The following is a 136710-nucleotide window of genomic DNA, read 5'->3' as shown; positions in this document are numbered from 1 at the left end:
CAAATTTGGAAGGTCAGACCTAGACCAAGGCCCTGGCATGATCTCTGGGAAGCCTCTTAGCGTGTTACAGTTTTAAGATGTTTCCTGCTGTCACCTTGTCACTAGAATCACAGACTGGTAGGACTGGAATGGCCCTCGGTCTGTCCTGCTCCCCAAGACACAGCTAAATATTAACTAGACCATCCCTGAGAGGGGGTTTTCTAACCTGTTCTTAAAGCTTCCGATGGGTGAGTTTCCTCCAAAACTCCCCTCGGCCATTTCTCCCAGCGCTTCCCTAGCCTGAGGGTTGGAAAGTGTCTCCTAACGTCCAACCTGAACGTGCCTCCCTGCGACGTGAGAAAGGGGCCAGCTGTATTAGAGAGGTGTGCTCATTTATACACGTGGGCCACTCTGTGGTGAACAGACCCTGCAAAGAAAACACAGAGCCCTGAGATCCAAAGATGCTTTTTCATGTGTCTGGCCCCTGGTTTTAGGGCTTGGCTGGACCCAAAATGAGAAAAATGCCAAGTTGTTTTGAGGCAAGCCTGAGCATTTCCCGCAAAGGTGGCACATTGTCCGGTAGACAATTCTGACTTATGCAGGTAGAAATGTGCTGAGGGAAAGGTTGGGGTGGAAGAGGCAAAACGACGGCCCTTTGCTGGACATCGCAGATTTCTCAGGAATTGTGTGTTTGTGTGTGAGTTGAAAGTGGGGTCTGGTGGCCAGACGGGGTCGAGAAGAACACCCCCTCCTCCCATACAGAATCCACCCTTGAAATAAGCAAACGCCACAAGGTGTAAGAACCTGCACAAGCAGGCGGGGATCTGCCCCCCATGAAATTCCTTCCTGACCCATAGCAGTGGGAGACTTCACAACACCCGAGAGCATGAGGTTTAATACCCCTTCCACAACTTTTAATTACACTCATTATAACTCTGGATATTCCTCTCAGCTTTGGAAATGTCGAGGCCCTCATTTCATTTTGATAAGTTTTAGCCTTGACACCATCCTGTGGCAATGAGTTCCCCAGTTCCTGAGTGCATGTCTTTGGTCCATTTTTGAATGGCCCACTCTAATTTCATGGGCTGCCCATGTGTTGCTGTGCCAGGGGTCAGGGAGGACAGAATGGCCAGAGCTCTTTTCTCTCCCATTTCCGTCGCATCGTGATCCCCCTTATGCCTTATACACCTCCCTTCTCTCTGTCCTCTCTCCACAGGGAAGTTTTTGTGGAGTCCGACTCCCTGCTCAGTCCACATTTCCTCTGTGTTGTAGGGGGGTGGGCAGAGCTGCAGGCAGGACCCAGATGTGGACAAATGGCTGCGAGTGAGTTGCCAAACTGGTGCCCAGTCCACTCTTCACTGGCTTTTCAACGAACTGAGCAAATGGAGTCCCACTAGCCCGCAAGGTAGGTTTTCCAGATGTCTACAGCCTCCTGTCACAGTTGTTGAGTCTAGTTGCCACTTCCAGCCACTGGCTCACTTGAGACCCTTCTCTGCTAGACCCAAGAGCCGCTGAGCAATTTCTTCCCCAGGTCGGTCCTTCTAGCCTGGGACCGAGTGGCCCTTTCACCTTCTCCTTGTTCCACCAACTAGCGAGAGCCCCTGGCATCTCTCCCGATCAGGCAGGTTTTCCAGACCTGCAGGCATTGCGGGGGCTCTGCTCTGAGCCCTCCCCACTTCACCAACTCCCTCCCCAGTGCCGGTTCGGCTGTTTCCCAAGGGGATGGTTATTTTAGAACCTTCCTCCCATCTCGTCTTGGACTCCGTGGGTGACCTTTTCATCCCTTCATGGGCCTTGCTGTTGTTAACCTGCATTTCCCTTGGCGGGCCTGTAATACTTGGAGCTCAGTATGACAAGAGTGACTGGAATTCAGTGTCATGCTTCAGGGATTCAGCTGGGCATCGGCAGTGGTCAGGAAGGAAAACTCTCCCTCCCTTCCCATTAAGTGCGTGTCGAAGTGGTGAAAAGACCATCCCCAAAGAGGAGTGACCCTGCTGAATGTGAATGGGAGCCAGTAAAGTGAAGCAGCTCTGACCATCCTGTGCTACCAGGCAGGGGCAAGAACCGGCACGTCGTGGGGCTGACGCAGGAGGGGGGAAACTCTCCATCCCATCCGATTATGTGACACGGGAAGGGGGTGTCCCGCTCTGCTGAGCACTGGTTAGCTCTCATCCGGAGTTCTGTGGCCACTTCTGGGCTACAAGCTGTGGGCAAATCGGAGAGTCTAGGGAGAGCAGCAAACGGGAAAAGGGTTAGAAATGCTGCCCTAGGAGGGACAGGGAGACAAACGGGGTCTGTCTGGCCCTGACAAAACCTGATAACAGGTTTCAAAGAGGCTAAGGCTTCTTACCCCAAACGGGAGTATTGTGTCCAGTTCTGGGCCCCCCACTACAGAAAGGACGTGGGCACACTGGAGAGGGTCCAGCGGGGTGACCGAAATGCTGAGGGGGCTGGAGCACATGAGCTATGAGGAGAGGCTGAGGGAGTTGGGTTTGTTTAGTCTGCAGAAGAGAAGAGTGAGGGGGGGTTTGAGAGCAGCCTTCAACTTCCTGAAGGGAGGTTCCAAAGAGGCTGGAGAGAGGCTGTTCTCAGTAGTGACAGATGGCAGAACAAGGAGCAATGGGCTCAAGTTGTGGTGGGAGGGTGGATATTAGGAAAAACTCTTTCCCTAGGAGGGTGGTGAAGCACTGGAATGGGTTGCCTAGGGAGGCAGTGGAGTCTCCATCCCTACAGGTGTTTAAGTCTCGGCTTGTCCAAGCCCTGGCCGGGTTGATTTAGTTGGGGTTGGTCCTGCCTTGGGCGGGGGGCTGGACTTGATGACCTTCTGAGGGCTCTTCCAGCTCTATGGTTCTATGATTCTATGTCCATCAGGCAGGCAGAGAAACGCTGAACCCAGAGTCTGTGAGTCCCAGCGACACACGGTCAGAGCAGACGGACGCTGCCTGTTTTTACAGCGACGGTCCATGACCCTGAGCAGAACTGAGCCAGGGTTGGGCTGGCGTCTCCGTCGCGGAGAGGAAGCTGTTAAACTGTTGCTCAAACTTGGCTCCCAACGAGCGACTGGCGTAATGTGTCAGCGCGTCCCCTCCCAGCCAACTCTCTTCTCCTCCCCGCTCAGGTGCTGCTGCTGCCCTTCACCATGGATGACGCCAACTGGACGTCTGTCTCTGAGTTCGTACTCCTGGGCCTCTCTGAACTTGAGGCTCTGCAGCCGCTGATCTTCACAGGGTTCCTGGTGACGTATCTTCTGAACCTAGTTGGAAACTCCATGCTTGTGGGGCTGGTGTGGACGGACCCCCAGCTCCACAGCCCCATGTATTTCCTCCTCAGCCAGCTTTCCATGGTGGACATGGGCATGGTCTCCATCATCCTGCCCCAGGCTCTGGTGCACGCCCTGACCCAGCACCGGGCCATCCCTTTTGTCAGCTGCATGGCCCAGCTCTTCATCTACATGGTGGTTGTTAACATGGAGGGATACCTGCTGGCTGTCATGGCCTACGACCGCTATGTGGCCGTCTGCGACCCACTGTGCTACTCTGCCGTGGTGACACGGTCCCTGTGCCTCAAGATGGTGGCTGCTTCATTGGCCGTGGTGATCCCGCATGGTCTGCTACACACCATCATGGCTGCCCAGCTGCGTTACTGCGGCAACCGCCTGCAGCATTTCTTGTGTCACATGCAATCTCTGATGAGTCTCTCCTGCACCCGGCCCGTTACTAAGGAGCTGGTGGTCTCCACCGAGGGAGTCTTGGTGGTGGGAGCCCCTTTCGCCTTCATCCTGGCCTCCTACACCCGCATCGGGGTGGCCGTGGCCCGCCTGCGCTCTGCCCAAGCCCTGCGCAAGGCCCTCTCCACCTGCGGCTCCCACCTGACCGTGGTGACTCTTACGTACATCACCGTGGTCTGGCTCTACTACCACACAGACTCCAGCAACATGCCAGGGCAAAAACAGCAAGTGACCTTCTTGTACACCTCGGTGGTGCCCACCCTGAACCCCCTCATCTACAGCCTGAGGAACAAGGACGTGGCCGCCGCCCTGAGGAGGGCAAAGAGGAAGGTCCTGACTTGGGGCACCTGAGTCCAGCCCACGGTTCTATCGTGGCACTGGGTATGGACTTTCCACCTGAGAGATGTCTGGGAAACCTTCCCTCTTATCTGCCCCAGAACACCTAGGCTCTTTTCACCTCATACATGAGGGTGGTGTAATTAATACAAATGTAGGGTCACACCCAGCTACACACACAGAAGTACACGCAGCCCAAGTCTTTCCGTGGAAAATGGGGTCCACTAAGGACATGGCCACACGGCATCAGCCCCAAGCCTGTATCATTTAACTTTACATATAACGTTGTTACACATATTTTAGAATGCCACTAATGTCCAGCCGATTATGAGTTTTCAAGTCATTCCGCACAAAGGCTTTGTACAAAGACATCATAGACTTGAATAAAGGATGAACATCAGGCTCAGCCTGCCATGCTGAGCATGTGTGTAGACCGAAGAGGTTTGGCATGGGACTTGACTTTGTACACTGGCCTTTCCCTGCAGACTAGCTGTTCCATAAGGGCTCATTGAAACCAACATAGCCCAAGTTGGCACCTAGATCAGCAGTTTTCAATCTCGTTAGTGGACCCCTGGTGACCTGCAGACTAGGTCTAAAATTTTCAGTGGGGTGTCAACTTTCATTCAAATATTTTAGCGTCCACCAACAGTTCAAAACCACTGGCCTAGACTGATGATGCCGGATCCAACAACTCGAATCGGCTCTAACTGCGGGAGGGGGGAATCTTAACCAAGTCCCCCGGCCTGAGACCATGGGGCTGGAAGGCGCAGGTGGGGATCAGTCAGTTCTGGGAGGAAGATGGTGGCTGAAAATGGAGTTTCCTGGTGGCTTGGCTGGGGGCTGGGCTGACAGAATGGCCTACGGGACCTTCCTTCCTCTCGGGGGGGCTCAGGGCTTCCCATGCTGGGCTCCGGGTGACTAATGAACCCGACTGAGTGTGTCCGTCTCTCGGCCTGTCCCGCGTGGGGGCGCTGGGCAGAGCCCCCGGCCTGGAGCGAGGGGCTGGAGACCAGAGGTCCGTCGCGGGAGGGGGAGGCCGTGGGGCCCTGAAGGACGAGGGGTCCCGCTCCGGGTGGGAAGCTCACAGCTTGTCAAGACACATGGGCAGGGTGAGCCGGCCGGGCAGGTCGCCCCAGGGCGGGCGCGATGGGTGAGCAGGGACAGCTGGGAGGGGAAATGAGTCTCTGGGGCATTGCACCGCGCAGAGTCCTTCCGATCGGCCAATGGGAACCCATCGCAGGCCAGTGACTGCATGCGCTGGCCGGGCCACGAGACCCCGGATCCGGCTGTTTGCCCTGCCGGGGAAGAGGGAACCTGGCGTCCTTAGCTCGGGCAGTGACCATTGCGCAGGCCGGCCTGGCGCGCCGGGATCCTCCTTGTGTCTGCGACTGTTCCCTCTTGGGGCCTGGGAAACCCTCAGTTCTTACTTTATCAGCCATCAGTGCTCTGCATAGGGTCTCTCATAGATGGGGTCCTGGAGTGAGTGGGGGTGATTAAGGGAAAACTGGTAAACTGAGGCACACTGCAACTTTTGGAGGAGTGGAAGTGGAATGTGTGTGAGTTGCCAGCGTGTGGGGATTGGCCAGCACAGGGGAGAGATTTACCAGACTTGGCGACTGGCTGCTTGTGATGGTCCAGGAGGAGACACGATGAAGGGAGCCCATGGACCTCAGAGACCCCCCGCGCCTCCCAGCCGTGGGGCGTCCCAGCTGAGCGCTAATGAATGTTTTCTCAGTCACAGTCCCTCAGGGGCTAATTAAGGCCGACTCTGCCGCCCCCGGGGCCTGGTTGCTGGGGTTCATCTTCACGCAGGGGTGGCCGTTCCTCTGAAGATGTCGGGGGCAGGCGGGTGCCAGGCGTCCTTGTCTGAGGTGAGGCCGGGTGTCTGGGTGTGTGACGGGCCCACAGCAGGGGGGACGCTGGGATGGCAATGCCGGCTGGAGGGGGGCATGTAGGGAACAGGTTCGGGAAGCAGGACAGCAGAGGAAACTCCCCACCCCTGTCTTCTGTGCCCCTCTCTCCCTCTGGCATCTGGCTTTGAGCAGACGTTCCCCACCCGCATTTCCCGTCTGAGAGTCCCTTCCCCAGCCTGGCCCCCTCCAATCTGCTGCCTCAAATGCTCCCCTGTCTAGCCGGATCCTTTGACGGAGCCCAGAGAAGGACCCTGCGCACCGGTGGGTCCCCACTCAGACCAAATTCTGTCTCCACTCTGTGTCCTTCCCACGCATGCGGAGGAGCAGGGACACCCAGCGTCTGTCTCCCTCGTCCCCTTCCCCAGAAGCATCGATTTCTGGAGGAGACCAGTTCTCCCTGGTGCCAGGGCTCAGTCTGGGAGATTGCAGGGGGGACGTGTGTCATGCTCAGCCCACATTTCCCAGGCCGGTCATGGAGACAAGGGGCCGTTTCCCGCGCCAGCCTCCATCAACCGTGTTGAATTCAGGGGAATTCTCTTGGGGGCCCTTCGCAGTCACTGCAAAGGCTCTGAGCTACTTCACCCTGGGCTGACATGGACGCTTTCCAAGGGGGCAGGCGGGATGGGCCGTGATGTGGCTGCAGGTGGAACCAGACAAAATCAGCCTGGATGCAAGGGGTGAGGTGAAGCCTGTTGAATCCACCTGTTGCTGACAGATTTGTGGCCGTGGCCTGTTCGGAGCTTGATCGTTTTGAGGGACAGACCCGAGCAGGGCCCTGGCTTGGTCTCTGGGAGCCGCTTAGCGTGTTGCTGTTCTAAGATGTTTCCTGCTGTCACCTCACGAGTAGAATCAGAGATGGTCGGCCTGGCCCTCGGGCTATCCCGCTCCCCAAGGCAGGGCCAGCTACTATCTAGACCAGGGCTAGTCAACATGTGGGTGGGAGTCAAACCAAAAAAGTAACCAATAGAATGGCCTTCTGTTGCTATGAGTTTTAGTCGCTAAATTCCTGGACTGTCATTTCTCAATCAAAGTGCTGTCATATGGCTGGAAATCGGGTAAATGTTGCATTTTATTAATATCAGCAGAACCGACTTAAATGCGGCCTGCGTGTTGCGAAGTCCTGCCTTCAACTTTGTATTCATGCCCGGCAGTGTGCAAGAAGCGATTTGCATATATTTGCATGTATATGCATCCACGCTTGACTTAAGTATCAGAGGGGTAGCCGTGTTAGTCTGTCTTACCTGTTCTTAAAGCCTCCGATGGGTGAGTTTCCCCCAAACTCCCTCGGCCGTTTGTCCCAGCATCTCTCTAGCCTGACGGTTGCAAAGTGTCTCCTAAGGTCTATCCTGAACCTGCCTCCCTGCAGTGTGAGAAAGGGGCTGGCTGGAGGGAGTGGAAGTTTGTTGAGGGAAAGGTTGGGTTGGAGGAGGCAAAATTGTGGCCCCCGGTTGGACACGGAAGATTTCTCATGAACGACGTGTGAGTGTTCCTATGTCAGTTAAAAGGGGTCAGAGGCTGGTGTAAAATGGCCCAGCGGAGTCTATGCAAAACCCCTCCCGTTCAGAATCCATCTCTCCCTTTTTCAATGTCCCACTGTAATTTCATGGGCTGCCCCCTGGTTGCTGCGCCAGATGACAGAGCGGACAGAATCCCCTGAACTCTTTTCTCTCTCCCATTTTCATGGCATCCTGCTCCCTCTTACACGTTATACCCCACTCCTCTCTTCCAATCCCCACAGGAGAGCTTTCCGGAGTCCGACCTGTTGCTGAACCCATGCCCAGGCCCCATTTCCTGGGTGGCATTGGGAGGGGCAAAGCTACAGGCAGGATTCAGATGTGGACCAAAGGCTGCGAGCGAGTCTCCAAATTGATGACAAGTCCCCTCTAACCCGGCTCCTGGATGAACTGAGCAAACTGAGCCCACTAGCTCCCAAGGTAGGTTTCCCAGACGGGTGCGTCCCTGCTGTCACAGCCGCTGTCTCTAGCAGCCTCTTCCAGCCAGCGGCTCGGGTCAGACCCTTCTCTGCTGGACCCAAGGGCCGCTGAGCAATTTGTTCCCCAGTCGGTCCTTCTAGACTGAGTCCGAGTGGCCCTTTCGCCTTCTCCTTGTTCCACTAACTAGAGAGAGTCCCTGGCATCTCTCCTGATCTGGCCAGTTCTTCTCTGAACTCTCTCCGCTTTACCAATCCCCTCCCCAATGCTGGTTCGGCTGTTTCGCAAGGGGGTGGCTATTTCACTGTGTCCCTCTCATCTCGCCTTGTACTCCATTGGTGAAGTTGTATTCCCAAATGGGCCATGCTGAGAACAGAACAACCTGCATTTCCCTTGGCGTGCCTGCCACGTCTGGAGCTCAGTATGGGTATGTCTACACTACCTCCCTAGTGCGAACTAGGGTGGCTAATTGAGGCATTCGAACTTGCAAATGAAGCCCGCGATTTAAATATCCCGGGCTTTATTTGCATGTTCCTGTGCGCTGCCATTTTTAAAGTGCCCCGTAGTTCGAACTACCTGCCCGCGGCTACACGCGGCACGGACGAGGTAGTCCAAATTAAAGCTCCTAATTCGAACTATCATTATTCCTTCTGTAAGGAGCTTTAACGGTAGCTTGAATTAGGAGCTTTAATTCAAACTATCTAGCCCATGTTGCGTGTAGCTGCGGGCAGGTAGTTCAAATTACAGGACATTTAAAAATGGCAGTGCCCGGGAACATGCAAATAAAGCCTGGGATATTTAAATCCTGGGCTTCATTTGCAAGTTCGAATGCCTGCATTAGCCACCCTAGTGCGAACTAGGGTGGCAGTGTAGGCATACCCTATGATAACAGTGACTAGAATCCAGTGTCTTGTTTCAGGGATTCAGCTGGGCACCTGCACTGGTCAGGAAGGAATATTTGACCCTTTCCATTTGGTCTAGATGAAGTTACTGTTAGGCGGGTGTCCAAGTGGTGATAAAACCATCCCCAAAGAGGAGTGACCATGCTGAGTGTGAATGGGAGCCAGCAAAGTGAAGCATCTCTGATAATCCTGCGCTAACAGGATGGGGCAGGAACCAACACGCCATGGGGCAGACACAGGAGGGGGGTGTCCTGCTCTGCTGGGCACTGGTGAGCTCTCGACCGGAGCTCTGTGGCCACTTCTGGGCCACACGCGTTAGACAACCTGGGGGCGAATCGGAGAGAGTCCGGGCAGAGCAGCAAACGGGAAAGGGTTAGAAATGCTGCCCTGGCAGGGAAGGGGAGACAAACGGGGCCTGTTTGGCGTTGAGAGAAGGAGAGAAAGGGGGAAACCCGAGAAAAGGCTTCACAGACGCTGAGGCTACTGGCTGGCCAGGGCAGAGGAGCACGGAGCCCAGAGTCTGAGAGTCCCAGCGACACACGGTCAGAGCAGACGGACGCTGCCTGTTTTTACAGTGACGGTCCGTGACCAGGAGTAGAACTGAGCCAGGGTTGGGTTGGCACCTTCACTGCGGGGCACTTTACATTGAGATGGAACTTCTAAGCTATTTCCCAATGGGACTTGGCTCCCAACAGGTGACTGGGATCACGTGTCAGTGCATCACCTCGGCTACGGCTACATTGCAGAGTGTTTGCACAAAAACTCACGGAGCATCCACACTGCGAGTGGGTTTTTGTGCAAGAAAAAGTGCAGTAGATCATCAGACGACAGGGCTTTTTGCGCAGGGGTAATTCCTATTTCTACAAAGAATAAGCCTGTTTGCTCAAGCGTTCTTGTGCAAAAAGGCGCGTGTGGACCGACAACAGGGGTTTCCAGCGCAAGAGCGTCCATGGCCGTGTGAACGTGCCCTTGCACACTGACCCCGCTTACACACAAGAACTTTTTGCGGGAGATCTCTTCTGCCAAATGTTCTTGTGCAAGAAGCCTGCAGTGTAGACATGGCCTCCGCTGCCAACTCTCTGCTCCTCCCCGCTCAGGTGCTGCCGCCGCCCCTCGCCATGGCCGAGGCCAACTGGACGTCCGTCTCCGAGTTCGTGCTCCTGGGCCTGTCCGAACGCCAGGACCTGCAGCCGCTGATCTTTGGGGGGTTGTTGGTCACCTATCTGCTGAACTTAGCTGGCAACTCCGTGCTGCTGGTGTTGATATGGTCTGACCCCCAGCTCGCCAGCCCCATGTATTTCTTCCTCAGCCAGCTGGCCATGGTGGACATGGTCCTCACCTCCATCACCCTGCCCCAGGCTCTGGTGCAGGCCCAGACCCACCGTCGGACTGTCCCGTTTGCCAGCTGCATGGCCCAGATCTTCTTCTTCCTGGCTGTGGACACCATGGAGATCTACCTGCTGGCTGCCATGGCCTACGACCGCTATGTGGCCGTCTGCGACCCGCTGCGCTACACTGCCACGGTGACGCGGTCCCTGTGCCTCAAGATGGTGGCTGCCTCCTGGGCCGTGGTGATCCCGCATGCCCTGCTGCACGCCGTCATGACCGCCCGGTTGCGTTACTGCGGCAACTTCGTGCAGCAATTCTTCTGCGACGTGCCGCCCCTGCTGCGCCTCTCCTGCACCCGGCCTGTTGCCAGCGAGCTGGTGATCTCCACCCAGGGCGTCTTCGTAGTGGTGGCTCCTTTCGTCTTCATCCTGGCCTCCTACGTCCGCATCGGGGTGGCCGTGGCCCGCCTGCGCTCTGCCCAAGCCCTGCGCAAGGCCCTCTCCACCTGCGGCTCCCACCTGGCCGTGGTGTTGCTCTTGTACAGCACCGTGACCTGGCTCTACTTCCGCCCGGCCTCCAGCCACGCCTTGGGACATGACTGGGAGGTGGCCGTCTTCTACACCGTCGTGGTGCCTGCCCTAAACCCCCTCATCTACAGCCTGAGGAACAAGGACGTGGCCTCGGCCCTGAGGAGGACAGGGAGGAAGGTCCTGGCTCGGGGCGCGTGAGTCCAGCCCACGGCTCCATCGCTGCACCGGGCACGGACTTTCCACCCAAGATGTCTCTGGGGAAATGTCTCCTTTAGCTCCATCAGGACACCCAGGTTCTTTTCTCCTCAGACACGAGGCTGCTGGAACTAACACGTGAGCAATACAGCTGGAACACTCCCAACTGCATGTGCACACATGCACGCGCACACACACACACACACACACACACACACACACACACACATGACCGCAAAGCCCATGTCGTCCCAGTGAATGGGGAGACCGCTCAGGATTGCTTTCCAAGGCACGGACACACCAGATCAGCCCCGAGGCCTGTTGTAGTCACGTATATTGTATCTATGGGCCTCAAACATGCATCAGTGGGAGTGAAGCATGTGAACCCAAGAGCAGCCACATTGGGTGGGCCCTGGATCCTCTTCCAACCGTGGCCGGTGCCACGTGTCCCAGAGGCAATAAAGGGAACAGGGAATCGTCCATTAGTTGCTCATTCCCAGCTTGTGCAAACAGAGGCGAATGACACCATTCCTGTTATAATCCTGGCCTTTGTAATATCCTGTGTCAAGGAGTTCCGCAGGTTGACTGTGCATTGTGTGGAAAAAATACTTCCTTGTGTTTACTTTAAACCTGCTGCCTATTCATTTCTACAGCTGGCCCCTATTACTTGTGTGGCGAGGAATAAATAGCACTTCCTTTTTTACTTTCTCTGCACCTTTCATTATGGTATAGAGCTTCATCATATCCCCTCTGTGCCGCAGTGGGGGGCTGTACACTCTTGTGGCCTTGGGTCCACTCTGGTTGGGCAGTCACTGGGTGCTGCGTTGTGCTGTGGGTGACCCCTACTGGCCTATGCCGCTCTGCAGAGGCTGTGTGTGTGTGTGTGTGTGTGTGTGTGTGTGTGTGCTGCCCAGCAAGGGGTGGTTCCTGAGGGCAGGCACGGAGGCCATGGCCCGGCAACGTCTCCCCTGGCCAGGAGAAGGAGCTTGAACAAAGAAAGGGGGGTGCAAAAGAGACTTTCCACGGTGGCCGTTACAAACGTGGACATTTCGTCTCTCTCCCCCCCCCCCCTCCGAGAAATGGTTCCCGTCTGGGCTGACAGAATGGCCTACGGGACCTTCCTTCCTCACGGGGGGGCTGAGGGCTTCCCGTGCTGGGCTCCGGGTGACTAATGAACCCGACTGAGTGTGTCCGTGTCTCGGCCTGTCCCGCGTGGGGGCGCTGGGCAGAGCCCCCGGCCTGGAGCGAGGGGCTGGAGACCAGAGGTCCGTCTCGGGAGGGGGAGGCCGTGGGGCCCTGAAGGACGAGGGGGTCCCGCTCCGGGTGGGAAGCTCACAGCTTGTCAAGACACATGGGCAGGGTGAGCCGGCCGGGCAGGTCGCCCCAGGGCGGGCGCGATGGGTGAGCAGGGACAGCTGGGAGGGGACATGAGTCTCTGGGGCATTGCACCGCGCAGAGTCCTTCCGATCGGCCAATGGGAACCCGTCGCAGGCCAGTGACTGCATGCGCTGGCCGGGCCACGAGACCCCGGATCCGGCTGTTTGCCCTGCCGGGGAAGAGGGAACCTGGCTTCCTTAGCTCGGGCAGTGACCATTGCGCAGGCCGGCCTGGCGCGCCGGGATCCTCCTTCTGTCTGAGACTGTTCCCTTTTGGGGCCTGGGAAACCCTCAGTTCTTACTTGATCAGCCATCAGTGCTCTGCATAGGGTCTCTCATAGATGGGGTCCTGGAGTGTGTGGGGGTGATTAAGGGAAAACTGGTAAACTGAGGCACACTGCAACTTTTGGAGGAGTGGAAGTGGAATGTCTGTGAGTTGCCAGCGTGTGGGGATTGGCCAGCACAGGGGAGAGATTTAGCAGACTCGGAGACCGACTGCTTCTGATGGTCCAGGAGGAGACACGATGAAGGGAGCCCATGGACCTCAGAGACCCCCCGCGCCTCCCAGCCGTGGGGCGTCTCAGCTGAGCGCTAATGAATGTTTTCTCAGTCACAGTCCCTCAGGGGCTAATTAAGGCCGACTCTGCTGCCCCCGGGGCCTGGTTGCTGGGGTTCTTCTTCACGCAGGGGCGGCCGTTCCTCTGAAGATGTCGGGGGCAGGCGGGTGCCAGGCGTCCTTGTCTGAGGTGAGGCCGGGTGTCAGGGTGTGTGATGGGCCCACAGCAGGGGGGAGGCTGGGATGGCAATGCCAGCTGGAGGGGGCATGTAGGGAACAGGTCCTGGCACAGCTCGGGAAGCAGGACAGCAGAGGAAACTCCCCACCCCTGTCTTCTGTGCCCCTCTCTCCCTCTGGCATCTGGCTTTGAGCAGACATTCCCCACCCGCATTCCCATCTGAGAGTCCCTCACCCAGACTTGCCCCCTCCATCTGCAGCCTCAAATGCTCCCCTATCTAGCCGGATCCTTTGACGGAGCCCGGAGAAGGACCCTGCGCACCGGTGGGTCCCCACTCAGACCAAATTCTGTCTCCACTCTGTGTCCTTCCCACGCATGCGGAGGAGCAGGGACACCCGGCGTCTGTCTCCCTCGTCCTTTTCCCCAGGAGCATCGATTTCCGGAGAAGACCAGTTCTCCCTGGTGCCAGGGCTCAGTCTCGGAGCTCGTAGCGGGGACGTGTGTCATGCTCAGCCCCGAAAAAGATCCGTGCAAAACGGAGCCTTTTCATCCCACGTTTCCCAGGCCGGTCATGGAGAGAAGGGGCCGTTTCCCGCGCCAGCCTCCGGCACCCGTATTGAACTCAGGGGAATTCTCTTGGGGGCCCTTCGCAGTCACTGCAAAGGCTCCGAACTACAGGGCCCTGGGCTGACATGGACGCTTTCCCAGGGGGCAGGCGGGATGGGCCGTGATGTGGCTGCAGGTGGAACCAGACAAAATCAGCCTGGATGCAAGGGGTGAGGTGAAGCCTGTTGAATCCACCCGCTGCTGACAGATTTGTGGCCGTGGCCTGTTCGGAGCTTGATCGTTTTGAGGGACAGACCCGAGCAGGGCCCTGGCGTGGTCTCTGGGAGCCGCTTAGCATGTTGCTCTTCTAAGATGTTTCCTGCTGTCACCTCGCGAGTAGAATCAGAGATGGTCGGCCTGGCCCTCAGGCTATCCTGCTCCCCAAGGCAGGGCCAGCTACTATCTAGACCAGGGCTAGTCAACACGTGGGAGGGAGCCAAAACAAAAATATAGCCAGTATTATGGCCTTCTGTTTCTATGAGTTTTAGTCGCTAAATTCCTGGACTGTCATTGCTCATTCAAAGTGCTGTCATATGGCTGGAAATCAGGTAAATGTTGCATTTTATTAATATCAGCAGAACCGACTTAAATGCGGCCTGCGTGTTGGGAAGTCTTGCCTTCAACTTTGTATTCATGCCTGGCAGTGTGCAAGAAGCGATTTACATATATTTGCATGTATATGCATCCACGCTTGACTTAAGTATCAGAGGGGTAGCCGTGTTAGTCTGTCTTACCTGTTCTTAAAGCCTCCGATGGGTGAGTTTCCCCCAAACTCCCTCGGCCGTTTGTCCCAGCATCTCTCTAGCCTGATGGTTGCAAAGTGTCTCCTAAGGTCTATCCTGAACCTGCCTCCCTGCAGTGTGAGAAAGGGGCTGGCTGGAGGGAGTGGAAGTTTGTTGAGGGAAAGGTTGGGTTGGAAGAGGCAAAATCATGGCCCCCGGTTGGACACGGAAGATTTCTCATGAACGACGTGTGAGTGTTCCTGTGTCAGTTAAAAGGGGTCAGAGGCTGGTGTAGAAATGGCCCAGCGGAGTCTATGCAAAACCCCTCCCGTTCAGGATCCATCTCTCCGCTTAGCAAATAGCACAAGGCAGAAGAACCTGCGGAAGGAGGTGGGGATTTGCCCCCACCCACCGAAAATCATTCCTGACCACTAGTAGCGAGCGGTTTCACAACACCCTGAAGCATGAGGTTTAATGTGCCTCCCACAACTGTTAGTTAAGCTGAGTGATTCTAACTCTGGATATTCCTCGGAGTTTGGAAATGTTCAGTCCCTCATTTAATCTCAATGCGTTTTAACCTGGACACCGTCCTGTGGCAATGAGTTCCCCAGTCCCTGAGAGCATGACTATGTCTCTGGTCCCTTTTTCAATGTCCCACTGTAATTTCATGGGCTGCCCCCTTGTTGCTGCGCCAGATGACAGAGCGGACAGAATCCCCTGAGCTCTTTTCTCTCTCCCATTTTCATGGCATCCTGCTCCCTCTTACACATTATACCCCACTCCTCTCTTCCCTATCCCCACAGGAGAGCTTTCCGGAGTCCGACCTGTTGCTGAACCCATGCCCAGGCCCCATTTCCTGGGTGGCATTGGGAGGGGCAAAGCTACAGGCAGGGTTCAGATGTGGACCAAAGGCTGCGAGCAAGTCTCCAAATTGATGACAAGTCCCCTCTAACCCGGCTCCTGGATGAACTGAGCAAACTGAGCCCCACTAGCCCCCAAGGTAGGTTTTCCAGACGTCCTGCATCCCTGCTGTCACAGCCACTGTCTCTAGCAGCCTCTTCCAGCCAGTGGCTCGGGTCGGACCCTTCTCTGCTAGACCCAACGGCCGCTGAGCAATTTTTTCCCCAGTCGGTCCTTCTAGACTGAGTCCGAGTGGCCCTTTCGCCTTCTCCTTGTTCCACTAACTAGCGAGAGTCCCTGGCATCTCTCCCAATCAGGCAGGTTCTGCTCTGAGCTCTCTCCACTTTACCAATCCCCTCCCCAATGCCGGATCGGCTGTTTCCCAAGGGGGTGGCTATTTCACTGTGTCCCTCTCATCTCGCCTTGGACTCCATGGGTGAACTTGTATTCCCAAATGGGCCATGCCGAGAACAGAACAACCTGCATTTTCCATGGTGTGCCTGCCACGTCTGGAGCTCAGTATGGGTATGTCTACGCTGCCACCCTAGTGCGAACTAGGGTGGCTAATGGAGGCATTCGAACTTGCAAATGAAGCCCGTGATTTAACTATCCTGGGCTTTATTTGCATGTTTCTGGGTGCCGCCATTTTTAAATGCCCCGTAGTTCGAACTACCTGCCCGTGGCTACACGCGGCACGGACTAGGTAGTCCCCATTAAAGCTCCTAATTCGAACTACCATGATTCCTCCTGCAAGGAGCTTTAACAGTACTTCGAATTAGGAGCTTTAATTCAAACTATCTAGCCCGTGTCACGTGTAGCTGCGGGCAGGTAGTTCGAACTACGGGGCATTTAAAAATGGCAGCGCCCGGGAACATGAAAATAAAGCCTGGGATATTTCATTTGCATCTTCGAATGCCTACATTAGCCACCCTAGGGTGGCAGTGTAGACATACCCTACAATAACAGTGACTAGACCCCACTTACACACAAGAACTTTTTGCGGGAGATCTCTTCTGCCAAATGTTCTTGTGCAAGAAGCCTGCAGTGTAGACATGGCCTCCGCTGCCAGTTCCCTGCTCCTCCCCGCTCAGGTGCTGCCGCCGCCCCTCGCCATGGCCGAGGCCAACTGGACGTCCGTCTCCGAGTTCGTGCTCCTGGGCCTGTCCGAACGCCAGGACCTGCAGCTGCTGATCTTTGGGGGGTTGCTGGCCACCTATGTGCTGAACTTAGCTGGCAACTCCATGCTGCTGGTGTTGATATGGTCTGACCCCCAGCTCGCCAGTCCCATGTATTTCTTCCTCAGCCAGCTGGCCATGGTGGACATGGGCCTCGCCTCCATCACCCTGCCCCAGGCTCTGGTACAGGCCCAGACCCACCATCGGACTGTCCCCTTCGCCAGCTGCATGGCCCAGCTCTTCTTCTTCCTGGCAGTGGACACCATGGAGATCTACCTGCTGGCTGCCATGGCCTACGACCGCTACGTGGCCGTCTGCGACCCGCTGCGCTACGCCGCCATGATGACGCGGTCCCTGTGCCTCAAGATGGTGGCTGCCTGCTGGGCTGTGGTGATCCCGCACGCCCTGCTGCACACCGTCATGACCGCCCGGTTGCGTTACTGCGGCAACTTCGTGCAGCATTTCTTCTGCGACGTGCCGCCCCTGCTGCGCCTCTCCTGCACCCGGCCCTTAGCCTACGAGCTGGTGATCTCCACCCTGGGCGTCTTGGTGGTGGTGCCTCCTTTCGTCTTCATCCTGGCCTCCTACGCCCGCATTGGGGTGGCCGTGGGCCGCCTGCGCTCTGCCCAAGCCCTGCGCAAGGCCCTCTCCACCTGCGGCTCCCACCTGGCCGTGGTGTTGCTCTTGTACAGCACCGTGACCTGGCTCTACTTTCGCCCGGCTTCCAGCCACGCCTTGGGGCATGACTGGGAGGTGGCCGTCTTCTACACTGTCGTGGTGCCTGCCCTAAACCCCGTCATCTACAGCCTGAGGAACAAGGACGTGGCCTCGGCCCTGAGGAGGACAGGGAGGAAAGTCCTGGCTCGGGGCGCATGAGTCCAGCCTGCGGCTCCATCGCTGCACTGGGCATGGACTTTCCACCCAAGCTGTCTCAGGGGAAATGTCTCCTTTAGCTCCATTAGGACACCTGGGTTTTTTTCTCCTCAGACATGAGGCTGCTGGAACTAACACGTGAGCAATGCAGCTGGAACACTCCCAACTGCGTGTGCACACATACAATGTGACGGCGCATTGGGGTTTTCCCGTCTCCTGCACCCCCAAAATGGCACGAACAGACTCCACCAGCCAGTAGAATTGCGGGAGTTTATTGCTTCTCCAGGATACAGCACAACATCTGTCATCTGGTTACAGGAACTGCGGCTAACAGGCCTCAGTGCCCCCTCTTTGAGATGGGGGGTGGCTGGGCCCTACAATCCCAGCCCACTCCCCAGCTCCTTCCCTAGGCTGTCTCCTCCATGCTCCCAGATCCAAAACTAACTCACTCTCTTCCAGCCCTGCCCCCCAGCCAGGGCGGCATTCCACCTTCCTTTGCTTCTCTCCCTGGGGGGTAGCTGGTCAGACAGGTTTGGAGCCCCCTTTGCATAATGACTCATCCCCTGTCCTGCTGGGTCATGCTACAGACAGCAGAGGTCGCCCACAGCCCTAGCAAGTTATCCCCACTACGTGTCACACACGCACACACGCACACATGACCACAAAGCCCATGTCATCCAAGTGAATGGAGAGACCACTCAGGAATGCTTTCCAAGGCACGGCCACACCAGATCAGCCCGAAGGCCTGTTGTAGTCACGTATATTGTATCAATGGGCCTCAAACATACATCAGTGGGTGTGAAGTGTTTGAACCCAAGAGCAGCCACATAGGGTGGGCCTTGGATCCTCTTCCAACAGAGGCATTCCCAGAGGCAATGTCCATTAGTTGCTCATTCCCAGCTTTGTGCAAACAGAGGCGATTGACACCATTCCTGTTATAATCCTGACCTTTGTAATATCCTGTGTCAAGGAGTTCCGCAGGTTGACTGTGCGTTGTGTGAAAAAAATACTTCCTTGTGTTTACCTTAAACTTGCTGCCTATTCATTTCAACAGCTGGCCCCTAGATCTTGTGTGACGAGGAATAAATAGCACTTTCTTTTTTATTTTCTCTGCACCGTTCATTATGGTATAGAGCTTCATCATATCCCCCCTGTGCCGCAGTGGAGGGGCTGTACACTCTTGTGGCCCTGGGTCCACTCTGGTTGGGCAGTCACTGGGTGCTGCGATGTGCTGCGGGTGACCCCTAGTGGCCTATGCCGCTCTGCAGAGATGGGGTGTGCGTGTGTGTGTCTGTGTGTGTGTGTGCGCTGCTCAGTGGGGGGTGGTCCCTGACGGCAGGCACGTAGGCCATGGCCCGGCAACGTCTCCCCTGGCCAGGGGAAGGAGTAACTCATAAATCTCTCTCAGCTTTTGTTCCAATGCCATTAATGGGATCCTTACACCATCAAATGAGCCCAAAGCTAACTTGGTTGCAGGATGCAATCCTTGATAGATAACTTTTTTAAAGTCCAGAGTGTCGTACACTATGATTCCACCCCTCTGTACCCCAAGACCAGCCATCCAATACAGCAGCTTCTTACGCATCACATATAAATCTGGTATTTCATTATCTTTCTGCACATCTGAATAAACCTTCCCTAAAACATCCTCATTTGGAAAGTACAGATGATATACACTTTTATACAATCTCACAATATTCATATCATTCACTGTATCATACGGCAATGCCGAGAAATCTTCTAATGGCAAAAATTCTTTCAGCATAACAACAGCATCCTCAGGAGCTAAGTTTGGGGTTACACTCAGCTTTGCCAACCAATTCAAGATGTTCTCTCTATTACAAGGACCCCAACTTCTACTTATGGCACGAGCCTGCTCTGGTGAGAGAATCTTGCTCTCGTGTTTAACCACTGGTTGTGCTTGCCCAGGATATTTCACCACCGTGGTTGTAATGGGGGCCATGTAGTCATAGGGTCCACAGTCCCCTCCTCCATATGAAGATGGCTCTAAGGGAGCACTTGCCTGGACAGGCTCATCTTGATCGCCCAACCAATCAATTTGGTTATATTGGGAATGCATTGCTGCCATCACTCCCCTCGCTCTGCCCAATTGCTGTTGAAGCCTATCAATAGTTTGGGGGCAGGCAGTATGATCAGCTGGCCTCGGCTGATAAGCTCAGGTCTGTGAGCCCAGGCCGGGAGGAGAACAGCTGCTGGTGGGAACGCAGCACCTCTCGGATCGCTGCCTGCTGAGCCGGGGTAAGCTGGTCTGAGAGGGGGATTGTCCCCAGCGTGGCACCAGCCTCGGCCTCTGAGAGGAAACCCACCAGGGGATCCTCCCCCTTCTCCTCCCAGGGCCAGCACCAACCTCCCCCTGTCCCCGTACGGCTTCATCATGCTGACAGTGCCCCCGCTGGCGGTGGCCCCGGTTAGACAGCTCCACCGCACAGTTTCCCTGGTTGACCTGTCTGACGACCTGGGAGGGGACGTCCCAGGACACCTGCAGCTTGTTCTCCCTCAGCGGGATGAGGAGCATCACTTGATCCCTGGTGGCGCAGGAGCGGGCACGGGCCGAGGGTCGGACCAGGCTTTCCGCCTCCTCTGGGCCTGGACTTAGTTCTTCCCTAGCCGGTCCCATGAGCTCAGCGAGCCTTTCCCGGGATATCAGTACATCCTCCACCACCGACTCACCCTCCGGAGAGGCCTTCCCCTCCCATTCATCCCTCATCAGGTCTAGGGGGCCCCTCCTCCGTCTCTGGCACAGCAACTCAAATGGGGAGAACCCCGTGAATTCCTGGGGCACTTCCCTGTCTGCAAACAGCAGGCGGGTGAGTCCTTGTGCCAGTCCTGCGGGTGCTGGTCCATAAAGGGTTTCAGCATTCATCTGAGCGTCCCATTCAGTCTCTCCACCAGCCTGTTGGGCCGGGGGCGATACGCTGAGGCCCAGGTGTGCTGGACCCCGCACTTCTCCCACAAACAGCGGAGCAGGGACGACAGGAAGTTGGACCCCTGGTCTGTAAGGATGTGAAAATGGCCAGCAGTGCATCCGCCACAGTGTCTGCCTCGATAGAGGGCAGAGCCGCGGCCTCCAGCTAGTGAGCAGTGAAATCCACCACCAGCAGGATGTATTTCTTCCCCGTGTGGGTCCCCTGGCTGAGGGGCCCTCCAGATCCATCGCCGCCTTCTGGAAGGGCTCCTCTAAGATGAGCAGGGGCCTCAAAGCCGCTTTATACTTCTCCTGGGCTTTCCCCACCCTCTGGCAGAAGTCACAAGAGCTGCAATACTGGTGAACAGGGTCAAGGACCCCGGGCCAATACAAGTTCTGCAGCAGCCTCTCCCTGGTGCGCCAGCGCCGGACAACTCGGTGCACCCTGGGACAGGTACAGCAGCCTGCAGCGGTACCTCTGGGGCATCACCAGCTGCCTCCTCACCCCCCAGGATTCAGTTTGTCCCGGTCCGGTCCATTCCCGGTACAGGAATCCTCCCCCAGGAATCTCTCCCTGTGGTCCTCCCGCAGGGACCTGCCTCTGCCCAGGTCAGCCAGGGCCCTCAGCTTCTCTAACGAGGGGTCCTTATGCAGCCCCATCTGCAACACGGCTGCTGAGATGGCGGTCATGGCCCCGGGGGTTGTGCCTCAGTTTCCCACCAGTGAAAATGGGACCTTCCAAAGAGGCAGTTAGGGCTGTTGGTCCGACCCTTCCCCACTAGTGAAAATGGGACCTTCCAAAGTGGCAGTTAGGGCTGTTGGTCAAACCCCTCCCCACAAGTGAAAATGGGACCTTCCAAAGAGGCAGTTAGGGCTGTTGGTCCGACCCTTCCCCACTAGTGAAAATGGGACCTTCCAAAGTGGCAGTTAGGGCTGTTGGTCAAACCCCTCCCCACAAGTGAAAATGGGACCTTCCAAAGAGGCAGTTAGGGCTGTTGGTCCGACCCTTCCCCACTAGTGAAAATGGGACCTTCCAAAGTGGCAGTTAGGGCTGTTGGTCAGACCCCTCCCCACTAGTGAAAATGGAACCTTCCAAAGTGGCAGTTAGGGCTATTGGTCAGACCTCCTCCCCACCAGTGAAAATGGGACTTTCCAACGTGGCCGTTAGGACACTAGGACAGACCCTTCCCCATCGATAATAATGGGCCCTTCCAACGTGGCAGTTATGGCCGTTGACCAGGCCCCTTCCATCCCGTGCAAAAGGGACTTTCCACGGTGGCCGTTACAAACGTGGACATTTCGTCTCTCCCCCCCCCCCCCCCCCAGAGAAATGGTTCCCGTCTGGGCTGACAGAATGGCCTACGGGACCTTCCTTCCTCTCGGGGGGGCTGAGGGCTTCCCGTGCTGGGCTCCGGGTGACTAATGAACCCGACTGAGTGTGTCCATGTCTCGGCCTGTCCCGCGTGGGGGCGCTGGGCAGAGCCCCCGGCCTGGAGCGAGGGGCTGGAGACCAGAGGTCCGTCGCGGGAGGGGGAGGCCGTGGGGCCCTGAAGGACGAGGGGTCCCGCTCCGGGTGGGAAGCTCACAGCTTGTCAAGACACATGGGCAGGGTGAGCCGGCCGGGCAGGTCGCCCCAGGGCGGGCGCGATGGGTGACCAGGGACAGCTGGGAGGGGACATGAGTCTCTGGGGCATTGCACCGCGCAGAGTCCTTCCGATCGGCCAATGGGAACCCGTCGCAGGCCAGTGACTGCATGCGCTGGCCGGGCCACGAGACCCTGGATCCGGCTGTTTGCCCTGCCGGGGAAGAGGGAACCTGGCGTCCTTAGCTCGGGCAGTGACCATTGCGCAGGCCGGCCTGGCGCACCGGGATCCTCCTTGTGCCTGCGACCGTTCCCCCTTGCGGCTTGGGAAACCCTCAGTTCTTACTTCATGACCCATCGGGGCGCTTGTTGAGGGTCCTGGACTGTGTTAGGGGTGGGAAAACTGGTAAACTGAGGCACACTGCCCCTTTCAGGGCCAAGGAAGTGCAATGCCTGTGAGTTGCCAGCATGTGGAGATTGGCCAGCACGGGGGAGAGATTTAGCAGACTTGGTGACCAGCTGCTTATCATGGTCCAGGAGGAGACACAATGACAGGAGTCCATGGACCTCAGAGACACCCCGTGCCTCCCAGCTGTGGGGCATCTCAGCTGAGCGCTAATGAATGTTTTCTCAGTCACAGTCCCTGAGGGGCTAATTAAGGCCGACTCTGCCGCCCCCAGGGCCTGGTTGCTGGGGTTCATCTTCACGCAGGAGCTGCCGTTCCTCTGCAGATACCAGGGGCAGGCGGGTGCTGGGCGTCCCTGTCCGAGGTGAGGCCGGGGGTCAGGGTGTGTCGGAGGCACGGTAGGGGAGAGGCTGGGATGGCAATGCCGGCTGGAGTGGGGAGTATGTAGAGGCAGGGACGGGGACGGATTTGGGATCAGGACAGCAGAGAAAATCCCCACGTCTTCAGTGCTCTTCTGTCCCTCTGGTGTCTGGCTCCGAACAGAAAGATGTTTCCCACTCTCAATCACCTCTGGCAGTCACCCAGCCCTGCCCTTCCATCTGCAGCCTCATATGTCAGCCTGTCTGGCCAGGTGCATTGACAGTGTCCGGAGAAAGACCCCGCACACTGGTGGGTCCCCGCTCAGACCAAATTCTGAGCAGGAGGCTCTCCGCACTCCCAGCATCTGTCTCCCTTGTCACCTACCTCAGGAGCATCAATTTCCGGAGGAGACCAGTTCTCCCTGGCGTCTGTATTGAACTCAGGCGAAATCTCCATGGGCCCCTTCTCATTCCCTGAAAGGTTCTGTGTTACTGGGGCCTGGACTGACAGGGAACGTTTCTAAGGGGGCAGGAAGGTTGGGACGTGTTATGGCCGGAAGTGAAGCCAGGTAAAGTCAGCCTGGAAACAAAGTCATAAATTTGTGGACATGAATCTAATTAGTGACGGGCACAATCTGCCAACGGGCGCGGTGAATTCGCCACCCCTGACGTTTCTCAGCCAAGACGGGGCATCTGTGGAAAGAGCCGCGCTAAAGATGAAATGAGGGGAGAGCTCTAGGTTTGGCTCCCCGCCGTTCCAGACGACCGCTCCCCTTTTGAGAGCCTGGTTTGTTTTGCTTCCTTGTCCCCTGCCCCAAGTTTCATCTCCCTTCCCAGCGAGGTGCTGAGGAAATCCCACGGACGGTCCGGGGGGCGTCTCACACGCGGTGACCGACGTTCTCGTTTTTACCAGACAATTATAAAAGGACCCGTTTAGAATGTGACTGTCGCACTCGCCTGTCGGTGCCTGGGACGCAGAGCAGCAGAAACACGCCCCTGTCAGTGTAAGATGCCAGGCTGGGCCGACTCCCCCAGCGCTTTGTACAGAGCCTGTTGTAAGGGGAGGCAAATAGCCCATCTGGGTGGAAATTTCTGATTTGTGCAGGTGGAAATTTGTTGAGGGAAAGGTTGGGTTAAAGGAGGCAAAATTCCCTCAGTTGGAACCAGAAGATTCCCCATGAACGACGTGTGAGTGTTTGAATGAATTGATCGGGGGGGATCTAGTGTAGAAATGGCCAGAATGGACCAGTCCCTCCGATTTAGAATCTGTTCTTGACCTGAGAAAGTGCCATAGGTGTAAAAGCCTGCAGATGCAGGTGGGGCTCTGCCCCTCCATGGAATTCCTTCCTGACCCATAGCAGGGAGAGGTTTTGCTACATCCCGAAGTGTGAGGTTTACTATCCCTCCCACAACTGTTAGTTTGAGTGATTCTAAGTCTGGATATTCCTTGTAGCTTTGGAAATGTCCAGTCCCTCGTTTAATTTTGATAAGTTTTAGCTTTGACACCATCCTGTGGCAATGAGTTCCCCGGTTCCTGAACGCATGACAGTGTCTTCGGTCCATTTTTGAATGGCCCACTCTAATGTCATAGGCTGCCCCCTTGGTCCTGTTCTTTTCTCTGTCCCATTTTCTTGGCACGCTGCTCCCTCTTACACATTATACAGCACTCCTCTCTCTGTTCTATCTTCACAGGAGAGTTGTCTGGAGTCCAACGAGCTTCTGAATCCCTGCTCAGGCCCCATTTCCCATGTGGCATTGGGAGGGGCAGAGCTACAGGCAGGACCGACATGTGGATGAAGGGCTGTGAGTGAATTTCCAAACCGGTGTCCAGTCCCTTCTTCCCCGGCTCTTCGATGGACTGAGCAACCTGAGCCCCACCGGCCTCTTAGGTGGGTTTTCCAAACGTCCTGTGTCCTGCTGTCACAGCCGCTGTGTCTAGCTGCCACTTCCAGCCACTGGCTCAGGTCAGACCCTTCTCTGCTAGACCCAAGAGCCGCTGAGCAATTTGTTCCCCAGTTGGTCCTTCAAGCCTGGGACCGAGTGGCCCTTTCGCCTTCTCCTCGTTCCACTAACTAGCGACAGCCCCTGGCATCTCTCCCGATCAGACAGGTTTTCCAGTCCTGCAGGCATTGCCGGGGTTCTGCTCTGAGCCCTCCCCACTTCACCAATCCCCTCCCCGATGCCGGTTTGGCTGTTTCCTAAGAGGATGGTTATTTCAGAACCTCTCTCCTGCCTCACCTTGGACTCCATTTCCTCCCTGCATGGGCCTTGCTATTAATAACCTACATTTCCCTTGGCGTGCCTGCGACACTTGGAGCTCAGTATTATAGCAGTGACTAGAATTCAGTGTCTTGCTTCTGGGATTTACTTGGGCATCTGCAGTGGTCAGGAAGGAAAACTCTCCCCACCACCCCGTTCGGTCTGGATGAAGTTACCGTTAGGCTGGGACGGGAACCAGCGCATCATGAGGCAGACACAAGAGGGGGGGTGTCCTGCTCTACTTGGCGCTAGTGAGCTCTCGTCCGGAGCTCTGTGGCCACTTGGGACACGCGCGTTAGACAAGCTGTGGGCAAATCAGAGAGTCCGGGCAGAGCAACCAATGGGGAAAGGGTTAGAAATGCTGCCCCAGCAGGGAAGGGGAGAGAAACGGGGCCTGTTTGACATTGAGAGAAGAAGAGAAAGGGGGGAACCTCAGAACAGGCTTCATAAACGCTGCGGCTGCTGCCTGGCCAGGGCCAGCGTGTCCGTTGGGCAGACAGAGGAACACGGAGCCCAGAGTCTGTGAGTCCCAGCGACACAAGGTCAGAGCAGACGGACGCTGCCTGTTTTTACAGCGACGGTCCGTGACCAGGAACAGAACTGAGCCAGGGTTGGGTTGGCATCTCTGTCGTGGGATGAGATCGAGATCGAGCTGTTAAACCGTTCCCCAAAAAGGGCCAAACAGGACTTGTCTCCCAACGAGCGACCAGCATAATGTGTCAGCGCATCCCCTTCCTGCCAACTCCCTTCTCCTCCCCGCTCAGGTGCTGCCGTGGCCCCTCGCCATGGCCGAGGCCAACTGGACGTCTGTCTCCGAGTTCGTGCTCCTGGGCCTGTCCGAACGCCAGGACCTGCAGCCGCTGATCATCGCTGTGATCCTGGTCACCTATCTGCTGAACCTGGTCGGCAACTCCATGCTTGTGGGGCTGGTGTGGACGGACCCCCAGCTCTGCAGCCCCATGTATTTCCTCCTCAGCCAGCTTTCTATGGTGGACATGGGCGTGGTCTCTATCACCCTGCCCCAGGCCCTGGTGCAAACTCTGAGCCAGCACTGGGTCATCCCCTTCAGTAGCTGCCTGGCCCAGCTCTTCTTCTACTTGCTGGTTGTCAACATGGAGGGCTACCTGCTGGCTGCCATGGCCTACGACCGCTACGTGGCCGTCTGCGACCCACTGCGCTACGCTGCCGTGGTGACCCGGTCCCTGTGCCTCAAGATGGTGGCCGCCTCCTGGGCCGTGGTGATCCCACACTCCCTGCTGCACGCCGTCATGACCGCCCAGCTGCGTTACTGCGGCAACCGCCTGCAGCATTTCTTCTGTCACCAGCAATCGCTGCTGCGCCTCTCCTGCACCCGGCCCTTCGTCCACGAGATGGTGGTCTCCACCCAGGGTGTCTTGGTGGTGCTGGGCCCTTTTGCCTTCATCCTGGCCTCCTACGCCCGCATCGGGGTGGCCGTGGCCCGCCTGCGCTCTGCCCAAGCCCTGCGCAAGGCCCTGTCCACCTGCGGCTCCCACCTGACCGTGGTGTTTCTCAAGTACGGCAGCGTGGCCTGGCTCTACTTCCACCCAGACTCCAGCAACATCCCGGGGCAGAAACAGCCAGTGACCTTCTTCTACACTGCGGTGGTGCCCACCCTGAACCCCCTCATCTACAGCCTGAGGAACAAGGACGTGGCCGCGGCTCTGGCAAGGGCAAAGAGGAAGGTCCTGGCTCGGTTCACGTGAGTCCGGCCCACGGCTCCGTCGCTGCACTGGGCATGGACTTTCCACCTCCCTATTTAGCTTCCCCAGGACACCTGGGAGCTTTTTGCCTCATACATGAAGCTGGTGGAACAAACACACATGTAGGGTCACACCCAGCTACACGCACACAAGTACACACAGCCCAAGTGTTTCCTTGGAAAAAGAGGTTCTCAAGGGCATGGCCACACGGCCTCAGCCCCAAGGCCCGTTGTATAAATGTTCTTAGTACCCATCAGCCCAAAGACTCAACAATCTGAACATAAAAGTGGCAAGACCGGGTCAGACCAATGGTCCATCTAGTCCAGGATCCTGTCTCCTGACAGCGGCCAAAGCCAGGTGCCCAGAGGGAACGAACAGGTCAGGGAATCATCACGCGATCCATCCCCTGTTGCCTGTTCCGAGCTTCTGACAGAGGCTAGTGACACGATCCCTGCCCATCCTGGCCACCGATGAACCTGCCCTCCATGAACATATCTAGTTTGTTTGTGAACCCTGTTAGAGTCTTGATCTTCAGAACATCCTGTGGCAGGGAGTTCCACAGGTTCACTGTGTGGTGGGTGAAGAAATACTCCCTTCTGTTTGTTTTAAATGTGCCGCCTATTCATTTTGTTGGGTCAATCATAATTTCAATGTTATGAGAAGCAGTAAATAGCATTCCCTTATTTACTTTCTTTACACCAATCATCCCTTCAGAAGACCTCTGCCATATCCCCCGAGATGCTGCTGTTCTGAGCTGAAAAGTCTTAATAAATCTGTGCTTCTAGGGGAGTTGTTCCATGCCCCGAACCATTTTTATTTTCCTTCTCTGCACCTTCTCTAGTTACAATATCTCTGTTTGTAGGAGGGACAACACATTTGCACAAAGTATTCCAGGCGTGGGTGTGCCATAGATTCATGCAGATGCCATGGGATGGTGTCAGTCTTATTATCAGCCCTTTTCCTAATGACTCCCCGCACCCTGGTAGCGTTTTGGGCTGCAGCTGTACATCGAGGGAAGAGGGGTTTAGCTAACAGATCTGTGCTAGGAAATCTCTGGGGGCCATTCTCTGGCCCGGGCGATACAGGGGGACACAGCAGATGCTCCCAATGGCCTGAGAATAAATTCATAGACTTTAAGGTCAGAAGGGACCATTGTGATCATCTAGTCCGACCCCCTGCACAGTGCAGGCCACAGAATCTCACCCACCAACTCCTAGAATCATCGTCTCACCTAGATCTCAGATATTGAAGCCTTCAAATACTTTGAAGACCCCAAGATGCAGAGAATCCTCCAGCTGTGATCTGTGCCCCATGCTACAGAGGAAGGCGAAAAACCTCCAGGGCCTCTGCCAATCTACCCTGGAGGAAAATTCCTTCCCGACCCCAAATATGGCGATCAGCTAAACCCTGAGCATGTGGGCAAGACTCACCAGCCAGACACCCAGAAAGTTCTCTACAGTAACTCCTCTCATCCCTCCATTGACCTATTTCCCACTGATAATGAATGGTCAGTTAGTTACCAAGATCATGTTATCTCATCAAACCATCCCCTTATCACAGAATCATAGAACTGGAGGAGATCTCAGAAGGTCAGCAAGTCCAGCCCCCTGCCTTAGGCAGGACCAATCCCATCTAAATCAACCCAGCCAGGGCTTTGTCAAGCCGAGACTTAAACGCTTCCCTAGATAACCCATTCCAGTGCTTCACCACCCCCTAGTGAAATAGTTTTTTCTAATATCCAACCTGGACCTCTCCCACCTCAACTTGAGCCCATTGCTCCTTGTTCTGCCATCTGTCACTGAGTCAGCCCAGCCTGGCATTTCACACCGTCAGGGGCGTGTTTCTGCTGCTCTACATCCCAGGCACTGACAGGCGAGTGCAACAGTCACATTCCAAATGGGCCATTTTATAATTGTCTGGTAAAAACGAGAATGTCGGTGAGCCAAACCTAGAGCTCTCCTCTCATTGGATTTCTAGCCCGGCTCTTTCCACAGACGCCCCGTCTTGGCTGAGAAATGTCAGGGGTGGTGAATTCACCGCGCCCGTTGGCAGATGGTGCCCGTCACTAATTAGACTCGTGGTTATAAATTTACACCTTTGTATCCAGGCTGATTTTGTCTGACTTCCCTTCCAGCTAAAACACATCCCATCCCGCCTGCCCCCTTGGAAAGCGTCCATGTCAGCCCAGGCCCCAGTAGCTTGGAGCCTTTGCAGTGACTGCAAAGAGCCCCGAAGAGCATTCCTCTGAGTTCAACACGGTTGCCAGAGGGCGGGGCAGGAAATGGCCCCTTCTCTCCATGACCGGCCTGGGAAACGTGGGATGAAAAGGCCCGTTTTGTGCAGATCGTTTTAAGGGCTGAGAACGCCACACGTCCCCACTGCGAGCTGCGTAGAGAGGGGCGGGACAGGGGCGTAGGGGTGGGGGAACCCTTTGGATCCAGGGGAAATTGGCACCAACAGCTACACACACACACGTACGCACAGCCCAAGCCTTTCCGTGGCAGGGGGGTCCATTGAGGCATGCTCTCAGGGGCGTACGCTGAGTCAGGCCTGTTGTGTACATTTCGGCTGTGTCTAGACTGGCAAGTTTTTCCGGAAAATCAGCCGCTTTTCCGGGAAAACTTGCCGGCTGTCTAGACTGGTCGCTTGAATTTCCGGAAAAGCACTGACGATCTCATGTAAGATTGTCAGTGCTTTTGCGGAAATACTGTGCTGCTCCCGTTCGGGCAAAAGTCTTTTTCCGAAAGACTTTTGTGCAAAAGGGCCAGTGTAGACAGCTCAGATTTGTTTTCCGCAAAAAAGCCCCGATTGTGAAAATGGCAATCGGGGCTTTTTTCGGAAAAGCGCGTCTAGATTGGCTACGGATGCTTTTCCGCAAAAAGTGCTTTTCCGGAAAAGCGTCCTGCCAATCTAGACGCGCTTTTCCGAAAATGCTTTTAACGGAAAACTTTTCCATTAAAAGCATTTTCAGAAAATCATGCCAGTGTAGACGTAGCCTTATATTGTGTAACCGAGCCCAAAGAGTCAAAGGTGTGAACATAAGGGAGACCAACTGGGTGAGCCCAGTGTCCTGTCTGCTGATAGTGACGAATGCCAGGTGCCCCAGAGGGAGGGAGCACAATAGGGAATCCCTCTGCTGCTACCCATTTCCAGCCTCTGACAAACAGGGACACCCTCTCTACCCGTCCTGGCTAATAGCCAGTGATGGACCGAACCTCCGTGAATTTATCTAGTTCTCTTTAGAAGTCCATTCTAGTTTTGGCCTTCACAGCATCCTGAGGCAAGGAGTTCCGCAGGTTGACGGTGCACTGTGTGAAGAAATGCTTCCTTTTTAAACCTGCTGCCTTCTAAATGAATCTGGTGAACCCTGGATTTTGTGTTATGAAAAGTCAATAAAGCTTCCTTATTCACTTCCTCCACAGCAGTCATGGCGTAATAGACCTTTCTCCTATCCCCCCTTAGCCATGTTTTCTCCAAGCTGAAAAGTCCTAGTTTTATTAATCTGACGTCATACAGATGTTGCTCCAGCCACCTAATCATTTTTGTTGCCCTTTTCTTTACCTTTTCTCGTTCCAATTTGCCGCCTTTGAGAGGGGGTGAGGACGCCCGCGTGTGGTATTCAAGCTGTGGGCATGTCATGGATTTATGTAGTGGCAATGGGATGTCTTTGATCTCATTATCTGCCCCTTTTGTAATGGCGCCCAACGTTCGATTCGGTTGTTTGACTGGTGATGGCAACAGTGTCCGAGGTGGGCAGGGAATTAGCCAGTGGAGAAAGGCCGCGAATGTCCCGGTAGGTTCCAGAGGAGGCAGAAAACCCACCTTGCCTTGCTGAGCCGGGGCGAGCCAGAGGTGAGTAGAAGAGCAGACCCACTGGCAAGACCTTGAGCGTGTTTTCTGAGCCGTCTCAAAGTCTCCCTTCCCGTCTCTGATCATTCAGGGGAGAGTGAGGAGGGACCCCCCCAAAAAATGCATCCGGGGAAACCCACCTGACCCTGCGGTCCAAGCCCCGAAGCATGAGAATGGATCGGAAAGGGACAGGAATGAACAGGGGTGTTGCTTAGATTTACAGGGTGGACGGGACCCCATGCCCACCCCCGCCTTGCCAGGCACTAGCGCATCCCACAGAGTAGGCATCAAAGAGATGGCTAAGTTCACAGCCACCTTGGCTGGGTGGAACCTGGGTGATTGGCCAGTCTGACGTCCACAGCCCAGAGCCCGGCCCCCAAATAGTCCCCCTGGCAGATAAGAGCATAAGAACGGCCAGACTGGGTCAGACCAAAGGTCCACCCAGCCCAGTGTCCTGTCGGCCGACACTGGCCAATGCCTGGTGCCCCAGAGGGAGGGATCACAACAGGTAATCCTCTGTCCTGTCATCCATTCCCAGACAAAGGCTAGGGACACCATGCCTACCCATCCTGGCTAATAGCCATTGCTGGACTAACCTCCATGAATCTCTTTTTGGAACCCTGTTAAAATCCTGGCCCTCACTCCATCCTCTGGCGAGGAGTTCCACAGGTTAACTGTGCGCTGAATGAAGAAAAAACTTCCTTTGGTTTGTTTTAAACCTGCTGCCTGTTCATGTCATTTGGTGGCCCCCTCGGTCTTACATTGTGGGAAGAAGTCAATAATGTTTCCTGATTCTCTTTTAGGAAAACCTCCCAGCATGGCTGGGAAACGGACCAGGATCGGGAAGCATCCTGCCCCTTTGGACAGGTCTACATTCTACCGAATGGAAAGGGAGGGGTGTGATAGCAGGGGCAGTTGTACCCCAGAATGACCACAGGGGGGCAGCAAGCACCCCAGCCCTGGGCAGCAGCTGCGGGATGGGAGCACGTCCAGTTACCGTGTTCCAGGGAGCAACGGCTGTCCAGGCTGCACAGCTCCTACCGCTCCGGGCCGAGCCCAGAGAGAAGCCAGCAAGTGGGCGAACCCCCTTGCTCTGGCCCAGGCCAGCTCTGGGGAGAAGCCGGCAGGCAGGGCTGCATGGCCACCATCACCCTGGACCGGCCCGAAGGAGAAGATGCCAGCTGCCCACCCCCCCTGCTCTGACTCCTGTACCCCATCCTGTGTCCTGAGACCCTCCTCCCCCCCCAACCCTGATTCCTGCAACCTCCCCATGCCCCCCAGCCTCCTTCCCTAGACCCTCCTCAACCCCTACCTATGATTCCTGCACCCCCCCTGCACTCGCAGTCTCCTTCCCCGAGCCCCCACATCCCCAAACCCCTGCCCTGGAGTATCCAAGCAACACCAGCTGAGTCTTCTAGTGCATTACCGCTCTGGAGGAGTGGGTCAGAATTCAAACTGATCGGGACGCACCGGAGAAATGGTCGGAGGTAAACAGGGTGAAGTTGAATAAGGACCAATGTAAAGGGCTGCGCTTAGGAAGGAACAATCCGTGTCACACACACAGAATGGGAAGCGACTGTCTAGGGAGGAGTCCTGCAGAAACGGATCTAGGGGCCAGCGTGGACCACACGCTAAATATGAGCCAACAGTGCGACGCTGTTGCAAAAAAAGCAAACCTGATTCTGGGAGGCATGGACAGGAGAGCGGTGACCAAGAACGAGAAGTCATTCCTCCGCTCTGCTCTGCGCTGGTTAGGCCTCCGTTGGAGTTTTGTGTCCAGTTCTGGGCGCCGCATTTCAGGAAAGATGTGCAGAAATTGGAGAGGGTCCAGAGAAGAGCAACGGGAATGATGAAAGGTCTAGAGAACATGAGCTAGGAAGGAAGGCTGAAAGAACTGGGCTGGTTTCGTTTGGAAAGGAGAAGATTGAGAGGGGACATGAGAGCTGTTTTCAGGTATCTAAAAGGGTGTCACAAGGAGGAGGGAGAAAAAATGTTCTTTTTGGCCTCTGAGGACAGGACAAGAAGCAATGGGCTCCAACTGCAGAAAGGGAGGTTGAGGTTGGACATGAGGAAAAACATCCTACCTGCCAGGGTGGTTAAACACTGGAATAAATTGCCCAGGGAGGTTGTGGAATCTCCATCTCTGGAGATATTTAAGAGTAGGTTAGGTAAGTGTCTATCAGGGATGGTTTAAACAGTGCTGGGTTCTGCCATGGGGGCAGGGGACTGGACTCGGTGACCTCTCGAGGTCCCTTCCAGTCCTAGTATTCTGTGATTCTATGATTACTACTGACAGTCCCATCCCTGCTAATACCCCTCAAAGGACTGGTCCCCAGGAATGTCTCCTTCTGTTTCGAGCTGGGTTCTAGTCTTGGCTGCCACACCGTCCCCTGGCAGTGAGTTCCACAGATTAACTGCATGTCCATAGAGTCAAAAAGCGCTGGAACATGGGCTATCACAGCAGGCAGGAGCTAGTCAGGAAAGGCTCTGTTCCCTGAGGATAAGTCCTTGCCGAGGGGGCTTTTGTGCACATTTGGATCCTGGTTCTGAAGGACCCCGGAAGCAGGTTCCAATGATCTGATCTTTGGCAGAAGAAGGAAACCGACTTCACTAGCCAGGGCTCCTTTGGTGTCAGAACGGTTCCCTTTTGCTGCCGATGGAAATCCTTGTTCGCTCTTCAACAAGGCAGCTTTGGTCTTACTACAAGTGCTCACACATGGTGGCCAGGACACGGGGGCTTTTAAGGCACACTGGTAAACTGAGGCATGCTGCACCTGTGATAGGGAGGGGCCCTGCGATTTTTGAGGACTGTCAGCATGTGCAGCCTAGCTGGGCTCCTCATTGTTTCTGCAGACACAGGATAACACGGCTGCCCCTCTGAGACTGGAGTCGGTGACTGGCCACCAGACGATGGTCTGCAGGAGACCTCCCCAGAGGGCAGGAGTCCATGGACCTTGGAGACCCCCCAGCCTTGGGGCAGCTCAGATGGGCACTAATGAATGTTTTCTCAGTCCCAGACTCCTGGGTTCTAATTAAGGCCAGTTCTGCCGCCCCCGGAGCCTGGTTGCTGGGGTTTATCTTCGTTCAGGTGCGGCCGGCCGTCAGCAGATGCCAGGGGCAGGGGAGCACCAGGCGTCCTTCTCCAAGGTGAGGCTGGGGATCGGGGCATGTGTCGGGGAGACTGCAGGGGCGAGGCTGGGGCGGCAATGCCGGCTGGACGCGAGGGAGGGTGGAGAAGTTGGAAGCCGAGGCCTAGGAAAATGGGGGAGCGGCTAGCACGGAAAACACCCCACATCCTCCACAGCCCTCTGTCCCTGCCGGCCCCGGGGTCTGGCTCTGACCAGGAAGACGTTCCCCACCCACAGTCACCACGGAGAGTCCCTCACCCAGCCCGGCCCCTCCCTCTCCACCCTCACACGTCCCCCTGCCTGGCCAGGGGCTTGGACGGTGCCCAGAGAGGGACCCTGCGCACCGGTGGGTCCCCGCTCAGCATTCCAAACGGAGCGCTGTCCCACCCGGCCTCCTTCCCATGGATCTCCGCTCCCGAAATGTAGGACTGGAAGGGCCTCGGTCTAGTCAGGCAACCTAGGCAGGGCTAAATATGATCTAGATCCCTCACCGAGGGTTTCTAACCTGCTCTTAAAACCTCTGATGACAGAGACTCCACAACCTCCCTTGGACATTTGTCCCAGCACTTTGTCATCCTGGCAGCCAGACAGCGTCTCCTAGCGTCTGACCTAAACCTCCGTTGCGGCAATGGGATGAAGGAGCTGGCTTCATTCCAGCAGGGTGGGAAACTCTGCACACACAATCCAAAGATACTTTTCTTATGGTTTGGGCTGGAAACGTCAGGGTTCTGCTGGGCTCAAACTGAGAAACATGTTGGAACTTTTTAAGGCAAAACGGGGGATATTTGCCATGTTGTTGAATCAATAACTAATTTCCCACCCAGAGACGGGGCCGGGGGACCCTTCAGGTGGGACATTTCTGACTGTTGCGGGTGGAAATTGTCGGAGGGAAAGGTTGGGTTCCAGCAGGCAAACGCAGAGCCCTTTGCTGGCCACCGGCGATTTCTCGCGAAGGACGATGTTTGTATGTGAGTGGAAGGGGTGGGGGTTGGTGTGCCAATGTCCAGACTGGGCCAGAACAAAGTCATTCAGACTCCATCCCTAGCCCCGGGCAGTAGCACAGGCTGGGGAGGCAGGTATAAGAACCTGCAGGGATGGGAAGGGGGGGGTCTGCCCCCAGCAATATTCCCTTCTCACTGCTCACGGCGACAGATTTCATACAGCCCTGCAGCGGGAGGCTTAATATCCCGTCCGCAGTGTTTATTGGGCTGGGCAAATCTAACTCTGGATGTTCCTTTCACCTAGGGAAATGCCCAGTCCCGCTTTGAATCTTCCTAAGTGTGAGCCTAGATGCCATCCTGCAGCAATGAGTTCCACAGTGCCTGAGTGTGTGAGTCTGGATTTCAATGTCCCACTGTCACTCCATGGGCTGCCCCCTCGTTGCTGCACCAGGCGACAGGGAGGACAGAATCCTCCGAAGTATTTTCTCTGTCTCATTGTCATGGGGCCATGCTCCATCGTAGGCTTTAAACAACCCTAATCCCCCTTCTCTCTTCACAGGAGAGTTTTCCCCGGGCCGGGCTTGGCCCTGATCCCGTGCGTTTTCCATGTGGCGCTGAGAAGGGGTCGCCCAGGGCTGCAGGAGGGATTCTCTTCCCCGGCTCTACAATGAATTGAGCGCAGGGGGCCCCTCTCAGGCAGGGTCCCCGACCCGCTGAGAGCTTCCAGGTCCACCAGAGAAAATGTGCTTCTAACGGAAAGTCGCAATTCTGTGTCATTGTGGAGTGTGGGTTGGGTGTGCTCAGGTCTTGAGTTTAACCCATAGACAAGTCCCGTAGCCACCCTGGAATAAAGGGAAAAGCAAGAGGAGCGTTGTTCACAGGGTAACGTGAGCAAATACACACGCACCAATGGGCTCTAGGAAATAGCATTTTCTACATTAAAGCATTCCACAGAGTCGAAACTCCACCTACGTTTTACGTGACTTGTCTCTGCTCTGAGCAAAACTGCCCCGCAGGTGACCTGCTGTGGCCTCCAGCCATGAGTTTGTTTATCCTTAGCAGTTGCCTGTCGTCTTGGCAAGAGCGGGTGCTGGGTTTGGCAGTGTTACAGAGCGACAACACGGCCGACTAACAAACACCGTGGGCCAGCGTCCGGAAGTAGGATCTGGACAAAGTCAGATGAGGCATCAGGTGTCAATGTTTGCAGAGAGGGTGAGCAACGATTCGTAGAACTTAGTGAGGGTTGGGTGGAATCACAAACACAGGACTTTTTACACAGGGTGGTGCTGTTAATCCGTTCTCCAGAGCGGGCTGGTGTCATCCATCAGCGTGTTACGTCACGGCCGACATCCTTCTATCCCCCGCTCAGGTGCTGCCGCGGCCCCTCCCCATGGCCGAGGCCAACTGGACGTACATCTCTGAGTTCGTGCTCCTGGGCCTGTCCGAACGCCAGGACCTGCAGCCGCTGATCTTCGCGGGGTTGCTGGCCACCTATGTGCTGAACCTAGTCGGCAACTCCGTGCTGCTGCTGGCGGTATGGGCTGACCCCCAGCTCCACAGCCCCATGTATTTCCTCCTCAGCCAGCTGGCCGTGGTGGACGTGAGCTTCGCCTCCATCACCCTGCCCCAGGCCCTGGTTCACATTTTGACCCAGCACCGGGCCATCTCCTTCGCCAGCTGCATGGGCCAAGTCTTTGTTTTCCTGGCCGTGGGCAACATGCAGGGCTACCTGCTGGCTGCCATGGCCTACGACCGCTACGTGGCCGTCTGCGACCCGCTGCGCTACGCCGCCGTGGTGACGCGGTCCCTGTGCCTCAAGATGGCGGCTGCTTCATTGGCCCTGGTGCTCCCGCATTCTCTGCTGCACAGCGTCATGGCCGCCCGGCTGCGTTACTGCGGCAACTGTGTGCAGCATTTCTTCTGTGACCTGCCACCCCTGCTGCACCTCTCCTGCACCCGGCCCTTCGCCAACGAGCTGGTTCTCTTCACTGAAGGCGTCCTGGTGGTGCTGGCCCCTTTCGCCTTCATCCTGGCTTCCTACGCCCGCATCGGGGTGGCCGTGGCCCATCTACGCTCTGCCCAAGCCCTGCGCAAGGCCCTCTCCACCTGTGGCTCCCACCTGGCCGTGGTGACGCTCTTCTATGGCACCGTGACCTGGCTCTACTTCCGCCCGGCCTCCAGCTACGCCCACGAGCGAGACCGGCAGGTGGCCGTCTTCTACACCGTCGTGGCGCCCGCCCTGAACCCCCTCATCTACAGCCTGAGGAACAAGGACGTAGCCGTAGCCCTGACAAGGGTAAAGAGGAAGGTCCTGGCTCGGGACACATGAGACCAGCCTGGGGCTCCATTGCTGCACTGGGCGTGGACTTTCCACCCAAGAGGTGTCTGGGGACCTTCCCTCTTAGCTCCCCCGGGACACCTGGGCTCCTTTTCCCTCAGACACGTGGCTGGTGGAACTAACACATATGTAGGGTCACACCCATCTTTACACACAAGCACACACAGCCCATAGTTCTCAAGTCATGTTCTGACCAACAAAGACCAGGGACACCATTCCTGCCTATCCTGGCTAATAGCCATTGATGGACGTGTTCTCTGTCTAACTCATTTCTTAACCCTGTTACAATCGCCTTTGCAACATCTTCCAGCGAGGAGTTCCACAGGTTGACTGTGCACTGTTGGAAAAATACTTCTTTTTAAACTTGCTGCCTCTTCATTTCCTTTGGTGACCCCTAGGTCTTGCATAATGAGAAGGAAATAAACCTTCCTTATTCGCTTCCTCCACACTAATTATGTTTTGATAAATCTCTTTCACACCCCTATTAGTTGTCTCTTTTCTAAGGTGAAAAGTTCCAGTCTTGCTAATCCCTTTCCTGAGGACCCTACCTGCTAACGACGCCCAGAGCGGCACGGAACCGTTCCTGGTAATTAATACGCTGGAGATGCATCAAAGAGGGGAGCAGGGGGTATCCCAGAGAAGGTCCATCCTGCCATACGGTCTCAGTCTGCTCACATGACACCCATATCTGGTGCATTAACCTCCCCCTGCTCTCTGGGCTAACACTCCTTGGCCAATAGACCACATTTGGAAGAAACAACGAGAGTCCCAAGACTGACAAACTCACGACACCAAAATCTGACAGGATGTTTAGCCACCAAGGCAGAGGCGAGAGGGTGGGGGGCATGGGATAATATGACAAAACAGGAATTTTCCAAGTGGGTTTTGTGTGGCACCCTTTCCTGCCTCAGTTTCCCCCTTTTGAGCTTTGCTACCCAATGTGCGTGTGTCTGGGGAGAGACAGGATTGAATTTGCTCTCAGGACAGGCAACGAGCCAGCGGAGTGTATTCGAGCTCCCAGGCTGGGGCGGGCGGTGGTAGGAAACGAACTGAGTCGTGGCAGGGTCAGTCTACACGGCAGGGTTAGCACAGGGTTAGTAGAAGGGGAGTGAGCACACACTGGGTCTGTCAGTCCAGGGCTTGAACGTCTGCACTCATTGGTAAGCCCAGGAATTGTGGGACGCCGGGTCCTAATGCAATGGGATGTGTCCAACTCCCTGCATCCAGGTATCCCAGCCCCCTTCCAAAACGTGACCCTCTCCCAGACTCGATGGGCCAGGGGACAGGAAGTCGGGATCATGCCATGCTATTGGCGCACTCCGCATCAAGGTCATGTCTACCTGGGAAAGCAAGGGGGGCTGGAACCTGGTTCCTGGCTTGACTCACCCAACCCCCAGCTCAACCGTTGGACGGTGAGAAAATGCACGGCGGGGTCCCCTAAGTTCTCTGGCCAACGGCTCCTTTCACACCCCTCTGCTGCGTCGGCCACTGTGCCTGGTCTGCTTGCACGCAGCCGCCGGAGTGTAAATCCCAGCCCCCGGCTATAATGCACCATCCGTCCAAGAATTACACTGCGAATTCCCAGCCGGATGGCACAGTCCCTCATTCCCGGCCCAGCATCCTTCTGGACAATACGAGCTCAGCGCTAGCCCAACATTTCATAAATCGAAAACGAGAGGCAAAAGGAGTTTGCAAGCTGTCACATTACCGAAATGGAGGGAAGCAGCCAGATCGCTGCTGCACCCCTAGGTGGGGGTGTTGGCCCCAGAAATTGGTATGAAAGGGAGCCATGTGGGGTATTGAATGGAAGCTTATTGTTTTCTGATCCTGTGTACACTGTTTATGTGAGTATATAATGTCTGTGTGTGTAGATCTGTAATCTGTGTGGAAGCTGAATATTTCTCTGAATGTGGTTAAGCATTGCTATGGACAGGCTGAGTAGCGAAGCCCTGTGGAACACTGGCACTTGATGGCCCAAAGACACACCTAAAGCAGGAGGGCGGACATCTAAGAGCGGCCAGCAGAGAGAGGCTGAGGACCAGGTGACCTGCTGCATACCAGAAGAGGCCAGGAAGGGGGTATAAAGAGGCCATGTGGTCGATGCCATTTTGTTCTCAGCTCAGCACTTCATCCCAGAGGCAGCACTGCAGGGATTGAAGAGCCCGGAAGACCTGTGAACCCATCCTAATCGTAGGATGTGCAATAAGAACTTTTAAACCAGCAGCTGCAACATCTCTGCTAGAGCCTGCATCGAGAACTGGGAGATTCGGTGCATGTAACGTACTGTACTTTAATAACCTTACTCTCATGCTTTTCTTTCTTGTAATAATAAACCTTTAGATATAGATTCTAAAGGATTGGCCCAGCGTGATTTGTGGGTAAGGGCCAGAGGGTAAATTGACCAGGGATCTGTGGCTGGTTTCTTGGAACCGGACAGAACTTGTTCGGGGTAGGTGGGATTGGGTGCTAGGACCCCCCACCTGTGTATGAGGCCCGGGGCCATCTGGGGCACGGATATTGCTGGGGTGTTGGAGGGGTTTTGCTCGGGAGGCTTCAGGCAGGCAGCTGAAGCGCTCTGTGGGACTGGTTTGTGGCCTGTGTGGAAAGGTCACCAGTCGGGGGCTGTAAGAAGCCCCGGATTCGAGCAATTCGCCCTGAGCGGATGCCCTCAGCTGTGCCCAGACACGGCCCGGTCCATCACACAAGCCCCTCCCATCCAGACACAAACCGGTCCAGAGAAGACGAGAAAAGAGCTTGATGAACCCCAGCCCGACAGATTGTAAGTTGAGTACAAGTAACGAGGCATAAAGGTCAGCGCTGGTTACAAAGAAATTAAAAGTACAAAATGCAGACTGATCCCTGACTTAACAAGCGACAGGAGCTCTTTGCGAGGGGGCAGGGTCTTTTCCAGTCTTACTGGTTGGATCCACCACTAACACCAACCCTGGAACTTTCCCTTGCAACAAACCCCATTGCCAGCTTTGTCCACATATTCACTCTTGTATACCATTATTAGACCTAACCAATTGAGTTATAAGATCAAGAACACATATTCCTGCGCATCCAGAAATATAATTGATGCTATCATGTGCCGACAATGTCCGTCTGCTGTGTACATTGGGCAAACGTCTCAGACACTTTTCCAAAGAATCAAGGCCCACAAAACAGATATCAGACAGGATCACAAAGAAAAAACAGTTTCTTGCCATTTCAACCATAAAGGCATTGTCTCAACAACCTGATTACTTGCATCCTGCTTCAAAGACCTTTTCACACCAGACTTGAAAGAGAATCCTCTGAACTGTCATTCATGCTTAAATTTGACACTTTACACCTAGGTCTTAACAAGGACACTAATTACCTTACCCATTACAAAGATAGCTTCCCAATTATCACATCTAATATCATTAGCTCACAGACATTTACCTCCCCCCCCCGACCCCCTTCTGTTCTGAAATTTGATTTGTCCTTTTCATATGTGTTCATTTTTGATTGTATCCTTTGGTATATATGGTTGTGACAATTTTCTTCCACAATTTGATCTGAGGAAGTGGGTCTGGCCCACGAAAGCTCATCACCTAATAAACCATCTTGTCAGTCTTTAAAGTGCTACATAGTCCTGTTTTTTGTTTCAGCTAGACCAGACTAACACGACTACATATCTATTACAAGTTGATATCGTGAGCAGAGATGAAGGGGGAGAGAATTTGTGGCCTTTTTTCCCACTGGACTCCTCTTCCTCTTCGAGAATCAGCTGCAGTTGGGGTTCAGCAGAATCTCTGGGGCGGGACCTTCCAGCTGTTCTTTTGCTGGGATGTAAACATCCCTCTCACTCGTTTCTTCCTGCCAAGAACGGCTGCTTAACCATGAGGTGCCCATTTGATTACATCGACATCTGGCTGATCCATCGGTTTGCCTAGAGTCTCTGGGTTGAGCCGGCTTTGCTAAAGGTTGAACATGACTCAGCAACATCACACTGTCGAATTGCATAACTATCGCATACAATGCGGTGACGCTGCTTTTCCAGGACGTGAATGTTCAGCACGTTATGAGTTTTTGAACGCTGTCGCCGTTGTCCTTGGCACTAAATGCATCATACTCTGGATAAACGGGAGAGCCTGTCACACTGAGTGTGATCTGCGTGTGGACAGAAAGAGGTTAGCTTGGTGCTTGACTTTGAGCCTTGCTCTTTCCCTGCCGTGCAGATGTTCCCTATGGACTTGATTGAAATCGACCTGGCCTAAGAAGCCACCTACACCAGTGGTTTCAGCCCGTGGTCTGCAGGCCCTTGGTGGTTCGCAGACTGTGTGTACGATTTCCAAAGGTCCCACCCCACCGTATGGACATTGGTAGGGGTCTCCTAATAAAAAACAGGTTGAAGAGCCCCTGAGCTAGACACACAAGGCCTGCTCCACTGGTGCCTGGGGCGATGCTGTCTGAGGAGGAGCTAGTCCAGGGGCCCACAAGTCTGAGGACACAAGGGCACGAGCTGGTGAGGGGGGAGGCCCAAAAGGAAGAGAGAGGCACCGGGCGGGGCCATGGAAGGGATTCCTCCGAGAGACCGTCCCAAAGCCGGTCCCGACCATGGCAGGAAGCTCAGACCCTGCTGAGAGGCGTAAGCACCGTGAGACGTACGTACAAGTGACACCCAGAGAGTGATGGATCAATATCGACCCGCCTCCCTGCCTGTCCCGGCTCCGAGCCAGCGCTGGACTTATCCCCCCCGGAACGTCTCTCGTTCTGTTCCGAGCCGGGTTCCGGTCCTGAGCCCCACAGCGCCCCTGGCAGCGAGGGCCACAGGGCGACTGGGCGCCCACAGAGTCGGCACGGCTGGGACAAGAGAGATAACCGGCCGGAGCTAGTGACGAGGTGAATGTTTTCTTTTCTCGCTCATGGAAATCCTTGTTCACCCTGAAACGAGGCACCTTTGGTCTGACAGGCAAGTGCTCCCAGGTGCTGAACAGGCGGGGGGCGGGCATTAAGGGAAAACTGGTAAACTGAGGCACGCTGCATCTTTGGGTTGGAGGGGACCAGGAACTTCGGGGTGGCCAGTGGCCGGGGACTGGATAGAACAGGGCAGCCATTCAGCAGACGTGGTGACAGGCTGCCAGAGACGGTCCATGGGGAGACGTCCCACCATGAAGGAGTCCATGGGCCTTGGCGGCCCCGCACCTCCCAGCCGTGGGGCGCCTCAGTCGAGCGCTAATGAATGTTTTCTCAGTCACTGCCCCCCCCCCCTCGGGGGCTCGTTAAGCTAATGGAGGCGGCTCTGCTGCCCCCGGGGCCTGCGTTCTGGGGTTTATCTTCATGGAGGGGCGGCGGATCCTCTGCAGACGCCGGGGAAAGTCAGAGCCATGCGCCCCTGTGCGAGGTGAGCCTGGGCTCAGGGTGCGTGTGGGGCACCGCAGGGGAGAGGCTGGGGTGGCAATGCCGGCTGGACGAGGCGAGCTGGGGCTGGGTGCAGGGGGGACCCTGGGAGAGGCCCGGTGCAGGGCGACTCCACCAGCCAAGAGGCCTGGCAGGGCAGACTGGGGGGGGCAGACGGTGGGGTGTAGGGTCCTGTCACCGACAGCGAGTGTCTGAGCGGCAGCGCGGCCAGGGCCTGGGGCGGGGGCCTGGGACCGACAGGGACCAGCCTGCGACCTGCCCCGACACCCGGACACGCCATGCGCGGGCTCCGTGCCACAGAGCAGGGCGAGGGGTTTGCCAGCGACGTTCCCCCTCGTCCTCACTCGGTTTGTTTGCACTGGGCAGTGGGCACGGAAGGGCATTCGCCTGGCGCTGTCGGCGCTGAGCCGTGGGCCGGGCAGTGTGCGGTGCGGAGGGGGGAGCCCGGAGTGGGGACACCCCAGTCCATGCCCCGCCCCCGCTCACGGTGAGCGTCACACGGTTGGGGGGTCGGGAACCCCAGAATCCTGGGTCCAGCCTCGTTAGGGTCAGGAGGACTCTGCCGCCCAGGAGAGTGGAACGAGGGTGTAGACGCCCCTAATCCCCCTTCTCTCGTCAGAGGAGAGTCGTCCCCGCGCCGGAGCTGGCCCCAAACTTCCCATAGGGCTGCGGGCGAAGGGCTGCGAGTGTGTTTGGAAACCGGTACCAGGTCTCCCCCTCCCCAGCTCTCTGATGAACTGAGCACCAGGGCCCCTCTCAGGTAGGTTCCCGGACGCGCTGGGCAGTCGCGGCGCCGGCTTGGAGATGCGCCGCGCCCGCCGCTCTGTGACTCTCAGGGGCTGCGTCCCCTCCTTGCGGTGCCTCGACACAGCGCCCCACGGAGAACCCCTGGCCACTCCCCACAGTGACACTGCTGTGTCAGCACCACTGCTCCGGGCGGGGCGCACAGCAGCGCCGTGGGTCGCACACGGGATGGGGAGACACCGAGAGGTCTCCGCCGGAGCCCTGGGTCCCGTTCTGGGCTGGAAAGGAGGGCTCAGGCGGGAGCCAGTCCGGAGGGGAGCGGGAGGCGTGAGGAAGGTCAGAAAACCTGGCGCAGGAGACGTGGCTCCAAACTCCTGAGAAAGGCGGAAGCAGCCTCACCTTTGCTGCGGGCGGGGGCAGCCGGGCCGGGCGGGGCTGTTCTCCGTGGCCACAGAACTGCAGCGGGGGGGCCAGGCGGGAGGCCGGTCAGACCCCAGGGGGCCGTGGGGGGCCCGTCCCTGCAGGTTTCTCAGAGGCGGAACAAGGAGCCGGCCGGGACGGTCCCGCGTCACCGGCTCCTGCCACGGCCGGGGGGAGCGTTTGGGAAGAATGTTGGTGGTGAAGCGCACACCCCTCCCCACTCAAACTGCCCCCTCCCCCCGCCTAAGGCTCTGACAGCCCCAAGTTTGGGTGGGGGACGGTAGCAGGCAGGGCCATTCCTGGGGGGTGCAAAGCCTGGGGCCACCCCCACACACAAGCTCAGGCCCTGCTCCACTCCGGCCCCCCGCAAGCCCAGCCCCCACCCCTGGCCAAAGCCTCTCCCCCTCCCCAGCCATGTTCCCTGGGGGATTAACGGGAGGCCTGGGGCAGGGGGGCAGCCGGGCTCATCCCCCTCCCGCACGCACCGTGGGGGCAGGGCCCGGAGCAGCCCCCAGCATCACACTCCACAGCTGCCCTCTCCTGGCCACGGCCCTCGGCTCCTGGCGGCTGCGAGAGGGGGGCGGGGGTCCCCCAGGCTGGATGGTTGAGGCAGCCGCTGCAAGGACCCCCAAGTGCCGGGGCCTGGGGCAGCCACCCCCAAGCATCCCATGGACCTGGCTGAGGGCTCTGGGACAGGGTTTGGGGCTTAGGGTGCAGCGAGCAGCTTCCAGGAGGGCATGTGGGTGCTGGCTGGGGCGTGGAGCCAGGGGTGGGGGTGTTGGGGGGGCTGAAGGGGACGGCGTTTGGAGGCAGGATGGGGGGTGGCAGGAGAAGGTGCAGGCACTGGGTGGAGTGGGGCGCACACGGGGATGTGGGGCTACCCCCCTCCGGCAATGGCTCCTGGAACGGTCCAGGGGGCTGCTGCCCCCGGCCTCCCTGCTGCCATGTGCCCTCCCCACACGTGTCCTCCAGCCCGGATGTAAAATGTCCGGGGTCGGGGAGGCAGAGGCACCGGTAGCGCAGCAGGGTAAAGCAACTTCCCGCTGCTCACTCACCCCGGCTGCTGGCCAGTGCGTCCCTGCGCCGGAGCTGCGGGAGCAGGCGGGGTCTCTGTGCTGCTCCGGGGCGGCAGGTGGGGCCGGAGGACACGGGGGCACGGAGCCGAGGGGGTGAGTTTCATGGAGCCCAGCCCCAGGCCAGGAATATTCCTGGTGTGGGGGCTCCACGGGCCCCTAGAACTTGCCTCCAATGCCCACAGCTTGGGGAACCCCTGGGGATCTCTGGCTTCAGCTGTTGCCTCTGAGCCTCTTGGCCGTCAAGCAGCAAAGTTTTCCTTGTGACTTTGTTTAATTTCCTGCATTCGGCTTCCGAGATCGCAGGATGAACCTCCTGGCCCGTTGCGTTTCCAAGGGGTGCCAGGGGCGTTCGTGAACCCCTCGCATTGCAGTCACCTCTGGGGGCCGCTCTGATCTCGACAGACCTTCTGGATGGGCGGAGGGGAGGGCTCCCAAGTTCCGAGCGAACGTTTTCTAAGTTACAAAGCGGAACTTCCATATTTTATTATAAACCGACACTGTGAGCGACATTGGAGCAATTTCCAAGCCCTCCGTCGAGTGCAAACGCTAAGTGCCTTCCTCCGGGACGTGTCCCCGTGTGGAGGGAAGCTGCCCCAGCGGTGACCTGCTCCGGCCTCCGGCTCTGAGTGTGTTAGGCCTTAGCTTTGCTTGTCGTCTTAGCAGCTGCGGGCCCGTGGTGTGCCGGTGTGACGGAGCGTCCCTGTGGTAGAGGCAGGGACAGCGAGGGCAGGTCTGGAGGTGGAAGCCAGACAAATTCCGAGCAGACAGATGGCTGCACTGTTACCCGCGAAGGCCAGAGAAAATGACCAGGCATTAGTGAATTTGGCTGGAGGCCCGAATGTGAGGCAGGTGGAAATCAATATCTGGATGACTGGAAAAAGGCAAATGTAGGGCCCATCTTTAAAAAAGGGAAGAAGGATCCAGGGAACTACAGACCGGTCAGCCTCACCTCAGTCCCTGGAAAAATCATGGAGGGGATCCCCAAGGAATCCATTTTGAAGCACTTGGAAGAGGGGAAGGTGATCAGGAATAGTCAACATGGATTCACCAAGGGCAAGTCGTGCCTGACCGATCTGATTAGCTTCTGTGATGAGGTAACTGGCTCAGTGGACGTGGGGAAGTCAGTGGATGTGATAGACCTTGACTCTAGCAAAGCTTTTGATACAGTCACCCACAATATTCTTGCCAGCAAGTTAAGGGAGTGTGGGTTGGATAAATGGACGGTAAGATGGATAGAAAGCTGGCTAGAGTGTCAGGCCCAGTGGGGAGTGATCAACGGCTCGATGTCAGGATGGCGGTCGGTTTCTAGTGGAGTGCCCCAAGGAGCTGTTCTTGGACAGGTTTTGTTCAACATTGTGACGTAGTGAGGGGACCTGGCTGGTGTCTACGCTGCTGGCTCTGGGGTAACCCCCACTGGCTGCCGTGGGTACCACGACCCAGCAAAACAGGATGAGTCACTATGCAAAGGGACCTCTCAACCGGTATGGCCAGACACCCCCCATGGAGAGGAACAAAGGAAGGTGGATGCTGCCCTGGCTGGGGGGCAGGGCTGGAAGAGGGTTAGTTAGTTGCTGTCTGGGAGCATGGAGGAGACAGCCTAGGGAAAGGGGCTGGAGTTTAGGGGCCCAGTCTCCCCCATCTCAAGGGGGCCTGAGGCATCCTAGCCCAGCTCTGTGACCAGATGACATCTGTGCTGTGCTGTATCCTGGAGAGGCAATAAACTTCCTCTATTTCACCGGCTGGTGCAGTCTGTTTGTGCCATTTCGGGGTGCAGGAGACGGATTTCTCCGTGTACCAGGTGGGGGCAGGACGGCCCCTGCGGAGCGAGTGCCTCATACCCCTGGAGGTGGATGGTAGGAAGGTGACGGGCTTCTGGGACACGGGGGCGGAGGTGACGCTGGCCCGATCCAACATAGTGGCCCCAGACCGGATACTACCCCACACGCAGCTGACTCTGAAGGGCATAGACGGGTCCCTGTTTAAGGTGCCTGTAGCCCGGGTGCATCTGAAATGGGGGGCGAAGGAAGGCCTCAAGGAAGTGGGGGTGCACCCGCACTTACCCACCGAGGTGCTGATGGGGAATGACCTAGAGGAGTGGCCCCATGAATCCCAGCGGGCTCTAGTCACTACCCGGAGCCAGAGCCAGCGGGGGGCTGACAACGTGGGTCCAGGGAAGGACTCCTGACAGCGTCCTCAGGGTCCCATCCCAGTGGACACGGGGTCCAGCCAGGCTGGGACTCCGGACCTAGGTAAAGGTGGGGAACAGGTCCCGATCCCTGCCTCAGCAGCTGAATTCCAGGCTGAGGTGCAGGCAGACCCCTCCTTGCAGAGGCTGAGGGACCAGGCTGGCCTCCGTGCAGGTCAGCCCCGGGGGAGAGGTGGCCAGGAGAGATTCCTGTGGGAGCAGGGATTCCTGTATGGCCAGACACCCCCCATGGAGAGGAACAAAGGAAGGTGGATGCTGCCCTGGCTGGGGGGCAGGACTGGAAGAGGGTTAGTTAGTTGCTGTCTGGGAGCATGGAGGAGACAGCCTAGGGAGAGGGGCTGGAGTTTAGGGGCCCAGTCTCCCCCATCTCAAGGGGGCCTGAGGCATCCTAGCCCAGCTCTGTGACCAGATTCCATCTGTGCTGTGCTGTATCCTGGAGAGGCAATAAACTTCCTCTATTCCACCGGCTGGTGCAGTCTGTTTGTGCCATTTCGGGGTGCAGGAGACGGGGGACCCCAACGCGCCGTCACAGACATCTTTATGAATGGAGGAGGGGATGGATTGCACCCTCAGCAAGTTTGCGGATGACACTAAGCTGGGGGGAGAGGTCGATACGCTGGGGGGCAGGGAGAGGGTCCAGAGCGACCTGGACAGATTAGAGAATTGGGCTGAAAGAAATCGGATGAGGTTCAACAAGGACAAGTGCAGAGTCCTGCCCTGGGACGGAAGAATCCCAAGTATTGTTACAGGCTGGGGACCGACTGGCTAAGTAGCAGTTCTGCGGAAAAGGCCCTGGGGATTCCAGCAGATGAGAAGCTGGAGATGAGTCAACAGGGCGCCCTGGTAGCCAAGAAGGCTAACGGCGTATTGCGGTGCATTAGGAGGAGCGTTGTCAGCAGATCCAGAGACGTGATTATTCCCCTTTATTCGGCTCTGGGGAGGCCACATCTGGAGTGTTGTGTCCAGTTCTGGGCCCCCCACTACAGAAAGGACGTGGGCGCATTGGAGAGGGTCCAGCGGAGGGCGACCAAACTGATGAGGGGGCTGGAGCACATGAGCTATGAGGAGAGGCTGAGGGAGTTGGGTCTGTTTAGTCTGCAGAAGAGAAGAGTGAGGGGGGATTTGAGACCAGCCTTCAACTTCCTGAAGGGAGGTTCCAAAGAGGATGGAGAGAGGCTGTTCTCAGTAGTGACGGATGGAAGAACAAGGAGCAATGGGCTCAAGTTACATTGGGGGAGGTCTACGTAGGATATTAGGAAAATCTCTTTCACTCAGAGGGAAGCGCTGGGATGGGTTACCTAGGGGAGTGGTGGAGTCTCCATCCCTAGAGGTGTTTAAGTCTCGGCTTGACAAAGCCCTGGCTGGGTTGATTGAGTTGGGGTTGGTCCTGCCTAGAGCAGGGGGCTGGACTTGATGACTCCTGAGGTCTCTTCCAGCTCTATGGTTCTATGATTCTATGGAGAGGGCCGGCGTAATTCATCAGTGTGTTACGTCGCTGCTGACACCTTTCTCCTCCCCGCTCAGGTGCTGCCGCGGCCCCTCCCCATGGCTGAGGCCAACTGGACGTCCGTCTCCGAGTTCGTGCTCCTGGGCCTGTCCGAACGCCAGGACCTGCAGCCGCTGATCTTCGCGGGGTTTCTGGTCACCTATGTGGTGAACCTGGTCGGTAACTCCGTGCTGCTGCTGGCGGTATGGGCTGACCCCCAGCTCCACAGCCCCATGTATTTCCTCATCAGCCAGATTTCCATGGTGGACATGGGCATCGCCTCCGTCATCCTGCCCCAGGCCCTGGTGCACGCCCTGAGCCAGCACCGGGCCATCCCCTTTGCCAGCTGCCTGGCCCAGCTCTTCTTCTTCCTGGCTGTGGGCAACATGGAGGGCTACCTGCTGGCTGCCATGGCCTACGACCGCTACGTGGCCGTCTGCGACCCGCTGCGCTACGCCGCCGTGGTGACCCAGTCCCTGTGCCTCAAGATGGTGGCCGCCTCCTGGGCCGTGGTGATCCCGCACGCCCTGCTGCACACTGTCATGACCGCCCGGCTGCGTTACTGTGGCTACCGCCTGCAGCATTTCTTCTGCGACATGCCGGCCCTGCTGCACCTCTCCTGCACCCGGCCCATCGCCAACGAGCTGACCACCTTCACCGAGGGCGTCTTGGTGTTGCTGGCCCCTATCGCCTTCACCCTGGCCTCCTACGCTCGCATCGGGGTGGCCGTGGCCCGTCTGCGCTCTGCCCAAGCCCTGCGCAAGGCCCTCTCCACCTGCGGCTCCCACCTGACCGTGGTGACGCTCACATACGGCAGTGTGGTCTGGCCCGTTTTCAACCAGGCCTCCAGCAACGCTCAGGAGCATGACCGGGTGGCGGCCATCTTCTACACCGCCGTGGTGCCTGCCCTGAACCCCCTCATCTACAGCCTGAGGAACAAGGACGTGGCCACGGCCCTGAGGAGGGCAGGGAGGAAGGTCCTGGCTCGGGGCATTTGAGTCCAGCTCACGGCTCCGTCGCTGCAGTGGGCACGGACTTTTCACCCACGCTGTGACTGGGAACGTTCCCCCTCAGGTCCGGCAGGGGCCAGGAGCGGCCCTCGGGCCGGCAAACCAGGCACATGCCCCACATGTCAAATCCATGGGGCCCGGCAAGGGACTTGGGCTTCCCCTGGCTGGTTGTGGGGGGAATTCATTCGGCTGCGGCACACTCTGGACTCCTTTCTGGCTGCTCTCCGACCCTCCCCAGTGCTGGGCTGGCCCGGCTTCTCCCTCGCCCTGCTCCCGGCTCCTCCGCAGCACGGCTCCAGCCCCACTGCCCCACACCCTGAACAGCACAGACCATCCCTGGCAGCGCGGTGCCCCGGGCCACCCCCTCCGCGCTGCCTTGCCGCCACTGCTCCGTCTGCGGATCTCTGGGGCGATTACACCGGGCTCCTCGGCCCGACGGCCGCCCGGGGAGGGGAAATGGGAGCGGACGAGTCGTTCAGAGCTGTGATTTGAGAATCACGGGATCCGAGCACGGGGAGGGGCCTCGAGAGGCCGTCAAGGCCTGTCCCCGGCCCTCCCGGCAGGACCAAGCAGAGCCGGGGCTGGGGCGGCAGGCGGGGGGGGGGCTGCGTAGAGAGGGGCGGGACAGGGGTGTAGGGGTGGGGGAACCCTTTGGAGCCAGGGGAAATTGGCACCGACAGCTACACACACACACGTACGCACAGCCCAAGCCTTTCCGTGGCAGGGGGTCCATTGAGGCATGCGCTCAGGGGCGGACGCTGAGTCAGGCCTGTTGTGTACATTTATATTGCGTAACCGGGCCCAAAGTGTCAAAGGGGTGAACATCAGCGAGAGCAACTGGGTGAGACCAAAGGGCCGTCCAGCCCAGAGACCTGTCGGCCGACAGTGACGAACGCCAGGTGCCCCGGAGGGAGGGAGCAGAACAGGGGATCCCTCTGCTGTTACCCACCAGCTCTGTGATTCTTGGGGAACCAGAGCATGGTCACCTGTCAGCCTTGTGCTCTTGGGAGTGACACTCATGGAAAACCATCCCCCTCCCCCAGGCCTCTGCTAGAATCAGACAAAGCAATGAGAAGGTCGGGGAAGACCCACCTCAACTGCTTCAGACAAGGGGGATACAATTAAGGAAACACCCCAGCCTCATTTGCATTAAAGATGGAACAGAGGGACATCTCATTAGCATACAGAACGGAGAGCAGCTCTTCCCAGGCAGGAACCGCACTGAACTATGGGACACCGAAAGCAGAGAAGCACTGCCTGATGGGAAATCCCTGCTCCAGATGCTAACAAACCCAGGCCTGCTCACACCCCAATTTGTCATTATCAGACCAATTCTAGTAACGATCCTATTGACACCAAACTACTGAAACTGCCTAGCTGCATTGTGAGCTCGTTCGAGGAACATCCCCCATCACCAGGGGTGACCAGTCTCTATTGTCTCGCTTCTTTCTCTTTGAACTATCCCTTAGAAAAACTCCTCTCCTTGCCCCAGGAAAACTGTTCTGATACCTGGACTTAAACTGCATCAGTTCCATTGAGATTTCATCTCCTGTCTGATCGTGCTGGGGGCTCTGATCTGCTTGTCTCCTGCCCTCTGGACTCCCCGGCTCCCATCATCACCTGGGAACCCCGATCAGTGCAAGATCCGTGGAGTGGTGAGGTCTCTCTCTCTCTCTCTCTCTTTCCCATCAACTATCTCTCTAAGCATAGTCTCCTGACCCTGCCCTGTGTAAACTGTTCTATGGTTACCTAACGTTTGTAATCCGTTTCAATTTAGATTTAATATTGTAATTGTTAGATTTAACATGGTAACTGTTTGATATCTTTTCACTCCTCAGAAATAAATCACTTTCATTGTTAAGCTGGTTGCTTCTCTCTCTTTCTTTCTCTTTTGCTCACTCTTTCTTAAGGGGTGTTTGTTTGGCTTCCCCATTCACTCTGCAACAACGCGTCTTGTGCCCAAGCTAAAGATCCCTGCAGTGCCCAAAATCCTGTGGGGTTTGCTCATCGTGTGATGTCACGTTACTTGAATTTGAGGGAAGCAGACGGATCGTGGCTGCACCCATAGGTGGGGGTGCTGGCCCCAACAATGATATAGAAGGGGGCCATGTGGGGTATTGAATGGGAGCTTGTTGTTTGCTGATCCTGTGTACACTGTTTATGGGTATGTCTACACTACAAAGTTAGTTTGAACTAACGGACGTTAGTTCGAACTAACTTTAATAGGCGCTACACTAGCGCTCCGCTAGTTCGAATTTGAATCGAACTAGCGGAGCGCTTAGTTCGAACTAGGTAAACCTCATTTTACGAGGACTAACGCCTAGTTCGAACTAGCTAGTTCGAACTAAGGGCTGTGTAGCCCTTTAGTTCGAACTAGTGGGAGGCTAGCCCTCCCCAGGTTTCCCTGGTGGCCACTCTGGCCAACACCAGGGAAACTCTATGCCCCCCTCCCGGCCCCGGACCCCTTAAAGGGGCACGGGCTGGCTACAGTGCCCGTGCCAGGTGCAAGCCTGCCAGCACCCAGCTAGCAGACCCTGCACCTGGCACGGCACAGAGCCACCCACCCGATGCCCCCCAGCCCACCCCCTCTTGCCGGGACCAGGCTGGCGGCTCCCGGGAGCTTGCCCTGGACCGCAAGAGGCGGGCACCTTCCTGGGCTAGTGCGGACATCGTGGACCTCGTCCACGATCTCCGCACTAGGCACAGGAAAGTGGCCGTCTAGGGCAGGAGAGCTGCCAGCCTGGCCACCCAGGACCAGGTGTGCATGAAAATCAAGGGGGGTCCACTGAGACCCCCGACACTGAGCCCTGAGCTTACAATGGCCGTCCTGGGTCAGACCAAAGGTCCATCTAGCCCAGTAGCCTGTCTGCCGACAGCGGCCAACCCTAGGGACCCTGGAGGGGATGGACCGAAGACAGTGACCAAGCCATTTGTCTCGTGCCATCCCTCTCCAGCCTTCCACAAACTTTGGGCAGGGACACCACTCCTACCCTCTGGCTAATAGGACTCCATGGACCCAACCTCCATCACTTTATCTCACTTCCCTTTAAACTCTGTTCTAGTTGTAGCCTTCACAGCCTCCTGCAGCAAGGAGTTCCACAGGTTAACTATTTGCTTTGTCAAGAAGAACAACTTTCTCTTACTAGTTTGAAGCCTGCTACCCATTCCTTTCCTTTGGTGTCCTCTAGTCCTTCTTTATGGGAACTCAGGAAGAACTTTTCTGTATGCACCCTCTCCACCCAGCTCCTGCTTTTAGAGACCTCTATCCTGTCCCCCCTCCGTCTCCTCTTCTCTAAGCTGAAAAGTCCCAGTCTCTTTTGCCTCTCTTCATATGGGACCTGTTCCCAACCCCTGATCATTTTAGTTGCCCTCCCCTCTCCCACCCTCTCTCTTCCCCTCTCCCACCTCCTTTTCCCAGTCTCCCCCAGTTTTGTTCAATAAAGACAGATTCCATTTTTGAACACAATTGTCCTTTATTTTGTACATCAAGAAGAGGGGCTAGGGAAGGGTAAGTGGAAGGAGGTGAGGGAGGAATGGGGTACGAGCCCCCGATGGGGAGGACTGGGCTGGCTCTGCGGGCTTCTGGGGGTGGAAGCTCTCCTGCAGCCCCCCAATTACTCCCTCTCCCCAGATGGCAGCCTGCGGCAAGTGCAGCCGGGCTGATGGCCGAGTGGTGTGATGTGCCCAGTGTGGGCACTCAGGGCACTCCAAGCCAGAACTTCTTTGCAAGCGGGGCACCCCTTAGAACTGTGTGTCCGGGGTGGGGTTCGGGACCCTTTAAGCGCAGCCCTCGGCTAGCCTGAGACAGCATCTCCATGCTCTAAGTCCTCCTTTTATGCCCTGCCGGCACTGCTTCCGGCCATCCTTAAGCCCTGTTCAGAGTCCACTCAATGTGGACTTGCTAGTTCGAACTAGCAAAACGCTAATTCGAACTAGTTTTTAGTTCTAGATGTGTTAGTTCGAACTAGCTTAGTTCGAATTAACTAATTCGAACTAAGTTAGTTCGAACTAGCGCTGTAGTGTAGACATACCCTAAGTGAGTATATAATGTCTGTGTGTGTAGGTAGGAATCTGTAATCTGTGTGGAAGCTGAATATTTCTCGGAATGTGGTTAAGCATTGCTATGGACAGGCTGAGTAGCGAAGCCCTGTGGAACAATGGCACTTGATGGGCCAAAGACACACCTAAAGCATGAGGGCGGAGACCCAAGAGCTGCCAGCAGAGAGAGGCTGAGGACCAGGTGACTGGCTGAGACCAGAAGAGGCCAGGAAGGGGGTATAAAGAGGCCATGTGGTCGATGCCATTTTGTTCTCAGCTCAGCACTTCATCCCAGAGGCAGCACTGCAGGGATTGAAGAGCCTGGAAGACCTGTGAACCCATCCTGACCCTAGGATGTGCAACAAGAACTTTTAAACCAGCAGCTGTAACATCTCTGCTAGAGCCTGCATCGAGAACTGGGAGATTCGGTGCATGTAACGTACTATTCTTTAACAACCTTACTCTCATGCTTTACTTCATTGTAATAATAAACCTTTAGATATAGATTCTAAAGGATTGGCCCAGCGTGATTTGTGGGAAAGGTCCAAAGGATAAATTGGCCAGGGATCTGTGGCTGGTTTCCTGGAACCGGACAGAACTTGTTCGGGGTAGGTGGGATTGGGTGCTAGGACCCCCCACCTGTGTATGAGGCCCGGGGCCATCTGGGGCACGGATATTGCTGGGGGGTCAGAGGGTCCTGCGGGTGCTGGTCCATAAAGGGTTTCGGCATTCATCTGAGCGTCCCATTCAGTCTCTCCACCAGCCTGTTGGGCCGGGGGCGATACGCTGAGGCCCAGGTGTGCTGGACCCCGCACTTCTCCCACAAACACCGGAGCAGGGACGACAGGAAGTTGGACCCCTGGTCTGTAAGGATGTGAAAAAGACCAACAGCACATCCACCACAGTGTCTGCCTCGATAGAGGGCAGAGCCGCGGCCTCCAGCTAGTGAGCAGTGAAATCCACCACCAGCAGGATGCATTTCTTCCCCGTGTGGGTCCCCTGGCTGAGGGGCCCTCTAGATCCATCGCCGCCTTCTGGAAGGGCTCCTCTAAGATGAGCAGGGGCCTCAAAGCCGCTTTATACTTCTCCTGGGCTTTCCCCATCCTCTGGCAGAAGTCACAAGAGCTGCAATACTGGTGAACAGGGTCACGGACCCCGGCCAATACAAGTTCTGCAGCAGCCTCTCCCTGGTGCGCCAGCGCCGGACCACTCGGTGCACCCTGGGACAGGTACAGCAGCCTGCAGCGGTACCTCTGGGGCACCACCAGCTGCCTCCTCACCCCCCAGGATTCAGTTTGTCCCGGTCCGGTCCATTCCCGGTACAGGAATCCTCCCCCAGGAATCTCTCCCTGTGGTCCTCCCGCAGGGACCTGCCTCTGCCCAGGTCAGCCAGGGCCCTCAGCTTCTCTAACGAGGGGTCCTTATGCAGCCCCATCTGCAACACGGCTGCTGAGATGGTGGTCATGGCCCCGGAGGGGTGTGCCTCAGTTTCCCACCAGTGAAAATGGGACTTTCCAAAGTGGCAGTTAGGGCTGTTGGTCAGACCCCTCCCCACCAGTGAAAATGGGACCTTCCAAAGTGGCAGTTAGGGCTGTTGGTCAGACCCCTCCCCACCAGTGAAAATGGGACCTTCCAAAGAGGCAGGTAGGGCTGTTGGTCAGACCCCTCCCCACCAGTGAAAATGGGACCTTCCAAAGTGGCAGTTAGGGCTGTTGGTCAGACACCCCTCCCCACTAGTGAAAATGGGACCTTCCAACGTGGCCATTAGGACACTAGGACAGACCCTTCCCCATCGATAATAATGGGCTCTTCCAACGTGGCAGTTATGGCCGTTGACCAGGCCCCTTCCATCCCCTGCAAAAGGGACTTTCCACGGTGGCCGTTACAAACGTGGACATTTCGTCTCTCCCCCCCCACCCCCCCCAGAGAAATGGTTCCCGTCTGGGCTGACAGAATGGCCTACGGGACCTTCCTTCCTCTCGGGGGGGCTGAGGGCTTCCCGTGCTGGGCTCCGGGTGACTAATGAACCCAACTGAGTGTGTCCGTGTCTTGGCCTGTCCCGCGTGGGGGCGCTGGGCAGAGCCCCCGGCCTGGAGCGAGGCCCCATGTATTTCCTCCTCAGCCAGCTTTCCATGGTGGACATAGGCTTGGTCTCCATTATCCTGCCCCAGGCTCTGGTGCACACCCTGAGCCAGCACCGGGCCATCCCCTTTGTCAGCTGCATGGCCCAGCTCTTCAGCTACATGGTGGTTGTTAACATGGAGGGCTACCTGCTGGCTGCCATGGCCTACGACCGCTACTTGGCCGTCTGCGACCCGCTGCGCTACGCCGCCGTGGTGACACGGTCCCTGTGCCTTAAGATGGCGGCTGCTTCATTGGCCGTGGTGATCCCGCATGGCCTGCTGCACACCATCATGGCTGCCCAGCTGCGTTACTGCGGCAACCGCCTGCAGCATTTCTTGTGTCACATGCAATCTCTGATGAGTCTCTCCTGCACCCGGCCCGTTACTAAGGAGCTGGTGGTCTCCACCGAGGGAGTCTTGGTGGTGGGAGCCCCTTTTGCGTTCATCCTGGCCTCCTACACCCGTATCGGGGTGGCCGTGGCCCGCCTGCGCTCTGCCCAAGCCCTGCACAAGGCCCTCTCCACCTGCGGCTCCCACCTGACCGTGGTGACTCTTACATACAGCACCGTGGTCTGGCTCTACTACCACGCAGACTCCAGCAACACGCCAGGGCAAAAACAGCAAGTGACCTTCTTGTACACCTCAGTGGTGCCCACCCTGAACCCCCTCATCTACAGCCTGAGGAACAAGGATGTGGCCGCCGCCCTGAGGAGGGCAAAGAGGAAGGCCCTGACTTGGGGCACCTGAGTCCAGCCCACGGTTCTATCGTGGCACTGGGCATGGACTTTCCACCTGAGAGATGTCTGGGAAACCTTCGCTCTTATCTGCCCCAGAATACCTAGGCTCTTTTCATACATGAGGGTGGTGTAATTAACACAAATGTAGGGTCACACCCAGCTACACATACAGAAGTACACGCAGCCCAAGTCTTTCCGTGGAAAAGGGGGTCCACTAAGGACATGGCCACACGGCATCAGCCCCAAGCCTGTATCATTTAACTTTACATATAACGTTGTTACACATATTTTAGAATGACACTAATGTCCAGCAGATTATGAGTTTTCAAGCCATTCCGCACAAAGGCTTTGTACAAAGACATCATAGTCTTGAATAAAGGATGAACATCAGGCTCAGCCTGCCATGCTGAGCATGTGTGTAGACCGAAGAGGTTTGGCATGGGACTTGACTTTGTACACTGGCCTTTCTCTGCACTGTAGCTGTTCCGTAAGGGCTCATTGAAACCAACATAGCCCAAGTTGGCACCTAGATCAGCAGTTTTCAATCTTGTTAGTGGACCCCTGGTGACCTGCAGACTAGGTCTAAAATTTTCAGTGGGGTGTCAACTTTCATTCAAATATTTTAGTGTCCACCAACAGTTCAAAACCACTGGCCTAGACTGATGATGCCGGGTCCAACAACTCGAATCGGCTCTCTCACTGCGGGAGGGGGGAATCTTAACCAAGTCCCCCAGCCTGAGACCATGGGGCTGGAAGGCGCAGGTGGGGATCAGTCAGTTCTGGGAGGAAGATGGTGGCTGAAAATGGAGTTTCCTGGCAGCTTGGCTGGGGGCTGGGCTGACATAATGGCCTACGGGACCTTCCTTCCTCTCGGGGGGGCTGAGGGCTTCCCGTGCTGGGCTCCGGGTGACTAATGAACCCGACTGAGTGTGTCCGTGTCTCGGCCTGTCCCGCGTGGGGGCGCTGGGCAGAGCCCCCGGCCTGGAGCGAGGGGCTGGAGACCAGAGGTCCGTCGCGGGAGGGGGAGGCCGTGGGGCCCTGAAGGACGAGGGGTCCCGCTCCGGGTGGGAAGCTCACAGCTTGTCAAGACACATGGGCAGGGTGAGCCGGCCGGGCAGGTCGCCCCAGGGCGGGCGCGATGGGTGAGCAGGGACAGCTGGGGGGGAAATGAGTCTCTGGGGCATTGCCCCGCGCAGAGTCCTTCCGATCGGCCAAAGGGAACCCGTCGCAGGCCAGTGACTGCATGCGCTGGCCGGGCCACGAGACCCCGGATCCGGCTGTTTGCCCTGCCGGGGAAGAGGGAACCTGGCGTCCTTAGCTCGGGCAGTGACCATTGCGCAGGCCGGCCTGGCGCGCCGGGATCCTCCTCGTGTCTGTGACCGTTCCCTCTTGGGGCCTGGGAAACCCTCAGTTCTTACTTCATCAGCCTTCAGTGCTCTGCATAGGGTCTCTGATAGATGGGGTCCTGGAGTGAGTGGGGGTGATTAAGGGAAAACTGGTAAACTGAGGCACACTGCCCCTTTTGGAGGAGTGGAAGTGGAATGTCTGTGAGTTGCCAGCGTGTGGGGATTGGCCAGCACAGGGGAGAGATTTAGCAGACTCAGAGACCGACTGCTTCTGATGGTCCAGGAGGAGACACGATGAAGGGAGCGCATGGACCTCAGAGACCCCCCGCACCTCCCAGCCGTGGGGCGTCTCAGCTGAGCGCTAATGAATGTTTTCTCAGTCACAGTCCCTGTGGGGCTAATTAAGGCCGACTCTGCCGCCCCCGGGGCCTGGTTGCTGGGGTTCATCTTCACGCAGGGGCGGCCGTTCCTCTGCAGATGCCGGGGGCAGGCGGGTGCCAGGCGTCCTTGTCCGAGGTGAGGCCGGGGGTCAGGGTGTGTGATGGGCCCACGGCAGGGGAGAGGCTGGGATGGCAATGCCGGCTGGAGGGGGCATGTAGGGAACAGGTCCTGGGACAGCCTGGGGAGCAGGACAGCAGAGAAAACCCCCACGTCTTCTGCGTCCCTCCGTCCCTCTGGTATCTGGCTCTGAACAGACGTTCCCCACCCGCAATCGCCTCTGACAATCCCTCCCCAAGCCTGGCCCCCTCCATCTGCAGCCTCACGTGCTCCCTTGTCTAGCCAGGTGCTTTGACGTTGCCCGGAGAAGGACCCTGCGCACCGGTGGGTCCCCACTCAGACCAAATTCTGTCTCCACTCTGCGTCCTTCCCACGCATGCGGAGGAGCAGGGACACCCGGCGTCTGTCTCCCTCGTCCCCTTCCCCAGAAGCATCGATTTCCGGAGGAGACCAGTTCTCCCTGGTGCCAGGGCTCAGTCTGGGAGCTCGCAGCCGGGACGTGTGTCATGCTCAGCCCACGTTTCCCAGGCCGGTCATGGAGAGAAGGGGCCGTTTCCCGCTCCAGCCTCCAGCAGCCCTGTTGAACTCAGGGGAATTCTCTTGGGGGCCCTTCACAGTCACTGCAAAGGCTCCGAGCTACTTCACCCTGGGCTGACATGGACGCTTTCCCAGGGGGCAGGCGGGATGGGCCGTGATGTGGCTGCAGGTGGAACCAGACAAAATCAGCTGGATGCAAGGGGTGAGGTGAAGCCTGTTGAATCCCCCCACTGCTGACAGATTTGTGGCCGTGGCCTGTTCGGAGCTTGATCGCTTTGAGGGACAGACCCAAGCAGGGCCCTGGCGTGGTCTCTGGGAGCCGCTTAGCGTGTTGCTGTTCTAAGATGTTTCCTGCTGTCACCTCGCGAGTAGAATCAGAGAAAGTCGGCCTGGCCCCTGGGCTATCCCGCTCCCCGAGCTATTATCCAGACCAGGGCTATTCAACACACGGTCCATGGGTGGGAGCCAAAACAAAAAAGGAGTCCGTATAATGGCTTTCTGTTGAGATGTGTTTTAGTCGTTAAATTCCTGAACCGTCATTCAAAGAGCTGTCATATGGGCCCAGTATCTGCAGAACTCATAATGGGGCCGGCATGGTATGTAGCCCTGCCTTAATCTTTGTATTCATGCCCATCAGTGTGAAAGAAGCTATGTGCATATATTTGCATAGATATTTGCATATATATGCAAGCACTCTTAAGCTGTGGCCCTTGGCACGTGCTGTGAGTATCGTTGTGGTCCCCAGGGCTTCCCGAGTTGAGTCGCCCTGAACTAGACCGTCTCCCAGAGGGGTTTGTCTTACCTGCTCTTAAAGCCTCTGATGGGTGAGTTTCCCACGATCCCCCTCAGCCATTTCTCCCAGCATCCCACTAGCCTGACGGTTGCAAAGTGTCTCCTAAGGTCTATCCTGAACCTGCCTCCCTGCAGTGTGAGAAAGGGGCTGGCTGGAGGGAGTGGAAGTTTGTTCAGGGAAAGGTTGGGTTGGAGGAGGCAAAATCGTGGCCCCCGGTTAGACACGGAAGGTTTCTCATGAACGACGTGTGAGTGTTTGTGTGTCAGTTGAAAGGGGCGGGGGGCTGGTGTAGAAATGGCCCAGCTGAGTCTACACAAACCCCCTCCTTTAAGAATCTGAGTTGAGCAAATACTACAAGGTATAAGCAACACCCCCCCCCCATGAAATTCCTTCCTCCCCACCAGTAGCGAGCGGTTTCACAACACCCTGAAGCATGAGGTTTAATGTGCCTCCCACAATCGTTAGTCTGAGTGATTCTAACTCTGGATAGTCCCTTTAGTCTGGAAATGTCGTCCCACGTTTAATCGTGATACGTTTCTGCCTGGACACCGTCCTGTGGCAATGAGTTCCCCAGTCCCTGAGTGTGTGATTGCATCGTTGGTCCATTTTTCCATGTCCCACTGTCATTTCATGGGCTGCCCCCTTATTGCTGCGCCAGGTTGTTAGCTATAACCCTGGTATGGATGCTGGAAACGTCCCCCTCCCTTTTCTTTAAGCAACCGCATTAAAAAGAAGAGCCGAAGCCGTGTGTAACGAACCAAACCGGAGTGTTATCGGGGGAGAAATTCGTAAGAGTAGGAAATGGGGGAATAAGCCGACGTATCTCATATGAGATCAGCGGGACCGGGCCGTGGAGTGACAGCAAAATACTGGCATGAAGCTTGAACCCCAAACCCGCCTGACTTATCCCTCGGGCTGAGAGTATCTGGGTGGTCAGAGCTGCCCCCAAACGCAGTCACTTTTCTCTCTCTTCACAGGGCAGTCGCGGCGCTTGCAGGGTGGGCAGAATCCCCTGAGCTCTTTTCTCTGTCCCATTTTCATGGCCTCCTGCCCCCTCTTACGCGATACACACCGCTCCTCTCTCTGTCCTCTCCCCACAGGAGACATTTCCAGAGTCCCACGTGTTGCCAAACCCCTGCTCAGGCCCCGTTTCCTGTGTGGGTTTTCCAGACGTCCTCATCCCGGCTGTCACAGCCGCTGTGTCTAGCTTCCACCTCCAGCCACTGGCTCGGGTCAGACCCTTCTGTGCTAGACCCAAGAGCCGCTGAGCAATTTGTTCCCCAGTCGGTCCTTCTAGACTGAGTCCGAGTGGCCCTTTCGCCTTCTCCTTGTTCCACTAACTAGCGAGAGTCCCTGGCATCTCTCCTGATCTGGCTGGTTCTGCTCTGAGCTCTCTCCCCTTTACCAATCCCCTCCCCAATGCTGGTTCGGCTGTTTCCCAAGGGGGTGGCTATTTCACTGTGTCCCTCTCATCTCGCCTTGGACTCCATGGGTGAACTTGTATTCCCAAATGGGCCAGGCTGAGAACAGAACAACCTGCATTTCCCTTGGCGTGCCTGCCACGTCTGGAGCTCAGTATGATAACAGTGTCTAGAATCCAGTGTCTTGTTTCAGGGATTCAGTTGGGCACCTGCAGTGGTCAGGAAGGAATGTTCGACCCCTCCGGTTCGGTCTAGGTGAAGTTACCGTTAGGCGGGTTTCCAAGTGGTGAAAAGACCGTCTTCAAAGAGGAGCGACCATGCTGAGTGTGAATGGGAGCCAGCAAAGTGAAGCAGCTCTGACCATCCTGCGCTAACAGGATGGGGCAGGAACTGGCGCGCCATGGGGCCGACACGAGAGGGGGGGTGTCCCGCTCTGCTGGGCACTGGTGAGATCTCGTTCGGAGCACTGTGGTCACTTCTGGGCCACACGCGTTAGACAAGCTGTGGGCAAATCGGAGAGAGTCCGGGCAGAGCAGCAAACGGGGAAAGGGTTAGAAATGCTGCCCTGGCAGGGAAGGGGAGACAAACGGGGCCTGTTTGGTGTTGAGAGAAGGAGAGAAAGGGGAGAACCCGAGAACAGGCTTCACGGACGCTGCGGCTCCTGGCTGGCCAGGGCAGAGGAACACGGAGCCCAGAGTCTGTGAGTCCCAGCGACACACGGTCAGAGCAGACGGACGCTGCCTGTTTTTACAGCGACGGTCCGTGACCAGGAGCAGAACTGAGCCAGGGTTGGGTTGGCGCCTTCACTGCGGGGCACTTTACATTGAGATGGAGCTTCTAAGCTATTGCCCAACGGGACTTGGCTCCCAACAGGTGCCTGGCGTCGTGTGTCAACGCGTCACCTTGACTCCATCTACGTTGCAGAGCTTTTGCGCAAAAATGACCATTTTGCACAAAAACTCACAGAGCATCCACACCGCAAGTGTTGTTTTGCACAAGAAAAAGTACAGTAGGTTGTCAGAAGACAGGGCTTTTTGCGCAAGAGTTATTCCTCTTTCTACGAGGAATAAGCCTTTTTGTGTAAGCTTTTGTGTAGTTTAAGCCGTGCTCGAAACTAAAGCAGGAACAAGCTCTAGATTTGGGTCTCAGCCTTTCCAGGCGACTGGACCTCTTTCAGGGGTGCCATTTCTCTCGCCTCCGCCTTACGTTTCACCTCGTTTAAATACTACTTGTATATGAAATCCGATGTAAAACAATGCAAGCGGGTCACACCCGCCGTTACTGACGTCCTCATTTTCATCTGCTAATTAGTTGTTCTTGTGAAAAAAGGCATGTGTGGACAGACAACAGGGGTTTCTTGCACAAGAAAGCCCTCTCAGAAAAAGCACAAGTTCTGTGAATGGCCATCAGAGCTTCCTTGCACAAGAGTAACCATAGAAGTGTGGACATGCTCTTGCACAAGAACTTTTTGCGGGAGATCTCTTCCACAAAAAGTTCTTGTGCAAGAAGCCTGCAGTGTAGACGTGGCCTCCGCTGCCAACTCCCTTCTCCTCCCCGCTCAGGTGCTGCCGCCCCTCGCCATGGCCGAGGCCAACTGGACGTCCGTCTCCGAGTTCCTGCTCCTGGGCCTGTCCGAACGCCAGGACCTGCAGCCGCTGATCGTGGCCGTTTTCCTGGTCACCTATCTGGTGAACCTAGCCGGCAACTCCATGCTTGTGGGTCTGGTGTGGGCCGACCCCCAGCTCCACAGCCCCATGTATTTCTTCCTCAGTCAGCTGGCCGTGCTGGACATGGGCCTCGTCTGCATCACCCTGCCCCAGGCTCTGGTGCACGCCCTGACCCAACACCGGGCCATCCTCTTCGCCCGCTGCATGGCCCAGCTCTTCATCTACCTGTCCGTGAGCACCATGGAGGGCTGCCTACTGGCTGCCATGGCCTACGACCGCTACGTGGCCGTCTGCGACCCGCTGCGCTACGCCGCCGTGGTGACGCGGTCCCTGTGCCTCAAGATAGTGGCTGCTTCGTGGGCCGTGGTGATCCCGCACTCCCTGCTGCACACCATCATGACCGCCCAGCTGCGTTACTGCAGCAATCGCCTGCCGCATTACTTCTGTCACCTGCAATCGCTGCTGCGTCTCTCCTGCACCCGGCCCTTCGTCAATGAGCTGGTGCTCTTCACCGAGGCCACGTTGGTGGTGGGAACCCCTTGCGCCATCATCCTGGCCTCCTACGTCTGCATCGGGGTGGCCGTGGGCCGCCTGCGCTCTGCCCAAGCCCTGCGCAAGGCCCTCTCCACCTGCGGCTCCCACCTGACCGTGGTGTTGCTCACGTACGGCACCGTGGCCTGGCTCTACTTCCACCCAGATTCCAGCAACACCCCTGGGCAGAAACAGCAAGTGACCTTCTTCTACACCTCCGTGGTGCCCACCCTGAACCCCCTCATCTACAGCCTGAGGAACAAGGACGTGGCCGCGGCCCTGAGGAGGGCAAAGAGGAAGGTCCTGGCTCAGTGTGCGTGAGCACTGGGCATGGACTTTCCACCCACGATGTGTCTGGGAAACCTTCCCCCTTAGCTCTTCCAGGACACCTGGGCTGTTTTCCCCTCACACATGAGGCTGGTGCAACTAACACACACGTAGGGTCACACCCGCCTACGCATACACAAGTACACACAGCCCAAGTCTTTCCGTGGAAAAGGGGGTCCGTCAAAGCAAGTTGTCGAGGAGCTTTATAAGAGCTCATAAGAGCAGCTAGACCGGGTCTGTCCAATGGTCCATCGAGGTCAGGATCTGTCTTCTGACAGTGGCCAAAGCCAGGTGCCCAGAGGGAATGAACAGAACAGAATAGAATATCATCAAGCTATCCATTCCCTGTTGCCATTCCCAGCTTCGGACAAACAGAGGCTGGGGACACCTTTCCTGCCCATCCTGGCTAAGGACCATTGATGGACATATCTAGTCTGATTGTGAACCCTGCTATAGTCTTCTCCTTCAGAACATCCTGTGGCAAGGAGTTCCACAGGCTGACTGTGCATTGGGTGAAGAAATACTGCCTTCTGTTTGTTTTAAAAGTGCTGCCTATTCATTTTGTGGGGTCACCCTTAATTCTTGTGTGGTGAGAAGGTGTAAATACCATTCCCTTATTTATTCTCGCCACAACAGTGATCATTTTACTGACCGCTACCATATCCCTCGCGGTGTCACTCTTCCAAGCAGAAAAGTCTCAGACTTAATAAATCTGCCCTCATCGGGAGGTTGTTCCATGCCCCGAACCATTTTCATTTTCCCTCTCTGCACCTTCTCCAGTTCCAGTATGTCTGCTTGGAGGTGGGGTGACCACATTTGCATGCAGTACTCAGACGGTGGGTCTACCATGGATTCATGCAGAGGTCATGGGATATTTTGCTAATCAGTCCCTTTGCTAATGACTCCCAGCACACTGGTGGCTTTTTCAGCTGCACATCGAGGGGAGAGGGGTTTATCTAACAGATCTGTGCTAGGAATTCTCTGGGGTCGTTCTCCGGCCTGGGCGATACAGGGGGTCACAGCAGACGCTCCCAGTGGCCTGGGAATGTATGAAGAAGCCCTGGCCCTGGCAGGGAATTGTAGCTAGGACCTTTGCCTCTCACTGCAGGGTGCAGTAAAGCCTCATCTAACCCATTGGCATCGTAGCCACTGGACAGGAAGCCATGAGGGACTCCCCTCCCCTTGGTTTAGGGTCCTCAGGCCTTTGCAGCTGAGTCCTGACAAACTCACTCCACCAAACCGCACCTCTCAGAACCCTTAGCCGTGCAGAGGCGCCTGGGAGGGGTTTGCCTGACGCCTGTGGCTGCTAATCGAACTCGCCAACTCGTATGTGAGGAATCCAGTCTCTCTGCTGAAAGTCTGTGTCAATGCGACGCGGGGGAACCGTGTCTTGGTGACGGGCCTTTCAAGTGGCAGGGAGTTTTCATCCTCTGCCTGGTCGGCTGGGGACACGACACAATTCTCAGCCTGGCCACATCCCTAACCTAGCACAAGTGCAACCGCCCCGGCTGTGGCGGCCCCATGGCAGGTCCTGTTCCAACTTCCCTTTCCCCAGAACCACGCCTCGGGTCACTCCGCGTGAAACCGACCGACTGCCAGTCGCTCACCCAGCCCAGCCCCTCCCTCTCCACCCTCACACGTCCCCCTGCCTGGCCAGGGGCTTTGACGGTGCCCAGAGAGGGACCCTGCGCACCGGTGGGACCCCGCTCAGCATTCCAAATGGAGCGCTGTCCCACCCGGCCTCCTTCCCATGGATCTCCGGACACCTGGAGCTTTCTCCACCTCATCCCCTTCACCAAGAGCATCAATTCCCGGGAGAGGAGCGACGGGACCAAACTGAGAGCTCCGAGTGGGGACGTGCTTTGTGCCCAGCCCATGGAAAAAGGAGCCTTTCCGTCCAATGGGTCCCAGGCTTCTCATGGAGAGCAGGGGACGCTTCCCGCTGCACCCTCCGGCCCCCGTATTAAAAGCGCCGAACACTCTTTGGGGCCGTTGCGCGATGTGGCCTGGGACGATACGGAAGTTTTCCAAAGGGGCAGGCGGGAGGAGACACCCTCTGGCTCGGAGCTGACGCCAGACACGGTCAGCCTGGGGAGAAAGGCGTCAATTGATAACCCTGAATGTCATTAACGAGGGGCACAAGGAACAGCGGGTGCGTAGATCACACCTGGCAGCGTCAGACACGACGGGGTGTTTGTCTCAAAGAGCCGTGCTCGGAACTAAAGCAGGGACGAGCTCCGGATTTGGGTCTCAGCCTTTCCAGGCGACTGGACCTCTTTCAGGGGTGCCATTTCTCTCGCCTCCGCCTTACGTTTCACCTCGTTTAAATAGGACTCGCATATGAAATCAGATGTAAAACAATGCAAGCGGGTCACACCCGCCGTTACTGACCGATTGCTGACGTCCTCATTTTCACCTGCTTATTATACAATCCATCCTGTGGAGTGTATCGCTCTGACATGTCCATGCACAGTGCGTAGAGCGGCATAAACACGCTGCTGTATGAAACGTTAGTCTGCGCGGACTTCTCTGGGGCTTTTCACGGAGCCTGTTGTAAAAGCAGGTCATACTCAGAGGCGTTGATGTCCCTCCGGGAGACCCCTTTCTACTCCCAGGGCGACAGCCCCCCCCACTTGAGACCCACCAGGCTAGAATCTACAAATCTGACGAAGTGGGTCCTTGCCCACGAAAGCTTATGCTCCAACACTTCGGTTAGTCTATAAGGTGCCGCAGGACTCCTCGCCGCTTTAGCAAATCTATGAGAGAAGGCTTCAAAAGTCCGGATGGAACAATGCACCAGACCAGAACAGACTCACAACCAAGCAGTGTCTTGGGGCATCCCTACGGGGATGGGTCGTGAAGGCAAATTCTGGTTCTGCAAAGAAAAGAAAGTCCCAGCCTTTTGAAACTACACCCTGAGGAAGGAGCGGTCACCGTGGTCTGTAGTGAACTTCATAAGTGGGAAGAACAGATACCGACCAAGATCCTAGGGGGATCTCTGGGAAGTTTTGTAGCGTGTTCTTTGATTTAAAGTACTTTTTCTGTCTGGATTCCACCTTATGACTAGAAGCACAGAAATGTAGGACTGGAAGGGCCCTCGGTCTAGTCAGGCAACCGAGGCAGGGCTAAATATTATCTAGATCCCGCACTGAGGGGTTTCTAACCTGCTCTTAAAACCTCTGATGACAGAGACTCCACAACCTCCCTTGGCCATTTGTCCCAGCACTTTGTCATCCTGGCAGCCAGACAGCGTCTCCTAGTGTCTGACCTAAACCTCCGTTGCGGCAATGGGATGAAGGAGCTGGCTTCATTCCAGCAGGGTGGGAAACTCTGCACTTAATAGCTCCTGGAAAGAAAACAACACACACACACACACACACACACAATCCAAAGATACTTTTCTTATGGTTTGGGCTGGAAACGTCAGGGTTCTGCTTGGCTCAAACTGAGAAACATGTTGGAACTTTTTAAGGCAAAACGGGGGATATTTGCCATGTTTTTGAATCAATAACTAATTTCCCACCCAGAGACGGGGCCGAGGGACCCTTCAGGTGGGACATTTCTGACTGTTGCGGGTGGAAATTGTCGGAGGGAAAGGTTGGGTTCCAGCAGGCAAACCCGGAGCCCTTTGCTGGCCACCGGCGATTTCTCGCGAAGGACGATGTTTGTATGTGAGCGGAAAGGGGCTGGGGGTTGGTGTACCAATGTCCACCGCTGCCGCCACGCGCGTCTCCCTCCAGGCGCTGGGGACCATGCACAGAGCGGCCAGCCGTGATCAGTCCGGGCCCGCGGCTCAGAACAGCAGGAGCCGCATTTTCTTAATCAAAGACCCGCATGTGGCTCGAGAGCTAAGCGTCGCCCTCCCCCCCCCCCCCCGTTATAAACCTGGTAACCAGGCGGGGCCCACTCAGACGTAGTCGCCGGTCGCAAAAACATACAGTTGGGGCCAGACCATCCCTGCCAGGCGTCCGTCCAACCTGCACGTCAATATCTCCAGGGATGGGGATTCCACAACCCCTCTCGCTAGGAAGTTTTTCCTTGGGTTGAACCTAAGCCTCCCTTGCTGCAGTCTAAGCCCATTGCTTCTTGTCCTGCCTCAGAGGCCAAGGGGAACGATTTTTCTCCCTCCTCCTTGTGACACCCGTTTAGATACTTGAAAGCTGCCATCATGTCCCCTCTCAGTCTTCTCCTTTCCAAACTAAGCAAGCCCGGTTCTTTCAGCCTTCCCTCACAGCTCCTGTTCTCTAGACCGTCAGTTGCTCTTCTCTGGACTTTCTCAAGTTTCTCCACCTCTTTCTTGAAATGCGGTGCCCAGAACTGGACCCAACACTCTGACTGACGCCTGATCAGTGCAGAGTAGAGCAGAACGTGGCCATGGTTAAAAACACTGGGCATCTCTAGTCTTGAGCAAAGACCAATCTTCACAGTTGTTCCGGACTGTTGTAACAAGCGCGGTGCTCGACTGTTCTCCGTCTCCACATGATCTGCAGCAAGGGAGGTTTATGTCAGAGGTTAGGGAGAGCGTTCCAATTCTGACACTAGTTAAACTCCGCAACCAGCTTCCTAGAGAGGATGTGGGATGTCCAGTCATTGGAGGTTTCCCAGAAGAGGCCGGACAAACAGCCGTTGGGGTGGTCTAGCTTTACTGCCTCTTGCTACAGCACTTTGGGGCGGGACTGGATAACGTCTTGAGATCCGTCGTGATCAGAGGTCTCTTCCACCAAAATTCTGCCCCGTTCAGGTTGCTTTCAGTCCCGAGACCAATCACTTACCCTGAGATGAACTGAATCCTCAGATTTTAACCCATAGACAAGTCCCGTAGCCACCCCGGAATAAAGGGAAAAGCAAGAGGAGCGATGTTCACAGGGTAACGTGAGCAAATACACACGCACCAATGGGCTCTAGGAAATAGCATTTTTTACGTTAAAGCATTCCAGAGAGTCGGAACTCCACCTACGTTCTACGTGACTTGTCTCTACTCTGAGCAAAACTGCCCCGCAGGTGACCTGCTGTGGCCTCCAGCCATGAGTTTGTTAGTTCTTAGCAGTTGTCTGTCGTCTTGGCAAGAGCGGGTGCTGGGTTTGGCAGTGTCACAGAGCGACAATATGGCCGACTAACAAACACCGCGGGCCAGCGTCCGGAAGTAGGAGCTGGACAAAGTCAGATGAGACATCGGGTGTCAATGTCTGCAGAGAGGGTGAGCAACGGTTCGTAGAACTTAATGAGGGTTGGGTGGAATCACAAACACAGGACTTTTTACACAGGGTGGTGCTGTTAATCCGTTCTCCAGAGCGGGCTGGCGTCATTCATCAGCGTGTTACGTCACGGCCGACGTCCTTCTATCCCCCGCTCAGGTGCTGCCGCGGCCCCTCACCATGGCCGAGGCCAACTGGACGTCCGTCTCCGAGTTCGTGCTCCTGGGCCTGTCCGAACGCCAGGACCTGCAGCCGCTGATCTTCGCGGGGTTGCTGGCCACCTATCTGGTGAACCTAGTCGGCAACTCCGTGCTGCTGCTGGCGGTATGGGCTGACACCCAGCTCCACAGCCCCATGTATTTCCTCCTCAGCCAGCTGGCCGTGGTGGACATGAGCTTCACCTCCATCACCCTGCCCCAGGCCCTGGTGCACATTTTGACCCAGCACCGGGCCATCCCCTTCGCCAGCTGCATGGGCCAAGTCTTTGTTTTCCTGGCCGTGGGCAACATGGAGGGCTACCTGCTGGCTGCCATGGCCTACGACCGCTACGTGGCCGTCTGCGACCCGCTGCGCTACGCCGCCGTGGTGACGCGGTCCCTGTGCCTCAAGATGGTGGCTGCTTCATTGGCCGTGGTGATCCCGCATTCTCTGCTGCACACCGTCATGGCCGCCCAGCTGCGTTACTGTGGCAACTGCCTGCAGCATTTCTTCTGCGACGTACCGGCCCTGCTGCGCCTCCCCTGCACCCGGCCCTTCGCCAACGAGCTGGTGATCTCCACCCAGGGCGTCCTATTAGTGATGGCCCCTTCCACCTTCATCCTGGCCTCCTACACCCGCATCGGGGTGGCCGTGGCCCGTCTACGCTCTGCCCAAGCCCTGCGCAAGGCCCTCTCCACCTGCGGCTCCCACCTGACCGTGGTGACGCTCTTCTACGGCACTGTCACCTGGATCTACTTTCACCCAGACTCCAGCTACGCCCACGCACAAGTCCGGCAGGTGGTCATCTTCTACACCGTCGTGGCGCCCGCCCTGAACCCCCTCATCTACAGCCTGAGGAACAAGGACGTGGCCACAGCCCTGACAAGGGTGAGAAGGAAGGTCCTGGCTCGGGGCGCCTGAGACCAGCCTGGGGCTCCATCGCTGCACTGGCATGGACTTTCCACCCAAGATGTGTCTGGGGAACCTTCGCTCTTGCCTCCCCTAAGACACCTGGGCTCTTTTCCCCTCTGACATGAGGCTGGTGGAACTAACACATTTGTAGGGTCGCACCCACCTACTCACACAAGCACACAGAGCCCACAGAACGTGTTCTCAAGGCATGTTCTGACCAACAGAGGCCAGGGACACCATTCCTGCCTATCCTGGCTAATAGCCATTGGTGGACGTGTCCTTCATCTCGTTCATTTCCGAACCCTGTTACAATCACCTTCGCAACATCTTCCGGCGAGGAGTTCCACAGGTTGACTGTGCACTGTTGAAAAAATACTTCATTTTAAACTTGCTACCTATTAATTTCTTTTCATGGCCCCTAGGTCTTGCACAATTGAGAAGGAAATAAACCTTCCTTATTCGCTTCCTCCACACTAATTATGTTTTGATAAATCTCTTTCACACCCCTTTCCACACTGGGAAGAACCAACGTGAGTCCCAAGACTGACAAACTCACGACACCAAAATCTGGCAGGATGTTTAGCCACCGAGGCAGAGGCGAGAGGGTGGGGGGCATGGGATAATATGACAAACGGGGAATTTCCAAATGGGTTTGTGTGGCACCCTTGCCTGCCTCAGTTTCCCCCTTTTGAATTTGCTCTCAGGACAGGCAACGAGCCAGCGACGTGTATTTGTGCTCCTGGGGTGGGCGGTGGTGGGAAACGAACTGAGTCGTGGCAGGGTCTGTCTACACGGCAGGGTCAGCGCAGGGTTAGTAGAAGGGGAGTGGCACACGCTGGGTCTGTCAGTCCAGGGCTTGAACGTCTGCACTCAGTGGTAAGCCCAGGCATTGTGGGACGCCGGGTCCTAATGCAATGGGATGTGTCCAACTCCCTGCATCCAGGTATCCCAGGCCCCTTCCAGAACGTGACCCTCTCCCAGACTCGATGGGCCAGGGGACAGGAAGTCGGGATCATGCCATGCTATTGGCGCACTCGCATCAAGGTCATGTCTACCTGGGAAAGCAAGGGGGGCTGGAACCTGGTTCCTGGCTTGACTCACCCAACCCCCAGCTCAACCGTTGGACGGTGAGAAAATGCACGGCGGGGTCCCCTAAGTTCTCTGGCCAACGGCTCCTTTCACACCCCTCTGCTGCGTTGGCCACTGTGCCTGGTCTGCTTGCACGCAGCCGCCGGGGTGTAAATCCCAGCCCCCGGCTATAATGCACCATCCGTCCAAGAATTACACCGCGAATTCCCAGCCGGATGGCACAGTCCCTCATTCCCAGCCCAGCATCCTTCTGGACAATACGAGCTCAGCGCTAGCCCAACATTTCATAAATCGAAAACGGGAGGCAAAAGGAGTTTGCAAGCCCCTCCCATCCAGACACAAACCGGTCCAGAGAAGACGAGAAAAGAGCTTGATGAACCCCAGCCCGACAGATTGTAAGTTGAGTACAAGTAACGAGGCATAAAGGTCAGCGCTGGTTACAAAGAAATTAAAAGCACAAAACACAGAACAGTGATAGAGATGCAGCCCTGTTAGTCTGGTCTTGCTGAAACAAAAGACAGGACTATGCAGCACTTAAAGACTGACAAGATGGTTTATTAGGTGATGAGCTTTTGTGGGCCAGACCCACTTCCTCAGATCAAATTGGGGAAGAAAATTGGCATGACCATATATACCAGAGGGTATGTCTACGCTACAAAGTTAGTTCAAACTAACGGACGTTAGTTCGAATAACTTTCATAGGCGCTACACTAGCGAACTTAATTCGAACTAACGGAGCGCTTAGTTCGAACTAGGTAATCCTCATTCCACGAGGATTAAGCCTAGTTCGAACTTACTAGTTCCAATTAAGGGCTGTGTAGGCCCTTAATTCGAACTAGTGGGAGGCTAGCCTTCCCCAGGTTTCCCTGGTGGCCACTCTGGCCAACACCAGGGAAACTCGTTTGCCCCCCTCCCGGCCCCGGACCTCTTAAAGGGGCACGGGCTGGCTACGGTGCCCGTGCCAGGTGCAAGCCTGCCAGCACACAGCCAGCAGACCCTGCACCTGGCACAGCACAGAGCCACCCACCCGATGCCCCCCAGCCCTCCACCTCTTCCCGGGACCAGGCTGGTGGCTCCCGGGAGCTTGCCCGGGACCGCAAGAGGTGGGCACCCGCCTGGGCTAGTGCGGACCTCGTCCACGATCTCCGCACTAGGCACAGGAAAGTGGCCGGCTAGAGCAGGAGAGCTGCCAGCCTGGCCACCCATGAGCAGGTGTGCATGAAAATCAAGGGGGTCCACTGAGACCTCCGACCCTGAGCCCTCAGCTTACAATGGCCGTCCTGGGTCAGACCAAAGGCCCATCTAGCCCAGTAGCCTGTCTGCCGACAGCGGCCAACCCTAGGGACTCTGGAGGGGATGGACCGAAGACAGTGACCAAGCCATTTGTCTCATGCCATCCCTCTCCAGCCTTCCACAAACCTTGGGCAGGGACACCACTCCTACCCCCTGGCTAAGAGCACCCCATGGACCCAACCTCCATGACTTGATCTCACGTCCCTTTAAACTCTGTTCTAGTTCTAGCCTTCACAGCCTCCTGCAGCAAGGAGTTCCACAGGTTGATTCTTTGCTTTGTGAAGAACAACTTTCTGTTACTAGTTTGAAGCCTGCTACCCATTTCTTTCCTTTGGTGTCCTCTAGTCCTTCTTTATGGGAACTAATGAAGAACTTTTCTGTATGCACCCTCTCCACCCAACTCCTGCTTTTAGAGACCTCTATCCTGTCCCCCCTCCATCTCCTCTTTTCTAAGCTGAAAAGTCCCAGTCTCTTTAGCCTCTCTTCATATGGGACCTGTTCCCAACCCCTGATCATTTTAGTTGCCCTCCCCTCTCCCACCCTCTCTCTTCCCCTCTCCCACCTCCTTTTCCCAGTCTCCCCCAGTTTTGTTCAATAAAGACAGATTCCATTTTTGAACACAATTGTCCTTTATTTTGTACATCAAGAAGAGGGGCTAGGGAAGGGTAAGTGGAAGGAGGTGAGGGAGGAATGGGGTACGAGCCCCCGATGGGGAGGACTGGGCTGGCTCTGCGGGCTTCTGGGTGTGGAAGCTCTCCTGCAGCCCCCCAATTGCCCCCTCTCCCCAGATGGCAGCCTGCGGCAAGTGCAGCCGGGCTGATGGCCGAGTGCTGTGATGTGCCCAGTGTGGGTACTCCGGGCAATCCAAGCCAGGACTGCTTTGCAAGTGGGGCACCCCTGAGAACTGTCTGTCCGGGGTGGGGGTCGGGTCCCTTTAAGCGCAGCCCTCGGCTAGCCTGAGACAGCATCTCCACGCTCTAAGTCCTAACCTGCTGCCCTGCCAACACTGCTTCCAGCCAGCCTTAAGCCCGGTTCAGGGTCCACTTAATGTGGATATGCTAGTTCGAATTAGCAAAACGCTAATTTGAACTAGTTTTTTAGACTAGATCCGTTCGTTCGAATTAGCTTAGTTCGAATTAACGTTGTAGTGTAGACATACCCTAAGGAATAAAGGAACTCTCTTGAAAGTCTGCTTGTGACAGGGGCTGCCCCCCTTTGAGGAGCTGCCTGGTGGACCAGGATCCCACGGAGCCTCCTTGTTCTGCCAGCCTAGGCCCCCTTCACCTTGTCTCGCTGTGCTAGGCCCTCACGCCTCTTCCAGCCATGCACACCCAGAGCCACCCCCAGCCACGAAAAAACAGACTCTGAGATAAGCTCTGGGATGGATCAGGGGATGGGGCATGTCACATGACCTCCATGCCCACCCCCTGTGGAGTACAGACCCAAAGGTTTCATGCAGTTCACCCCCCTCAATGTGGGGAGAGGTAGGCACCGCTCTGTGCCCCTTCCAGTTATTCACTGCACTACCTGGCTTATGGTGTGAAGACGAAACTGATGGATTCTCTACAGAAGGGGGCTTTCAAGGGGCTATAAGCGATGGCAGACAGAACAAAGCACATTTCTGGAGTCAAGAAACAAAACACGCAGACTAACTTTAGCCCTCGAAATAGATACAATACTCTTAGCACAAGGGATCATTATTTGGGCCAGGGGGCTACGGCCCCTCAGAAAAATCAGTCGGGGGCCACACACGAGTGAGAAACCAAAACCCCCCTCACTGGCGTGGACCCCAACTGAGAAGGAGAAAGACGGCCCATGTTTTCCTGGCACGCCTAGGGGCCCCAGCCTAGTGGATTTTGTGTGATCCAGCCCTGTGGTGGGGCAGTGTGTGTATGGCGGGGGGGGGCAGAGTGCGAGCTGGGCTCCCCGATGCTGGAGGGGGGCAGATCCAGGTAAACCAGGGACCACATCTAGCCCCTCCGTTAGCTGTTTGGATTTCTGAGGTTTTCCTGCACTGACTAGAAATCTAACTTGGGACCAGCACTTCTCATAGTTCACTCTTTGCTCCTCTGCTGTTTGCAGGCACGTTGTTCTGGAGTGAGGTCCCCCCCTCCCCGATGTCGTTTGCACCCTTTGGTCTGTTCTTTCCCCGTGCTGGAAACTTTTTCGCTGGGCTCTGCCGGTTCCCATTGTGTCGTGTCATCCCTCTCGGAGAGGTTTCTATTTCACAAGGGTCCCGGGGTAACCCTAGTGCCTTTGTGCATCTCCTCAAGTTTGGCTTTTCTGCTGGCATACCTAGTCAGCCCTCATACCCTTGCACACAATACCAATACGCACAATCCAGTGAGACTTTCATATTTCTCGAAGCTAAATATCACACTAACCTGAGGCCCGATGGCCATGCATGACTGAACACTTCTATTTCACCTCTGTGCCCGACTTACTCCTGATGTCTTGTATCCTTGGGGACCAAGGTTTGACCTCTCCTGCATTCAGGGCTCTGATAGGGTCTCTCTCCAGAGGCTACGTCCACCAATGATTATCAGACAAGACATTCCAGGAGGCAAGGCCAGGCTTCAGGTGTCCCTAAACCACCTCGGCAGTTTCTGGGCTCTGAGTAGGGATGGCTCACTGGATAATTGCTCTTTTATTCATTGCATCTGACGCTCCTGGTGCTGGCCATTGGCAGAAGACAGGAAGCTGGGCTAGAAGTAGCACTGGTGTGACTATGAGTGACGGGAGCTCCCTATAAATGGGGGGCTACTAGTGCTACTTGGGGGCTCTCTCTTTTCCCCAAGGCCTGGCACCAGCACCGCTGGCTGGCCCCTTGCGCCTTGGGGGGGGTGTGCACCCCCATCTTGCTTCTTGCTTCCTTGTGTTCCTCTGTGGACTCCCTGATGGGTGATACACTCACCCCCTCTGATGGGGGCTCCTTCCTGTATGGTTTGTCAGGTGCATAGTGGGTGTGCACTTCCCACCGAATTTCCCCCACATTCACACCCCTCTGGGGCACGCCCCTGAGTGGAATCTCCAACGGAGACTAAGCTATGAGCGCTAACTGAACCCTCTCCCACTCAATCTATAGGGCGTCTCTCCAGAGGGGTCCTTGGATACGTACTAAAGTGTGAGATACGGCCAACCCTTTCCCTACAGGTAGGGCACTGGCCGAATCCCTCTCCTTCTGGGCTCTGGTTTCAGCTTTCCCCTCCTTCCACGCTGGGGCAGGGATTAAGTCCTAAGAGGGTTTTGAGGGTTCCCCACTTTCCAGTTTCAGGGAGTAAATTGTCTCCTGCTCCTTCTGGGGGCTCTCGCTGCTGCTTTTCTGAGCGGGGCTGGTTCGTGTGGTCTCCTGTCCTGCGAACCAGGGAAACCAGAGCAGGCATTGGTAACATGGTGACCCACCAGGTGTTGCCTATGCAAGTAAACCCATTCCTGACCGGAGAGGACGGTAGAAAAAAGCCCAGGGGTCTCAAACAGCCACGTAAACGAATTCCCGAGCGGTTGTACAGGAGTCTGCTGAGCCCTATAGACGAGGAGGTTTTCTTTGAACTGGCAGCTTCACGGTATGAATGTGGTAACAAACCCGTCTGGAGTGTAACACAGAACTCCTTTGTGTTGGGGTATAAAAGTCAGAGGAGGGACAACTTTGTGGGAGCTGCCTGTCCCTAGGCAGGGCACGGGGCAATCACCCCACCAGTGAAAATGGGACCTTCCAACGTCGCCGTTAGGACAGTTGGTCAGACCCCCTCCCCACCAGTGAAAATGGGACCTTCCAACGTGGCCGTTAGGACACTAGGACAGACCCTTCCCCATCGATAATAATGGGCCCTTCCAACGTGGCAGTTATGGCCGTTGACCAAGCCCCTTCCATCCCCTGCAAAAGGGACTTTCCACGGTGGCCGTTACAAACGTGGACATTTCGTCTCCCCCTCCCCCCCCGAGAAATGGTTCCCGTCTGGGCTGACAGAATGGCCTACGGGACCTTCCTTCCTCTCGGGGGGGCTGAGGGCTTCCCGTGCTGGGCTCCGGGTGACTAATGAACCCGACTGAGTGTGTCCGTGTCTCGGCCTGTCCCGCGTGGGGGCGCTGGGCAGAGCCCCCGGCCTGGAGCGAGGGGCTGGAGACCAGAGGTCCGTCTCGGGAGGGGGAGGCCATGGGGCCCTGAAGGACGAGGGGGTCCCGCTCCGGATGGGAAGCTCACAGCTTGTCAAGACACATGGGCAGGGTGAGCCGGCCGGGCAGGTCTCCCCAGGGCGGGCGCGATGGGTGAGCAGGGACAGCTGGGAGGGGAAATGAGTCTCTGGGGCATTGCACCGCGCAGAGTCCTTCCGATCGGCCAATGGGAACCCGTCGCAGGCCAGTGACTGCATGCGCTGGCCGGGCCACGAGACCCCGGATCCGGCTGTTTGCCCTGCCGGGGAAGAGGGAACCTGGCGTCCTTAGCTCGGGCAGTGACCATTGCGCAGGCCGGCCTGGCGCGCCGGGATCCTCTTGTGTCTGCGACCGTTCCCCCTTGGGGCCTGGGAAACCCTCAGTTCTTACTTCATGAGCCATCGGGGCGCTTGTTGGGGATGCTCAGAGATGGGTTCTGGACTGTGTGTGGGTGATTAAGGAAAAAATGGTAAACTGAGGCACACTGCCTCTCTTTGCAGGAGGAAGTGCAATGTCTGTGAGTTGCCAGCATGTGCGGATTGGCCAGCACAGGAGAGAGATTTAGCAGACTCAAGAGACCGACTGCTTGTGATGGTCCACGAGGAGACACGATGACGGGAGCCCATGGACCTCAGAGACCCCTCGAGCCTCCCAGCCGTGGGGCGTCTCAGCTGAGCGCTAATGAAAGTTTTCTCAGTCACAGTCCCTGTGGGGCTAATTAAGACCGGCTCTGCTGCCCCCTGGGCCTGGTTGCTCGGGTTCATCTTCACGCAGGGGCGGCCGTTCCTCTGTAGATGCCGGGGCAAGGTGGGTGCCGGGCGTTCATGTCTGAGGTGAGGCTGGGGGTCAGGATGGGTGCCGGGGCACAGCAGGGGACAGGCTGGGATGGCAATGCCGGCTGGAGGGGGGCATGTAGGGGCAGGGTCGGGGACAGGTTGGGAATCAGGGCAGTAGTGAAAAGTCCCTCGTCTCCTGTATCCCTCTGTCCCTCTGGTATCGGGCTCTGAACAGACATTCCCCACCCCAATCGCCTCTGACAATCCCTCACCCAGCCCGGCCCCTCCATCTGCAGCCTCATGCCCTGCCTGGCTAGCCAGGTGATTTGATGTTGCCCGGAGAAAGACCCTGCGCACCGGTGGGTCCCAGCTCAGACCAAATTCTGTCTCCACTCTGTGTCCTTCCCACACATGCGTGGGAGCCGGGGCCTCTCCGCACACCCAGCACCTGTCTCCCTTGTCGCCTACCCCAGGAGCATCAATTTCCAGAGGCTCCATCTGCCAAAGGTTGCGGTGAATTCACAACCCCTGGCTTTTCTCAGCCAAGACGAGCGCCTGTGGAAAGAGCCGGGCTAGAAATGCAATGAGGGGAGAGCTCTAGGTTTGGCTCCCAGCAGTCGGTATGACTGGACCCCTTTCACTTCACAGCGAGGTGCTGAGGAAATCCCACGGACGGTCCGGGGGACCGACGTTCTCGTTTAAACCAGACAATTATAAAAGGACTCATTTTGAATCTGTCGCACTCGCCTGTCGGTGCCTGGGTCATAGAGCAGCAGAAACACGCCCCTGCCAGTGTGAAATGCCAGGCTGGGCCGACTCCCCCAGCACTTTGTACGGAGCCTGTTATAAGGGGAGGCAAATCCGTGGCCCTTTGCTGGACATGGAAGATTTCTCATGAGCGACGTGTGAGTGTCTGTGTGTCAGTTGAAATGGGAGAGGGGCTGGTGTAGAAATGGCCCGGCTGGATCAAAACAAACCCCCTCCTATTCTGAGTCCATCTCTTAGCTGAGAAATGCCACAAGAGATAAGAACCTGCAGAAGCATTACATTCCTTCCTAACCCCCAGCAGCCAGAGGTTTCACAGCACCCCGAAGAGTGAGGTTTACTGTCCCTCCCACAACTGCTAGTTAGCCTGAGTGATTCTAACTCTGGATATTCCTCATGGGTTTGGAAGCCTCCAGTCCCTCATGCAATCCTGATACGTTTTAGTTTTGACACCGTCATGTGGCAATGAGTTCCCCAGTCCCTGGGTGTTTGGCCACATCTATGGTCCATTTTTGAATGGCCCTCTCTAATATGACAGGCTGCCCCCTTGTTGCTGCTCTTTTCTCTGTCCCATTTTCATGGCACCCTGTTTCCTCTTACGCGTTACACACCGCTCCTTTCTCAGTCCTCTCTTCTCAGGAGAGATTTCCAGAGTCCCGCGTCTTGCTCAGGCCCCAGTTCCCATGCGGCGCTGGGAAGGGCAGGGCTGCGGGCAGGACCCACATGTGGACGAAGGGCTGCGAGCGAGTTTCCAAACTGGTGCCCAGTCCCCTCTTCCCCAGCTCTTCGATGGACTGAGCGCCCCGGGCCACTCTCGCCCCCAAGGTAGGTTTCCTAGACGTCCTGTGTCCTGCTGTCACAGCCGCTGTGTCTAGCTGCCTCTTCCAGCCACTGGCTCGGGTCAGACCCTTCTCTGCTAGACCCAAGAGCCGCTGAGCAATTTGTTCCCCCGTCGGTCCTTCTAGCCTGGGACCGACTCGCCCTTTCGCCTTCTGTTTGTTCCACTCACTAGCGAGAGCGCCTGGCGTCTCTCCCGATCAGGCAGGTTTTCCAATCTTGCAGGCATTGCCGGTGCCCTGCTCTGAGCCCTCTCCACTTGGCCAACCATCTCCCCCTGCAAGTTCAGCTGTTTCCCCTGTGAATGGTTGTTTTAGAACCCCTCTCCCCTCTCGCCTTGGGCTCCAATTCCTCCCTACATAGGCCTTGCTGGTAATAACCTGCATTTCTCTTGGCGGGCCTGCGACCGAGCCCAGACTGTGAGAGTCCCAGTGACACAAAGTTAGAGCAGAGGGACTGCATGTTTTTACAGTGATGGTGCGTGACCAGGAGCAGAACTGAGCCAGGTTTGGGTTGGCGTCTCCGTCGAGGGACAGTTTAAATCGAGGGTCTCTTTTAAACTGTTGCCCAAAAAGGGCTAAATGGGACTTGGCTCCCAATGAGCGACCGGCTTAATGTGTCAGCGAGTCCCCTCCCTGCCAACTCCCTTCTCCTCCCCGCTCAGGTGCTGCCGCTGCCCCGCACCATGGCCGAGGCCAACTGGACGTCTGTCTCCGAATTCGTACTCCTGGGATTGTCTGAAATCGAGGACCTGCAGCCGCTGATCTTCACAGGGTTCCTGGTCACCTATCTGCTGAACCTAGTTGGCAACTCCATGCTTGTGGGGCTGGTGTGGACAGACCCACAGCTCCACAGCCCCATGTATTTCCTCATCAGCCAGCTTTCCATGGTGGACATGGGCCTGGTCTCTATCATCCTGCCCCAGGCCCTGGTGCACGCCCTGAGCCAGCACCGGGCCATCCCCTTCACCAGCTGCATGGCCCAGCTCTTCCTCTATGTGGTGGTTGTTAACATGGACGGCTACCTGCTGGCTGCCATGGCCTACGACCGCTATGTGGCCGTCTGCAACCCGCTGCGCTACGCTGCCCTGGTAACGCGGTCCCTGTGCCTCAAGATTGTGGCCACCTCCTGGGCCGTGGTGATCCCGCACGCCCTGCTGCACGCCGTCATGGCCGCCCGGCTTCATTACTGTGGCAACCGCCTGCAGCATTTCTTCTGCGACGTGCCGCCCCTGCTGCACCTCTCCTGCACCCGGCCCTTCGCCTACGAGCTGGTGGTCTCCACTGAGGGTTTCTTGGTGGTGGGAGCCCCTTTTGCCTTCATCCTGGCTTCCTACGCCCACATCGGGGCGGTCGTAGCCCACCTGCGCTCTGCCCAAGCCCTGCGCAAGGCCCTGTCCACCTGCAGCTCCCACCTGACCGTGGTGTTGCTCACGTACGGCAGCCTCGCCTGGCTCTACTTCCACCCAGACTCCAGCACCACCCAGAGACAGAAACAGCAAGTGACCTTCTTCCACACCTCAGTGGTGCCCACCCTGAACCCCCTCATCTACAGCCTGAGGAACAAGGACGTGGCCGCGGCCCTGAGGAGGACAGGGAGGAAGGTCCTGGCTCGGGGCACGTGAGTCCAGCCTGCGGCTCCATCGCTGCACCGGGCACGGACTTTCCACCCAAGATGTCTCTGGGGAAACTTGGGAAACATCCCCATTAGCTCCACTAGGGCACCTGGGTTCTTTTCTCCTCAGACATGAGGTTGCTGGAACTAACACGTGTGCAATGCAGCTGGGACACACACACGCGCACGCACACGCACACGCGCGACCACAAAGCCCATGTCGTCCCAGTGAATGGGGAGACCGCTCAGGAATGCTTTCCAAGGCACGGCCACACCAGATCAGCCCTATGGCCTGTTGTAGTCACGTATATTGTATCAATGGGCCTCAAACATGCATCAGTGGGAGTGAAGCATGTGAACCCAAGAGCAGCCACATTGGGTGGGCCCTGGATCCTCTTCCAACAGTGGCCGGTGCCACGTGTCCCAGAGGCAATGAAGGGAACAGGGAATCGTCCATTAATTGCTCATTCCCAGCTTTGTGTAAACAGAGGCGATTGACACCGTTCCTGTTATAATCCTGGCCTTTGTAATATCCTGTGTCAAGGAGTTCCGCAGGTTGACTGTGCATTGTGTGGAAAAAATACTTCCTTGTGTTTACTTTAAACCTGCTGCCTATTCATTTCCACAGCTGGCCCCTAGTTCTTGTGTGGCGAGGAATAAATAGCACTTTCTTTTTTATTTTCTCAACACTGTTCCTTATGGACTAGAGCTTCATCATATCCCCCCTGTGCCGCAGTGGGGGGGGCTGTACACTCTTGTGCCCCTGGATCCACTCTGGTTGGGCAGTCACTGGGTGCTGCGTTGTGCTGTGGGTGACCCCTACTGGCCTATGCCGCTCTGCAGAGACAGTGTGTGTGTGTGTGTGTGTGTGTGTGTGCCCTCAGCCCTCATGTCAGTCTCGCCTGCAGCCAGCTCAGTCCTGCCTGCTTTGCCCTCAGTCCCCCCCAAAATAGCCCCAGTCTCCCGGCAGAGCCTCCAATATCCCCAACAGCCCCTCCCCCGGCCATTGTCTTCTCCCCAGGTAATGGGGTCACCTGGGCCCCTCTCCTCTGCCTCCCTCCCCGTCCAATGTTCTCCCCTCGCTGGGACGAGCTGGGCCGGTTGCTGGGTCCCTCTCTGCAGCCCATCGTCCATCCTCTGGGCAGAACCGTCCATGTCCTCTGGGCAGGGTCAGGGGCACCAGATGCCACCGGCTCCAATTCTGGGCTGTTCTCTGAGACAACTCAGCTCCCCCCATTGTCACATTAAACCAGTAACATCCGGGCACTGAGTGCCCCCCTGTATGCAGCCCCCCTTTGGATTCCCAGAGCTCCCCACTTGCTCACAGGCTGCCCCACAGATCTAGGTAGCGGCAGGCTGGTATTTCCTGTCTCTTTCCTAGTATCTCCCAACACGCTGGTAGCTCTCGGGGCTCCCGCCGCCCGTCGAGGGGAGACGGTCCGTTTTTCTATCTGCTCTGTGCTAGGAATTCTCGGGAGCCGTTCTCCGGCCGGGAGGTTAGAGCAGATGCTGTCAAGGGCCCCGGGAGGGAACTGTAGCTAGGACCTTTGCCTCTCACCGCGGGGTCTGGTACAGCCTCGTCTAACCCCGCTGCTGGCTTAGCCAGGGGCAGGAAGCCGTGAGGGAGACCCGGTGGTTAAGGGTCCTCAGGTCTTTCCAGCAGAGTCCTGGCAAACTCACTCCACCAAACACCATTTTACGGGGTCTTTAGCCATGAAGTGGAACCGGGGAGGGATCCACAGGAAGCTCGTGACTTATCACAGCCGCTCATTGGGGCGAGATGTGCGCTGGGTAACATGTAAGGAATAAAGGAACTCTCTTGAAAGTCTGCTTGTGACAGGGGCTGCCCCCCTTTGAGGAGCCGCCTGGTGGACCAGGATCCCACGGAGCCTGCTTGTTCCGCCAGCCTGGGCCCCCTTCACCTTGTCTCACTGTGCTAGGCCCTCACGCCTCTTCCAGCCATGCACAGCCAGAGCCACCCCCAGCCACGAAAAAACAGACTCTGAGATCAGCTCTGGGATAGCTCAGGGGATGGGGTACGTCACATGACCTTTGTGCCCACCCCCTGTGGAGTAGAGACCCAAAGGTTTTATGCAGTTCACCCCCCTCAATGTGGGGAGAGGTAGGCACCGCTCTGTTCCCCTTCCACTTATTCACTGCACCACCTGGCTTATGGTGTGAAGATGAAACCGATGGATTCTCTACAGAAGGGGACTTTCAAGGTGTTATAAGCGATAGCAGACAGAACAAGGCACATTGCGGAGTCAATAAACAAAACACGCAGACTAACTTTAGCCCACAAAATAGATAAGATACCTGTTCGCACAGGGGACTGTTATTTGGTGCAGGGGGCTACGGCCCCTCAGAAAAATCAGTCGGGGGCCACGCACAAGTGAGAAACCAAACCCCCCCTCACTGGCGTGGGCCCCAACTGAGAAGGAGAAAGACGCCCCACGCTTCCCTTGCACGCCAGCGCCTAGGGGCCCCAGCCTAGTGGATTTTGTGTGATCCAGCTCTGTGGTGGGGCAGTGTGTGTATGGCAGGAGGGGGGGGCAGAGTGCGAGCTGGGCTCCCCGATGCTGGAGGGGGGCAGATCCAGGTAAACCAGGGACCACATCTAGCCCCTCCGTTAGCTGTTTGAATTTCTGAGGTTTTCCTGCACTGACTAGAAATCTAACTTGGGACCAAATCTAACTTCTCATAGTTCAGTCTTTGCTCCTCTGCTATTTGCAGGCACGTTGTTCTGGAGTGAGGTCCTCCCACTCTGATTTTGTTATTACCCTTCAATCTGTCCTTGCCCCGTGCTGGAAACTTTTTCGCTGGGTCCTGCCGGTTCCCATTGTGTCGTGTCATCCCTCTCGGAGAGGTTTCTATTTCACAAGGGTCCCGGGGTAACCCTAGTGCCTTTATGCATCTCCTCAAGTTTGGCTTTTCTGCTGGCATACCTAGTCAGCCCTCATACCCTTGCACACAATACCAATACGCACAATCCAGTGAGACTTTCATATTTCTCGAAGCTAAATATCACAGGGTATGTCTACACTAGAAAGTTAGTTCGAACTAACGGACGTTAGTTCGAACTAACTTTCCTATGCGCTACACTAGCGCTCCGTTAGTTCGAACTTAATTCGAACTAACGGAGCGCTTAGTTCGAACTAGGTAAACCTCATTTTACGAGGACTAACGCCTAGTTCGAACTAGCTAGTTCGAACTAAGGGCTGTGTAGCCCTTTAGTTCGAACTAGTGGGAGGCTAAGGCTTCCCAGGTTTCCCTGGTGGCCACTCTGGCCAACACCAGGGAAACTCTATTGCCCCCCTCCCGGCCCCGGAGCCCTTAAAGGGCCACGGGCTGGCTACTCACTTTGTGCCAGTTGCAAGGCTGCAAGCACCCGTGCCTGCACAGCCTGCACCTGCCACACTATGAGCCAGCCATCCGAGGGCTCCCAGCCCTCCACTGCTCCCCACGACCAGCCTGGCGGCTCCCGGGAGCCTGCCCGGGGGCGCAAAAGGCGGGCGCCCGCCTGGTCAAGTGCGGAGATCGTGGACCTCATCGAGGTTTGGGGGGAAGCCTCAAATGTCCACGATCTCCGCACTAGCCACCGGAACGCGGCCGTCTATGGACGCATGGCTGCCAGCCTGGCCGCCAGGGGCCACCAGCGCAGCCGGGAGCAGGTGCGCTGCAAGATTAAAGACTTGCGGCAGTCCTACTCCCGGGCCTGCCTGCCAGGGGCTGACCCGGAGGCCTGCCCCCACTTCCATGCCCTGGACCGCATCCTGGGGCCTCATGCCGTCCCTGCCCCCCGGGACGTGATTGACCCCGGGGCAGAGGGACCGCTCCTGGACACCGAGGAGGAGGAAGAGGGCTCTGAGAGCCAGGAGCCTGCTGCCAGCCTTCCCAGGACCCGGGACCCCCGAGGCACCCCACAGAGCCGCTCGCCTGCATCATCAGAGGCCGGGGAGGCATCCACCTGTGAGTACCCTCGTGTTCCCCTTATGTGTACGGGGGGCTGGGGCGAGAGGGAGCCCCGGGACCGTGCGCCTGGGCCTTGCCCACTACGGAGCAGCAGCTGGGGATCCTGCAGGGGCCCTGGCCTTGCAGAGGGGAGCTGGGTTTCACACACCTGGGCCCCTGGGGTAATTGACCGCTGGTCTTCTTGCACCACAGCTGCAGCACCGGGGACTGCAGGGCGCACCACCCCGCCTGCAGCAGCCGCCCGCGCCCGGGCAAGCAGGACAGCCAGGAACCAGGAGGACTACCAGAGGCGGCATCTCCGGTTCCTGGACCGACAGCTCCGTCTCCAGGACCACTGGGTCCAGGAGGACCTCAGGCTGCGCCAGAGGAGTCTGGAGGCCCTGGAGGAGCAGGGCCGTGCCCTGCGAGGCCACCTCCAGAGCCTGCTAGACCGCTTTCCATTTCCTCCTCCCCCTGCTCCCCCTCTTGCTCCCCCTCTTGCTCCCCCTGCTCCTCCTGCTCCTCCTGCTTCCGCTCCTGCTTCCTCCACACCCCCTGTCCTCTCTGCCCCCCCCTCCACAACCATTCCCCACCGACGCCCCCGGACCCGCAGTGTGGCGAGACGGGAGAGGCACCCAGACTCCCACCCCTGAGCTTTCCTTTCCCTTCCTCCCTTCCCTCCCCTCCCCTTCCAGCTCCCTCGTCCCAGGTTTCCCCCTCCCTTCTCCCACCTTCATTCCTCCCTCCCCCACCCCAGTTCTCTGAAATAAACAGACGTTTTTGTTGGAAAAACAGGTGTCTTTATTTGACAGTAGGTAGGGAGGGGAAAGGGGAAGGGGGGGGTAGGGTGGAAGAAGGCCCCGGTGGGGCATGCAGGGAGAGGTCAGTCCTCCTCCTCCTCCACCTGGAAGCTCTCCCGCAGGGCTTCCCGGATCCGGATGGCCCCCCGCTGGGCTTCCCGGACGGCGGCGGTGCGGGGCTGACCGTAGTGTCCAGCCATGCGGTCAGCCTCAGCCATCCAGGCTGGCAAGAAAGCCTCCCCCTTCCGCTCACACAAATTGTGGAGCACACAACATGCCGCCACCACGGGAGGGATGTTGTGCTCGGCCAGGTCCAGACGGGTGAGGAGGCATCGAAAGCGGGCTTTCAGTCGCCCGAAGGCCCCCTCCACCACGATGCGGGCCCTGCTCAGCCTGTTATTGAAGGCCTGGCGGGAGGGATTGAGGTGTCCCGTGTAGGGCTTCATGAGCCAGGGCTGCAGTGGGTAGGCGGCATCCCCCACCAGGCAGACGGGCATGTCCACGTCCCCGACCCTGATGTGGCGGTCGGGGAAGAAGGTCCCGTCCTGCAGCCGCTGGCACACGGAGGAGTTCCGGTACACCCAGGCGTCGTGTGCTTTGCCGGACCAGCCCACATTTATGTCCGTCAACTGTCCCCGGTGGTCACATACGGCCTGCAGGATGACGGAGAAGTACCCCTTGCGGTTCACGTACCGGGACGCCTGGTGTTCCGGGGCACGGATGGGGATGTGCGTCCCGTCGATGGCCCCCCCGCAGTTGGGGAAGCCGAGGGCGCCGAATCCCCGGATGACGGCATCCGGGTCGGCGAGGCGGACCACCCTGCGGAGCAGCACCCGGTTGATGGCCTTGACCACCTGCGGAGAGAGACACAGCAAAGCGTCAATCAGTGGGGCGCCCGGGTGGCTGGGAGCGTGCGTGCCCTGGCAGTGCCCCGCGCCCCACTCCCGGAAGCAACCCCCCTGGCGGCGTGTAGTACGGCCGGGACAGCCCGACCCCTCCGGTGCGGGGCGCTTTCGCCTCCTCCCGCCCCCCCCCTTTGTCCCTGGGGCGGCCCATCCCCTCCTCGCAGCCCCCCTCCCCCCCGGCTCGGTGGCCGACGAGCGCCGTACCTGCATGAGCACTGCTCCGACAGTGGATCTCCCCACGCCGAACTGGTTCCCGACGGATCGGTAGCTGTCCGGCGTGGAGAGCTTCCAGAGGGCGATGGCCACCCGCTTCTGGAGGGGGATGGCGGGCCTCATGCGAGTGTCCCTTCTTTGCAGGGCAGGGGTGAGCCACTCGCAGAGCTCCAGGAAGGTGTCCCTCCTCATCCTAAAGTTCTGGGTCCACTGTCGGTCGTCCCAGTGCTCCAGGACGATGCGGTCCCACCAGTCGCTGCTGGTGTCCAGACGCCAGATGCGGCGGGGCACGCCGGTGCCAGGGCGCCGCCGCGGCTCCTCCACGGCCCCCAGGGCGGCCAGGCGGAGAGGCAGGGGGCTGACGTTCCCCAGGTGGTGCCAGGCAGCCTCGAGCCATTGCTGGCAGGCTTGCAGCAGCAAGTCCAGAACGTGCACCAGAAGGTGCAGGGCGAGCCGTGGCTCCATGTTGCCACCTGCGGCGGCCCCCCCGAAGGGAAGCACCGACACAGACGGGCACAGAGACCGACGCTTTGCTGTCCCTCGGCGAGGTTGGCAAGCAAGCAGGAAAAGCTGAGAACCGGCTGTCCAGGGGGGGTCCCTTTAAGCACGAGCCTCAGATAGCCTCAGACAGCAGCCACACAAAGCAACTGCTGACCTGATGCCCTGCCAGAACCGGTTTCAGCTGCCCTTAAATGCCCCCCTGCGTCCAATCAGTGTGGACGCGCTAGTTCGAACTAGCAAAACGCTAGTTCGAACTAGTTTTTAGTTCTAGATGCGCTAGTTCGAACTAGCTTAGTTCGAATTAACTAATTCGAACTAAGTTAGTTCGAACTAGCGCTGTAGTGTAGACGTACCCACACTAACCTGAGGCCCGATGGCCATGCATGACTGAACACTTCTATTTCACCTCTGTGCCCGACTTACACCTGATGTCTTGTATCCTTGGGGACCAAGGTTTGACCTCTCCTGCATTCAGGGCTCTGATAGGGTCTCTCTCCAGAGGCTACGTCCACCAATGATTATCAGACAAGACATTCCAGGAGGCAAGGCCAGGCTTCAGGTGTCCCTAAACCACCTCGGCAGTTTCTGGGCTCTGAGTAGGGATGGCTCACTGGATAATTGCTCTTTTATTCATTGCATCTGACGCTCCTGGTGCTGGCCATTGGCAGAAGACAGGAAGCTGGGCTAGAAGTAGCACTGGTGTGACTATGAGTGACGGGAGCTCCCTATAAATGGGGGGCTACTAGTGCTACTTGGGGGCTCTCTCTTTTCCCCAAGGCCTGGCACCAGCACCGCTGGCTGGCCCCTCGCGCCTTGGGGGGGGCATGGGAATACACATGCTCCTGCGTGCACCCCCATCTTGCTTCTTGCTTCCTTGTGTTCCTCTGTGGACTCCCTGATGGGTGATACACTCACCCCCTCTGATGGGGGCTCCTTCCTGTATGGTTTGTCAGGTGCATAGTGGGTGTGCACTTCCCACCAAATTTCCCCCACATTCACACCCCTCTGGGGCACGCCCCTGAGTGGAATCTCCAACGGAGACTAAGGTATGAGCGCTAACTGAACCCTCTCCCACTCAATCTATAGGGCGTCTCTCCAGAGGGATCCTTGGATACGTACTAAAGTGTGAGATACGGCCAACCCTCTCCCTACAGGTAGGGCACTGGCCGAATCCCTCTCCTTCTGGGCTCTGGTTTCAGCTTTCCCCTCCTTCCACGCTGGGGCAGGGATTAAGTCCTAAGAGGGTTTTGAGGGTTCCCCACTTTCCAGTTTCAGGGAGTAAATTGACTCCTGCTCCTTCTGGGGGCTCTCGCTGCTGCTTTTCTGAGCGGGGCTGGTTCGTGTGGTCTCCTGTCCTGCGAACCAGGGAAACCAGAGCAGGCATTGGTAACATGGTGACACACCAGGTGTTGCCTATGCAAGTAAACCCATTCCTGACCGGAGAGGACGGTAGAAAAAAGCCCAGGGGTCTCAAACAGCCACGTAAACGAATTCCCGAGCGGTTGTACAGGAGTCTGCTGAGCCCTATAGACGAGGAGGTTTTCTTTGAACTGGCAGCTTCACGGTATGAATGTGATAACAAACCCGTCTGGAGGGTAACACAGAACTCCTTTGTGTTGGGGTATAAAAGTCAGAGGAGGGACAACTTTGTGGGAGCTGCCTGTCCCTAGGGAGGGCACGGGGCAATCTCCCCACCAGTGAAAATGGGACCTTCCAAAGTGGCAGTTAGGACAGTTGGTCAGACCCCCTCCCCACTAGTGAAAATGGGACCTGCCAATGTGGTCCATCCCCTGCAAAAGGGACTTTCCACGGTGGCCGTTACAAACGTGGACATTTCGTCTCTCCCCCCCCCCCTCCCCCCGAGAAATGGTTCCCGTCTGGGCTGGCATAATGGCCTACGGGACCTTCCTTCCTCTCGGGGGGGCTGAGGGCTTCCTGTGCTGGGCTCCGGGTGACTAATGAACCCAACTGAGTGTGTCCGTGTCTCGGCCTGTCCCGCGTGGGGGCGCTGGGCAGAGCCCCCGGCCTGGAGCGAGGGGCTGGAGACCAGAGGTCCGTCTCAGGAGGGGGAGGCCGTGGGGCCCTGAAGGACGAGGGGGTCCCGCTCCGGGTGGGAAGCTCACAGCTTGTCAAGACACATGGGCAGGGTGAGCCGGCCGGGCAGGTCGCCCCAGGGCGGGCGCGATGGGTGAGCAGGGACAGCTGGGAGGGGAAATGAGTCTCTGGGGCATTGCACCGCGCAGAGTCCTTCCGATCGGCCAATGGGAACCCGTCGCAGGCCAGTGACTGCATGCGCTGGCCGGGCCACGAGACCCCGGATCCGGCTGTTTGCCCTGCCGGGGAAGAGGGAACCTGGCGTCCTTAGCTCGGGCAGTGACCATTGCGCAGGCCGGCCTGGCGCGCCGGGATCCTCCTTGTGTCTGCAACCGTTCCCTCTTGGGGCCTGGGAAACCCTCAGTTCCTCCTTCATGAGCCATCGGGGCGCTTGTTGGGGATGCTCATAGATGGGGTCCTGGAGTGTGTGGGGGTGATTAAGGGAAAACTGGTAAACTGAGGCACACTGCACCTTTTGGAGGAGTGGAAGTGGAATGTCTGTGAGTTGCCAGCGTGTGGGGATTGGCCAGCACAGGGGAGAGATTTACCAGACTTGGAGACGGGCTGCTTGTGATGGTCCAGGAGGAGACACGATGACGGGAGCCCATGGACCTCAGAGACCCACCGTGCCTCCCAGCCGTGGGGCGTCTCAGCTGAGCGCTAATGAAAGTTTTCTCAGTCACAGTCCCTGAGGGGCTAATTAAGGCCGACTCTGCCGCCCCCAGGGCCTGGTTGCTGGGGTTCATCTTCACACAGGGGCGGCCGTTCCTCTGTAGATGCCGGGGCAAGGTGGGTGCCGGGCGTCCATGTCTGAGGTGAGGCTGGGGGTCAGGATGGGTTTTGGGGCACATCAGGGGACAGGCTGGGATGGCAATGCCTGCTGGAGGGGGGCATGTAGGGGCAGGGCCGGGGACAGGTTGGGAATCAGGGCAGTAGTGAAAAGTCCCTCGTCTCCTGTATCCCTCTGTCCCTCTGGTATCGGGCTCTGAACCCATGTTCCCCACCCCAATCGCCTCTGACAATCCCTCACCCAGCCCGGCCCCCTCCATCTGCAGCCTCATGCCCTGCCTGTCTAGCCAAGTGCTTAGATAGTGCCTGGAGAAGGACCCCGCACGCCGGTGGGTCTCAGCTCAGACCAAATTCTGTCTCCACTCTGTGTCCTTCCCACACATGCGCGGGAGCAGGGGCCTCTCCGCACACCCAGCACCTGTCTCCCTTGTCGCCTACCCCAAGAGCATCAGTTTGGTTTCCAGCAGTCAGTTTGACTGGACCCCTTTCACTTCACAGCAAGGTGCTGAGGAAATCCCACGGACGCTCCGGGGCCGTCTCACACGCGGTGACCAACGTTCTCGTTTTTACCAGACCATTATAAATGGACCCGTTTGGACTCTGACTGTCGCACTCGCCTGGGTCATAGAGCAGCAGAAACACGCCCCTGTCGATGTGAAATGCCAGGCTGGGCCGACTCCCCCAGCGCTTTGTACGGAGCCTGTTATAAGGGGAGGCAAATCCGTGGCCCTTTGCTGGACATGGAAGATTTCTCATGAGCGACGTGTGAGTGTCTGTGTGTCAGTTGAAATGGGAGAGGGACTGGTGTAGAAATGGCCTGGCTGGATCAAAACAAACCCCTTCCTATTCTGAGTCCATCTCTCAGCTGAGAAGTGCCACAAGAGATAAGAACCTGCAGAAGCATTAAATTCCTTCCTAACCCCCAGCAGCCAGAGGTTTCACAGCACCCCAAAGAGTGAGGTTTACTGTCCCTCCCACAACTGTTAGTTAGCCTGAGTGATTCTAACTCTGGATATTCCTCATGGGGTTTGGAAGCCTCCAGTCCCTCATGCAACCCTGATAAGTTTTAGTCTTGACACCGTCATGTGGCAATGAGTTCCCCAGTCCCTGGGTGTTTGGCCACATCAATGGGCCATTTTTGAATGGCCCTCTCTAATATGACAGGCTGCCCCCTTGTTGCTGCTCTTTTCTCTGTCCCATTTTCATGGCACCCTGTTTCCTCTTACGCGTTACACACCGCTCCTCTCTCTGTCCTCTCTTCACAGGAGAGATTTCCAGAGTCCCACGTCTTGCTCAGGCCCCATGTCCCATGTGGCGTTGGGAGGGGCAGGGCTGCGGGCAGGACCCACATGTGGACGAAGGGCTGCGAGTGAGTTTCCAAACTGGTGCCCAGTCCCCTCTTCCCCGGCTCTTCGATGGACTGAGCGCCCTGGGCCACTCTCGCCCCCAAGGTTGGTTTCCCAGACGTCCTGTGTCCTGCTCTCACAGCCGCTGTGTCTAGCTGCCCCTTCCAGCCACTGGCTCGGGTCAGACCCTTCTCTGCTAGACCCAGGAGCCGCTGAGCAATTTGTTCCCCCGTCGGTCCTTCTAGCCTGGGACCGACTCGCCCTTTCGCCTTCTGTTTGTTCCACTCACTAGCGAGAGCGCCTGGTGTCTCTCCCGATCAGGCAGGTTTTCCAATCTTGCAGGCATTGCCGGGGCCCTGCTCTGAGCCCTCTCCACTTGGCCAACCATCTCCCCCTGCAAGTTCAGCTGTTTCCCCTGTGAATGGTTGTTTTAGAACCCCTCTCCCCTCTCGCCTTGGGCTCCAATTCCTCCCTACATAGGCCTTGCTGGTAATAACCTGCATTTCTCTTGGCAGGCCTGCGACTGAGCCCAGAGTGTGAGAGTCCCAGTGACACACAGTCAGAGCAGAGGGACTGCATGTTTTTACAGTGATGGTGCGTGACCAGGAGCAGAACTGAGCCAGGGCTGGGTTGGCATCTCTGTCAAGGGACAATTTAAATCGAGATCGAGCTGTTAAAATGTTGCCCAAAAAGGGCTAAATGGGACTTGGCTCCCAATGAGCGACCGGTGTAATGTGTCAGCGCATCCCCTTCCTGCCAACTCCCTTCTCCTCCCCGCTCAGGTGCTGCCACCGCCCCGCGGCATGGACAACACCAACTGGACGTCCGTCTCCGAGTTCGTACTCTTGGGATTGTCTGAAATCGAGGACCTGCAGCCACTGATCTTCACAGGGTTCCTGGTCACCTATCTGCTGAACCTGGTCGGCAACTCCATGCTTGTGGGGCTGGTGTGGACAGACCCACAGCTCCACAGCCCCATGTATTTCCTCATCAGCCAGCTTTCCATGGTGGACATAGGCATGGTCTCATTCATCCTGCCCCAGGCCTTGGTGCACGCTCTGACCCAGCACCGGGCCATCCCCTTTGCCAGCTGCATGGCCCAGCTCTTCCTCTATGTGGCGGTTGTCAACATGGAGGGCTACCTGCTGGCTGCCATGGCCTACGACCGCTACGTGGCCGTCTGCGACCCGCTGCGCTACGCTGCCCTGGTAACGCGGTCCCTGTGCCTCAAGATGGTGGCCGCTTCCTGGGCCGTGGTGATCCCGCACGGCCTGCTGTACGCCGTCATGGCCACCCGGCTGCGTTACTGTGGCAACCGCCTGCAGCATTTCTTCTGTCATGTGCCATCGCTGCTGCGCCTCTCCTGCACCCGGCCCATTGTCCACGAGCTCGTGGTCTCCACTGAGGGTGTCTTGGTGGTGGCAGCCCCTTTCGCCTTCATCCTGGCCTCCTACACCCGCATCGGGGTGGCCGTGGCCCGCCTGCGCTCTGCCCAAGCCCTGCGCAAGGCCCTGTCCACCTGCGGCTCCCACCTGACTGTGGTGTTGCTCACATACAGCAGCATGGTCTGGCTCTACTTCCACCCAGACTCCAGCACCACCCAGGGGCAGAAACAGCAAGTGACCTTCTTGTACACCTCAGTGGTGCCCACCCTGAACCCCCTCATCTACAGCCTGAGGAACAAGGACGTGGCTGCAGCCCTGAGGAGGGCAAAGAAGAAAATCTTTACTTGGGGCAGCTGAGTGCGTCTCACAGTTCCATCGCGGCCCTGGGCAGGGACTTTCCACCCAAGAGGCGTGTGGGGATGTCGTGCAGGTCGATGTATTTTAGATCCAAGGTAAACTAGGACACTCCAGAGAGACTGAACCACTTTTTCATTTATTGCAAGCTTTCAGCAGTTAATCTAGTTGGTTAAGTTTTACACGCCTTAAAAAATAACTTCTTTACAATTTAAACCTTAAATACTATGCATTTTGAAAACTATGAGTACAGCACAACATAACAGAAAAGCCATTAATAGAAGATTTATTATAATACAGGATCTTGCAAAAACCACATGCTTGGTGAATAGTTTTATGGCTGTACCTTGAATTTTGGCTTATCCGAATGTACCAGTGCAAGGTTCCTCCCAATGTTCTTGGCGTGGTCTCACTGGACCGTGCTGAAGCTGCAGGATTGTGCAAAAAACATTCCTGCCTCTCCAACCTCCTCCAGCCTTGCCTGCGTGCAGAGTTAAGACGGGCCTGGGTTTTGCTTTGTTAGAGATCTGTACTTTGGGCAGGGCAGACATTTTTATTTTAGTTAAGGCTCGGCCATCCTCTACACTCCCCCCCTCGACCATGTCGAGTCTGCGTCGGTAAAAACATTTGGCCAGGAATGTACCAACTTAACTGCACTTTAATACGAGCCACACGAGAAACCCTTTTTGGCTACCTCTGGTATTCAAAATTATTAGCAGCTTAGAGTCTCTGCCGTACAAGGGACACAATACATTTTCAAAATTCTGATAACTTTTTTAAAGTCCTGCTTCCACAACATACAATATCCTTTTGTACAACAGACATTGCACATGCCATAAAAATGCACATTTCTTCCATAATTTCACTTCTATAACTTCGGCCATAACAATTTTCACACAAAGAATAACCTTTCCTTTTGTGCTCACAGAGCTTTCATTTACCGTTATTAAGGTGATAGTCTGGTTACTCAGAGACCTTAAGTGTTTCTGATGTTACCGGTTTTTCGTAATTTTTTCTTTTCATTGCTATTTTGCCAGGAAACAAGAAATCCAGAATACTCCAAAATCTGAACATAAGCGCAGCTAGACTGGGTCAGTCCAATGGTCCATCTAGCCCAGGGTCCTGTCTCCTGACGGTGGCCACAGCCAGGTGCCCCAGAAGGAATCACCAATTGATCCATCCCCTATTGCCTGTTCTGAGCTTCTGACAGAAGCTAGTGACGTGATCACTGCCCATCCTGGCTAAGAGCATGAACATACCTAGTTTGTTGGTGAACCCTGTTAGAGTCTTGACCTTCAGAACATCCTGTGGCAAGGAGTTCCATAGGCTCACTGTGCGTTGGGTGAAGAAGTACTGCCTTCTGTTCATTTAAAATGTGCTGCCTATTCATTTTGTTGGGTCACCCTTAATTCTGATGTTACAAGAAGGATCAAATAGAATTTCCTTATTTAATTTCTCCACACTGGTCATCCTTTTAGAAGACCTCTACCGTATCCCCCGAGATGTCACTGTTCCAAGCTGAAAAGTCTTAATAAATCTGTACTACTAGAGCAGTTGTTCCATGCCCCGAACCATTTTTGTTTTCCTTCTCTGCACCTTCTCCAGTTCCAATACGTCTGTTTGGAGGTGGGGCAACTATATTTGCACGCAGTACTCAAACCGTGGGTCTACCATGGATTCATACAGAGGTCGTACGATATTATAGAATTCTAGAACTGGAAGGGACCTCGAGAGGTGACCGAGTCCAGTCCCCTGCCCTCATGGCAGGACCCAGTACCATCTAGACCATCCCTGATAGATGTCTATCAAACCCGCTCTTAAATAGCTCCAGAAATGGAGATTCCACAACCTCCCTAGGAAACTTATTCCAGTGTTTAACCACCCTGACAGGTAGGAAGTTTTTCCTAATGTCCAACCTAAACCTCCCTTGCTCTGTAGTTTAAGCCCATTGCTCCTTGTCCTAATCTCAGAAGCCAAGGAGAACAATTTTTCTCTCTCCTCCATGTAACACCCTTTTAGGAACGTGAAAGGTGCTCAGATGTCCCCTAGCACAGTGTTTCTTAAATTGTATTCTGGTGTGCCTCAGGGCAGTGGGAGGTGTGTTCAAAATGGCTGCAATTAAAGGGGCAGGCAACCTTTTTCTTTTTTGCTCAATAACTTTCCCCCTGACGCCTTTTTTATTTATTTATTTATTTATTTATTTGCTATGAGCTGCCAAGCCTGGTAGTGCCCGGATTCAGGTGGCAGGCCCTGGCACAAAGTAACCACAGCTTCCTGGGTCATAGCTTATGCCATGCCTTGTGAAACGAGGTTTACCAGAGCGGCCAACACAAGCTTCCCTTGTCGACCGTGCCGCATCTAGACTGCCGCGCTGTGCCAGATCAGCTGATCGTCGGCACAGCACGGCAGCCATTTTTATTTTAATGACGCGAGGATTATTTAAATCCCCGCTTCTTTGACTATGCCGAGTAAACTATTTTACATGGCTCCGTCGACAGAGCCATGTGCTCTAGATGTACCCCAGGTGTTGGTATCCAAGTAAACCCATTCCTGACCAGAGAGGGAGGCAGAAAAAAGCCCAGGGGTCTCAATCAGCTACATAAACGAATTCCCGAGTGGTTGTACAGGAGTCTGCTGAGCTCTATAGACGAGGAGGTTTTCTTTGAACTGGCAGCTTCACCGTCTGGAGTGTAACACAGAACTCCTTTGTATTGGGTCATAAAAGTCAGAGGAGGGACATCTTTGTAGCAGCTGGCTGTCCCTAGGCAGGGCACGGGGCAATCTCCCCACCAGTGAAAATGGGACTTTCCAAAGCGGCAGTTAGGACGGTTGGCCAGACCACTCCCCATCAATAACAATGGGACCATCCAAAGTGACACTTAGGACACATGGACATTCCCCTCCCCCAAGCACATTGGGATTTTCCAACATGGCAGTTCGGGCTGTGGGTCAGTCCCCTCCCCACTAGTGAAAATGGGACCTTCCAACGTGGCCGTTGGGACACTAGGCCAGACCCTTCCCCATTAATAATAATGGACCCTTCCAACGTGGCAGTTAATGCAGGTGATCAGGCCCCTACCATCCCCTGCAAAAGGGACTTTCCATGGTGGCCGTTACAAATGAGAAGAAAAATGTTTGCTACTGAAGGGAACAATGTGAAAACTTCTAGGGGTACGTCTACACTACAGCACTAATTTGAATTAACTTAGTTCGAATTAGTTAATTCGAACTAACGCATCCAGACTTAAAAACTAGTTCGAATTAGCGTTTTGCTAATTCGAACTAGCATGTCCACATTGAATGGACCCTGAACCGAGCTTAAGGCTGGCCCACCGCTGTGTTTCAATAAAGGCGTTTCTCTCTTTCCAACCCCGAGTCTGGGTTTCCGTGACCCAAGCCACCTACACCAGTGGTTTCAGCCCGTGGTCTGCAGGCCCTTGGTGGTTCACAGACTATGTGTACAATTTCTAAAGGTCTCACACCACTGTATGGACATTTGTAGGGGTCTCCTAGACACACAAGGCCTGCTCCACTGGTGCCTGGGGCGATGCTGTCTGAGGAGGAGCTAGTCCAAGGGCCCACAAGTCTGAGGACACAGGGGCACAAGCTGGTGAGGAGGGGAGGCCCAAAAGGAAGAGAGGGGCGCCGGGCGGGGCCATGGAAGGGATTCCTCCGAGAGACCGTCCCAAAGCCGGTCCCGACCATGGCAGGAAGCTCAGACCCTGCTGAGAGGCGTCAGCACCGTGAGACGTACATACAAGTGACACCCAGAGAGTGATGGATCAATATCGACCCGCCTCCCTGCCTGTCCCGGCTCCGAGCCAGCGCTGAACTTATCCCCCTGGAATGTCTCTCGTTCTGTTCAGAGCCGGGTTCCGGTCCTGAGCCCCACAGCGCCCCTGGCAGCGAGGGCCACAGAGCGACTGGGCGCCCACAGAGTCGGCACGGCTGGGACAAGAGAGATAACCGGCCGGAGCTAGTGACGAGGCGAATGTTTTCTTTTCTCGCCCATGGAAATCCTTGTTCACCCTGAAACGAGGCACCTTTGGAGTTACTACAAGTGCTCCCAGGTGCTGAACAGGCGGGGGGCGGGGCAGAGGCAAAACAGGTAAACTGAGGCATGCTGCACCTTTGCGGTGGAGGGGACCAGGAACTTCGGAGTGGCCTGTGACTGAGGATTGGATAGAACAGCAGACCTGGCAACAGGCTGCCAGAGACGGTCCATGGGGAGACGTCCCACCATGAAGAAGTCCATGGGCCTTGGCGGCCCCGCACCTCCCAGCTGTGGGGTGCCTCAGTCGAGCGCTAATGAATGTTTTCTCAATCACTGCCCCCCCCCTTGGGGGCTCGTTAAGCTAATGGAGGCGGCTCTGCTGCCCTCGGGGCCTGCGTTCTGGGGTTTATCTTCATGGAGGGGCGGCGGATCCCCTGCAGAAGCCGGGGAAAGTCAGAGCCATGCTCCTCTGTGCGAGGTGAGCCTGGGGTCAGGGTGCGTGTCGGGGGCACCACAGGGGAGAGGCTGGGATGGCAATGCCGGCTGGACGAGGTGGATGTGGGGGACGGGACCCAGAAAAATGGAGGAGCCGGACAGCCTGGGGAAACCCCCTTGTCCTCTGAGTCCTTCTGGGGTCTGGCTCTGAGCAGAAAGGCGTGCCCCACCCACAGTCGCCTCTGACAGCTCCTCTCCCAGCCCGGTTCCTCCATCCCTGCCCTCGTGGGTCGCCTGCCTACCCAGGTGCCATGATGGGGCCTGGACAAGGCTTCGCACCGCGGTGGGGCCCGCCCAGCGTGCTGAATGGAGCCTGTTTCCACTACACCCTTCCCTCGCACGCTGGGATGGGGGCTCTCCGGATGCCCGGAGCTGTCTGCTTCACCACCTCGCCCAGGGGCAGCGATCCCCAAGAAGTCCGGCTCCCCCCTGGGTGAGGGGCTCAGCCTGAGAGCTCAGCGTGGGGATGAGTTTCCTACCCGCCCCCAGGCAGCCCCTCACGGGCAGAAGCGCCCTTCCCCATAGCCCCGCCAGGCATCCTCTCGTGCTCAGAGGAAGTCTCCACCCAGACCTTGGCAGTCGCTGGGTGAGGGGCTGCTGGCCCCTGCAGAAAACTCACGGGGGGTTGGCTGACGAGCCCGGAACTGAACGACAGGGGAAGGGTCAATAAAACCATTCGGGGCCCCGAGAGTGACAGCGCCCAGCAGCAATGGGGAGAGGCCCGTGCTCCCGCTCGGCCTGACTGGGGGCAGCCAGCTAACGAGGGCGTCAGCAAGCCGGAGGGAGGGGGAACCGGCCTCCATGTGAGCGGGAATTGCCCGGGTCAGACTGCGGGGGTGAAGCTGAGAGCAGGGCCCCCGAGCTGAGCTGGGCCAGCCAGAGAAAGCCAGAGCAGAGCCGGGCTATGAGAGGGGCTGCAGCCACCGGGACAGAGGGACCAGGGAAGCAGCCCGGAGGCAGCGCAGCCGAGAGGAGCTGGGGCTGGAATTGGGTGTGGGGAGCATCAGGGGAGAGCAGAGGGGAGCCTGGGATAGGCCCAGTGCTGGGCGACTCCACCAGCCAAGAGGCCAGGCAGGGCAAACCGGGCCGGGGGGGGTCCCCTCTCACCCTCATTGTTTATTTACACTGGGCACAAAAGGGCATTTGCATTTGCCTTGCACTGCCGGCGCTGAGCCGTGGGCCGGGCAGTGTGCAGTGCAGAGAGAACACCCCAGAGAGGGGACACCCCAGCCCTCGCCCAAGGTGAGCACCACACTGGTTGGGGGGCTAGGGCCCCCAGAATCCTGGGTCCAGCCTCGTTGGGGTCAGGAGGACTCTGCCGCCCAGGAGAGTGGAACGAGGGTGTAGACGCCCCTAATTCCCCTTCCCTCTTCAGAGGAGAGTCGTCCCTGCTCCGGACCTGGCCCAGAGCCCCTGTGTTTCCCGTGTGGCACTGAGGAGGAGTCGCCGGGCGGCAGGCAGGACCCAGATGCGGGCGAAGGGCTGTGAGCGTGTTTGGAAACCGGTACCAGGTCCCCCCCTCCTCGGCTCTCTGATGAACTGAGTGCAGGAGCCCCTCTCAGATTCGTTCCTGGACGCGCTGGGCAGTTGTGGCGCCGGCTTGGAGATGCACCGCACCCGCCACTCTGTGATTCTCAGGGGCTGTATCCCGCCCTTGCGGTGCCTCAGTGCAGCGCCCCACAGAGAACCCCCGGCCACTCCCCACAGTGACACGGCTGTGTCAGCGCCACTGCTCTGGGCGAGGGGCACAGCAGCACCGTAGTTCAGACACGGGATGTTCCCATCCCGCTCGGCTGGGCGCTGGGGAGGTCTCCTCCGGAGCCCTGGGTCCCGTTCTGGGCCCCACCCGGCTGGAAAGATGGGGTCAAGTGGGAGAAAGTCCAGGGGGGAGGAAGATCAGAAAACTTGTTGCAGGAGACATGGCTACAAACACCGGGCACAGCTTCCGAGACCCCAGGATGAATCTCCGGGCCCATTGCATTTCCAAGGGGTGCCAGGGGCATTAACCAACCTCTTGCATTGCATTCACCTCTGGGGGCCCATCTGATCTGGACAGACCTTCCGTCCAGAACTTAGATATTTTATTATAAACCGACACTGTGAGCGACATTGGTCTTGGCAGCAATTTCCAAGCCCTCCGTCGAGTGCAAACGCTAAGTGCATTCCTCCGGGACGTGTCCCCGTGTGGAGGGAAACTGCCCCAGCGGTGACCTGCTCCGGCCTCCAGCTCTGAGCGTGTTAGGCCTTAGCTTTGCTTGCTCTCTTGGCAGCATAGCCCGTGGTGTGCCAGTGTGACAGAGCATCCGTGTGGTAGAGAAAGGGACAGCGAGGGCAGGTCTGGAGTTAGAAGCCAGACAAATTCCAAGCAGAGAGATTGCTGCACTGTTACCCGCGAAGGCCAGGCAACATTACCAGACATTAATGAGTTTGGCTGGAGACCCTAACTTGGGGCAGGTTTAAATCAATATCTGGAGAGGGCCGGTGTAATTCATCAGTGTGTTACGTCACTGCCAACACCTTTATCCTCCCCGCTCAGGTGCTGCTGCTGCCCCTCGCCATGGACAAGGCCAACTGGACGTCCGTCTCCGAGTTCGTGTTCCTGGGCCTGTCCGAACGCCAGGACCTGCAGCCGCTGATCTTCGCGGGGTTGCTGGCCACCTATCTGGTGAACCTAGTCGGCAACTCCGTGCTGCTGCTGGCGGTATGGGCTGACCCCCAGCTCCACAGCCCCATGTATTTCCTCCTCAGCCAGCTGGCCGTGGTGGACATGAGCTTTGCCTCCATCACCCTGCCCCAGGCCCTGGTGCATGCCCTGACCCACCATCGGACTGTCCCCTTCGCCAGCTGCATGGCCCAGCTCTTCCTCTTCATGGCTGTGTGCAACATGGAGGGCTACCTGCTGGCTGCCATGGCCTACGACCGCTACGTGGCCGTCTGCGACCCACTGCGCTACTCTGCCGTGGTGACGCGGTCCCTGTGCCTCAAGATGGCCGCGGCTTCATGGGTCGTGGTGATCTCGCACGCCCTGCTGAACACCATCATGGCCGCCCAGCTGCGTTACTGTGGCAACCGCCTGCAGCATTTCTACTGTAACCTGCAAATCCTGCTGCGCCTCTCCTGCACCCGGCCCATTGTCCACGAGCTGGTGGTCTTCACGGAGGGCGTCCTGGTGGTGCTGGCTCCTTGCGCCTTCATCCTGGCCTCCTATGTCCGCATCGGTGTTGCCGTGAGCCGCCTGCGCTCTGCCCAAGCCCTGCGCAAGGCCCTCTCCACCTGCGGCTCCCACCTGACCGTGGTGATACTCTTCTACGGCACCGTGATCTTGCCCTACCTCCGCCCAAACTCCAGCAATGCCCAGGAGCATGACCGGGTGGCGGCCATCTTCTACACCGCTGTGGCGCCCGCCCTGAACCCCCTCATCTACAGCCTGAGGAACAAGGACGTGGCTGCGGCCCTGACGAGGGTGAGGAGGAAGTTCCTGGCTCGGGGCAAATGAGACCAGCCCACGGCTCCATCACAGCACTGGGCCTGGACTTTCCACCCAAGATGTGTCTGGGAAACCTTCCCTCTAAGGTCCTCCAGGACACCTGTGATCCTTTCTCCTCAGACATGAGACTGGTGGAACTAACACATATGCAGGGTAGCATGGGCACCCACAACTCCACACACACACACGCAACTCAACTCTTTCTGTAGAAAAGGTCAGTGAAGGCATCTTCTCAAGAGCATGGCCATGTTCAATCAGCCGGAGGGCCAGGTTTAGTATCTCAGGGTATGTCTACACTACCCCCCTAGTTCGAACTAGGGGGGTAATGTATGCATACCAAACTTGCTAATGAAGCCCGGGATTTGAATTTCCCGGGCTTCATTAGCATAAAGCCGGCTCCGCCAGTTTTAAAAGCCGGCTTGTTCGAACCCCGTGCCGCGCGGCTACACGCGGCACGGGCTAGATAGTTCGAACTATGTAGCCATTCCGATCTATTGGTACACCTCGTTCCACGAAATTCAAATCCCGGGCTTCATTAGCAAGTTCGGTATGCATACATTACCCCCCTAGTTCGAACTAGGGGGGTAATGTAGACATACCCTCACGTAGTACCAAAGGGCATACAGAGTCACGGGTGTGAACCTAAGAGCGTCCAGACTGGGTCAGACCAAAGGCCCATCTAGTCCACCATCTTGTATTCCGACACTGCCCAATGCCAAGTGCCCTCAGAAGGAACGAACAGAACGGAATCGTCAGGTAACTCCTTCCCCATTGCCCATTTCCAGCTTCTGGCAGACAGAGGCAAGGGACCCCATCCCTGCCTAACCTGGCTGGTAGTCATTGAAGGACCTGTACACCAGGAGCTTACTCTGTGGTAGTCCCGGCATTCATAACATCCTCTGGCAAGAAGTTCCACAGGTTGGCTGTGGGCTGTGTAACAATGCGCCGTTTAAAACAGCTGCCTCGTCACTTCTTTTGGTGACCCCGAGTGCGTGTCTTGTGAGAAGTAAATAAGTGATCCCTTTGGTGTCACCCATAAATAAATAAACCCTGATTCACTTCTTTCACATTAGTCATGATTTTATAGACCCCCTATCCTAGGCCCTCCCCTTTTCTGTCTCTTTTCCACGCCAAAATCTTCCGGTCACTTCCATCTATTCCCCTGCAGAAGGGGTTCCATGCTCTGCGTCAAGTGACCTTCTTCTACACCTCAGCGGTACCCACCCTGAACCCCCTCATCTATAGTCTGAGGAACAAGGACGTGGCCGCGGCTCTGAGGAGGGCAAATAGGAAGGTCCTGGCTTGGGGCAAATGAGACCAGTCCGGGGCTCCATCTCTGCACTGGACTTGGACTTTCCACCCAAGAGGTGTCTCGGGAGCCTTCTCCCTTAGCTCGCCCAGGACTCCTGGGTTCTTTTCCCCTCAGAAGTGAAGCTGGTGAAATGAACACACCTGTAGGGCAGTGGTTCTCAAACTTTTGGGCCCATGGCTCACCCTGTTCAATGCAAACCTTTCTGTGGGCCAGTAGTTCTTAATGGAAACTCGCCGTTAATTACATAATTACGCCCGAGCCATTTTGCAAGTGCTGCAGATGGGGAGAATGGTTTCGTTTAACCAATAAGAAAGGAAATCCGAATGGAAATTATTAACCAGGTTAAGCGCTTTGACTTTTCTCATCTTACTTTGGCAAAGTTCATTTTAAATAAAGTCAAATATTAATTGATGTCCACAACAGAAAGTTTCAACATCGTCTGTATTTATGGCAGGAGCGGGGCATCTTTTTGGAGTCGGGGGCCACTGATCCACAGAACATAGAACATAAGAACATAAGAACGGCCGTACTGGGTCAGACCAATGGTCCTTCTAGCCCAGTATCCTGTCTGCCGACAGTGGCCAGCACCAGGTGCCCCAGAGAGGATGGACCGAAGACAATGATCAAGCGATTTGTCTCCTGCCATCCCTCTCCAGCCTCTGACAATCAGAGGCCAAGGACACCATTTTATCCCCTGGCTAACAGCCTTTTATGGACCTAACCTCCATGAAATTATCTAGCTTCTCTTTAAACGCTGTTATAGTTCTAGCCTTCACAGCCTCCTCTGGCAAGGAGTTCCACAGGTTGGCTACACGCTGTGTGAAGAACTTTCGCTTATTAGAAAGATCAGTTGTGGACCACACAAGTGAGAACCACCCTCCTTCCCCTCCAAAAAAACCCAGGCCTCTCTGATGTGGCCCCCAACTGAGACACCTCCCTCCCTCCCTGGTGCTCCAGCCCCACAGGGAGAGGGGGAGGGGCAGGAGGACTGAGGTTCAGGGCTTCCCATAGGCCCAATTAACTCTTCTGGGGATTCAAAGTGGCAGTTAGGGCAGTTGGTCAGACCCCTCCCCACCAGTGAAAATGGAACCTTCCAAAGTGGTAGTTAAGGCTGTTGGTCAAACCCCTCCCCACCACTGAAAATGGGGCCTGCCAAAGTGGCCGTTAGTGCAGTTGGATAGACCCCTTTTCCAGGCAGAATGGGACCTTCCCAAGTGGCAGTTGTGGCAGTTGACCAGGCGCCTTGCACTGTAAAATGGACCTTCCCAAGTGGCTGTTATGAACTTTGACATTTCATCTCCCGTCTCCTGTCCCCTCCCCCCACCCAATGAAATGGTTTCTTCCAACAGTTGGGAACTTTGGGGCTTCTTTGCCCTTGGAAGAGTCCATTTACAGGCAGAGGTTAAATTATCTGGGCATGTCCATTGGATGCGTTTTTCCCTCTCAGGAAATGTATGTGAACAACTCCCGCAGGCCTGTCGTGTGATTGGCTCCTTCTCCATTGCAGGGGGAGGGGGTTTGAATCCTGTGTCCAGGGTTAATTATTCAACTTCACACAGGGGGGAAATGGTCTGTTCCAAGCCCAGAGTGGCAGCTGATTGACCCGCCCACCACAGAAAAGCGAGTGGGGGGAAGAGAAATAAACACAATGTTTTATGGTGTGTGTGGGGGGGGGGTATAAACTACAGCCATATATGGTGGGGGAGGGGTACACTCACAGCCCTATATAGTTGGGGAAGGGGTACATTCACAGCCCTATATGGCGGGGGAGGGGTACACTCACAGCCCTATATAGTTGGGGAAGGGGTACATTCACAGCCCTATATGGCGGGGGAGGGGTACACTCACAGCCCTATATAGTTGGGGAAGGGGTACATTCACAGCCCTATATGGTGGGGGAGGGGTACACTCACAGCCCTATATGGTGGGGGAAAGGGGAGGAGTACACTCACAGCCCTATATGGTGGGGGAAGGGGAGGGGTACACTCACAGCCCTATATGGTGGGGGAAAGGGGAGGGGTACACTCACAGCCCTATATAGTTGTGGAAGGGGTACATTCACAGCCCTATATGGCAGACAAGGGGTACACTCACAGCCCCATATGGCAGGGGAGGGGTACGCTCACAGCCCTATATGGCGGGGGAGGGGTACGCTCACAGCCCTATATGGCGGGGGAATGAGGGCAAATGGCTGCTACGCGACCAGACTGCGTGTGGCCATGGAGGGAGGTAGCTGTAGGGACGGTGCCGCCTACTCTCAACACGGCTCCATGAATTCCAAGTCCAGGAAGGCCCGTTGGGATCGTACCGTCCACCACCCTCCCCCTGCTCCCCTCCCCCTCACGGCCCAGGCCCTGGGACAGCCCAGGATTCAGTCCTGTTTGACCAGAGCCCCTGGGACAACTCAGGATTCAGTCTTGTTTGACCAGAGCCCCTGGGACAACTCAGGATTCAGTCTTGTTTGACCAGAGCCCCTGGGACAACTCAGGATTCAGTCTTGTTTGACCAGAGCCAAGTTTCACACAAACCCCCTTGGTCCATGGGGCTGGGAGAGCTGAGCCGTCGGCCGGCAGCTCGTCCTGCTCTCGCCTTGGGGAGAGTTTTGAGATGATTCATCGATTTTCGTGGGACCCCCCCGTGCCACACGGGCAGAAAACGGCCCTGAGGGGCGGATCCCCTGGAGCCGCAGCCCAGCTTGAGTGAAAAATTGTCAGGGATGGAAAACGCCCCACAACCCTGGGGCAGTTGTCCCCGTGGTTCATGCTGAAAATGTCCGTCTTAGTTCCAGCCTGAACTTGGGCACCCTGTGGCCTGCAGGCTGCACGTGGCCCATCAGGGCTCTATGAGTGGCCAGTGAGACATGGTGTTTACTGTTCCCTGTTTGCCGGGCTGCCAGATTCCGCTGGTATCGCTCAACGTAGGTTTTTTTTCCTACCAGTATTACTAAAGTGACCCGCACTCAAAGCCTGGGCACATGAAGGCAGGTGGGTGCTGATCGCACATGACACTGACTCTTAGAGCCGTGCGCTCCCTCGGCAGCCAACCGCAGCGCCGCCACGGTTCAATCGGCACCGCCCGCAAAGTCTAGGGATTCGAGCACGTTGAGCAAATCTACCCTGTCCCGGGAAACTGGCTTGGTTGCGACAATCTTGCAGCCCACGGAAATAAAGTAGCCTAGGTTGCCCAACGCTGGGTGCGACCTTCCTTTGCTAGACCGAAGGGCCCGTTGTTAAATATGTATCCCTTAGGTAGCTACTTGTGGCCTGGGCGTAAGTCACTTCTTCACCTTCCCCGTGTCCCGCTAAATCAACTGAGTTCTGGGAGTCTTCCACGACACAGCTGGGTTTCTAAAATGAGATGCTTGTTTTTTGCAGGAGAATAGTCCCGTATGTAATACACAGCCCCTAATATCGGGAGAGCCGGGCATTATGAGATCGTCTGCCCAACTGCAGTCACATCAGGCCCAATAAAGAGGAGCTAGACTCAGTCTCCATTTATTCACGAGTCCCGTTGAGCCATCTAACACAGGGACACGCGGCACAGAGACACGTGGTCCCCACCTAGGTCGCCCCGTGCTCTTGTCTCCAACTCATCCCCCGGTGTGTTCGTTACTGATAATGACTCCACGCCGCACTGGGCCTTGTTAGACGCTGGCGCCCTTGAGGATGAAGATGGAGGGGGAGCAGCTGCTGGGTGGAGAGGGAAGTGTGTGGTAATTCGCCCGCGGTTTGTCCTACGATCCCTCCAAGCATGCATTGGCCAGAGGCCAGAGGTCATAGATTCTGGCCCTGATGAGAGATGCCTGGAGTCATTAAGGGCCCCCCTCCCCCTACACACACACACACACACACACACAAACACAACTATGGTGCACCTCCAGATCACTCTGTTCAATTCTAGAGGGAGGTTCCCCACCTCAGCGCTGTCTGGAGAAAACACCCTACCCCCCAATTCCAAAGGATGAAGAGATGGTGTGGATCGTCCCTGGCCTGTCCAAAGTCTTTTCTTAGGGACCAAGCATGCAAGGGGCCAGCGTGACGAGGAGAAACAGGACAGTAGGGCTTCACCTTGTCGATGATAGACTGAGAACAGAGTCGGGAGCAGCGGTGGATTCAGGCAAACACCCCCACTGGTGCCCATTTGTCCGAGGGACGCCAGGATGTAACTGGAGAAAAAGTGCTCACAGATGCAGTAGGGCGCTAAAGGCTGCTGGCTAGACTTTGGCTGCTTCCCTCGTGCCAAGAAGCTGGCTCAACCCAACCCCATGGCTGTGGGATATGGAAAATCCACATCCTGGACAGACGTGGCTAAAGCCACCTCACCCCTGGGTTCAGCCACACCGGCGCGATGGGAGTCAATGGAACACCTAGCTACAGTCCCTTGGGGGGGACCATTACCCACGCGCCCACCCATCGGTGCGTCTACACGGCAGCACTTGGACCGCTCCAGCCCCTAAGCAGCCTCCGTTCCCCATCGCTCCTGTTCTCAGCCGCCCCCCCTCCAGCCCCTTTCTTCAGTCCCCCCACACGCGGCGCCTGCCCAGGAGTCGCTTGGCCAGGGCCCCCTTGACGTCGGCGTTGCGCAGGCTGTAGATGAGGGGGTTGAGGGTAGGGATGACCACAGTGTAGAAGGCGGCGGCCATCTTGTCGGCCTGTGCGGCATAGCTGCCTTCGGGCCGCAGGTACATGAAGAGGAGGGTCCCGTAGAGCACGGCCACCGCTGCCAGGTGGGAGCCGCAAGTGGAGGCGGCCCGGTGCACGCCCGCCCGCCCCACGGCCCCCAGGATGAGCCCGTAGGAGGCCAGGATGGCCAGCAGGCTGAGGCTCTGGATGGCGCCACAGACGGCCAGCAGCAGGGCCTGGTTGAGGCTGGTGTCGGCGCAGGCCAGCTCCAGCACAGAGGGGATGATGCAGAAGAAGTGGTCGAGGACGTGGGCCCGGCAGAGGGGCAGGCGGAAGGCCAGGCCGGTGTGCACGGCCGCGCTGGCCGCCCCGGCCGCATAAGAGCCCAGCACCATCCCGCGGCAGAGGCGGGGCGGCACGGCGGCCTGGTAGTGCAGCGGGCGGCAGACGGCAGCGTAGCGGTCGTAGGCCATGGCCGCCAGCAGGCAGCACTCCGCGTCCCCCGCCGTGGCGAAGAGGAACATCTGGAGGGCGCAGGCCGAGCCAGGCAGGGTGGCCTGGCCAGCCAGCAGGCCCCACAGCATGACGGGGCCCACGGCGCAGCAGGAGCACAGGTCCAGCAGCGCCAGGTGGCTGAGGAAGAAGTACATGGGGGTGTGGAGGGAACTCTCAGCCCGGATCAGAACCGCCAGGCCCAGGTTCCCCGCCAGGCCCAGCAGGAAGATGGGCAGCGCGAGCGAGAAGAGGAGCAGGCTCAGGTCTCGGCTGGACGGGAAGCCAATGAGGAGGAAATCGGTCACCGCCGTCTGGTTTGGAGCAGCCATGGGAGAGAGGGCACGGATCTGTGGGGAGAAGGCCTGGGTGAGAGCCTGCCCCTCTGCCCATGTGGGGCTGTCCCCACCCTCTCCTAGCGTCAAAGGACTGGTGTTAGTGGAGGGTTAGACTGGCACAGAAATGCAGCCACCTCTGGGGTGGGCAGCTGGAGAACAGCTGCATATAACGCCCCATGGCAATATCTCACTCAGTGCTGAGATGCAGCCACCTCTGGGGCAGGGCAGCTGAGGAACAACTGTTCAGGCGAAGAACAAGCCAGCATCCAAGCACGTGGTAGGGAGGCGTCAGCAGGAGAAAGGAGTTGGTGATTTAGGTTTCCAGAGCTACAGAGCGGGGGGAGCCGAAGGGCGCCGGGGCAGGGAGATAGCAGCGGGGCCCGGAGGCAGCAGGGCCTGGGCAGGCAGCAGGACGGGCTCTCGGGACTCCTGGCTTCTCTTCCTGGTGAGCTACCGGGTGGCTGGGTTACGTGGGGCGAGCCACTTCCACAGCCAGGTCTGCTGCCCCTGGTGTACTTGGACTGGGAGCTCCCCAGGGCAGAGCCGGCGGCTCGCTGTGTCTGGGTCAAGGCTCTGATCTGGGTCGGGGTTTGGGCAGAGCCTGGCACAATGGGGAGGGGGTGGTGGAAGGGGGGGGCTGATCTTGGCAGGGTCTGGGCAGTGCCTAGCACAAATCCCTGTGGCATTCGGTCCAATGCCGCCCCCCCCCCCCACCTCCTCCGCAGCCTCCCAGCGATACCACAGTGCACACCCTGACTGTCCGGCCCCTCCATGGGACAGCTCCTGGGGGGTTGATGGCTGAGAGCCCCCCCGGGCAGGGCACGATGGGGGGTGCACAGTCAGAGCAGAGAGGGGGACGGGGAGATGTCCCCCCTCCCCACCCCTGAACGCGGATCCCTCCTTCCCAGACTGAACTGGACCCAGACGGCCCTGCGGAGGAGGGGGAGGGGGGAGAAGAGGAGCCTGGGCCTGGGGGGAGGGCTAACAGGAGGGGCCGTGGCTGAGAGGTGCCGAGGGGGCGGGGTACCTGGATAGGGGGATCCCCAGAGCAGGGGCGGGATTAGAATGGGGGACGGCTAGAGAGAGAGAAGGAAAACTGCCTCCTACTGAGGGTGGAACCCTGTACGGGCAAAGCATGGATGGATTCATGACAGGGGACCCAGGAGTCCTGGCGCCCAGCCCCCCAGCCCCCCCCCCCCGCTCTAACCACTAGACCTCACGCCCCTCCCAGAGCCAAGGAAAGAACCCAGGAGTCCTGGCACCCAGCCCCCCCCCCCCCCCGCCTGCTCTAACCACTAGCCCCCAATCCTCTCCCAGAGAGAACCCAGACGTCAGGGTTCCCAGCCCCGATTCCCCTCCCAGAGCCAGGGAGAGAACCCAGGAGTCCTGGCTCCCAACCCCCCCTGCTCTAACCACTAGACACCACTCCCCTCTCAGAGCCAAGGAAAAAACCCAGAGCAGTGGAGAGAACCCAGGAGTTCTGGCTCCCAGCCCCACCTCCCCTGCTCTAATCACTAGCCCCCAGAGCCAGTCCCCTCCCAGAGCCAGGGAGAGAAACCAGCAGTCCTGGCTCCCAGCCCCTCCTGATCTAACCACTAGACACTGCTCCCCTCCCAGAGCCAAGGAAAGAACCCAGAGCAAGGGAGAGAACCCAGGAGCTCTGGCTCCCAGCCCCCATCCCCTGCTCTAACCACTAGCCCCCACTCCCCTCCCAGAGCCAGGGAGAGAACCCAGGAGTCCTGCTGCCCAGTGGCTAAGACCGGACAGCTCCGCGGGCCGAGATGGGCTCAGGCAGCATGAAGGTAACGGGTCAGCGCAAAGGGGGTGTCCATGGCCATGCCAGGAGCCCGCCCTACCTGGCCAGCAGCAGGGTCTGCGTCTCTCGGTGCCGGCTCCTGGTGCTGTGTGTCCGGCGGCACCGGGGCTTTTATGGCCCCTTTCCCTGGCATCCACGCGCCCTCCCCTGGCCCCGGCTCTCGGGGCTGCTGCCTGAGCCAATCACCAGGGTGCCAGCTGGGCCCCGCAGAGAGCGGAGCCTCCGGGCTTGCTCATTACCCCGGCACCTGCCTGCAGGGACTCAGGCGCAGACGGGTCATTTCATGCAAAGTCGGAGGCAGGGGAGGGGGTCTGCTTGGCCACAGCCCCCCCACCTGTGAGTGCTCCCAGGTACCCACGTTAGCGCAGGGCCAGCCTCTGGAGCAGCAAGCGGCCGACCCTTGCGTAGCACCAAGGGGTCAGCCCCTTGTACCAGTGCTGCATAAGAGAGACGCCAGCCTGGGCGCTCCCGGAAGGGAGGGACTAGCGGTTACAGCAGGGCCAGGCTGGGAGCCTGGGTCTTCTCTGCACCTATTGGCGGGGAGCGGGGTCTTTGTTCCCTGCTAGTCACACTTCAGACCAGCCAACAGGGTCCTAACTGCTAAGAACTGGAGCTGCCCAGACCCTCCTGGCCATGGCTGGACGGTGCCAGCCTGTGCTCCGTGGGGCTGTGGGAACCACCCCCCAAACCCCAATTAAAGGCTCAAGTCCCTTTCCCAGGCCTGGGTGGGAGCATCCCCTCACAGGGCATACACCAGGCCCCAGCCTTTAGCTGCTCTCCGGGGAGGTGTCTAGTAAGGCCTTGTATGTGAGCTGAAGCCGAGACATGGGTTTCGCGGGGTCTTACGCTGTGTGGGGGAGGCTGAGCGGAAACCCAGGCACCCGGGAATGGATCTACCCGGCTGACGGGCCGGAAGCCAGACAGAGAGAGAGAGAAAAGGACCTTTACAGCCCTCCGGCTAAAGGGGAGCAGGCCTGGCAGGAGGGCGAGGCTTTGGCGTGTCGCACCCTGACACCCCAATATTGTCCACGGTCATGGAATTAGTGTGTCTTGTAAGGTGTCATTCTCAGAGCCTTGATCTGCCAGACACAAAGGTCTCACTGGACTGCGCACTGGCGTTGTGTGCAAGGGTATGAGGCCCGACTAGGTACGCCAGCAGAAAAACCAAACAGGGCTCACTTGAGGAGATGCACAAAGGCACTAGGGTTACCCCGGGACCCTTGTGAAATAGAAACCTCTCCGAGAGGGATAACATGACACAGTGGGAACCAGCAGGGCCCAGCAAAACAGTTTCCAGCACGGGGCAAGGACAGATCAAAGGGTAATAACGAAATCAGGGTGGGAGGACCTCACTCCAGAACAACGTGCCTGCAAACAGCAGAGGAGCAAAGACTGAACTATGAGAAGTTAGATTTGGTCCCAAGTTAGATTTCTAGTCAGTGCAGGAAAACCTCAGAAATCCAAACAGCTAATGGAGGGGCTAGATGTGGTCCCTGGTTTACCTGGATCTGCCCCCCTCCAGCATTGGGGAGCCCAGCTCGCACTCTGCCCCCCCCTCCTGCCATACACACACTGCCCCACCACAGGGCTGGATCACACAAAATCCACCGGCTGGGGCCCCTTGGCGCTGGCGTGCTAGGGAAAAGTGGGGCATCTTTCTCCTTCTCAGTTAGGAGCCACACCAGTGAGGGGGGGTTTGGTTTCTCACTTGTGTGCAGCCCCTGACTGAGTTTTCTGAAGGACTGTAGCCCCCTGCACCAAAAAAGGATCCCCACCCCTGTGTGAACGGGTACTGTATCTATTTCGAGGGCTAAAGTTAGTCTGCGTGTTTTGTTTCTTGACTCCGCAATGTGCTTTGTTCTGTCTGCTATCACTTATAGCCCCTTGAAAGTCCCCTTCTGTAGAGAATCCATCGGTTTCGTCTTCACACCATAAGCCAGGTGGTGCAGTGAATAAGTGGAAGAGGAACAGAGCGGTGCCTACCTCTCCCCACATTGAGGGGGGTGAACTGCATAAAACCTTTGGGTCTCTACTCCACAGGGGGTGGGCACGGAGGTCATGTGACGTACCCCATCCCCTGAGCTGTCCCAGAGCTGATCTCAGCATCTGTTTTTTCGTGGCTGGGGGTGGCTCTGGCTGTGCATGGTTGGAAGAGGTGTGAGGGCCTAGCACAGTGAGACAAGGTGAAGGGGGCCCAGGCTGGCAGAACAAGCAGGCTCCGTGGGATCCTGGTCCACCAGGCGGCTCCTCAAAGGGGGGCAGCCCCTGTCACAAGCAGACTTTCAAGAGAGTTCCTTTATTCCTTACATGTTACCCAGCGCACGTCTCGCCCCAATGAGCGGCTGTGATAAGTGACAAGCTTCCTGTGGATCCCTCCCCGGTTCCGCTTCATGGCTAAAGACCCTGTAAAATCGGTGTTTGGTGGAGTGAGTTTGCCAGGACTCAGCAGCACAGATCTGAGGAACCTTAACCACCGGGCCTCCCTCACGGCTTTCTGCCCCGTGGCTAAGCCAGCAGTGGGGTTAGACGAGGCTGTACCAGACCCTGCAGCGACAGGCAAAGGTCCTAGCTACAGTTCCCTCCTGGGGCCCTTGACAGCATCTGCTCTGACCTCCTGGCCAGAGAACGGCTCCCGAGAATTCCTAGCACAGAGCAGATAGAAAAACGGACCGTCTCCCCTCGACGGGCGGCGGGAGCCCCGAGAGCTACCAGCGTGTTGGGAGATACTAGGAAAGAGACAGGAAATACCAGCCTGCCGCTACCTAGATCTGTGGGGCAGCCTGTGAGCAAGTGGGGAGCTCTGGGAATCCAAAGGGGGACTGCATACAGGGGGGCACTCAGTGCCCGGATGTTACTGGTTTAATGTGACAATGGGGGGAGCTGAGTTGTCTCAGAGAACAGCCCAGAATTGGAGCTGGTGGCGTCTGCTGCCCCCGGCCCTGCCCAGAGGACACGGCCGGTTCTGGCCGGAGGATGGACGATGGGCTGCAGAGAGGGACCCTGCAACCGGCCCAGCTGGTCCCAGCGAGGGGAGAACATTGGACGGGGAGGGAGGCAGAGGAGAGGGGCCCAGGCGACCCCATTACCTGGACAATGCCTGGGGGAGGGGCTGTTGCAGGGGATATTGGAGGCTCTGCCAGGAGACTGGGGCTGTTTTGGGGGAGCAGAGCAGGCAGGGCTCAGCTGGCTGCAGGGGAGGCTGACCTGAGGCCGGGGGCCCAGGCGACTGGCCTGAGGGACCTGTTGCTGCTCAAAGCTCAAGAGACCCGCCTGTTTGGTTCTGGAGGAGAGTCTCCGTGGTCTGGAGAACAGGGGGGGCTGCTCCTTCAGGGAGGGGAGGCCCCCGGGGTCCAGAGGGAGGGGACCCCCGAGGGGCTCACGGCGGAGGCAGGCGGCTGGAGGCCCTGAGAGGCACCGTCCCGGAGGCAGAGAGGCGGACCGCCCAGGTGAGAATGGGCCCCCCAGGAGAGGGTCCCCGCACTGGAGCAGACCCTAAGAAAGCGCCGTCTCGCTGCCGCTGGAGAGGAGGGGGCTCCCCGAGAAGGGGCTGCCACCCTGGAGGGGGGGATCCGCCAAGGGGCCACGTGTGGGCCCGACCCATGAGCCGTGGCACCCCCACCTCTGGAACACGGCGCGAAGATCTGGAAACCCCGGACAGAGACGACCCGGTGGAATTGGAAACGGTTCAGGAAAGGGCAACAGGAGCGGGGGGGGGGGGGGGGGCGCAGCAGCGTCTGCAGACGGAGAGACAAGGACGACTGGGCCATTTCCCCTTGGAAAAGAGACGAAGAAGGGGGGGACGGTGCGTGGGGGCCCCCCGACCCTGCACCCCCGCCCGCAGCCAGATGGGACTCCCTGCCAGGCAGCAGGGTGGAAGGTTTTCTTGCTTCTCAGTGATACAGCCCAGCACAGGTTCCATGTAGCCATAGGGGGATGGGCAGAGCCTGCGTTCCCTTGGAGGGGGAGGGGTTCACAGGCCCCTGAACCCCCTGACTTGTTCTAGGTCTGGTCAATGCAGGCACAGGGCAGGGGCCTCCAACCTTTGGAAGCATGAGCTCACTTTTTGAATTGAAGAGCAATCCAGGATCCACCCCAAACCCAAACCCCCTGGCCCCGCCTCCTTCCCACCCCTTCCCCGAAGCCCCACCCTGCTCACTCCATCCTCCCTCCCCCATCCTCACTCTCTTTTATTAGGCTGGGGGCAGGGGTTTGGGGGCCAGGAGGGGTTCAGGCCTGGGGCCAGGGTTTGGAATGCAGGCTCCAGCTGGGCACCACAGGTGGCTTCTGGGTGGTTGTGGGGCAGGGGGCTAAGGCAGGCTCACCCCTCCCCCTCTTCCTCTTCTTCCCATGCCCTGCATAGCAAGCAGGAGGCTCCCAAGGCAGAGGGCACAAGCGGCAGAGCAGCGCTTTAGAGGGGCGGATGAAGTGCCGGCACTTGACAGCCTCCCAGCCAAACCTCTCGGGATCACCCGCCAAAGGCTCCGAGATCTACCAGTAGATCCTGATCTACTCATGGGTGACCACTGGCATAGGGGGATGGGCACAGCCTGAGTTCCCTTGGAGGGGGAGGGGTTCACAGGCCCCTGAACCCCCTGGCTTCTTCTAGGTCTGCTTTCTTCATCTTCCCCCCTCCCCCCAGGTAGCCACCCCCCTTCCTTTGTTCAAACTCCTTCCCCTGGCCAGGGGAGACGTTGCCGGGCCATGGCCTCCGTGCCTGCCCTCGGGAACCTCCCCCCGTTGGGCAGCGCGCACACACACACACACACACACACACACACACCCCATCTCTGCAGAGCGGCATAGGCCAGTAGGGGTCACCCACAGCACAACGCAGCACCCAGTGACTGCCCAACCAGAGCAGACCCAAGCCCACAAGAGTGTACAGCCCCCCCACTGCGGCACAGGGGGGATATGATAAAGCTCTATACCATAATGAAAGGTGCAGAGAAAGTAAAAAAGAAAGTGCTATTTATTCCTCGTCACACAAGAACTAGGGGCCAGCTGTAGAAATGAATAAACAGCAGGTTTAAAGTAAACACAAGGAAGTATTTTTTCCACACAATGCACAGTCAACCTGCGGAACTCCTTGACACAGGATATTAAAAAGGCAAGGATTATAACAGGAATGGTGTCACGAGCCTCTGTTTGCACAAAGCTGGGAATGAGCAACTAATGTATGATTCCCTGTTCCCATCATTGCCTCTGGCATCGGCCACTGTTGGAAGCGGATCCAGGGCCCACCCAATGTGGCTGCTCTTGGGTTCACATGCTTCACTCCCACTGATGCATGTTTGAGGCCCATTGATACAATATACGTGACTACAACAGGCCTTCGGGCTGATCTGGTGTGGCCGTGCCTTGGAAAGCATTCCGGAGCGGTCTCCCCATTCACTGGGACGACATGGGCTTTGTGGTCGTGTGTGTGTGAGTGCGTGCGTGTGTGTGTGTGTGTGTTCCAGCTGCATTGCACATGTCTGAGGAGAAAAGAACCCAGGTGTCCTGATGGAGCTAAAGGAGACATTTCCCCAGAGACATCTTCGGTGGAAAGTCCGTGCCCGGTGCAGCGATGGAGCCACGGGCTGGACTCACGCGCCCCGAGCCAGGACCTTCCGCCCTGTCCTCCTCACGGCCGAGGCCACGTCCTTGTTCCTCAGGCTGTAGATGAGGGGGTTCAGGGCAGGCACCACGACGGTGTAGAAGGCGGCCACCTCCCAGTCATGCCCCAAGGCGTAGCTGGAGGCCGGGCGGAAGTAGAGCCAGGTCACAGTGCCGTAGAAGAGTGTCACCACGGTCAGGTGGGAGCCGCAGGTGGAGAGGGCCTTGCGCAGGGCTTGGGCAGAGCGCAGGCGGGCCACGGCCACCCCGATGCGGGCATAGGAGGCCAGGATGAAGGCGAAAGGGGCCACCATCACCAGGACGCCCTCGGTGGAGATCACCAGCTCGTAGGTGAAGGGCCGGGTGCAGGAGAGGCGCAGCAGGGGCGGCACGTCGCAGAAAAAATGCTGCACGGAATTGCCACAGTAACGCAACCGGGCGGACATGACGGCGTGCAGCAGGGCGTGCGGGATCACCACGGCCCAGGAGGTGACCACCATCTTGAGGCACAGAGATTGTGTCACCATGGCAGTGTATCGCAGCGGGTCGCAGACGGCCACGTAGCGGTCGTAGGCCATGGCAGCCAGCAGGTAGAGCTCCATCGTGCCCACCGCCAGGTAGAGGAAGAGCTGGGCCATGCAGCTGTTGAAGGGGACAGTCCAATGGTGGGTCTGCGCCTGCACCAGAGCATGGGGCAGGGTGATGGAGGTGAGGCCCATGTCCACCATGGCCAGCTGGCTGAGGAAGAAATACATGGGACTGGCGAGCTGGGGGGCGGACCATATCAACACCAGCAGCACGGAGTTGCCTGCTAAGTTCAGCAGATACATGACCAGCAACCCCGCGAAGATCAGCGGCTGCAGGTCCTGGCGTTCGGACAGGCCCAGGAGCACGAACTCGGAGACGGACGTCCAGTTGGCCTCGGCCATGGCGAGGGGCGGCGGCAGCACCTGAGCGGGGAGGAGCAGGGAGTTGGCAGCAGAGGCCAAGTCTACACTGCAGGCTTCTTGCACAAGAACATTTGGCAGAAGAGATCTCCCGCAAAAAGTTCTTGTGTGTAAGCGGGGTCAGTGTGCAAGGGCACGTTCACACGGCCATGGACGCTCTTGCGCAGGAAACCCCTGTTGTCGGTCCACACGCGCCTTTTTGCACAAGAACGCTTGAGCAAACAGGCTTATTCCTTGTAGAAAGAGGAATAACCCCTGCGCAAAAAGCCCTGTCGTCTGATGATCTACTGCACTTTTTCTTGCACAAAAACACACTCGCAGTGTGGATGCTCCGTGAGTTTTTGTGCAATGTAGCCGTAGCCGAGGTGATGCACTGACACGTGATTCCAGTCACCTGTTGGGAGCCAAGTCCCGTTGGGCAATAGCTTAGAAGTTCCATCTCAATGTAAAGTGCCCCGCAGTGAAGGTGCCAACCCAACCCTGGCTCAGTTCTACTCCTGGTCACGGACCGTCACTGTAAAAACAGGCAGCGTCCGTCTGCTCTGACCGTGTGTCGCTGGGACTCAGACTCTGGGCTCCGTGCTCCTCTGCCCTGGCCAGCCAGCAGCCGCAGCGTCTATGAATCCTGTTCTTGGGTTCCCCCCTTTCTCTCCTTCTCTCAATGCCAAAAAGGCCCCGTTTGTCTCCCCTTCCCTGTGAGGGCAGTATTTCTAACCCTTTCCCCATTTGCTGCTCTGCCTGGACTCTCTCCGATTCGCCCACAGCTTGTCTAACGCGTGTGGCCCAGAAGTGGCCACAGAGCTCCGGACGAGAGCTCACCAGCGCCCAGCAGAGCAGGACACTCCCCTCCCGTGTCAACCCCAGGACACACCAGGTCCCGCCCTAGCCTGTTAGCTCAGGATGGTCAGAGCGGCTTCACTTTGCTGGTTCCCATTCACACTCAGCATGCTCACTACTCTTTGAGGATGGTCTTTTCACCACTTGGAAACCCGCCTAACGGTAACTTCATCCACACCTATTGGGAAGGGTCAAATATTCCTTCCTGACCACTGCAGGTGCCCAACTGAATCCCTAAAACAAGACATTGGATTCTAGTCACTGTTATCATAAGGGTATGTCTACACTGCCACCCTCGTTCGCACTAGGGTGGCAGCGTAGACATATCCATACTGAGCTCCAAATGTGGCAGGCACGCCAAGGGAAATGCAGGTTTTTCTGTTCTCAGCATGGCCCATTTGGGAATGAAAGTTCACCCACGGAGTCTAAGGCGAGATTAGAGGGACACAGTGAAATAGCCACGATCTTGGGAAACAGCCGAACCGGCATTGGGAAGGGGATTGGTAAAGGGGAGAGAGCTCAGAGCAGAACCAGCCAGATCAGGAGAGATGCCAGGGACTCTCGCTAGTTAGTGGAACAAGGAGAAGGCGAAAGGGCCACTCGGACCTTCGGTGGAAGGACCGACGGGGGAACAAATTGCTCAGCGGCCCTTGGGTCCAGCAGAGAAGGGTCTGACCCGAGCCGCTGGTTGGAAGAGGCTGCTAGAGACAGCGGCTGTGACAGCAGGGACGCACCCGTCTGGGAAACCTACCTTGGGAGCTAGTGGGCTCAGTTTGCTCAGTTCATCCAGGAGCCGGGTTAGAGGGGACTTGTCATCAAATTGGAGACTCGCTCACAGCCTTTGGTCCACATCTGAATCCTGCCTGTAGCTTTGCCCCTCCCAATGCCACCCAGGAAATGGGGCCTGGGCATGGGTTCAGCAACAGGTCGGACTCCGGAAAGCTCTCCTGTGGGGATTGGAAGAGAGGAGTGGGGTATAACGTGTAAGAGGGAGCAGGATGCCATGAAAATGGGAGAGAGAAAAGAGCTCAGGGGATTCTGTCCGCTCTGTCATCTGGCGCAGCAACAAGGGGGCAGCCCATGCAATTACAGTGGGACATTGAAAAAGGGACCAGAGACATAGTCATGCTCTCAGGGACTGGGGAACTCATTGCCACAGGACGGTGTCCAGGTTAAAACGCATTGAGATTAAATGAGGGACTGAACATTTCCAAACTCCGAGGAATATCCAGAGTTAGAATCACTCAGCTTAACTCACAGTTGTGGGAGGCACATTAAACCTCATGCTTCAGGGTGTTGTGAAACCTCTCGCTACTAGTGGTCAGGAATGATTTTCAGTGGGTGGGAGCAAATCCCCACCTCCTTCTGCAGGTTCTTCTACCTTGTGCTATTTGCTAAGCGGAGAGATGAATCCTGAACAGGAGGGGTTTTGCGTAGACTCCGCTGGGCCATTTCTATACCAGCCCCCGACCCCTTTTCACTGACACACGAACACTCACACGTCGTTCATGGGAAATCTTCCGTGTCCAACCGGGGGCCACGATTTTGCCTCCTCCAACCCAACCTTTCCCTCAACAAACTTCCACTCCCTCCAGCCAGCCCCTTTCTCACACTGCAGGGAGGCAGGTTCAGGATAGACCTTAGGAGACACTTTGCAACCGTCACGCTAGAGAGATGCTGGGAGAAATGGCTGAGGGGGATCGTGGGAAACTCACCCATCGGAGGCTTTAAGAGCAGGTAAGACAAACCCCTCTGGGAGACGGTCTAGATCAGGGCTACTCAACTTGGGAAGCCCCGGGGACCACAACGATACTCACACCACGTGCCGAGGGCCACAACTTAAGTGTGGCACCTTCTAGACTAACAGATGTTTTGAAGCATAAGCTTTCGTGGGCAAAGACCCACTTCGTCAGATGCAGACTAACACGGCTACCCCTCTGATACTTAAGTCAAGCGTGGATGCGTATACATGCAAATATATGCAAATCGCTTCTTGCACACTGCCGGGCATGAATACAAAGTTGAAGGCAGGACTTCGCAACACGCAGGCCGCATTTAAGTCGGTTCTGCTGATATTAATAAAATGCAACATTTACCTGATTTCCAGCCATATGACAGCACTTTGATTGAGAAATGACAGTCCAGGAATTTAGCGACTAAAACTCATAGCAACAGAAGGCCATAATATTGGCTACTCTTTTGGTTTGACTCCCACCCATGTGTTGACTAGCCCTGGTCTCGATAGTAGCTGGCCCTGCCTCGGGGAGCGGGATAGCCCGAGGGCCAGGCCGACCATCTCTGATTCTACTCGCGAGGTGACAGCAGGAAACATCTTAGAACAGCAACACGCTAAGCGGGTCCCAGAGACCATGCCAGGGCCCTGCTCGGGTTTGTCCCTCAAAACGATCAAGCTCCGAACAGGCCACGGCCACAAATCTGTCAGCAGCGGGTGGATTCAACAGGCTTCACCTCACCACTTGCATCCAGGCTGATTTTGTCTGGTTCCACCTGCAGCCACATCACGGCCCATCCCGCCTGCCCCCTGGGAAAGCGTCCATGTCAGCCCAGGGTGAAGTAGCTCGGAGCCTTTGCAGTGACTGTGAAGGGCCCCCAAGAGAATTCCCCTGAGTTCAACACGGCTGCTGGAGGCTGGAGCGGGAAACGGCCCCTTGTCTCCATGACCGGCCTGGGAAACGTGGGCTGAGCATGACACACGTCCCGGCTGCGAGCTCCCAGACTGAGCCCTGGCACCAGGGAGAACTGGTCTCCTCCGGAAATCGATGCTCCTGGGGAAGGGGACGAGGGAGACAGACGCCGGGTATCCCTGCTCCTCCGCATGCGTGGGAAGGGCGCAGAGTGGAGGCAGAATTTGGTCTGAGTGGGGACCCACCGGTGCGCAGGGTCCTTCTCCGGGCTCCGTCAAAGGATCCGGCTAGACAGGGGAGCATTTGAGGCTGCAGATGGAGGGGGCCAGGCTGGGGGAGGGATTCTCAGACGGGAATGCGGGTGGGGAATGTCTGCTCAAAGCCAGATGCCAGAGGGAGAGAGGGGCACAGAAGACGGGGGGTGGGGAGTTTCCTCTGCTGTCCTGCTTCCCGAGCTGTGCCAGGACCTGTTCCCTACATGCCCCACTCCAGCCGGCATTGCCATCCCAGCCTCTCCCCTGCTGTGGGCCCATCACACACCCTGACACCCGGCCTCACCTCAGACAAGGACGCCCGGCACCCGCCTGCCCCCGACATCTTCAGAGGAACGGCCGCCCCTGCGTGAAGATGAACCCCAGCAACCAGGCCCCGGGGGCGGCAGAGTCGGTCTTAATTAGCCCCACAGGGACAGTGACTGAGAAAACATTCATTAGCGCTCAGCTGAGACGCCCCACGGCTGGGAGGCGCGGGGGGTCTCTGAGGTCCATGCGCTCCCTTCATCGTGTCTCCTCCTGGACCATCACAAGCAGCCAGTCGCCAAGTCTGGTAAATCTCTCCCCTGTGCTGGCCAATCCCCACATGCTGGCAACTCACAGACATTCCACTTCCACTCCTCTGAAAGGGGCAGTGTGCCTCAGTTTACCAGTTTTCCCTTAATCACCCCCACACACTCCACGACCCCATCTATCAGAGACCCTATGCAGAGCACTGATGGCTGATAAAGTAAGAACTGAGGGTTTCCCAAGCCCCAAGAGGGAACGGTCGCAGACACAAGGAGGATCCCGGCGCGCCAGGCCGGCCTGCGCAATGGTCACTGCCCGAGCTAAGGACGCCAGGTTCCCTCTTCCCCGGCAGGGCAAACAGCCGGATCCGGGGTCTCGTGGCCCGGCCAGCGCATGCAGTCACTGGCCTGCGACGGGTTCCCAAGGCAGGACCAACCCCAACTCAATCAACCCGGCCAGGGCTTGGACAAGCCGAGACTTAAACACCTCTAGGAATGGAGACTCCACTGCCTCCCTAGGCAACCCATTCCAGTGCTTCACCACCCTCCTAGGGAAAGAGTTTTTCCTAATATCCACCCTGGACCTCTCCCACCACAACTTGAGCCCATTGCTCCTTGTTCTTCCATCCGTCACTACTGAGAACAGCCTTTCTCCATCCTCTTTGGAACCTCCCTTCAGGAAGTTGAAGGCTGGTCTCAAATCCCCCCTCACTCTTCTCTTCTGTAGACTAAACAGACCCAACTCCCTCAGCCTCTCCTCATAGCTCATGCGCTCCAGCCCCCTCATCATTTTGGTCGCCCTCCGCTGGGCCCTCTCCAGTGCGTCCACGTCCTTTCTGTAGTGGGGGCCCAGAACTGGACACAATACTCCCGTTTGGTGTAAGAAGCCTTAGCCTCTTTGAAACCTGTTATGAGGTTTTGTCCCCATTTGTCTCCCCTTCTCTGCTAGGGCAGCATTTCTAACCCCTTCCCGTTTGCTGCTCTGCCCGGACTCTCCAATTCGCTCACAGCTTGTCTAACGCTCTGGTCTCCAGCCCCTCGCTCCAGGCCGGGGGCTCTGCCCAGCGCCCCCACGCGGGACAGGCCGAGACACGGACACACTCAGTCGGGTTCATTAGTCACCCGGAGCCCAGCACGGGAAGCCCTCAGCCCCCCCGAGAGGAAGGAAGGTCCCGTAGGCCATTCTGTCAGCCCAGACGGGAACCATTTCTCGGGGGGGGGGCGGGGGGGGAGACGAAATGTCCACGTTTGTAACGGCCACCGTGGAAAGTCCCTTTTGCAGGGGATGGAAGGAGCCTGGTCAACGGCCATAACTGCCACGTTGGAAGGGCCCATTATTATCGATGGGGAAGGGTCTGTCCTAGTGTCCTAACGGCCACGTTGGAAGGTCCCATTTTCACTGGTGGGGAGGGGTCTGACCAACAGCCCAAACTGACACTTTGGAAGGTTCCATTTTCACTGGTGGGGAGGGGTCTGACCAACAGCCCTAACTGCCTCTTTGGAAGGTCCCATTTTCACTAGTGGGGAGGGGGTCTGACCAACAGCCCAAACTGCCTCTTTGGAAGGTCCCATTTTCACTAGTGGGGAGGGGGTCTGACCAACAGCCCAAACTGACACTTTGGAAGGTCCCATTTTCACTAGTGGGGAGGGGGTCTGACCAACAGCCCAAACTGCCTCTTTGGAAGGTCCCATTTTCACTAGTGGGGAGGGGGTCTGACCAACAGCCCTAACTGCCACTTTGGAAGGTTCCATTTTCACTGGTGGGGAGGGGTCTGACCAACAGCCCTAACTGCCACTTTGGAAAGTCCCATTTTCACTGGTGGGAAACTGAGGCACAACCCCCGGGGCCATGACCACCATCTCAGCAGCCGTGTTGCAGATGGGGCTGCATAAGGACCCCTCGTTAGAGAAGCTGAGGGCCCTGGCTGACCTGGGCAGAGGCAGGTCCCTGCGGGAGGACCACAGGGAGAGATTCCTGGGGGAGAAGGATTCCTGTACCGGGAATGGACCGGACCGGGACAAATTGAATCCTGGGGGGTGAGGAGGCAGCTGGTGATGCCCCAGAGGTACCGCTGCAGGCTGCTGTACCTGTCCCAGGGTGCACCGAGTGGTCCGGCGCTGGCGCACCAGGGAGAGGCTGCTGCAGAACTTGTATTGGCCCGGGGTCCTTGACCCTGTTCACCAGTATTGCAGCTCTTGTGACTTCTGCCAGAGGGTGGGGAAAGCCCAGGAGAAGTATAAAGCGGCTTTGAGGCCCCTGCTCATCTTAGAGGAGCCCTTCCAGAAGGCGGCGATGGATCTAGAGGGCCCCTCAGCCAGGGGACCCACACGGGGAAGAAATACATCCTGCTGGTGGTGGATTTCACTGCTCACTAGCTGGAGGCCGCGGCTCTGCCCTCTATCGAGGCAGACACTGTGGCGGATGCGCTGCTGGCCATTTTCACATCCTTACAGACCAGGGGTCCAACTTCCTGTCGTCCCTGCTCCGCTGTTTGTGGGAGAAGTGCGGGGTCCAGCACACCTGGGCCTCAGCGTATCGCCCCCGGCCCAACAGGCTGGTGGAGAGACTGAATGGGACGCTCAGATGAATGCTGAAACCCTTTATGGACCAGCACCCGCAGGACTGGCACAAGGACTCACCCGCCTGCTGTTTGCAGACAGGGAAGTGCCCCAGGAATTCACAGGGTTCTCCCCATTTGAGTTGCTGTGCCAGAGACGGAGGAGGGGCCCCCTCGACCTGATGAGGGATGAATGGGAGGGGAAGGCCTCTCCGGAGGGTGAGTCGGTGGTGGAGGATGTACTGATATCCCGGGAAAGGCTTGCTGAGCTCATGGGACCGGCTAGGGAAGAACTAAGTCCAGGCCCAGAGGAGGCGGAAAGCCTGGTCCGACTCTCGGCCCGTGCCCGCTCCTGCGCCACCAGGGATCAAGTGATGCTCCTCATCCCGGTGAGGGAGAACAAGCTGCAGGTGTCCTGGGACGTCCCCTCCCAGGTCGTCAGACAGGTCAACCAGGGAAACTGTGCAGTGGAGCTGTCTAACCGGGGCCACCGCCAGCGGGGGCACTGTCAGTATGATGAAGCCGTACGGGGACAGGGGGAGGTTGGTGCTGGCCCTGGGAGGAGAAGGGGGAGGATCCCCTGGTGGGTTTCCTCTCAGAGGCCGAGGCTGGTGCCACGCTGGGGACAATCCCCCTCTCAGACCAGCAGGCAGAGATCCAAGAGGTGCTGCGTTCCCACCAGCAGCTGTTCTAACCTGGCTGTGCACCGGGTGCGGACGGGGGCCCATCCTCCCGTCTGGTGTACCCCATTCGGGGTCACTGGGAAAGGAGCCCAGAACCTGGCTGTTGGAGGTTGGGGACACACTGGCTCTTGGGGGGATCCAGCCTCCTCCAACTCCTGGGCTCCCCCAGTGGTGCTGGCCCCAAAAAGGATGGAACAATCCGGTTCTGCGCGCACTGTCGGAAACTCAACGCCATCACCGTGTCTGGTGCCGGCCCCATGCCCAGGACTGATGAGATTCTAGACACGTTGGGGGTAGGAGGGCCCGGTTCTTCACTACCTGGACCATACCCAAGGGACTGGTAGGTGCCCTTGGACCCCGAAGGGCTCTTTGAGTTCCTGGTCCAGCCCTTTGGCCTCAAGGGGGCCCCGTCCACCTGCCAGCGCCTGGTTGATCAGTTACTGAGGGGATGGAGAACGTCGCTTTGACTTATACTGATGAAACCTGTGTGTAGCCAGACCTGGGAGGACCACGTGAGCCAGGTGAAGAAGGGGCTGGCCTGTCTCCAGGAGGCTGGGCTGACTGTAAGAGCCGGGAAGCGCAGGGCGGGGATGGCGGAGGTGACGTGTCTGGGCCACAAGGCGGGGAGCGGGCGGATGAAGCCAGAGCCGGCTAAGGTGGAAGCTGTCGGGGACTGGCCCATTCCCCAGACTAAGAGGCAGGTCCAGGTTTTCATTGGGATGGCCGGGTACTACCAGAGATTCGTGCCCCATATTAGCACCCTCATGTGGGCCCTTAAACAGCTGCAGCCCAATCTATTTGGGCGGCATTTCACAGGTGCACCGACCACTCCCCCGACCTGGCTGCACCAGACGAAGGGGGCTGGTTCCCACCTGCTACAATGGAGCCTGCTCCTGCAGGACTACGACGCGGAGGCGGTCCGTGTTCAGAGGACCGAGCCGATTCTGGCCAGAGACAGACAATGGGCTGCAGAGAAGGACCCTGGCAACTGCGCCAGCTGGTCCCAGCAAGGAAAGAACACTGGACGGGGAGGGAGGCGCAGAAGAGGGGCCCAGGTGACCCCATTACCTGGAGAGAAGACAATGGCCGGGGGAGAGGCTGTTGCGGGGGATATTGGAGGCTCTGCTGGGAGACTGGGGCTGTTTTCTGGGGGACTGAGAGCAGAGCAGGCAGGACTCAGCTGGCGGCAGGGGAGGCTGGCATGAGGGCTGAGGGCCCAGGCGACTGGCCTGAGGGACCCGTTGCTGGGTCCAAAGCTCAAGAGACCCGCCTGTTTGGTGCTGGCAGAGAGTCACCATGGTCTGGAGAACAGGGGGGCGCTGCTCCTTCAGGGAGAGGAGGCCCCCGGGGTCCAGAGGGGTCAGTGAGCCGTGACACCCCCACATCTGGAACACGGCGCGAAGATCTGGACACCCCGGACAGAGACGACCCGGTGACTGCCCAACCAGAGTGGACCCAAGGCCACAGGGGGGATATGATGAAGCTCTATACCATAATGAAAGGTGCAGAGAAAGTAAAAAAGAAAGTGCTATTTATTCCTCGCCACACAAGATCTAGGGGCCAGCTGTTGAAATGAATAGGCAGCAGGTTTAAAGTAAACACAAGGACGTATTTTTTTCACACAACGCACAGTCAACCTGCAGAACTCCTCGACACAGGATATTACAAAGGCCAGGATTATGACAGGAATGGTGTCACGAGCCTCTGTTTGCACAAAGCTGAGAATGAGCAACGAATGGACGATTCCCTGTTCCCTTTATTGCCTCTGGGATACGTGGCACTGGCCACTGTTGGAAGAGGATCCAGGGCCCACCCAATGTGGCTGCTCTTGGGTTCACATGCTTCACTCCCACTGATGTATGTTTGAGGCCCATTGATACAATATAAATGAATACAACAGGCCATGGGGCTGATCTGGTGTGGCCGTGCCTTGGAAAGCATTCCTGAGCGGTCTCCCCATTCACTGGGACGACATGGGCTTTGTGGTCGTGTGTGTGTGTGTGTGTGTCTGTGTGTGTGTGTGTGTGTGTGTGTCCCAGCTGCATTGCACATATGTTAGTTCCAGCAAGGAGAAAAGAGGTGCAGAAAAGAACCCAGGTGTCCTGATGGAGCTAAAGGAGACGTTTCCCCAGATACACCTTGGGTAGAAAGTCCGTGCCCGGTGCAGCGATGGAGCCGCGGGCTGGACTCATGTGCCCCAAGCCAGGACCTTCCTCCCTGCCCTCCTCAGGGCTGCGGCCATGTCCTTGCTCCTCAGGCAGTAAATGAGGGGGTTCAGGGCAGGCACCACGACGGTGTAGAAGACGGCCACCTTCCAGTCATGCCCCAAGGTGTAGCTGGAGGCCGGGCGGAAGTAGAGCCAGGTCACACTGCCGTACGTGAGCAACACCACGGTCAGGTGGGAGCCGCAGGTGGAGAGGGCCTTGCGCAGGGCTTGGGCAGAGCGCAGGCGGGCCACGGCCACCCCGATGCGGACGTAGGATGCCAGGATGAAGGCGAAAGGGCCCAGCACCACGAGGACACCCTGGGTGGAGATCACCAGCTCGCTGGCGAAGGGCCGGGTGCAGGAGAGGCGCAGCAGGGGCGGCACGTCGCAGAAGAAATGCTGCACGCAGTTGCCGCAGTAACGCAGCTGGGCGGTCATGATGGTGTGCAGCAGGGCGTGCGAGATCAGCACGGCCCAGGAGGCAGCCGCTATCTTGAGGCACAGGGACCGCGTCACCACGGCGGCGTAGCGCAGCGGGTCGCAGACGGCCACGTAGCGGTCGTAGGCCATGGCAGCCAGGAGGTAGCCCTCCATGTTGCCCACAGCCAGGAAGAAGAAGAGCTGGGCCATGCAACTGGCAAAGGGGATGGTCCGATGGTGGGTCTGCGCCTGCACCAGGGCCTGGGGCAGGGTGATGGAGGCGAGGCCCATGTCCACCATGGCCAGCTGGCTGAGGAGGAAATACATGGGACTGGCGAGCTGGGGGTCGGCCCATATCAACACCAGCAGCATGGAGTTGCCAGCTAAGTTCACCAGATAGATGGCCAGCAACCCCCCAAAGATCAGTGGCTGCAGGTCCTGGCGTTCGGACAGGCCCAGGAGCACGAACTCGGAGACGGACGTCCAGTTGGCCTCAGCCATGGTGAGGGGCGGCGGCAGCACCTGAGCAGGGAGGAGAAGGGCTCCACCAGGGACACAAGGCGCAGAGGAAACACGCCGGCCCCTTTTGAAAAACGGCTCAACAGTTTACTCTGAATTTAAAGCCGTCCCACATTCGAGACTCCCCCCGACCCTGGCTAAGCCCAGCTGACCCTCACTGGTCAAAATTTCTACCTTATGTCTTGTCAGAATATGCCCAGCTGCACCCGCCCGCACCAAATGTGAGGCTGGTTCTGCCTTTCTCAGGACTGGCCGTGCCCGGCGTTTGTAGCCACGTCTCCTGCGCCAGGTTTTCTGACCTTCCTCACGCCTCTCGCTCCCCTCTGGACTCTCTCCGGCGTGACCCCACCTTTCCCGCTGGGGCTCCGGCGGAGACCTCCCCAGTGTCTCCCCTTCCCGTGTCCGACCCACAGCGCTGTTGTACGCCCCGCCCAGAGCAGTGGCGCTGACACAGCCGTGTCGCTGTCGGGAGTGGCCGGGGGTTCTCTGTGGGGCACTGCGCCAAGGCACTGCAAGGGCGGGACACAGCCCCTGACAGTCACAGAGCGGCGGGCACGGTGCATCTCCAAGCCGGCGCCACAACTGCCCGGTGCATCCAGGAACCTACCTGAGAGGGGCCCCGGTGCTCAGTTCATCAGAGAGCCAGGGGACCTGGTACCGGTCTGGAAACACAGTCAGAGCCCTTCGCCCGCATCTGGATCCTACCTGCCACCCGGGCGACCCTTCCTCAGTGCCACACGGGAAAAACAGGGGCTCAGAGCCAGGGACAGTGCAGGGAAAACTCTCCCCTGAAGAAAGAAGTGGAGATTAGAACTGTTTAAAGCCTATGATGGAGCATGGCCCCATGTCAACGGGACAGAGAAAAGAGCTCGGGGGATTCTGTCCTCCCTGACGCTTGGTGCAGCAACAAGGGAATGACAGCGGGACATTGAAATCCAGACTCACGCACTCAGGCACTGTGGAACTCATTGCTGTAGGATGGCATCTAGGCTCACACTTAGGAAGATTCAAAGCGGGACTGGGCATTTCCCTAGGTGAAAGGAACATCCAGAGTTAGATTTGCCCAGCCCAATAAACACTGCGGACGGGATATTAAGCCTCCCGCTGCAGGGCTGTATGAAATCTGTCACCGTGAGCAGTGAGAAGGGAATATTGCCGTAAGCAGATCCACCCTGTCCCTGCAGGTTCTTATACCTGCCTCCCCAGCATGTGGCACTGATGTGGGCTGGGGATGGATTCTGAATGAAAGGGGGGCTGTTCTGGCCCAGTCTGGCCATTTCTGCACCCGACCTGCCGCCCCCTTCCACTCACACAAGCACGGCCGTTGGGGGGAAATCTTTCATGGCCACTGAAGGGCTCCGGTTTTTGAGGTTGCAAAACTTTCCCCTCCCAAAATGACCACCCAGAGAAGTCAGACATTTCCCACCAGATGTGAAAGCAGGACGGAGGAAGCATCTTAACACACACACACGCGAGAAAGCATCACAGAGATCGCTCCGGGGCCCCGGTCGGGGTCTGTGTTTCAAGTGTATCGCGTGCATCACAGACCAGGATGCCAAATCTGTCAGCAGGGGGTAGCTTCCAAAGGCTGGGTGGGTTTGGAGTTGGGTTTCTCTCACAATCAGAATTTGCCTTCATGACCCCTTTGAGCTCCCCCATGACTCTTAGAGATATTAGTATAGAGAGGACACTTATTAGGTTTGCAGTGATTGCTGCGAGGGGTTGCAACTGCTTTGGGGGATCGGGTCAGAATTCCAAACGATCTGGACAAACTGGAGAAATGGTCTGAAGTAAACAGGATGAAGTTTAATAAAGACAAATGCAAAGTGCTCCACTTAGGAAGGAACAATCCGTGTCACACACACAGAACGGGAAGCGACTGTCTAGGAAGGAGTCCTGCGGAAAGGGAGCTAGGGCTCAGAGTGGACCACACGCCAAATATGATTCAACAGTGTCACGCTGTTGTAAAAAAAGCAAACCTGATTCTGGGAGGCATGGACAGGAGAGCTGTGAGCAAGACACGAGAAGCCATTCTTCCGCTCTACTCTGCGCTGGTTAGCCCTCCGTTGGAGTTTTGTGTCCAGTTCTGGGCACCGCATTTCAAGAAAGATGTGGAGAAGTTGGAGACGGTCCAGAGAAGAGCAACAAGACTGATGGATGGTCCAGAGAACATGAGCTAGGAGGGAAGACTGAAAGAACTGGGCTTGTGTAGTTTGGAAAGGAGAAGACTGAGAGGGGACATGAGAGCGGTTTTCAGGTATAGAAAAGGGTGTCACAAGGAGGAGGGAGAAAAAGTGTTCTCTTTGGCCTCTGAGGATAGGACACAAGCAATGGGCTTAGACTGCAGCAAGGGAAGTTGAGGTTGGACATGAGGAAAAACTTCCTACCTGTCAGGATGGTTAAACACTGGAATAAATTGCTGAGGGAGGCTGTGGAATCTCCATCTCTGGAGATATTTAAGAGCAGGTTGGTCAGACAGATGTCAGAGATGGTTTAGAGCCGGTACTGGGTCCTGCCGGGAGGGGAGGGGTCTGAACTTGATGATCTCTTGAGGTTCCTTCCAGTTCTAGTGTTCTAGGGTTCTGCTTGGTTGTGTTCTTGCCCGGCACATTCTAACATCTTCTCTAAGTCCTTTCTCAGAGATTCCTAGACTCCAGCCCTGTGGGTCTCAGCTAGGGGTAGGAATCTCCCTGGGAGTACGCAGAGGTCATTCCGGGGTTATAGAACCTCATTGAAATATCGGTCTGGGGTTACAAAAGGCTCCCGAGCCACAATAAGGCAGAACTTTTGCGATGAATGCGAAGGTCTCCAGAGAGAATTCCCCTGAGTTCAACAGGGTAGAGCGGGAAGCGGCCCCTCTCTCCAGGACAGGTGGATGACAAGGATCCATTTGTCACTGGTCGGTTCCTGGGGGCCAGGCACGAAGCTCGTCCCCCTCCCAGCTCACGGTCGGAGCCCTCGCGCTCCCAGTGAGGCTGCCGCGGAGGACAGAGCTCCAGGCGTGTGAGGAGCCCCCATCCCCGTGCATGGGAGGGACGCAGAGCGGAGCCTGCACCATTCAGCCCGCGGGGCGAGCACCAGCACAGCCCCCGGCTAAACAGGCAGCCGCTGAGACTGGAGCGGGACGGGCGGGGCGGGGGAGCGGCTGCCCGAGGTGGGGCTGGGGGGAAAGTCTCTCTGGTCAGTCAGATACAGGGGACAAGGACAGACGACTGCAGAGAACATGGGGTTTTATTTTCCCTGCTAACCTGCTCCCCCAATTCCCAGGTCCCATCCCGCGTATTCGCCCCACCCGGCCTGCATCGCTGTCCCAGCCTCTCCCTCATGGTCCCTCCGACACACACACACACGCCCAGCCTCACCTCGGACAGGGCAGCGCGGCGTCGACTTCCCCGCGCCTGCCGAGGAAGGGCCGGCCCGCCGTGAAGATAAACCCCCGAATCCAGGCCCCGAGGCAGCAGAACCGGCCTTAACGAGCTCCCGGGAGACTGCGATGAGAGAACATTCATTAGTGCTCCACTCGGCCGCCCTACAGCTGGGGGTCTCCAAGGTCCATGGACGGCGTCATCTTGGGATGTCTCCCCACAGACCGTCTGGCAACCAGCCGCCGAGTCCCGTCTCCGAGGGCAGCCGAGTTCGACTGTGTCTCGGTAAACACCAAGGAGTTCCTGCAGGCCACTGTTCCCGGACACTCATCGAAATTCCTGCCCCCCCCCCGAAAACCCCAGCGTGGCCCCACTTACCAGCTTCCCTTAATTCCCCCTAGCTCTGGACGCCCCCGTGGGCCCTGCTCATGAGACCAAAGAGGCCTCGTGTAAGCCAGAAGCGCGCCAGCCTCGTCTTGCCCAGAGTTACTGCCCGGGCCAGCGAAGTCGGTTCCCCTCTTCTGCCAACGATCCAAAGGCTGAATTTGGGTTCCTGGGGAGCTGAGTGGGAGTGAGAATCAGGATCCAAACGTCCTGAGAGCCCTCGGCAAGGGGGTTTCCTCAGGGGATGGAGCCTTTCCCGACCCTCCATGATGCCGACCACAAACTTTTGCCAGTTCTCATAGCCAGGATGAGGGCCGGCCAGTTATCTCTCTTGTCCCAGCCGTGCCGACTCTGTGGGCGCCCAGTCGCTCTGTGGCCCTCGCTGCCAGGGGCGCTGTGGGGCTCAGGACCGGAACCCGGCTCGGAACAGAACAAGAGACGTTCCAGGGGGATAAGTCCAGCGCTGGCTCGGAGCCGGGACAGGCAGGGAGGCGGGTCGATATTGATCCATCACTCTCTGGCTGTCACTTGTACGTGCGTCTCACGGTGCTTACGCCTCTCAGCAGGGTCTGAGCTTCCTGCCATGGTCGGGACCGGCTTTGGGACGGTGTCTTGGAGGAATCCCTTCCATGGCCCTGCCCGGTGCCCCTCTCTTCCTTTTGGGCCTCCCCTCCTCACCAGCTTGTGCCCCTGTGTCCTCAGACTTGTGGGCCCTTGGACTAGCTCCTCCTCAGACAGCATCGCCCCAGGCACCAGTGGAGCAGGCCTTGTGTGTCTAGCCCAGGGAACCCTTCATCACACCCTTTCATGTCTCCCACCCTCCAACACTCGCTTGGTGGCTCCACACTGGGCCAGACGTGGTGTAGCCAGTTGGTCAGGTCTGCGAGGAACGGGTCTGTCTGGGGGGGCAGGTGGTTTTGACTCAACCTGGCCTTTCAGCCAAGGCGCCGTTGGCTTAGGGAGCAGGGGGAAGCTAGGGCACTGGGCACGGGAGTAGAGGGGAGCAGAGGCAGAGACAGGAAGGCAGCCTGGTCCTGCGCTGGGATACACCCCTGCTCCCTCTTCCATCCATCCCCATGACCGGTAATGGCTCCCTGTCACTCTGAGCCTCGTTAGCAGCTGGGAGCACTGGGAGCAGGCCGGGGGGAGGAGGGGCTGGGGGACTGCAGTGGAGTTTGGGGTAACAGGGGTTTGTCCCACGCTAGGGGAAGCCGTTTGCTGATTCACCTCCCCGCCCAGTGCCAACGCAGAGCCCTGTGAAGCGCCCGGCGTCGTCATGACCTTCCAAGCTCCCCTGCAGAGACTGGGTGGGGGAGTGCAGTGCGGGAGGGGCCTGTGGGCACCGCTGGGAGTGTCAGACCGGGGCTAACTGCTTAGAACTGGGGCTCCTTCCCGCCCCGGACCAGAGTCCTCTGCTTTAAGGCCCAGCCAGCCATGAAGCGCCCTTCTGCTTACGCCAACACATCACACACGCCACCCCATAGATACTCCAGCTCCCCCCAGGCCAGCTCCCGCCCCTCCTTACACAGACGAGCGGCTGTGGAAAGCAAGCTCAGCAAATCCAAATTGGTTCCTCTCCTCCCACCGAGCCGGCCTCTGTCCCAGATCCACAGACACCCAGAGGAGGACCCTGCGCCGGCCCCTCACACCCTGCAATCTCTAGGCTTCGAAATGAGAAGCAAGAAAGGGGGAGAGCAAAGTGGGAAAGGCACCGGGTGCAGATACCTGTTGCGCAGGACTGGGGGCAGGCTGGGGCAGAGATGGACTGAACGGCTGTGTCCCAACTGGGCTCGGGGATACAGCCCCCATGAGGCTGGGCCGTCGGGTCTTTCAACCTGCGGTTCCGAGCATTTATAAATGACCTGGAGAAAGGGGTAAACAGTGAGGTGGCCTGATTTGCAGATGACACCAAACGGCTCAAGATAGTTCCAACCAAAACACACTGTGAAGAGCATCAAAAACATCTCACCAAACTAAGTGACTGGGCAACACAAAGGCCAATTAAATTTAATGCTGATAAATGTAAAGTAATGCACACGGGAAAACGTAATCCCAACTAGACACACATTATGATGGGGACTAATTTAGCTACAACTACTCTAGAGAGAAGATCTTGGAGTCCTTGTGGAGAATTCTCTGAAAACATCCACTCAGTGCACAGTGGCAGTCGAGAAAGCAAACAGAATGGTAGGAATCGTTAATAAAAGAATAGAGATGAAGACAGAAAATAGCGTATGGCCTCTAAATAAATCCATGGGACGCCCACTTCTTGACTGCTGCGTATAGATGTGGTCGCCACATCTCAAAAAAGACATATTGCCATTGGAAAAGCTTCAGCAAAGGGCAATAAAAACGATGAGGGGTTTGGAACGGGTCCCGTAAGAAGAGAGATTAAAAAGACTGGGGCTTTTCAGCTTAGAAAAGAGGGGACTAAGGGGGATAGGACAGAGGTCTATAAAATCATGACTGGTGTGGGAAAAGTGAACAAGGAAAAGTTATTTACTTGTTCTCATAACATAAGAACTAGGGGGTCACCAAATGAAATGTATAAGCAGCAGGTACAAACCAAACCAAAGGAAGTTTTTCTTTACTCAGTGTACAGTCAACCTGTGGAACTCCTTGCCACAGGTGAAGGTTAGGACTCTAAGGGTACTTCTAGACTACAGGCTTTTGTTGACAGAAGTTTTGTCAACAGATAGGGTACGTCTAAACTACATGGCTCCGTCGACAGAGCCATGTAGATTTGTTGTTTTGGCAAAGTCAAATGAAGCCGCGATTTAAATGATCGCGGCTTCATTTAAATGTACATGGCTGCCGCGCTGAGCCGACAAACAGCTGATCAGCTGTTTGTCCACTCGGCCCACTAGTCTGGACGCTCCCCTGCCGACATCAAAGCCCTTTGTCGGCAGCCCCGGTAAACCTCATCCCATGAGGAATAACAGGGCTGCCGACAAAGGGCTTTGATGTCGGCAGGGGAGCGTCCAGACTAGTGCGCTGAGCAGACAAACAGCTGATCAGCTGTTTGTCGGCTCAGCGCGGCAGCCATGTAAATGTAAATGAAGCCGCGATCATTTAAATCGCGGCTTCATTTGACTTTGCCTATGTGTCTAATCTACATGCCTCTGACGACAGAGGCATGTAGTCTAGACACAGCCATACTGTTGACAAAGCTTCTGTTGACAAAGGGCGTCTAGACTACATCCAGTTTTGTCGACAAAGCAAGCCGCTTTGTTGATATGACAGTGTAGATGCAAAGGACAGTGTAGATGCGATAACGCCTTCTGTTGACAGAACTCTGTCGACAAAAGGCGTTATTCCTCGTAGAATGAGGTTTACAGCCATCAACAACACTGCTGAGTTCTGTCGACGTTATGTCGATAGAACTCAGCGGCAGTGTAGACGCAAGTATAGCTTTGTCGACAAAAGTGGACTTTTGTCGACAAAACCCTGTAGTCTAGACACCCTAACTGGGTTCAAAAAAAAGCTAGATAGATTCATGGAAGTTTGGTCCATCAATGGCTATTAGCCAGGAATGGTGTTCCTGGCCTCTACATAAGAACATAAGAACGACCGTACTGGGTCAGACCAAAGGTCCATCTAGCCCAGTGTCCTGTCTGCCGACAGTGGCCAGCACCAGGTGCCCCAGAGAGGGTGGACCGAAAACAATGATCAAGCGATTTGTCTCCTGACATCCTTCTCCAGCCTCTGACAAACAGAGGCCAGGGACACCATTTTATCCCCTGGCTAATAGCCTTTTATGGACCTAACCTCCATGAAATTATCTAACTTCACAGCCTCCTGTGGCAAGGAGTTCCACTGGTTGACTACACGCTGTGTGAAGAAGAACTTTCTTTTATTAGTTTTAAACCTGCTACCCATTAATTTCATTTGGTGTCCTCTGTTTGTCTGGAGGTGGGTGACAGGAGAGGGATCACATGAGGGTTCCCTGTTCTGTTCCCTCCCTCTGGGGCACCTGGCGTTGGCCACTGTGGGCAGACAGGGCACTGAGCTGGAGGGACCGTTGGTCTGACCCCGTGTGGCTGCTCTCCTGTCTGATGTTCTTATGACCCTCTGAGGTGCTTGGCCGGACGGAAGGCAAAGTGGAGGCACCGCTGGGCTCTCTTTGCGACCTTGCCCACGTGGCGGGAGTCCCACTGCTCTCCGCATCGGAAAGTGCATCCCACGGGGGCGTTTGTCCTACGAGCAAGTCACCTGTCTGGGCAGGCGTCCGTCCCCTGAGGGAGCAGCCGCCCCCCGCAGCCTGGTCTGAGCCTTCACAGAAAAGCGCCTCAGACGTGGGCTGGCTCCACCCGGCCCACGGCCAGCCACGTGCGGCTCTTCACTCCACTAACCATCTGGTCCCAATGGGCTGCCCAAACCCTGCCGCTGCCTCCCGCCAGGCGACGTCTGAGATACGCGTTGAGAGCCAGCGCCCCTGGGCTACACCGGCCTGTGGTCAGGCCCAGCTGGTGGCTCCTACGTTCCCACCATTGACTCTTCACGCCCATTGGTACGATGTAAAACACTACACCCGGTCCGGGGCTGATCCCATGTGGCCAGGCCCTTGAAAACATGCCTTCCTTTCTACGGCAAGAGAAGCGCTGCCTCTGTGTGTGTGTGTGTGTGTGTGTGTGTGTGTGTGTGTGTGTGTATGCGCGCGCGCAGTTGTGGGTGCCCCTGCTACTCTGCATATGTGTTAGTTCCACCACTCTCATGTCTGAGGAGAAAAGAGCCCAGGTGTCCTGGAGGACCTTAGTGGGAAGGTTTCCCAGACACATCTTGGGTGGACAGTCCAGGCCCAGTGCAGCGATGGAGCCCCGGGTTGGTTTTATTTGCCCCGAGCCAGGACCTTCCTCCTCACCCTCCTCAGGGCCGCGGCCACGTCCTTGTTCCTCAGGCTGTAGATGAGGGGGTTCAGGGCGGGTGCCACAGTGGTGTAGAAGATGGCCGCCACCTGGTCACGCTCCGGAGCGTTTCTGGACTCTGGGTTTCGGTAGGATAAGATCACGGTGCCGTAGGTAAGCGTCACCACGGCCAGGTGGGAGCCGCAGGTGGAGAGGGCCTTGCGCAGGGCTTGGGCAGAGCGCAGGCGGGCCACGGCCACCCCGATGCGGGCGTAGGAGGCCAGGATGAAGGCAAAAGGGGCCAGCACCACGAAGACGCCTTCGGTGCCGAGCACCAGCTCGTGGACATAGGGCCGGGTACAGGAGAGGTGCAGCAGGATTTGCAGGTTACAGAAGAAATGCTGCGGGCGGTTTCTGCAGTAACGCAGCTGGGCAGCCATGATGGTGTTCAGCAGGGCGTGTGAGATCACCACGACCCAGGAGGCAGCCACCATCTTGAGGCACAGGGACCGCGTCAACACAGCAGCATAGCGCAACGGGTCGCAGACGGCCACGTAGCGGTCGTAGGCCATGGCAGCCAGCAGGTAGCCCTCCATGTTGCCCACCGCCATGAAGAGGAAGAGCTGGGCCATGCAGCTGGCGAAGGGGACAGTTCGATGGAGGGTCAGGGAGTGCACCAGGGCCTGGGGCAGGGTGATGGAGGTGAAGCTCACGTCCACCACGGCCAGCTGGCTGATGAGGAAATACATGGGGCTGTGGAGCTGGGGGTCAGCCCATACCGCCAGCAGCAGCACGGAGTTGCCGACTAGGTTCACCAGATAGATGGCCAGCAACCCCGCGAAGATCAGCGGCTGCAGGTCCTGGCGTTCGGACAGGCCCAGGAGCACGAACTCGGAGACGGACGTCCAGTTGGCCTCACCCATGGTGAGGGGCCGCGGCAGCACCTGAGCGGGGAGGAGAAAGGTGTCAGCAGCGACGTAACACACTGATGAATTACACCGGCCCTCTCCATAGAATCATAGAACCATAGAGCTGGAAGAGACCTCAGGAGTCATCAAGTCCAGCCCCCTGCCCAAGGCAGGACCAATCCCAACTAAATCAACCCGGCCAGGGCTTTGTCAAGCCGAGACTTAAATACCTCTAGGGATGGAGATTTCACCACTCCCCTAGGGAACCCATCCCAGCGCTTCCCTCTGAGTGAAAGAGATTTTCCTAATATCCTACGTAGACCTCCCCCAACGTAACTTGAGCCCATTGCTCCTTGTTCTTCCATCCGTCACTACTGAGAACAGCCTCTCTCCAGCCTCTTTGGAACCTCCCTTCAGGAAGCTGAAGGCTGCTCTCAAATCCCCCCTCACTCTTCTCTTCTGCAGACTAAACAAACCCAACTCCCTCAGCCTCTCCTCATAGCTCATGTGCTCCAGCCCCCTCATCAGTTTGGTTGCCCTCCGCTGGACCCTCTCCAATGCGCCCACGTCCTTTCTGTAGTGGGGGGCCCAGAACTGGACACAATACTCCAGATGTGGCCTCACCAGAGCCGCATAAAGGGGAATAATCACGTCTCTGGATCTGCTGGCAACGCTCCTCCTAATGCACCGCAATACGCCGTTAGCCTTCTTGGCTACCAGGGCGCCCTATTGACATCTCCAGCTTCTCATCTGCTGGAATCCCCAGGGCCTTTTCTGCAGAACTGCTACTGAGCCAGTCGGTCCCCAGCCTGTAACAATACTTGGGATTCTTCCGTCCCAAGGACAGGACTCTGCACTTGTCCTTGTTGAACCTCATCCGATTTCTTTCAGCCCAATTCTCTAATCTGTCCAGGTCGCTCTGGACCCTCTCCCTGCCCCCCAGCGTATCCACCTCTCCCCCTAGCTTAGTGTCATCTGCAAACTTGCTGAGGGTGCAATCCATCCCCTCCTCCATTCATAAAGATGTTGAACAAAACCGGTCCAAGAGCAGCTCCTTGGGGCACTCCCCTAGAAACCGACCGCCATCCTGACATCGAGCCGTTGATCACTCCCCGTTGGGCCTGACACCCTAGCCAGCTTTCTATCCATCTTACCGTCCATTTATCCAATCCATATTTCCGTAACTTGCTGGCAAGAATATTGTGGGT

The 136710-nt window shown here is 57.2% G+C and overlaps 17 protein-coding genes across 17 annotated transcripts; 13 read left to right on the top strand and 4 right to left on the bottom strand.

The window, feature by feature from the left end:
* The first annotated feature begins 2792 nt into the window (after window positions 1-2792).
* Window positions 2793-4433, top strand: LOC102462300 (olfactory receptor 1f45-like). Its single transcript, XM_075914965.1, has one exon. It carries the CDS (start codon window positions 3119-3121, stop codon window positions 4055-4057), a length of 939 nt encoding a protein of 312 aa, XP_075771080.1. The 5' UTR covers window positions 2793-3118; the 3' UTR covers window positions 4058-4433.
* A 5297-nt stretch (window positions 4434-9730) lies between these two features.
* LOC142823722 (olfactory receptor 1f45-like) lies at window positions 9731-10949 on the top strand. The gene has a single exon (XM_075914963.1). It carries the CDS (start codon window positions 9847-9849, stop codon window positions 10843-10845), a length of 999 nt encoding a protein of 332 aa, XP_075771078.1. The 5' UTR covers window positions 9731-9846; the 3' UTR covers window positions 10846-10949.
* Window positions 10950-16292: 5343 nt separating this feature from the next.
* LOC102459684 (olfactory receptor-like protein DTMT) lies at window positions 16293-17231 on the top strand. Its single transcript, XM_075914900.1, has one exon. The coding sequence runs from the start codon at window positions 16293-16295 to the stop codon at window positions 17229-17231; it is 939 nt and encodes a 312-aa protein (XP_075771015.1).
* An 8310-nt stretch (window positions 17232-25541) lies between these two features.
* On the top strand, window positions 25542-26581 carry LOC142823700 (olfactory receptor 1L1-like). The gene has a single exon (XM_075914872.1). The coding sequence runs from the start codon at window positions 25546-25548 to the stop codon at window positions 26482-26484; it is 939 nt and encodes a 312-aa protein (XP_075770987.1). The 5' UTR covers window positions 25542-25545; the 3' UTR covers window positions 26485-26581.
* An 8914-nt stretch (window positions 26582-35495) lies between these two features.
* LOC102459064 (olfactory receptor 1f45-like) lies at window positions 35496-36728 on the top strand. The gene has a single exon (XM_075914893.1). The coding sequence runs from the start codon at window positions 35790-35792 to the stop codon at window positions 36726-36728; it is 939 nt and encodes a 312-aa protein (XP_075771008.1). The 5' UTR covers window positions 35496-35789.
* An 11388-nt stretch (window positions 36729-48116) lies between these two features.
* On the top strand, window positions 48117-49055 carry LOC142823707 (olfactory receptor-like protein DTMT). Its single transcript, XM_075914891.1, has one exon. The coding sequence runs from the start codon at window positions 48117-48119 to the stop codon at window positions 49053-49055; it is 939 nt and encodes a 312-aa protein (XP_075771006.1).
* Window positions 49056-55210: 6155 nt separating this feature from the next.
* On the top strand, window positions 55211-55975 carry LOC142823706 (olfactory receptor 1J1-like). The gene has a single exon (XM_075914890.1). The coding sequence runs from the start codon at window positions 55211-55213 to the stop codon at window positions 55973-55975; it is 765 nt and encodes a 254-aa protein (XP_075771005.1).
* Window positions 55976-62140: 6165 nt separating this feature from the next.
* LOC102460948 (olfactory receptor 1J1-like) lies at window positions 62141-63079 on the top strand. The gene has a single exon (XM_006132630.2). It carries the CDS (start codon window positions 62141-62143, stop codon window positions 63077-63079), a length of 939 nt encoding a protein of 312 aa, XP_006132692.2.
* Window positions 63080-68460: 5381 nt separating this feature from the next.
* On the top strand, window positions 68461-69399 carry LOC142823708 (olfactory receptor 1J1-like). The gene has a single exon (XM_075914902.1). The coding sequence runs from the start codon at window positions 68461-68463 to the stop codon at window positions 69397-69399; it is 939 nt and encodes a 312-aa protein (XP_075771017.1).
* Window positions 69400-78987: 9588 nt separating this feature from the next.
* LOC142823705 (olfactory receptor 3A1-like) lies at window positions 78988-79926 on the top strand. Its single transcript, XM_075914889.1, has one exon. The coding sequence runs from the start codon at window positions 78988-78990 to the stop codon at window positions 79924-79926; it is 939 nt and encodes a 312-aa protein (XP_075771004.1).
* A 3409-nt stretch (window positions 79927-83335) lies between these two features.
* On the top strand, window positions 83336-91107 carry LOC142823704 (uncharacterized). The gene is made up of 4 exons (XM_075914888.1): window positions 83336-83885; window positions 84081-84257; window positions 90435-90620; window positions 91031-91107. The coding sequence occupies exons 1-4, from the start codon at window positions 83336-83338 to the stop codon at window positions 91105-91107; spliced, it is 990 nt and encodes a 329-aa protein (XP_075771003.1).
* Window positions 91108-91318: 211 nt separating this feature from the next.
* LOC142823709 (olfactory receptor 1f45-like) lies at window positions 91319-92257 on the top strand. The gene has a single exon (XM_075914906.1). It carries the CDS (start codon window positions 91319-91321, stop codon window positions 92255-92257), a length of 939 nt encoding a protein of 312 aa, XP_075771021.1.
* Window positions 92258-99300: 7043 nt separating this feature from the next.
* On the top strand, window positions 99301-100374 carry LOC102459303 (olfactory receptor 1J1-like). The gene has a single exon (XM_006119563.3). The coding sequence runs from the start codon at window positions 99301-99303 to the stop codon at window positions 100237-100239; it is 939 nt and encodes a 312-aa protein (XP_006119625.2). The 3' UTR covers window positions 100240-100374.
* Window positions 100375-106055: 5681 nt separating this feature from the next.
* Window positions 106056-106988, bottom strand: LOC102455812 (olfactory receptor 5C1-like). The gene has a single exon (XM_006127154.2). The coding sequence runs from the start codon at window positions 106986-106988 to the stop codon at window positions 106056-106058; it is 933 nt and encodes a 310-aa protein (XP_006127216.2).
* Window positions 106989-114395: 7407 nt separating this feature from the next.
* On the bottom strand, window positions 114396-115334 carry LOC102444225 (olfactory receptor 1f45-like). Its single transcript, XM_006125073.3, has one exon. The coding sequence runs from the start codon at window positions 115332-115334 to the stop codon at window positions 114396-114398; it is 939 nt and encodes a 312-aa protein (XP_006125135.3).
* A 9710-nt stretch (window positions 115335-125044) lies between these two features.
* Window positions 125045-126174, bottom strand: LOC102460304 (olfactory receptor 1L1-like). Its single transcript, XM_006113028.2, has one exon. The coding sequence runs from the start codon at window positions 125981-125983 to the stop codon at window positions 125045-125047; it is 939 nt and encodes a 312-aa protein (XP_006113090.2). The 5' UTR covers window positions 125984-126174.
* An 8404-nt stretch (window positions 126175-134578) lies between these two features.
* On the bottom strand, window positions 134579-135517 carry LOC142823703 (olfactory receptor 1f45-like). The gene has a single exon (XM_075914887.1). The coding sequence runs from the start codon at window positions 135515-135517 to the stop codon at window positions 134579-134581; it is 939 nt and encodes a 312-aa protein (XP_075771002.1).
* Window positions 135518-136710: the final 1193 nt, after the last annotated feature.

This window comes from Pelodiscus sinensis, unplaced genomic scaffold, assembly GCF_049634645.1.
Source record: "Pelodiscus sinensis isolate JC-2024 unplaced genomic scaffold, ASM4963464v1 ctg59, whole genome shotgun sequence".
Classification (NCBI taxonomy): domain Eukaryota; kingdom Metazoa; phylum Chordata; order Testudines; family Trionychidae; genus Pelodiscus; species Pelodiscus sinensis.
The sequence above is the reverse complement of the archived record's forward strand: the minus strand, read 5'-3'. Positions and strand labels throughout refer to the sequence as shown.

What these genes read in the sequence shown, in the direction of transcription:
- LOC142823704 (XM_075914888.1), top strand. Translation starts at nt 83,336, where the DNA reads ATGAGCCAGCCATCCGAGGGCTCCCAGCCCTCCACTGCTCCCCACGAC. An exon ending in CCTCAGGCTGCGCCAGAGGA is followed by an intron (nt 84,258 to 90,434) that starts GTCTGGAGGCCC and finishes CTCTCTTCACAG; the next exon opens with GAGAGATTTCCAGAGTCCCA. An exon ending in GGGCCACTCTCGCCCCCAAG is followed by an intron (nt 90,621 to 91,030) that starts GTTGGTTTCCCA and finishes TTCTCTTGGCAG; the next exon opens with GCCTGCGACTGAGCCCAGAG.
- LOC142823706 (XM_075914890.1), top strand. Translation starts at nt 55,211, where the DNA reads ATGTATTTCCTCCTCAGCCAGCTTTCCATGGTGGACATAGGCTTGGTC.
- LOC142823708 (XM_075914902.1), top strand. Translation starts at nt 68,461, where the DNA reads ATGGCCGAGGCCAACTGGACGTCCGTCTCCGAGTTCGTGCTCCTGGGC.
- LOC102460304 (XM_006113028.2), bottom strand. Translation starts at nt 125,983, where the DNA reads ATGGCTGAGGCCAACTGGACGTCCGTCTCCGAGTTCGTGCTCCTGGGC.
- LOC102459684 (XM_075914900.1), top strand. Translation starts at nt 16,293, where the DNA reads ATGGCCGAGGCCAACTGGACGTCCGTCTCCGAGTTCGTGCTCCTGGGC.
- LOC142823703 (XM_075914887.1), bottom strand. Translation starts at nt 135,517, where the DNA reads ATGGGTGAGGCCAACTGGACGTCCGTCTCCGAGTTCGTGCTCCTGGGC.
- LOC142823709 (XM_075914906.1), top strand. Translation starts at nt 91,319, where the DNA reads ATGGACAACACCAACTGGACGTCCGTCTCCGAGTTCGTACTCTTGGGA.
- LOC102459303 (XM_006119563.3), top strand. Translation starts at nt 99,301, where the DNA reads ATGGACAAGGCCAACTGGACGTCCGTCTCCGAGTTCGTGTTCCTGGGC.
- LOC102444225 (XM_006125073.3), bottom strand. Translation starts at nt 115,334, where the DNA reads ATGGCCGAGGCCAACTGGACGTCCGTCTCCGAGTTCGTGCTCCTGGGC.
- LOC142823722 (XM_075914963.1), top strand. Translation starts at nt 9,847, where the DNA reads ATGGCCTCCGCTGCCAACTCTCTGCTCCTCCCCGCTCAGGTGCTGCCG.
- LOC102459064 (XM_075914893.1), top strand. Translation starts at nt 35,790, where the DNA reads ATGGCCGAGGCCAACTGGACGTACATCTCTGAGTTCGTGCTCCTGGGC.
- LOC142823707 (XM_075914891.1), top strand. Translation starts at nt 48,117, where the DNA reads ATGGCTGAGGCCAACTGGACGTCCGTCTCCGAGTTCGTGCTCCTGGGC.
- LOC142823705 (XM_075914889.1), top strand. Translation starts at nt 78,988, where the DNA reads ATGGCCGAGGCCAACTGGACGTCTGTCTCCGAATTCGTACTCCTGGGA.
- LOC142823700 (XM_075914872.1), top strand. Translation starts at nt 25,546, where the DNA reads ATGGCCGAGGCCAACTGGACGTCTGTCTCCGAGTTCGTGCTCCTGGGC.
- LOC102455812 (XM_006127154.2), bottom strand. Translation starts at nt 106,988, where the DNA reads ATGGCTGCTCCAAACCAGACGGCGGTGACCGATTTCCTCCTCATTGGC.
- LOC102462300 (XM_075914965.1), top strand. Translation starts at nt 3,119, where the DNA reads ATGGATGACGCCAACTGGACGTCTGTCTCTGAGTTCGTACTCCTGGGC.
- LOC102460948 (XM_006132630.2), top strand. Translation starts at nt 62,141, where the DNA reads ATGGCCGAGGCCAACTGGACGTCCGTCTCCGAGTTCCTGCTCCTGGGC.